General features: G+C 36.6%; 2 protein-coding genes across 5 annotated transcripts in view; both read left to right on the top strand.

Annotated features, from left to right (window-relative positions):
• Positions 1–223: 223 nt before the first annotated feature.
• Positions 224–66,890, top strand: klhl24a (kelch-like family member 24a). Its single transcript, XM_039761729.1, has 7 exons — positions 224–491; positions 11,198–12,188; positions 21,374–21,558; positions 31,579–31,697; positions 46,981–47,169; positions 58,942–59,130; positions 66,652–66,890. Exons 2-7 carry the CDS (start codon positions 11,269–11,271, stop codon positions 66,850–66,852), a joined length of 1,803 nt encoding a protein of 600 aa, XP_039617663.1. The 5' UTR covers positions 224–491; positions 11,198–11,268; the 3' UTR covers positions 66,853–66,890.
• Positions 66,891–80,667: 13,777 nt separating this feature from the next.
• yeats2 (YEATS domain containing 2) overlaps positions 80,668–120,815 on the top strand; it is a 143,747-nt gene continuing 103,599 nt past the window's right edge. For 2 of the 4 annotated variants that reach the window (XM_039761696.1, XM_039761680.1), the window contains exons 1-11: positions 80,669–80,881; positions 85,210–85,329; positions 85,433–85,530; positions 89,884–89,976; positions 90,123–90,356; positions 92,104–92,222; positions 97,712–97,873; positions 104,625–104,736; positions 112,275–112,319; positions 114,073–114,244; positions 115,143–115,379. In XM_039761696.1, the coding sequence (XP_039617630.1) occupies positions 85,230–85,329; positions 85,433–85,530; positions 89,884–89,976; positions 90,123–90,356; positions 92,104–92,222; positions 97,712–97,873; positions 104,625–104,736; positions 112,275–112,319; positions 114,073–114,244; positions 115,143–115,379 (1,372 nt within the window). In that variant the 5' untranslated portion in view covers positions 80,669–80,881; positions 85,210–85,229. Of the gene's footprint in view, positions 80,882–85,209; positions 85,330–85,432; positions 85,531–89,883; positions 89,977–90,122; positions 90,357–90,750; positions 90,810–92,103; positions 92,223–97,711; positions 97,874–104,624; positions 104,737–112,274; positions 112,320–114,072; positions 114,245–115,142; positions 115,380–120,815 lie in introns of all 4 variants that reach the window. The other 2 variants (XM_039761687.1, XM_039761706.1) reach the window with 2 other exon arrangements.

Here is a 120,815-nt window from a genome sequence, read left to right as displayed (position 1 = left end):
TAGTTCCCCCTTCGTACAGTACCACCCCGCAGAAATGTATTGTTTACAAACAGAGCAGCCTCAACGCAACAAGGCATGTGCTTGCAGCCGGCTCGAATGGCACACTGGGAAATGGAGTTCCAATTTCCGTCCTTGAACAGCACCGAGTAAGAGCTTACGCTACCAGAAGAAATACATGTCCCACATTTCTGTGGTATCCAGCCGATTGGCTCGCTTCACTGTTTGCGTGTCCGTGGTCTCTGCTGACATATATTTTTGTGATGTACTTACAGGTTTTTTGTAAAGTTCTTTGTTTCACCGGTCGCTGAATATGACATCGTACAAGACAGTTGAACACCTTTCGAAAGTGTACAACTAATGTTATACGGATTTCTACATGATAATTGTTGTTTTTAAAGGATTCTAAAATTAAGTCACATATATTAATATATATATTTACCGTGTCTGTACATTGTTCATCAACGCAGCATACGTAGTCACAGACTGAAAAGGTAAGAGTTGCTTTTATAAAATGCAATGTAAATAGTACATATATCTTTCATTGTGTACAGAATACGAGTTTAAAGTGAATTTCAGGTCAATCTAAGGAAACACTGTTAATGTCAGGATTTAAAAACAAAGATTACATATTTTTGCAGCTTATTAAAGAGAAATCAGTTAATGTTTGCTTATCTGTTTAAACGTATTTATGATTTTTGGTAATGTCTGCATTGCCGGCCACTACTTTGCAGCCCTTTTCAAAGTCGTTAGTAAGAGAAAGCAAAGGCAAGAAGGGAAGTAAACAGAACAGCTGTGCTGAGCCAGGAGGCTTGCGGCAGTTACAAAATGTTTTGTTCCACCATGTGACATGGAGAGACTTCTTGTATACATCCGTTTTTAGACACATTGATTTTTTAGTAACAGGACGTGGTTGGCTCTATTGTATTTTCGTCTGTACGTCGACTTTAACTAAGTTACCCACTTTATCAAGCCAACTATTTAACCCCATCACTCATTACAAATCCCCCCACCCGAGCATTAGGCGTCTTTTTCGGCAGGCGGTAATCTCTGAGACCGAATTGTACCAAGTTCATCTGTTTTACATCAATTTGGCTCTTATTATTAAACAATCCTTTGTCATATGACCTTGATATGTTTCCTGTAGTGAACTGCCTGAACTTGCACTTGGAATTAAACACAGAGGCACCGTTAGATAAGATCTAAGTGGCGCCGTTTTATTAATTGAAGACGATTGTCTGAGTTTTTATATTTATTAATGTATTAATTTCTTTAAAAAGTGGATGAATATCAAGTCACACCTGCGCAGTCAAACTGATATTTTTATCAGTTATTTGGCTTGGTACTGAAGTGCTCGGACGGGCAGCTCGTCCCATTGATTTTATGCCAGGGTCTTTAATGCTCCCCTTATTAACAGTGCATCGAACGTCTCCATCGTGTTATAATGTAGCATTTTTACTTACTCCAAATGTGGCATTTTTTTTATAGTAAATGCTTAGCTTCAGGTCACGCTGAGATTAGACCATAGTATTGTTATAGACATTTCTATACCCAACAGGTTTTATTAATCTTTACTCATCAGTCACCCGGCATCCCGTCTGGAGCTGGTTACCGCCATGTGCCAGATGTTGCGGGGACTGTCGCTGACACTCTGCCAACTTGTTAGTGGATCGAGCGGTTCGGGAAATGGACTGATTGATGGATTTTTATGTCTTAGAATTTTATTGAACTAGCGTTTAGGAAAGCTTCGCATAATTGTCAAATTTGATTTTTTTCATTAATCGGAAAAAAAGGCATTCATAGAGGTATATAGTAGATTTTAGTTGTTTTTGTATTTATGCACACTGCTTGGCACAAGGAGTGGACTTATATTCTTTTGTCATAGCTCAACTCCTCAAGATTTCTTCTTCTAGATTTTAACAGTGGAATAAGTTTTGCCTGGCTTTGTAATGAGAAACTAGTGAAAAAGTTTGATATGGCAGAAATGGTAAATTACTAGGCTGTTACTGGGTTTGTTCTGTTGAAACTAGAACCAGACTGAAAATGTAAAGTTTGTCAGTTTTGACAAAGAAACTGCATTTCTGAATATTCAAAGCCCCTTTAAGCATATTATTTACACAGTTTCATGCCATAGTGAATTCAGAAACTAATGGAAAACCTTTGGTAGTTTGGCATTTTAGTAAAGGTTGATCACGGCCTTATGTCTAAACCTGACAAATAAGCTGTGGCTTGATTCAGTACTAGAGAAGTGTGCTCAGATACAGTATGTTTACACTTCTTCTAAAATGCTGTTTGGATTATTGTTCCAAGGCAACAAATTGAATACAAAATACATTTTGCCTTCAGAAAAGAAAGACAATTTCTCTCCTCCCAACAATGACCCTTACATTCAGGTACACTCAGAAGCAACTGAACAGTAAAAGCTCCAGGGGCTACAGGGGTGGAAAACAATAGGCAAACACTCTTTTTGCGCTGATAGTTTGGCCTGAATGAATGCTGTGTTTACATCTTCAATACCCTGGAGCAAACTACCTAAATTGCACTCTGAATCATATAATGTTTGTATTTCTTTAGTTTGCAATTACTTCAAAGCTGCTGACAGGTAATAGTCTTCCGGTTTAACCATGCAATACACATGAAATACTTAGGAAAAACACCTGACAAGTTATTTTGCAGCTCCAGTTTTTAGAATGTCATTCAGAGTGTGCCAAACTTGTTTGCGACATTTAAGAATATTTTCCACTTGTACAGTATATCCTGTAATAACACTGAATTAAACTGTTTACTTACAGAACAGAAAGTTTTATTTTTATAATAAGATTTTCAAACATACTTAATCCAGTTGAAGGTGATAGGAGGAGACAGAGCCTATTTTTGCAGCATTGGACACAAGGCAAGAAATAGCCAGTCAATCACAGGGTCATTTTATAATAATACATGCACTGATATTACTGTAGGGAAAGTTGACAGGGGCAAAATAGTTACATTAAATAATTTAAATAAATAGGAGAGCAGCAAATGATTGAGCAAAAGGAGAAGGCATTGTGAAGAACAAAATGAAGACAAAATGCCAGCATTACATACTGTACATAATGAATAAAACCAAAACAGTATGGCCTCTCAGTACTCACACAGAAAAAAAAACCTTCCACATACCCAAGTAATCTGGGCACCTGGTCATTCAAATGCTACACATAGGAAAATGTCCAAGGATGTGTTCATAACAGCAGCAGTGATGGGTTGTGCCCTGGAAAGCAAATTTCAGTTTAGAGCCTATAGTGGCCCACAATGTTTTGTGCTGAGTTGTAATAAGGCTATAACTACAGTTGCTTATCCCTATTAATGGCTATTTACTATATGTATACTTTTTCCAGATCGGTGTAAGTTTTAATACTAAAACTTATTCTACAAAGAAATGTGTTCTTCTCATAAGGATATATTTAAATAACATTTTTTTTTCTTGTAGACCTTTAGTGTTCAGTAAACTGGGGCCAAGTCAAGATTAGGCTAAGAAAGACAATGAAAAAAGCACTGCTCTAAGGTTGACCAGAGGGAATGAGAGAACAATAGTACAGGGAGAGAGAGAGGAGAAAGAGAGAGAGAAAAAAAGTACTAAGTTTATAAAAGTAAAAAGAGATACAAATAAAGAATCTTATCTTTTAACAAAACCAGACATTAAAACACATAGTTTGTTCACATTTCTCCTTTTATGTAATCTCATTTACTTATTGAAGCATATACATATACTAAGTGAAATGTGTTTCAGGCTTGGTGTTTTTGAGAACAGGCTCAGAGGACAGTGTATGTTGTCTAAAATGAAACAGATGTTAGATAATGGACTCCATCCTTTATATTTTGTATTTATGTTTCACTAAAAACAGACTCACAGCTGCATTATCTGCAAATTGTAATACTTCACTATTTCTCTTATACTGTAATTTATTGGCAAAGATCCAGACCTGCTCTCTGTCACGGCCTTTAGCAGCTAACTGTACCAGGCTGGACAGGCTGGACTGGTCTCATAGCACAGTGGAATAATTCTGTGATGGCCAGTGCAATTTTCTGGGTCAGTAAGACTGGTTTCATTCTTGTGACTAAATGCTACCTGGGTAGAATACTACTGCATTCCTGTAGTGGATTAAACAGGTTTTGTAAAGTTATTTTATTCTCTATTAATAGTTGTGAACATAAGCACCATACATATGGGTCCTGAACTACCATTTCATTTTTTCCCCTTCTGGACTGTTTGTTAAATAACATGTATGCATATCATGTATACATTTTGATGATTTTAGTAATTGTTTTGCTGATACTGTTCACAGTGGGTAAATTGATAAAAGTAATGTCAGCTCTTCCAGTAAAATGTGTTTATTAGGTGAGGAAAATAGGCAGCATATAGCCTGTGGCTTTCAAATGACAGTAAATACCTGGTGGCAAATGCATAGCCATCATATTTCAAAAGGCACTATGTGCAGCCATTTTTTCTGTTTACTGTTTTAAATTTTGAAGCAAAAGCCATTAATCAGTGTATCAGTATTTCAGACTCATCTGGAAAATATGATAAATTTTGTTTTATGCCACAATGTTTGTTGACAATGTGAAAAATCATAGAAATGCTTATTGCCAGCAGATACGATGCAAATCTGGGTGGATTTTTAAATGAAGGAAGGGTTATCACATTAGGGCAGTTGGAGGTGCCTCTGCTCCACAGCACCAGGTGTCTGTGTCACTGTGTGAAGTCTGCATATTCTTACAATACATGTATGGGGTTATTTTTAGGTGGTCTAATGTTCCTTCAGTATCCCAAAGATATCCCGCGTATATGTGTGTTAGGTTAAATGAGGGCTATAAATTAGCCAGTATCAGTGAAGTGGGTGTAGATATGTAAATATACCTTGTGATGGGCTGGTGACTTATTCAGTTTTGGTTCTTGACATGCTCCTAAAGCTGCTAAGGTTGGTTCTGGCCCCTGAGGCCCTGAACTAGATTAAGCAGATTTGAAATTAGATGGGTGGATAACAAATGGGTTGATTTTATAACTGTACTAACACTAGCACCTTTGTTTTTTGAAGAATGGTGATGCTTGTGCCTCTTACGAAACATAGCACCCCCAGGTCACTATGTTGACGGTACTGCAATTTTCTTCCCTGCCATCCGATGATGCTGCGGCTGTTTTTCTGACAGACATTCCACATGCTCAACAGACCTGAAGCTCACTAGCATGGTGTTGGAACTCCTCACTTCCACCTCTTTGGTCATGTATGACTTTCAGTCGACCTGTACTATGTTCCACCCTGTCACAGCTATTCCTGTAAACAGTGCATACTGCTGTGCACAATCTGTCCGTCATGGCGTGCATTAATGTTGCTGCTTGGTGTGAGGATCGCGGTCACATTGTGGCCTGCCTTAGGAAGGACCCGAACCCCCCACTGTACAGTTCCAGCCTTTTGTGTGTGTGATTGTGATTTTCCTGTCAGCCACGGTGTCAGCTTGCTGTATTGCTGCTTACTGTGAGGTGTACAGCTGTGTTGCTGCCTGATGTGAGAATGATCTGAAGTCAGATTTCCGTGGCTGAGGTGGCCTGCCTGAGCAGCTCATAGGTGATGTTACATGTATTAAGGCATAAGTTCTCAATTAAGACCAAAATGGAGCTTCAGAACCCCAGGCTGCATAAGTTTTTACGTGGTTCACAGAGAACCTTTATCATTTTATAATTTGTATATATATAGTGGAACAGGACCCGGACACAGACAGGCGGACATCGTTTTCTCACCCAACACACGTTTATTTACAGAATATTTACAACTAATATTCAGTGCACAACCCAGTGCCTCTAGCACCGATCCTCCAAAGTCCAGGCCTCACAGTCTCTGGTGCCTTCCTTGTGGCCGCCTCCACTCCTCTCTCCAGCTCCGTCCTCTTCCACCCAACTCTTGCTCACGAATGCAGGGAGGTTGCCCCTTATATACAAGCCCGGATGGGCTCCAGCTGCTTCCCGGCAATCCTCCGCGGACACACCCCTGTGTGGCGGAAGTGCCGGCTGCGCACCCGGAAGCCCTCCGGGTGTTCCCAGTCCTCTTCCCCCCCAGCACTTCCTGGTGTGGTGTAAGTGCTGAGGTCCAGGGTTCTTCAAGCACCGGGGCGCCGCCTGGCGGTGGCCACGGGCCCCTACAGGGTTGGGCTTCCAAGCCCTCTACCTGTGGCCCCCAACACAACCAGGGCGGTTGCCCGTTTGTGGTCTGGAGGAGGCACAAGCCCTACTCTGGTCCTCCTGGGCGTCCCGGCTGCCGCATGCCACAATATATATATATATATATATACTGTATGTATATATATATATATATATACATACACAAGTATAAGAAGTATACAGAGAGATAGATTTGTGTTTTTGTTGCAAGGATAAAAAGTGAGTTTTAGTTGTATCCTTGTTGTATCCTATTCATGTGAAATTGTGCATAGCATATAATAAACGCACACAATTACAATGAGTGGATATAATAATAGAAACTTCATATGATAACAGAGCTAAAGTTTGAAATTACTAAATTACAGTTACAAATGCAACTGCAAAAATCAGTCATACTAGGTTGATGTCGGATTAACAGTTTGTGTCAGCTATAAAAAAGGCCTGACAATGAGCACTTTGTTATGAGAGTTTCAAAGCAACATTAGACAAATAATAACTTTCCCAAGAGACCAAATTGACTGTTCCCAAATTGCAGGTGCATCTTTCACAAAAGATGCAATACAAAAAAAATGGCAATACCACAAAGCTTTAATTTATAGCTGGAATGCCATACAAAACCACTTGTATTATATACTAGTGCACAAGAACACATAATCTGGTATAAGGAACACAGAACCTGGACCCTTGAGCAATATAAAAAACTAATATGATCTGATGAGTCATCTTTCACATTCTTTCCTACATCTGGATGAAAAATTTGGAGAAAGCCAAAAGAAGCCTGTAACCTACAATGTATGTGGCCATTTTTGAAACATGGTGGAGATCTGTAGTAGTATGGAAAGCCATCTTATGGGAGTTATTAAATCTGATAATTGCATTGCCCAGTTGTAGAACATCCAAGGAGTATGAGACCACTTTACCGGACCAGGTGCATCCTATGACCCAAACAATGTCCCTTCATGATGCTCTAATAAACATTGCTTAACTAATTCAGAAATGGTTGTATAAAACTCTGCCTGAACTTGTGTTCATATTATTTTGGCCATCCCCTGTATAAGCAGAAATACTGTCTTGCTTATTTTATTGAAAATAAGCATTTTTTTGTGTAGACTTACAGTTTCATGGACCTGATACTTACAAACCAAGCAGTTAAGGTGTTTATATTGTGAAATCCTTATGTAACACTAAAAAAATGAGACACATATAACTTAGTGTTCTAGTAGAAGAACTTTGGCATACTTAGTTTTTTTAGATACTAAAGCTAATAACAGCTCTGTGTGTTGTTGACACATTGAGACAGCTATTGCAGATATTTTTCTTGTGCTATTTACTACTCAAATTTTTACTGAACATAGTCATTAAAGAAACTTTTTATATAGTTTTATAAAACCTTATCTAATGAGTCAGTATATATAAGGATAACTGGTAATGCATATCAGTGCAGTATTTTTTAATGTTATTGTTGAAATTTTAATTTTTATATTAAAACTTCAGCATAATATGCATGACTTCATGAAATGTATATCCTGTCTAACCCATAATACTTGCAAAGTGTCAATAATAACAAGGTTATTTTGAGGTCAGTTGGTCATGAAAACATTGAACAATAACACTACACTTCTGTGTAAGTTTTCAGATTTCCTTGTAATTCATGCACAAAGCAAGTCAAGTCACATGCCAGAAATTGCACAACCATTTCTTTTCTTGTAAACAGAAGATCTGTTTAAGTCCTGATCATTTTGAAAAGTATGGTATGTAGCAGAAACAAAGCAGGCAGCTTTTTCTTGGCAAAGAAGTTCTATTATAACCTAAAAGAAGTATGACGTACTTTTTTTTAAACTTGTGTGTAGGTGTATTTCTACATTCTTTATACTGTATTATAGAAATACTGCTAGTTGATTTCTTTCAGGCGGGTAGTACAGCTGATCTCAGTTTCCAGAAGTTAGAATTGCCAGTGGTTATGTCATTCTCATTTGCAAAGGAACACTATTTGGTGACAAACTTTCCACTAATTAACTAGCAGTTGTTTTCTGGACATCTGGGAATAGGGATAATTTTGTGTCAGAATGTTAAAAGCCTCCTGGCTTTTTTTTAACATGCATTCAGAGAAATGGCAAAAAATAAAGTCATTTTAATTCACATCGACTAGTAAAGTTAAATAAATATTGAAAGTCTTAAGTAGCTGTTAGGCAACAACATTAACCACTGTGACTCTTATAGCTCCCTTCACATACAAAAATTGGGGTCCCAAACCAGGAATACCCAATTTATTACTGACAGGTTGTGAGTTGTGCATGGAGGAAAAAAAATGTTGCATTTGGTCTGGCACCAAATACAGCTATAAGTGATAGTCTTTGAGGTAATCTTGTTACGTGACTAAAATAATGGGTGTTAAGAAGGTCCCGTCCTTTTAAGGTTACATATAGTATGAGGCAGAGTAGTAGACAGAGACAGTGTCGGCTTACTGCTTCTCATCCAGCAATGTATGAGTTGTAAAGCAAGCAGGCAAACCTGAAACTGTGTTAACCTTTAAACCCACCCCCTGGTTTTAATGTGGTCTTTGAGGCTCTTTTTAGAGGACCTTAGGTGCCTCTCGTTTTTTTTCAGTTGAGAAGCACATAAAAATTCAAAATATACAGCTCTACATATTTTAAAAGTTATACTTGATTAAAAAATGGAAGCAAATGCAATGAAACCAGCTGATTTGTTATGTGTGTCTAATGTTGGCTGATTAATGAGAGAAAACATCACTTTGTGACCAGAAGTAACTGATTACACCTCAAGTGGCGAGTGGTTATGTTTCTTTCTTTCTTTCTTTCTTTCTTTCTTTCTTTCTTTCTTTCTTTCTTTCTTTCTTATACTTACTAATTATGCTGCAGAAGAGTGGTGACGTGTTGTATGTTGATAAGCATTTGCAAGTAAGAATTTCAATGTACTTCTTACATGTGATTGTAATGACCCTATAAGCCTTTAACAAGGCCAGTGAAATGGTCACAATGTGGACACTGTACAAATATTACAAGGAATGCTTTGTTTAAAAAAAAATTATGTAAACTTGAAACTATTTGAAAAAGAATTTTTCATGTTCATGGTTAATGTCAATTTTATATGTTAAGTTATATTAAGCACATGTTATTCATCATTTCCACAGCAATATTTATGTCATTGAAATCATTGTTGAATCTTATTTTTCACATTGTCTGATTTGGCTACATTTGTATTAGTTCATGTTAATGATTTTATGTAGATGAAGTATTTTAGACTATTTAGTATTTTGTAATCATCTGTTTCTATACATTGGAAATATCTGATTCAAATTTGTGCTATACAATTGTTTTTTTCTCTTCTGTATTTCTTTACACATTGCTCAAACCACTTACTTTGCATCAGTCTTTCTAGAAATATATGTTATTAGTTATTTTCAAGTTCTCGAAATATGTAGCTTTTTTTCTATTTATAAATGGTACTCCTTTGTTTCTTATGTTAAACATAAATAAATCGTAAATAATACTGGCATGAATATATTCAGGCTTGAATACATTATACCATACCATATTTATATACTTTAATATGGATATTAAAATTATATACATAGTACCATAAGAACAATTTTAAAGAATACAATTATACAGTCTAGATAGAATAAGATTTTTTTAAATTGAAACAGCCTAGCCAATCAGAATTCTCTAAAGATAAAGCAGAAGTTCCTACAAAAATAATAAAAAAAGCAGGAAGCACAAAGTGACTGGGGAAAATATTAAGAGTATCTGGAAGGCAGTACAATCAGGGGGAAGAAGGAGCTGGTAACACAATTCTTATTGTAGATCTTTCAAGGTCTTTCTTAGCTCACTTCATCCTTTCTGGTCAGATGTTTTTGATTGCCTATACAGTTAGATCCTCTCTAGCACAATCAAACCCCACAATGGTGGGAAAAAAATGGAAGAGGCACATGCTCAAATTCACTGACATTGTACTGCATGCACAAAAAATGAAGTTAACACTAATAATAGAGAAGTAAACCAATAACAATATAAAGACAACATCAGATTCCATCACAGACTAGAAAAGCTGATACTGTTGAAGTTCCATTTAGAGAAAAAAATGTAAGGCAAAACGAGGCCAACAGCAGCAAAAGAAAAAGGAAATGAATGAAAAATCACCCAAAAACAGTACAGAAATTTGTATAAGGTATTTGTCAGTCCTGACAGCTAACTCTTTTCCTCTCCAGTATTTAAAGAAAATGTAGTTAGTTCAATTTAGATGCCAGCAATATGCAGTAGCTGTTACCATAGAAAGGTGATCTGTAACACATTGGTTCTTCATTCTATCATATACTTTAATAATGTTAGTCAGAAACTCAATGTAATCATGAAGGATGAAGTGAATGATTCATGTGATGCTAATAGCCTGCTAGTGGCTACAGTTGAATTGAAGGCATTTGCAAAAAAAAATGAACAATTTTCATAAGCCACAGTGCTCCTTCAGCAAAAAAGGAGAACCAACATCTTCACTTCCCATGCTGCCTGAGCACAGTAAGGCCCCTCATCTTTACCACGTTCTATAGGATCATCATAGGGAGTATATGGACCAGCTATATTTCTGTCTGGTATGAGAAATGAATGTCTCTGACAGAAAGACCCGGCAGCAGATAATACACACAGCGAAAAAAATCACTGGGACCTCTCACTTCTCCATTTAGGATATTTTCCAGAAACGTTTCCAACATTGAGTTTTCAACATTGTGCAGAACTCTCATCACTCTCACGGACTGCAATTTGGTAGATGGTATATACAGTATATAAACCACTTCTTCCCTGTTTTAACTAAATAACTTGAACTTATTTTGCTTATGACTAGACTTTCTTTTCTGTTTTCCAAGTAGATGGATTAGATGGCTGTGTTTCAGTTGAATAGTATGTATTATTAGCAAAAATCAGAAGTGGACGAAGCACCATGCTTGTTTGAAGTACCATTGGAACTAAAATGTACTACTTTTTTTTCTTTTTGTAGGATAATATAACGAAGATTACCAGTATTTCTTCTTGGGAAGGTTTTAAAACAGAGAGAAGCTGAATGCAGCCATGGTGCTAATCTTAGGAAGACGACTAAACAGAGAGGACTTAGGGGTACGTGATTCACCTGTCACTAAACGCAAGATCTTTGAGGTGGATCCAAAATCACTCATGAATCATGATGCCTATGATTTTTGCTCAGGATCATCCCACGCTGAAGGCATTTTGCAGGTTCTTAATGAATTTCGTGATAGCCGTCTTTTTACTGATGTGATTATTTGTGTTGAGGGGCGGGAGTTTCCATGCCATCGTGCTGTCCTGTCTGCTTGTAGCAGCTATTTCCGGGCCATGTTCTGTAACGACCATCGCGAAAGCCGTGAAATGTTGGTAGAGATAAATGGCATTTTAGCTGAAGCTATGGACAGCTTTCTACAGTATGTCTACACTGGCAAAGCCAAAATTACAACAGAGAATGTGCAGTTCCTTTTTGAGACATCCAGCCTTTTTCAAATAGGGACATTACGTGATGCCTGTGCCAAATTCTTGGAAGACCAGCTGGATCCTTGTAACTGTCTAGGCATTCAGCGTTTTGCCGACACTCACTCACTAAAGAATCTAGCCAGTCGCTGTCGGAGCTATGCCCTTCAGAACTTTGCCGATGTGGCCCAGCATGAAGAGTTCCTGGAGCTGCGAAAAGATGAACTCATTGAGCACATCTCCAGTGATGAGTTGGTTATCAGCAAGGAGGAGATGGTCTTTGAAGCAGTTTTGCGATGGGTCTACCATTTAATTGAATTGAGGAAACCTCTGCTCAAAGAGCTACTTATGCATGTCAGGATGCCACTGCTTCATCCAAATTACTTTGTTCAAACTGTTGAGGGAGACCAGCTTATTCAGACCTCCCCTGAATGCTATCATCTGTTACACGAAGCAAGGCGTTACCATGTACTTGGCAATGAGATGATGTCCCCCAGGACAAGGCCACGCAGGTAAAAACAAAATTCTAAGTGTAAAAATTAAGTGCCTTGAGCATGAGAAAGGCGCTATATAAATAAAATGTATTATTGTTATTATTATTATTAAGCTTAGTTTTGTCAGCAGTTCATTTAGTTGGCCTGTAATGAAAAGAAGGCTATGACAGAACTTTTTGACTGTAGGCCATCATTAACCCTGATATGTTTGTTGCCTGTTTGATTGCATCTGCTCAGTATTTTGCATGAAGCTGATTGAGCTGACATGTCAAATTATGGTTTATGTTTGAACAGCTAACAGCTTCTCCTGCTCATGCAAAAATTCCATAACATCCTCAACCACCTTCTATCATTTGCATGAATTACATACGTAGTATTGTGTATCTGCTTTATAAGCTGCTATGGATATGTACCACAATGCCTGTAATAATTCATTATAAAACTCAGCTTTGAAAAACTGAGATGCCACAGTATCACAGATGTGTGCAAACTGCCTTTTTTCTTCTTTTCCAGCTGCATGTGCTTTTACAGCGAAATAGTATTACAATGTTTAGTAAATTTTATTTAATTTCTGTTAGCAATTTCATCAGGAGTTAATTTACACTAGGACCATTTTCTCCTCACAACATAAATTGATTCTAACTGCTGTCACAACTCTTAAATTTAGTTCTGTATCACAAAAGCTTTGTATCTGGTGTAACAAAGGCGCTATATAGGCGCCTGACCCGACACAGATGGACACGGAGGCACGTATAAAAAACACAAAGAGTTTTATTGTTTCTTCAGGTGTGGGGCACGTCTTCCCCGTGCCACACAGCCCAAACACAGTCCCAAAGCACAATAAACACAACCAACAATCCTTCTTCTTTTCCACCACTCCTCCTCAAGCTTAGTCCTCCTCCTCCCGACCCTGGCTCCTTGAGTGGTGGTGGTTGGGTCCTTTTATAGCCCACCCGGAAGCGATCCAGATGATTAACCACCTGGTCCTAATTGCACTTCTGGGTGGAACTGAAGACTCGTCCAGCCGGGCTGTGGGAAGCAGACAGCCCCCCCTAGCGGCCACCCCGGGCCCCAACCAAGCTGTGGAGGACTCCATCTCCCATGGAGCCCTGCGGGTGGTTGGGGAATCACTGTCGGCCAGGGAGGCTGCCACCAAGCATCCCGAGGGAGTTATTGGACTGCCCATGGCGGCTCCCCCGGAACATAAGCAGCAGGGACGTCCCTGCTGGGCATGGGACCCGGCTGTCCTTCACACTGGTCTCATTTGTATCATGGGTTATCCATGAGAATGTGGAGCATCTCTGCTTTGTAAATTAATATCATAAATAAATAAACCATAGCAGTTAAAAAATTCCCGCTATTGACTGCATACTGTCAAGAAACCAGACCACCCTGGCCTATTAGCGAAAACACGGCCTAAAAACAGAATTGGACTTGAAATGAACTGAAGAAACTTAGATAATAAAATGCTGAATTGGCTTGTGAAAATGTTGAAAAGTTGATGATAAAGCAATGAACTGAAGATGAGAATGAGAATAGCACATTTCTTGTCTAAATCTGTCTGAAAATCTCAAGTTTTGAACTGTGAGGTTTTCTGAAGTTCCTAAGCCATTTTGTAATTTCCTGTAATTAGTGTAAAAAAGTAAACTAAGCAGTTTTTGAGTTTTCTATGTGGTAAACTATTTTATTACTCAAATAGTATTATTCAAAATAATGAACAGATTTTTAATTATACTACTGTAGTTCTGTTTAGATAACACAAACTTAAATTCACTTGTGGGCATTGTGTTTGGTATGTTTTTTTAGTAAATCTCTACCCCTAGAATCAAACAGTGGCAGCTTTTTATAAAACAGTGAGAAAGTGGCACATTTTTTTATCAGATGCTCTTTCTATAGTATGTGGCCTTTCCCCACATGTTATGGTTCTGGTTTTCAACTGAACAAAGTAAAATTGCTGCTTCAATCTGGGCCAATGTAGCTGTCAGTACATGTGTAATCTACAATGCACTGGAATGTTGTCAGCTTATCTTTATTCCAACCTTTTGCCAAGTGTTCTTAGGATAAGGTATATCTCCCCATGACCCTTCACTGAAAAAATGGTTCAGAAACTGACATAACATATGGAGTTGATTGAAAAATGTTCTGTTAGATTAAAAAATATTGCTCCAATCAATTTAACTACTGAATAAAAAGGAGCTACAATCATACCCCTAGAATGAGAAAGTGTGTTTGCCGCTGTTCACAGGCAGAGGAAAAGTATTTTATACTTTCTGACAAAAGTGCTGCTGCCTCATTGATCTAGCATTCAGGACTCAGTGCCCACATATGTGCACTACCTGTGTGAACTTTCTTCTGGTTTCTGCATGGACTTTTCACTGGGTACTCAGTTTTTCTCCCATATCCCAGAGACAAATATATTCAGTTAATGGTTATTGTAAATTTGCATTGGGTAGATTAGTGTGTGTGTTGGATTGATTAAATGGGTCCTACAGTGAACTGGCATCCTGTCCAGGGTTTGTTCCTGCTTTGCTTTTGATACTGAGAGGACACACTTCAGTCACATATGACCCAGAAGTGGTTTAAATGTGTGGACATGTTGAGTTTTGCTGTATTACTTTGTTGCAATGTAAATGGCTAATCACTCTTCAAAATGGAAATTCATACTTATTATTTAGGTGTAGATATGTTGTGTCCTTTTAGAAGAATTCTGATTTCACATATGCTGTTCAACTCAGAGGAGTAGAAGGGGGTAAAGGTGAGACCTGTTGGCTTCGCTAGACTTTTGTGATGGTTTTTGGACCCTGTATGTGCTGAAAACCCTTATTACATTTTCTTATTGATTCCCTATCATAGTGTGCACACAAAACTCACAGAGAAGAATAGATGGATTATCCTTGTAACAGGCCAGATTGCCACTGTAAACCTGAGGCAGGTGATTGCCTGTAGACAGAAACAAAGAAACTGACAGACTTCTAATGACAGGCAGAGTGCTTCTTAAATCCTGCAATTTAATGGAATCACCCAGGTGTATTTAGTTTCAGTTATTTTTTTCTTTCCTTTGATCATAAATTCATCAGAAGAGTACCATAGCTCATAATAACTTATTTGATCAGATTACATGCTGTTGTGTAGGGTTACAACAGTACAAAGAGCAAAGCTGGGTGGTCTGTGGTGTCATAGTAATATTTTAATATTAGGCTGTTTGTTTGTTTTCCTTTGTAAACCTGTTTTGTCTGCAGCTTCTTTTGACATACATTTCATTTACTGAAAAAATAAATAAAAGGAAATAAAAATGAGGGATTATTGCATTATTTTCTCCCTATCTGTAAATGTAAACACACCACACATTTTCTTTTGCAGTGTCTGCTCATGCTATTTGCAAATTTCCATTTTTTGCTCTATCAGTTTGTCATGATACTCTCTGCTACCCATTTAAGAGGGTAATGGACCAGAAATTATTAAGGCCAGATACTCTTTCTGTACCATTCTCCTTTATTCTGCTTTTAGGGCGCGCAAGAGGGGCAGTATCCTTTTTCTAATCCCAGGTTACAGTGGTAATGTAAAAAGTCGGGCAAAGGGGCCTCTGTGACACAAATGACATGGCTGTGGAATTCTGTTAAGGAGAAAGAAGTGAAAATAAGAGAAGATACTATCAAAGGTATTAGAAATCCTAGGCAGAAGGCCTGTCCTGCTGTACAAGTAAACAGAAAAGTAGCCACAGAAGATCGAGAGGCAAAGGTTTGCTAGTGAGTTGCAGGATGAGGAAGGAAAAGAAATGTGTTCAGGATAACAAAGCAGGTAGCAAAAGGAAGACAGGATGTGGTAGGAGTGAATTGGTTGGAAAATGTTGAAGAGAACAGCATGATAGATATAATGAGATTAAGGATACTGTACTTGAAAGATGTGCAAGTTACTGAAAGAGGAGAATACATAGGATAATTATATTGAGAGAAACCAGAAAGAGCTTATTGTTAGTTTCAAAACACAAAGTCATGAATGTGTTGAAGAAACTCGGTGCTGATAAAACAGTGGGCCCAATTTGATTTGTTTCAGAAATGTTGAAGGCAGCAGAAGGTCCTGAAGTTACCTGGTTGCTGTCCATGTGCAGCTCAATTGCATGTTCTTTCTGTAGAAATACATTTTTTATTTTTTTACATTGTACCTTCATTTTGGTGGAATGGACTCAGTTGAAAAAGCAGTTTTGCCAGGAAGCAGTTGTAGCCAAGGGGATAAAATAGGCTGAATCAAGAAAGCTGAGTACTTCAATAGAAAAACACTGAAATATTAAACTGCTCCTTTCGGTTTCACCTGCCTCAGGCTTCTATTTTTGTCTTCTGATGGATCCCATTGTTTCTTCACTCACTTTACTCCTATTATACCACAGGCCAGCTCTATTTCCCCATATTAATTTAACTTTCCTGCACTCCAGCTGCTAACCTCTTGCAAGTCAGCTTTGCTGTAAGTTTTCCTGTGAGCCTATTTAATTTAATTAAAGTGATTTTTGTATTGTTTAGATTTTGTTTCACAGAAAAGTTTAAATTATTTTCAAATAAGTCGCACTTAAATACATTAAAAAATATTATTCAAATAAAAAATGTAGTTATTTTTTGCTCCACACTTCCATTCCCATCTGAACATTAGCATTAGCATTCATTACAAAAGATTTCAGGGAGTACTGAAGGTTCAAAAGTATCTTTAAACTTTTCATAATTATTTAGTTGTTCATTATTCTGACTGCAGACATTAGCACAGGATAAGCACTGACTTAAATGGACTTGGGAAACCATAATTTAATCTTGAGAATTAAGACTCTTTTACTAGTTTCTTCATTGTTAAGCCAAACAATTCAATGAAAAGTAAAGTAACATGCATAGCAGTGAGCTCAGTGGGTTTCTGGGTCTTCTAGGATGTATCTGATGACTACAAGCAAATATTTATTTATAGTCTGTTTATCAAGAGGTTGTTTTTTGAAATATTTAAAGAACTGGCCATGAAACAAGCAAAGCACAAGCTTAATTTATTTCTCTCTTGTATTATGAGTTGTTGTGTGACTGTATGGGTGTAGATGGATGTAATGTACATAAAAGGGTTAAACTATGAATCTGACCAGAAATATTTGCGCTTTATTTTTTAAATGACATGTTGTGTCTGTCCTGAGTGATCACGTAAGGTTTTTCTCAGTACCATTTTAATCTGGGCTTGTATTGTCATAAAATGAGATGAAACAGCAGATACTTTCAAACAGCATTCAGGAATAATGTGCTGTTGTATATAATTTAGAAGCTTGTGTATTATATTCAATAAGTTAGTTAGCCCATAATTCTCTGACAAGTTAATAAATAGGGCAAAGTCATCATTACATGTTTTCTCGTATCTTGTAGAACATGAGGATGTGAATTAGGAAAGCCTTTAAGTAAAGATAGCCTAATACTGTATTTTTGATTTTCTCAACAAAACTGCCGACAGCCTATGATCTTAATAAACATTGATATAGAAAAAAAGACAAACAAGCTTTTGGTCAAGGTGGTTTTGCCAATAATATTTTAAAATATATATGCCTTACTGACTTTTACAAAAGCTACTCTTACTGTATGACATTTTAATGTGTTTCTTAACATTGTCTTGTCCTTGTAAGTCCCTTGTTTTGAACACAAAAAGAAACCATTGCAGGTGTTCTCATATTTGGAAAAAAAAGTCTTTCAAGGATTTTCTATTATTCTACAGCATAAAAAAGTTTGTAGCTGCTCCCTGCCCTTGCACATTTCTGTTTTTAAATTTGTGTTCATAACCAATAAGCTGCAGGTGTCAGGTAGCAGGTTTACCTATTGTGTGGTGTCAGTATCCAGGCAGAAAACTGTCTCGACAGAGGAGCCCTGGGGCTCTGACTTCCTGTCTCTAGATATTTTTTTTTTTACAGAGTCTTGCTCTTCTAGTTTGCCACTTGTCCTTGTTATTACTTCTCTGCCTATTTACTCTGGTAACTAACAATTGCTTCCTTTCATTAAAATATCCAAAATTAATATAAAAAGGACACTGTATTACTTTATTATATGTAAGGCACTTACCACAGAAACAATTCTGTTGGACAGATTTGAGTTGTATCGTCCACAGATTAGGTTCAAACTTTTTGTATTAATAAATATCAAACTGGGTTTATGGGCTTACATATTTTGGAGACTCAGAGTAAAATTCTCCCCTTTTTTCTTAAAAATAAATAGATAGGCATAGACTTACATGGTGAAAAATCAAGTATAAGCATTGATTGTACATTCATTTATTCATAAATTTGTATGTATGTTGACTGAATCTCACTATTATAGAGAGTGTTATATTAAACAGCTAGGATTTCTGAACAGAATGATTACATTATTCTCCATGGTCACTTTTCTGTCCTAGCTTCAAGTCTCACACATTTCAAAAGTAGAACAATATCACTTCATCAACTTGGAGCACACTGCAATAAGATGTAATCTCGGCCCATCTTCTTTCTCGTTCCACTCAGTCATGGTATGACAAACATGAAAAATCAAATAGACATATATATCTTTTCCTCATTCGTTGGTCAATAGCCCTATTTTCAATTCAAAAAGTCTTTTGGTTTACTGTTTGAGTTGCTGTTTAACAATATTTTAGTATAAAAGCAACATTTTGCGTGTTTTTAGAGTACAACTGGATAACTGGCATATGGATTATGTGACATGAGCAAGGTGAGTTTTTTTTTTTTTGCCATGGTTGTTTTTCATAACATTTGCTGTTGTCCAGCGCTGGTCACTATTGGGTCCCATTCTACAAGAAATATTGTTGTATTCTTTCTCCAAGAAAACATGAGGTTAAATTTTTCTTTTGTATTATTTAGTACAGTAAAAAATTAGCAGTGTGAAAAATATGGGACAAATAAAATTTTTTGAAGAATTTGTCACGACACCTAAGTTAGGGCTAACATCTGAGACTGTCCTAGGAAACAGGGAATGTCTGGTCTGTGTTGTCTAATGTCTTTCCCTAAGGTTACATCTTTTACAAGTAACCACAGGTGGGTATCATATAGCATTCATTGGTAATAGGTTTGAGAATAGCTAAAAACACATGATACAGTATTTTCCTGTTATCTGGGTTACAACATAATAATATTGCAATTTTTGCTTGTTTTAAAAAATAAAGTATGGTAAATGTTATTCAGCAACATAATGCAAATTATTATTCCTCTTTCATTTGAATTGAAGGTCATCATATTTCTAAATCCAAAATTGTTAGTATATTATTTCTAATTAAAAATCCCTTTGACTTATTTCATTTCCAAAGTCCAGGAAAAAAAAAGTAATATATCATTCACATTGTTTAACGTTAGTTTTTTTTTAAATACTCATGAAATGAGCTTGTAGTAAATAGATAATACAATCTCTTTTATTCAGAATGTTGTTTAAACATACAGTACATTATACTTAAATGTATATACAAAACAAATGTATAACATACATTCATACATCAAACTTTAATTCACAAGCAAAACATGTCAAACACTATTTATTTTTTAAATTCAGATAAATGCTCCATGCTATGTAAACTAAGCATTGTTGCAGCTCATATACATTTATAATTTGGAAACCAGGATGTCAGGTCACATTGGGGAGCATGCACTGGTACATCGCATTGCCACACCAACCACACAAGGAAACAGCTTGGGATCAGTGTTGGCATCCTATCAGGCAAACATGCATTCCAGTCCAACCTTTCCAGAAATGACCATCTATCTGCTGCAGCCACGTATTACGTAGGTGTCCCCATGGTCTGGTCCAGCTGCTCAGTTCCTCAACAATGAAGATCCTGTGAGCTGGATCACCCTCTGGAAATCGCGCCACATGGCCATAGTGCCGTAACTGATACTCCATCACAATGCAGGTAATGTGCCTCATTCAGGACTCGGTGAGCAACCGCTTGTTTGACACAAAGTCAAACCAGCGGTACTCAAGGCACAGTACCAAAGGAGTCCAGGCTTCATCTCAGATCACTGAATAGTGTCCATGTCTTGCAACCATATGGAAAAACAGGGAAAACCAGGATTCTAAAGACTTGGACCTTTGTCCTTTTGGAAAGATCTCGGAAGAACCACAGACCCTTTTCCATTGATCTCATGCCCCCCCATGCTCTCCCAATTTGTCTACTGACTTCATAGGAAGACTCACCAGAGAAATGAAAGTCGCTGCCGAGTTAAGTAAACCTCTTGTTAAGGTTGACATTCTCTCCACACACAGACACATTGCTGATGGCTATGATCAAGAGGCCATTAAAGAGCTGGATCTTGATTTTTATCCAGGCCATCACAAGCCCAGACTCTCAGACTCCTCACTCAGTCTTGTGAGAGCCTTGATCAGAACGTCCATTGACTTTGCGAAGATCACAGCATCATTGGCAAAGTCAAGATCAGTGAATCTTTCTTCACCAACAGATGCCCCACAGCCTCTGGACCCCATGACCCTGCTTAATGCCCAGTCTACACAAGCATTGAGCAGGGTAGAAGCAAGAACACACCCCTGACAAACCCCAGAATCAGTTGGGAAGAACACAGAGGATATGCCTCCACTCTGCACAGCACTCAAAGTACCATTGTACAGGCTGGCAATGATATCCAGCAACTTTGCGGGGAATCCCTTCAAGTATCAGAATTTCCCACAGGGTAGCTCAACCAACTGACTCAAATGCTTTATGAAAATTCACAGAGGCTGCAAAGAAACTCTGTCAATATTCACATTTGTACTCATTGTGGACATCAGTGCCAGGATGCAGTCAATGGTAAACTTCATAGGCATAAAACCAGATTGCTCTATTCACTGGTAGGTGAGCAAGTAATCATGAATCCTATTGAAGATGACTCTAGCAGAAACTGACAGCAGTGTTATCTGTAGTTAGCACAATCCAGGCAATCACTCTTCCTTTTCCAGATAGAGATGTCTGGTCCTGTTTTCCAGTTATTATTTTTAAGCAAATAAATAGGAAAAAAACCTTTTGAAATTAGTACACCAGTAAGCACTTCTATTAAATAAAAGAATTTTCCTTAACCATTGGACCAAGAGCCTTCCAGTAGATGTGTAAAACTTTATTTTAAACTACCTTTTATGAATGAAATAATTTTACAATTTTAAATAACAGGAAGTGGTCTCCTGCTCTGTTATCTGTTATCATTGTAATTAGTCTGTCTTGTCCCTCAGATCCACAGGCTTTTCCGAGGTGATTGTAGTGGTTGGAGGCTGTGAGAGAGTCGGTGGGTTTAACCTCCCTTACACTGAATGCTACGACCCAGTAACCGGGGAATGGAAGTCCTTGGCTAAACTTCCAGAATTCACCAAATCTGAATATGCTGTGTGCGCTCTTAGAAATGACATACTTGTCTCAGGTAAGGATGCCCTTTAGCATTTTCAGATAAGAAGGCTATTATTCAACAAGAATGACAGCATTAGGATTCTTTTTTTTTTAAGTTTAATTTTGAACAATAAATGTTATTTTAAAATAATTTTGTACAAAATTAATGAAATTATCTAAGTATTTCACAATATTTGCAGTAATTGTATAGTGCATATAAATATCACATTATTAGTTGTATAACTATAAAGTGTCAGTGTTTTACTTAAAACCAAATTATAAGTTCAATGTGGCTGCTTATAATTCTTTTTTGATATTTAGTCAATGTAAAGAGCAGACAAAAGGAGTTTCGAAAGTCACCTGTAGCAAGAATGAAAATACTACTCTCCTTTCCCAAATAAAGGGAATGAACAGCATGTTGCAGTGCTCTCAGTCCACTATAGCCTTGCAAAATTTCCTCTTAGACAAAATAGGGTACATAGTTAAGATATCTCACACAAGCACAGGACTGAAAAACTCCTATCACTACTTAGATATTAATTGAAGAACATATGGTTAATCTCCATTTCCATAGAATCTCTATTTTCTAGCCCCTGGCAAATGCTTTTTCCAAGAAACTGATAGTTTTGTGGTCTCTTGGTAATTTGAACACATCCCCTGCCCTAGCTTAGTGGAAATGGGAATCACCATTTAAATTTGCAGTTGAAAGGTAGCAATCCGGCCTATGATCCATAACTGAAGAGACGACATTATCCAGGACAGCTCAACAAAGCACACTGCTTACAGTGTGATTACTGAGACAATCATTTGTCTTCACCATGGATGTTTAACACATTGGACGCCTTTTTGTACTGTTGTCCTTATTGATATCTTTCAATGATGAAATCCCATTCGTGTTTTAAAAGTTATTTGTGGACCATGGCAGTATGTTGCAACCAAGAGGAAATGCCAAACCATCTGAGCTCAATCAGAGTCACATTAATTAATGTCAGGTGTTTACTAACTACTATTTAAGATGAGACCTATTGTGATTGGTTGATTCTGAAATCAGCCACATCCTTGATTATTAAAAGGTTTGCACACTAATGCAAAAAGTTTCTGATTTGTTTTCACCTTCTTTGTGTAGATTTCAATTTGTATAGACTGCTATTTAGCAATAAAGGTGGAATAAGTTCTGACAGGATTTATCTTTTTTACGACACAAAATCTGCAATTTCGGAAGGGGTGTGTAGACTTTTTATATCCACTGGACAGTACAACAGTATTTAGATCATCACACATTATAATTTTCAGTTATAATTTTTTTTTTGCCTTATTATAAAATTAAGTAACATTAGACGTAGAAGAAAATACTGAATTTTAAGATAATAAACATCCTTATTTTAATATACAGTATACACATAATACTTGATATGGTTACAAGATGAACAGGTAAGATTACTGAGTACATTACAGTATATGCTGATTTGTGAAACTGCAAAACAGCAGATATTTTGCCAGCGTAAATGAGAATATTTTCAAATTTGTTTCAAGAACAACCAAGGTTTTGGAATCAAAAATTTAATACTTATTGTTTCCTGCAAGTTTTAGATTGTGCAAGTCAAAAGATCTTGCATCACAATTTCAATTAATCAGGATTCACACATCTGTGCAATAGATTTCCTGCATAAAATGTTATCAGTGAAGACCCCACTAATTTTAATTGGTTTAACAATGATTTAACCTGAAGACATGCTCCTTGCGGGGCGGCACGGTGGCGCAGTGGTAGCACTGCTGCCTCACAGTTAGGAGACCCGGGTTCGCTTCCGGGGTCCTCCCTGGGTCCTCCCTGCGTGGGTTTCCTCCGGGCGCTCCGGTTTCCTCCCACAATCCAAAGACATGCAGGTTAGGTGGATTGGCGATTCTAAATTGGCCCTAGTGTGTGCTTGGTGTGTGGGTGTGTTTGTGTGTGTCCTGCGGTGGGTTGGCACCCTGCCCAGGATTGGTTCCTGCCTTGTGCCCTGTGTTGGCTGGGATTGGCTCCAGCAGACCCCCGTGACCCTGTATTCGGATTCAGCGGGATAGAAAATGGATGGATGGATGGACATGCTCATTGTATTTCTGGAAGTGTGATTAATAATTAAATACTTTTCAAATGTTTCAAACCATTCTTTAGCTTCAAGTAAAGCAGGTATCACATACTTTTGCTTATTTTAAAACACTGTACATTTTTGACAATGACGCATGTAAAAATAGTATTGTGACTTACAGTACCTATGAATACAATAAGTGGCCAGCTTTTCAGTACAATGGTCAGTACTGGCTGCTCACCAGATAAATAAGAGAATAAACTCTCAAAGTATATTTGCAAGGAAGGTAACTTTTTGTTCAGAAAGTAAATGCTAGTTTTGTACATTACATGTGTCATAGGGAGAAGAAATGTATTCTTGCAGTATCCGGCATAAGGCAGAGTTCAACTATGGGAAGGTTGCCAGCCCATCGCAGGGCACACTGACCTACACCTTCTCAGACTGTGCAAATTTAGAGGCACCAGTTAACCTGGCATGTATGTTTTTTTAGTTATGAGTCACAACAGAAAGAAGTGACCAGGCTGAGATATGAACTATTCTCTGAGGTTGTGAGGTATCAGTGCTAACCAATGCAATATTTTTCCTCACTTGCATTGTAAAAAAATTATGTTTAGATCTTGAATTTTTTATTATGTTTTTTTATTAGGCCAGAAATAAAATACCATAAACAAATAAAAATAATAAAGGTATCTGTGCAATGCTATATTTAATTTAGATTATTTTTTATGTTGTACTAGAAGAGTTTTGAATAAGGCAAATAATCACAAAACAAATTTTTGTATGAGAACAGTTATTTCAGCCCAACACAGCTTGTCATTTCTGTTCATGTAATATTTTCATGATATTTTTAGTTTGTTTTATAAACCAGGCTCTCTAAGATTTTATATTCAACTATACTACTTAGAAATGTAGTAGTACCAGTGTTAGAAGTGGTAATAGTAGTAGTTGTTCTTGCTGTTGTTGTTGTTGTTGTTGTTGTTGTTGTAGCAACTGCACCACTTTTGTCATATATACAAGTGCATCTGATGTTATGTGTGTGAAGAAATGGCTTCTAACATTTGTGGAAAATTTACCTTGTCTTCCAGGAAGCACTTCCAGCCATTGAAAAAGTAGGGACGTCCTCCCCCAACAACGATCTCTAATGATACCTAGGGACCCCAACAGGGCTGCACTTCTGTACTCCCAACTCCCAAGCATCCCTGCAGGTGTCCCGTCTGAGTTCTTATGCGAGGACCACTATCACCTGTTGTATGGGGAAATTGAACTGCTCCCGACTCCTGGCTATAGCTGGTTCTTCTATTAATTTACACCAGCCGAGTACAAAGATTATTTGTTCTGCCAGCCAATCCATATGCTTTCTTGCATTGGCCTCCTTTCCCATTAACTGATTCTTCTCTTTTATGTCCGGGATTCCCATTCTCATTCTACAAAGGACACCATTCCTTTTTATGGTACATTCTTCCACACACCTACATTCCCATAAGACTAAGGACCAACTTGAAATCCACTCTCAGACTAACATGAAAGACTTTGGGATGTGGAAAAAAAAGTCTACACAAAATTTGGGGAAACATTCAAATTCTACATAGACAACTTGCTAATGTGGCATGTAAAACACAGCTGCTGGATCAGTGAAGCGGCTCTGGCAATCACTGTTCTGCCATGCTAACCATTGCTGTAATAAAATATGTAATTAATTATTTAATAAGTTGTAGATGTGAAACATTATTACAATTTACCTACATGCTGCACCAGTTACAGTGTCATTCGTTGCTAGAATTATAGCAACCAAACAAATTGGCATGTAGCTTCCACAATTTAAATTGGATGTAACAGGCATATTATATTGTATGGTACAACTTGGTGTGATAATTACAACATGAGATAATTTTGGGCAGAGTACAGCACAATTGGAAGAAAACTCTGTTCAAAGAGTGATACATGTTTAAGGTCATTGCAGTTTCTAACATTAGCATGTGTGTGGTTTATCAGATTAGAATAAAATATTAATCGTACTACAGCCTACTTCATATTTCTTGTCCATCTTTTTTTATACTAATGTTTTCTGTTTCATTATTATATATACTGGCAGCACTGGATACAAAACAGAAACAACCTTTATTCTTTTATTTACACACACAAACACACTGTGAAAGACCAGCCTCAGCACAGACAGACACGGACTCCAACTGTACAAAACACGCACCGTTTATTGTGCAACACACAAAGCCTACCACAGTGTAGAAAAACACCACATTATACTCAGTCCTTTACTCTCTTTCTTCTGCCACCTCTACTCCACTCCTTGCAGCACCGTCCTGTTCCACACGACTCCGGCTCTCCGAATGGAGTGAGGCCACTCCTTTTATCTCGCCCCGGATGTGCTCCAGGTGCTGTGTAATGGTCTTCCGGCAGCACTCCCTAGTGTGGCGGAAGTGCTGCCCTTGCACCCGGAAGCACTCCAGGCGTACATAGTTCCTGGTGTGGCGGAAGTGCTGTCCTATAGGGCTCCAGGACTGTCCAGGCACCGCCTGGTGGTGGCCATTGATCCCTACAGGGTTGAGCTTCCCAGCTCCATCTCCGTGGCCCTGATGGAATCCAGGGGGGCAGACCTGTTACGCCCAGGGAAAGAGAGTGCCCCTCTCCCGGTCCATCCATCTTCCAGGCGTTCCGGTGGGGCAGGATCCCTGATCGTCTGCCGTACACACATACAAGAATTCAAATCTGGCCATTAATAAAGTGCTATTTTACCAAACATGTAGATCTTTCAGATGTGAGGGCAAACTGGTCTGCACAGAGAAATCTGTATGAATATAGGAAGAACATGTTTACATCACTTATGCAGTGTCCAAGCCTGAAATCAAATCTACATTCTTGGAACTATCATATGTCAGCACTAACCATTGTACCACTGTGCCATCAATATTTATCTATCTACTTTTTTATATTTTTGCAGGAAATAGTTCTGATATTTATATGGCCCTGAATAAAGTATATAAATACCATTCATCATAAAATGTGAAAAAGATAAACTTCAGAACATGTCAAATATGAAAAGTACACCAAGTAGAACATTATTTTTATTCTAATGTACTTAATAATGATTTGGTTTCTCATTTTCTCATTCCATCTCCTATCCCACAAGTATGTATTTAAATTGGATTTGGATCCTTAGAAGAGCACTACAGTAAAGCAATTTTCAGTGACATATTCATGAAACCATTCCAGTGCTATTCTAGCCTTTTGGTATGGGGCAGTGTCCTTCTGAAAAAGCCTAATTGTAGATGGATACACTGCTGACATGAAAGGATTCTCCTGATCTGCTTTGACTTCTCTAATCATATTAAAGAACTGTGAGCGTGCAATAAAGACACTGCTGCAGAGGGCGCTGTTGCCGCCCAAACCTGACACAGACAGACGCAGGACACAAGTTAAGCACACACGCTTTTATTTTTCTTTCTTTTTCCCCATGGGAAACGCCTTCCCCCGTTTCCCACTGGTACAGCACAATCTCAAACACAAAAGCACCAAATCTTTTTTTTCTTTCTCTCTTTCTCTTTCCGCCACTCCTCCAGGCAAGCTTCGCCTACCTCCTCCCGACTCTGGCTCCCTGAAGTAGTGGCTGCTGGCTCCTTTTATAAAGCACCAGGAAGTGCTCCAGGTGCTCGTTGACCCACTTCCGGGTGTGGCAGAAGAGCTGCAAATATGGGCTCAGCAGCAGCTGCAGCGCCCATGGAACCCAACTGTGCTGCATCAAACTCCAGCTCCAATGGAGCCTGGTGAGAGTCCGAGGCACCGCTGCAACTCAGTGGGGCTACCACCTAGCGCTCTGGGAGAGGTAATGCTCTGGATATGCTCCCTCCCTTGGTCCTTCCAGTGTGGAAAACTGTTAAACTGTATCAACCTGTCTGTATTTTTGACAGCCAGCTAAATGGATTCATGGAGTTTTCACAATGTGCTTTTCATACTATCAGAATTAATCAAAAAGAACTGGCATTCACAAGACCAGGTAATGGTTTTCTTGTTCTCCAGTTTCCGGAGTTTGTGTTCCTTAACACACTGTCACTACAAACTGTTTTCACTAATAGGAGTAAAATTTACTTGGATTGTTTGGCTGCTATACACAACCATAACCATGAAAATAAGTAATTAATTTTGCATTCACATGTGCCTGTTTTTGCACCAGTATTGTCACTTCTTTTGGCACCAATGGTGTTCTTAGGTTGATAGTGGATTGGCTGAAGTTTTCTTGCTACTTTTACTCTGTACAAGTTGTGCCAGCCTCTACTAACCACTTTTATCAAAGCCCATTTTTACTGGAAGGTCACTCATAGTCAATACACCTGTGACTCTATTGATTTTAAAATTCAAAGAAAAGTTGCTGTTTCCAATACACTCTTACACCTAATACTATGATGAGTTAAAAACCCCTTATTAATCTTGTCTGTTTTACCCATAATTGCCAACAACGAATAAATCCATTAATACCGGTATTCCTGCTTTAAACAGTCAGTGGCAATGTAATGCTGTCAGTGACTGAGAATTCAGTTACATGAGATGTTTTCTTAAATATATTTCACACATAGTATTGACATTATGAGGGATGACTGAATACTATACAAACCAGAGTCATTCTTGTGCTTTTACCTGTTATTTTGAAAAGTGGTCAAATAATATAAGCTCTGCTCAAATATAACATTTTGAAGGACAATGCCAATAGTAAGGTAAGCTCATATTAAAAAATAAATATTAGGATAATATACACTCTGAAGCCTGCTTAATCAAATTCAGGATCCAGTTCAGGCAGAAACCTGTCCCGGACATAGCCCATAGTCACAGGGCCCATTCATGCACATTCCCACCCTAACTGCCAGTTTAGTATCATTACTTAGCTTAATATGTATATCTTTAAAATATGCTGAGGAAATTCAGAATATCAAAAGAAAAAATAAATAGACATGGGGAGAATTTCCAGACTTCACAAATTTACTGACCGGGTAGAGGATTTGAACCCAGTAGTTTAAAAGGTAATAGTTTGCATGATAAATAGGAATATATACTACAATTAATAACATTTAAGAAAAAAAACTTGTGTTTTTGTCTTTAAATAAAGATATTAACCAAGTCTGCCATATGCTAAAAACTTTAAACTGAAAGATTAAAAGTTCAGTTGCAGCCTCGGGCCTTTCATTGTTGACTCACTGTTGTGAAAGTCAGATATAGCGTGACTGCTTTGTATTCTGTTAATAGAAATGTACCTGCCACTGAATTATTTTGATGATATTTTTCCTTTATCAGTGTCAATAGAAGCCCCAAAGACCCACTGGTTTTGTTATTCAGCATGGAGAACAGTAAAATGCATTGTGTTCTATTAGTCTTTTGTACTCTATATCAAATACACCAAGTATTTAAATAAATCACTGAAAGATAACAAATTCTTCGTAATACCAGGAACAGTATGAAAATGGTGTCAGATGCAAAAGCGTGAAATTTAGACATTTTATTTAATACACTTACAATACAAATAGAAAGAACAAATACAAAACAAGTGCCCAACTGTCTTCAAGGTACAGTGAGGCCATGAAGGGCTGTAATAAAGCTGCTACAACTTACCAGGTACAAATAGCTGTGGCTTTTGGGAACAATTAACATATCAAAAGAAACATTGTAGATGTTGTCTCCCTTTAAAAGCCACACAGTGGTGCAAGGAATTCATTTTAATCTGGTAAACCTGTGACTTTACAGGCAGCTGTTGACCTCGGAGGTGATGCTGGGACTTGCTTAGTAATAGGTTGGGTTTAAAAGCTATCCACTGTCAAAAGATGAACAAGTTAACAGGTAACATTGTTGGCGTCCCAGTAGTGGGAAGAGGAGAGACCTGGTACTGGAGAAAGAAAGACTGAGACAAATGGAAGGTGAAGAGGATAGTGCTTCAGATCCTCTGTTGTGTGTTTAAGATTTCATTGGATGATTAATTTTTTAAATGTTTGAATTTCTAATGTCTCATTTCCAGAGTTTAAACCCTTAAAATAAATGTAGTAGAACTAAATGGTTTGTAATGAATGTCAACAATACACCTTTTTGGCTATGTATAAATAATGATTTTTTGAACAAAATCTATATTTAGAATATCATTTTTTTATAATATCTATTATATCTTGTTCTCCCCATATGTGTATGCTATTTGTGTGTAATTTTCTTATTTTCTCTTCTTTGTGTGGAAGATGTGAGGCATTAGTAAGCACTATCTATCTATGAATGATTTTGATAGCTGTCATCTCAGCTCCAGTCTAACTGGGCCTGTAATTCAGAGGTGTCTTTGAATCCTTTCCATGGCATAACTTCTGTATTCAGGGATGGCCCATATATTTGTAACACAGACATTGATCTAAATCTCCCTGAACCCCTGACCCTTCTATTAGCCTTTAAAGGGCATCATTAATTTTAGCAGTGGGTTAGGCATTCCTGTTAACTGCTAGGGTGTCTGTCCTTTGGTGTGATGATGGCACTTACCCCCCAGGATATGGTTTATCTGATGGTGATCCTGTCACCATCCTTTCTGGTGCAACTCACACAAAATTCACCATAGCCTAGTAGTGTCTATGTTAATAATGAAAATAATAGTTATTATTTACATTTAAAAAGCACTTTTCTCACAACTCAAAGCACTTTAGTGAGTGGGGAGCCATTTGAACCACCACTAATGTATGGCATCCACTTGGATGATGTAACAAGAGTCATTTTTTACGTCAGTACACTCACCACACATTAGTTGTTAGGTGGTAAAGTGGTGAGAGAGATTGCCAATTAGAGACAGGGAGTGATTAGGGAGCCAGAATGACATTGCTATGCTGGGCAATTTAACCTGGACATCGGGGTACACCCAACTCTTTATAAAGAAAGCCCAGGGATTTTTTTATGACCTCAGTTATTTCACTGACAAGGTGATTATTGTTGTACCTGGCATTGTTTGTGCTGTCCAGTCATTGTATGATTCTGTACCACCATAATGTATAATGTCAGCTCTAACTATGCACCTACCTACAGTTGTCAGAAACATTCAGTTAGCAAAAAAGCATGCAAGGAATGTGCCCCCTTGATTATGTTATATGTTTAAACATATCTGAGGTATCAACTGCTGATCCACAAAAATTAAAGGAACTCTGTCTTAATTCTTTTCTGATAGCTTGTCCTGTTCTTTATGTCCACAACAGTGCAAACTGACAGTTTTATCCATAACTCCTACATACTTTTTCAGGAATGTTAAATAGCAGAAATGTAGGTGCACTTATAAAATTGTATCAGGGTCCACTGAAAAAAAAACAATTGGTGTAAAATGCAATATAGTTGCTTGGTTTCATGCAAAGTCAACATATCTGAAGATTTAATTGTGCTTGGGGGAGCTTTTTCATTTTAAGCAGTTTGTAAATTTGCATTTAGGAAAATATTTTTTGTTGTCTTTGAAATGATCATGTGCAGAACAGTTTTAAGTAGGCCAACGTTTTTGTTATCTGGCAGTTAAGCCAGCTGTGCAATACTGCCAGCAGGTAAAACGGCTGTACAAGGAGAACTTAATGGCCTAGTCTGGTAATATGAATTAATCATTTTGTCTTACAGATGCTCTGACGGTAAAACTAATATTTCTTCAGATACATGAAAGCAGTCCATATTTTTTTCTTTTCCACATTTCATAGTCATTCATGATGTTTTACGTTTTATTTGACATAAATAAAAACGTAATTTTATTACTTTTAATGAAATGGTTTATGAAGTGATACCTCTCATATGAGTGAACAACAGTTAACAATTGGAATAGCCATTTAGTCTAACATGCTATGCCTGTCTCTGGGATATAGGCTGAAAGCAGGCTGCCTAGGGAAAAAATCTTACTCAAACATGGAGACATAAAAGGACAAAGTGAAGTATTACTTAAGAGATTATACACTCTTTATTCATAAGGTTCATTGCATGATTTTTCTTTCAAGGTGGGCGTATCAACAGTCGAGATGTTTGGATGTACAATTCGCAGCTCAATATCTGGATTCGGGTGGCTTCCCTGAACAAAGGAAGATGGCGTCATAAAATGGCCGTTCTTCTAGGCAAGGTATGTTATACCACCCTTCCATACTCCTAGTGAATTCTGGTTTAGTAATTATTAGCACAAAGCATACTTAACTAATTCTTATTGTTTTTTGTCCAAAGGTATGTCTTTTTGTCTTTAAAATAAAGTTTTTAAAATTCATTACTATTTAGACCATAAATTTTGTTATCCAAAAGTAAACATATTAAAGATTGACTTGAGGAATTGTAGTATCTTTTCTTTTTGATATATAACAAGCCCACACATTATTCTGATTTAGAGTCTTTGAACACCAAGGGCTTGCCTGATGTTACTCAGAATATGTGAAAATATTTTTTAAGATGTATAAGTAATGTACAAAGTTATTCTTTGTGAATATTGTATCCAGGGAATGGCCAGCGGTACCACACATTGCATGAAAGGTCTGCAGAGTAGAGCTGACATGAGAGGCCTTTCACTTTTTGTAGCTGGGCCAAAACATCATAGATCACCAAATGGCTGTAGAATGTAGTGCTGCTGTTTTTTGTCAAATGTACATTACTAAATATACAAGCTAAGCATTTGTTGAGTTAATGACAAAAATATTGTTGTGGATTAGAAAAAGCACAAGTTTGGCCAAAACAAATTTGATTTGTGCTTGTGTGCCATTTACATCAGAAATAGTTTTAGCGCCTGTGTCACTCATGGCAGTCTTTTTATTTAGATGGTAGTGTTTTCCCAACTATTTCATGCTAAGGCATGTGCCATTATTCTTTATGTGCAACCTAGGCACCTATATTATTGGCTTGTTGAGGACTTGTGTGGACCAAGCACAGCGATATTCACTGGGAAACCATATACTGTACATCACTTATACCACAGGCTACTCAACATAAATCCTTCTGCACAATTCATGTTGCATTATTGATAAAGAAAGAAAGGAAAATAAATGCACTCATCTTAACTTTACATACAGTATATCACATTATTCAAATAAAAATAAAATCTATTTTCGAAATATAAAATAATAGGTAAATATAAAATATAGTTAATGACAAGCAGCATGGTACTTTGACTTTGTTTTGTTTAAACATACTGAGATTACATCTTTATATAAATAACTTAAATTGGTGAGACTGTCGATTTTCTGAGTTTTGTCCTAATTTTTTAAATTAATGTTTTTACAATATGGAAACTAGATATCCCTAAGCTTAATATTTTCAGATTGAAGGTTCCATAATTATTTGCAGATTCCATGGCTTTAGATTAATAAACTTGCTCAAGTGAGTACAGTAATGTATGTAAAAAAGCTTACCTTTCAGCAGTATTTCAGTAGTAAAGCTTAGTGAGATAGTGAGGATATTGTTTTTTCCATTATTTTGATTGCAGGTAACAATACAAAAATCTTTATTATTATCAAATAAAGCCTCACAGGAAAACCAAGTGGGTTTAGTTACCAGTGCAACTCTTGATAAACAGCTTCACTTTGTTGCAGCTTTCTGTCAGCCATCATCCCAGTGCTCATACCTGTTTACTTTTTTTTGTACAATTATATATAATTAAAGATTGGAGAGAATTTTCAGTGACATAAAGAAATTTCTTGTTGCAACATGAAGAGTGAAGAGTCATGTGTTTGTAGATACCTCCGCAATTGTTAAATATTGATGCTGTTTTGATTTTGTTTTGCTTCTCATTTGAAAAATGTTTAACATTCTTCAGATGCCGTTTTATTTTGTCTTCACTTTCAGGAAAGGACACCTCAAAATATCTATCAATTTATAAATTACTCATGTTATTATTTGTTAGAACTTGGAGTAGTAGTGTTTTTGCTGATCTGGATCTTGAAAGAGCTAGTTATGGAAATATGGGCAACCTATGAAGCTTGTGTCAGGAGCAACAAAAACTAAGGTCATGACCCAGAACATGCTATGACAGATTATACCTCGTCATTGGGTTGGGAGTGGCTGCAAATTCCCCAGGAAAATCTAAAAACGATTGCTTGGGGATAGAGAAAAATGGTTAGCTCTATATGCCTTTTACCACTGCTGCCATCAGTGGACTCAAAATGAGATGAGTATAGTTAAGTTAGATGAACGAAAAAAACAAAAAAAACATTCATTCATTTTCTGTATTTGCATATTGTTAGCTCTTCATATCCATGGATTCTGAATCTGTACATTCAATCAACTGCATTTTAAAATTATTAAAGAAAAAAAAAGCCAGAAAGTTACAAAAATCTAAACTTTGCTGCATGCCTATGATGAATCCACGCCAATGAAGTGATATGCAGGCATACACTGCTTTAGCTTTCTGCCATTTCACAGTTCCTCAGTCTCTCTCTAGCACTTGTTTGAGCATTACCTCGCCTCATGTTTTGTTTGTTCACTTCTTGTGTTGTGTGCAGTGTGAAATAGAGAGAGAGAGAGAATGAACTTGTATATTATATTTTTTCAATTTATAATTATATTTTCTATATGTTCTTGTATTTTAAATGTTCTGTTTTATTCTATGTATTTCTCTTTCAGGTCATTAACCAAAAGCAATCTGTAAGTGTTGAAAGAAAGAAAATGTTATGCTATTGCTGACATGTACTGTGTAATTAGATGTCATAACATGGTTTTGTCTGTACTGAACACATACATACTTTTTTCCTTGTTATTATTACCTGAACAATACAGTATCAACTATTTACATTGTTTTGGGTATTACAAGTAATACAGAGATGATTTTTTATTTATTTTGCCTTATACAATTTCTCGTATTAGAAATTTGTCAGAGCGCAGGGTCAGCCATTGTACAGCGCCCCTGGAGCAATTAAAGGTTAAGAGCCTTGCTCAAGGGCCCAGCAGAGTAGGATCTCTTTTGACAGTGACAGGGGTTTGAACCGGCAACCTACGGGACACCAGCGCAGATCATTAGCCTCAGAGCCACCACTCCGCCATAAATTTAAAGTATATGGGAAGATGTGTGTAGGTTATATACAAATACTACCCCATTTCACATAAGGGACTCAAGCATCCACAAATGTTGGCATCTGCAGGGGATCCTAGAACCAATCCGTCGTGGATACAGAGGGACTACTGTATTCCTCATATGTACTTGAATTTGAAATTTACACCAGCAACAACAAGGGCAAAGTAGAATCTGGGAAGGAACACCAGACCATTACTAGGCACTATGAAATTATAAAGAAATATACTTTATATCATGTTATTATTTTTTACTGTAGTGGGGAACATTATTCAACTTGTTGTTCTTGAGAAATGTGATGCTAAAAGATGGCCTCAATTAAAGAATGCGTTTGACTGGAAACAGATAACTTGCGCAAATGACATAACATGTAGAATCTTGCTACAACATATCATTGGCCTTGGGTTGTATATCAAAAACACACACTCTTCTCAACTTTCTGGTAGTTGAATTAGTCCATTTTATTAAATACATTGTTTTTTTAAATAAATCATATCAAAGCAGAAACTTGACTCCTCTTTTACATTGTCTTTCCTAATTCTAAGTGATCCTAAAAACATAACCATTTTGTCAATAAAACTATATGTATTGCACATAGCTCCTTTAACAATGAACATTTTAGGTCCCTAGATTAAGGAAGAAGAATTTGTGAGGATATAAAGTACTTTTATTTGTTGCTTGCTTAAGCAGCCGTGTGCCCCCTGTTTTCCTTTGGCACTGCACTTTTATAAACTGGCAAGGTCTAATAAAATGTATCTCTGTCAAGAATGGCTTCTGTTCCAAGGAAGTTCAAACAGTAAGGCTTATCTAGAACTAGCTGTATTTGACAGATTGCGCTTTGTTCAGAAGTCACCCAAAACTGTAATACTACAATTATTAAACAATATAACCACTTTTATTAGTTCACCTTTTAGCTAAGCAGTATCTGCAGAATGGTAAACATCAGTACAGAGCGAAATGTGCAGCATGTAGCAATATATTTGCATAATGCCTCCAGGAAGTATCCTGATCTACAGGTAGAAAAACAGCTGACTGGTTTTTGTCCTCCTTCCTCATTTCAACAGTTCATTGTTTATTTTCACTATCTAATTTTGTTGTGAATCTAGTTTGGGTTGGTTGGTGGAAATGATCATGATGGATTAATGGTAAAAAAATCTCATAGAAATAGTACAGGTGACAGCAAAATATTATTTAAATATTTTTTATTATTTTAACCTTTTTCATTGTACTGCAATCTTGAATCATAGCAATGCTTGAGATCCTTGATTGCATGTGTGACAAAGGAATAGGAAAACAATTATTTTATTATTATTTAATTAATTAAAGTTTTAAAACTGATTAAACAGTGTATTATTCACATTAATTGGAAACCCATGTTAACAAACTGATCAAAAAAATTATATACTGTATTTAAGTTAAAAATATAACACCCTATAACACTTACTGAAAAGCTGATAAATCTTAAATCTAAGTAGTCACTTACAGAGCCTAAGAATGATTACAGCTGACTAAATTATTTGGTTTGAAAAAGTTCTGAATATTGTCTGAAATTCTTAATATGTGCAATCCATGCAATGTCCCATTGTTTAAATTTTAAGTAGTTAACAAGATAAAAATTGGTGTCATTAGCATCCCTAACTATGAAGGAGCAAACAGTTGCCAAAGCATTAACCTGACTGACAAACTCAGGAAATAGAAAAAAGGACTCTTCTCTGTTTTACAAAAGTAAAAGATATCTCTTAAAGGAGAAACTCACTCAAAATACTTATATTTGATTGTTGTCAGAATGGGTATTTAGCTTACAATGAAATACTGTGACCTGGCTTATTGTGTCTACTGAAGCCAGAGCAAGAGCATATGGTATTTTTTCATTCCAGGCAGGCTGTGATGACTGAATATCTAAATGCAGTTGGCTTCATGCTTATACAGTAAATAACCAGTACCTTTTTTCTAATTTGATCTTTTACACAGTTTAATTATTTTTTCCTTGCAAATCAATACTGCAGAAAATTAGTCTGGAAGATAAATGGATTATTGTCATAATTATTTTGTCTAATTTACTTTGATATTAGATACTTTACGTCTAGCATGTTTCTACACTAATATACTTTATTATCTGAGATTTTTACACTTATTTTCTCATACATATAGCACACATTTTACTCCTTCATTTTTTTAAATTAGCAAACCACATTTCCATCTCATTATTTTGTCTCCAAGCAGCACCATTTTGGGATTATAGCTAGGATTTAGTGTTATTTCCTCCAGCCTTGTAGAGCTGTAATTCACAACTGTGAAGGAACAGGAGACAGAATTAGGAACTTTCAGTTGTCTTCTCTATTAAGAAAATGTGAAATCTAGGTATGTGCAGGTTTGGATTTGCTTTGTTAATTTGTTGTTTGTATATCTGCGCCAGGGAGCCCCAAACCACAGACACAGCAATACACCACACAGTACTACAATAAAATAAAGGATATTTAATTCACTGCAAAACACGTATCCAAAGCACCTTCTAGAAATCAGCCAAAATACACAATACTTATACAATTCTTCCTCCTTTCTCATTCAGTTGACTGTTACCCATGGCCTCCAAAATCTGACTCATTGATGTGAGGCAGTGGGCTCACCTTTTAAGCAGGACCTGAGAATGCTCTTAGTGCTAGGCTGTGTCTCCCTAGAAGCACTTCTGGGCCGTAAAGAAAGTAGGGAGGTCCTCCCCAGCAGCACACTCTTATCGACGGTGGCCAGACAATTCCCACATCAGTCAATTCCCCACATTCCCAACTCCCCACAATTACAATTCCCCACATCACAATTCCCACATTGCAATTCCCCACATTGCAATTCCCCACTTCCACAACTCCCCACATTGGGATAATATGGAGTGCACTGAATTAATAATATAATGAAGGAATTCTAAAATGCAAATAGTAGTAATTAATCTCCAAAAGTTTTATTTCATGACAATTTATTGAAATGCATTACTGATTACAAAATACAAGTAACTGATATACACAAATGAACAAATGAGTTTAATACAAAATATGCTTGGTACAAAATAATGAATTAGATAAGGTCCTATTCCATTTGCTAATAATTCCACTGTACAGGTTTATCTAATAAAAGAAAAATCATTAAACTAAATGTACAGTACAAAAACTATTAATAATTGACAAGAATGACTAAAGTACACAGAAACTACTAAACACAAAGGTTACTTTGGAAACTGCATGTTGGCCAATTTTCTCAAATACTTAATCTTATCCTGTTGATTGGCATACCCTTGGACAGCCTCAATACTTCTTCCTTTTTGGCTGTGGTCTGGTGCGCGCGACGCGGAGCACGTAGATACGTTGTAAGGCGCGAGAAGAATTTTATTTGATTTATTTCGTGTTTTTATTTTTACACCATAAGTAAAGTCTATTATTTTTGAGAACTTTAATTTTGGTAATTTAAAAAAAGATAAAAATCAAAAATGTTACGCTTTTAGCATGTTTTAAGAAAGATTCAAAAAATAATAGAATTCAACTTACCTGTTTCAAATTTTTAAAAGGCAAATTGTATATAAAAATGCATGCTTGGATAATGTATTTTTACATATTTATTAACAAGTAGCGTTTTAAATAAAATAATGCTCGATGTGGGGAAACGGAGGGCACGCTTTTGTATCATTATATGGACTGTCTTATATAGTACATTAGTCTATGGTTATAATAAATATTATCCCAATGTGGGGAGTTGTGGAAGTGGGGAATTGCAATGTGGGGAATTGCAATGTGGGGAATTGTGATGTGGGGAATTGTAATTGTGGGGAGTTGGGAATGTGGGGAATTGACTGATGTGGGGAGTTGTCATGGAACCCTTATCGACACCCAGGGACCCCAACAGGTCTACAATTCTGGACTCAAACTCCCAAGCACCACTGCAGGTGTCCTGACTGGGCTGCCGCATGAGGACCACTGCTACCTGCTGTATTGGAGATGAAACTGCTCCCAAGTTCTGGCTTCTGCTGGTCCATCCATTATTTTATACTAGCTGGGCACAAAGTTATCTTTTTGTCCAGCCAGCCAATCCATCCGTCATTCCTCTCGGGCCACTTGTTCAGGTAATAATCCATTCTCTTCTCTCATTCTCTCCTGGCCGGGATGCCCATTCTTATCCTATATATCACATTTTTATGTCTGGGTCTCTGAAACATGCACATACAGTAAGTTAATCTGTCTGCCTGTTTGAATTTTTGGACAGGCACATTATACAGCTCCTCATCTGAGGTCTAATTTTTCAGTCATCTATATAAAATTTCCTTCAGTATGTTTGTCAAAGCTTTTATCATATCAAAATAGACTTGCCTGAAGCAAGGTTAGTCTTGTCTCTTTTTAAACAGATTTGTCATTGGGCCAGTATTGATCAACTGAAAGATTATTATCATAAGCTTTTTTTACCTTTGAAGTCAATGGGATAATGTCTGCATAATTTGTTTATAGAATTCAGTTCAGTTCATGCTTAGCAAGTTTTAATTTAAAGGCTGTTTCTTGTCAACATGGTGACACTCCCATTGAAAAACTAATCTTTTGGTAGACTGTTGATCAAAAAAAAAACAAGCTTTTGTTATTGTACATTAGTTGCTGTTTCACCCAGCCTGCTGAGGTGATATGAAATAGTATAAATTACTACGAAGATATTCAAAACAGCTTGAATTTTTAAATTGTTTCAATGTTTTTATGTGGAATGAAGCAGTTAAAAAATCTGGATACAGTATATCAATGGATCTCAAATCGTCTTTTGGTGTTATAAGCCATACAGTTGCATTTATGTAGAAACCATTTGCAGCCTTTAGATTTCTTTGGTTAATTCAAATGTCTAGGTTTCAGTTCCAGCCCAGTCACTGGTTGTGTGGAGTCTTCTGTTCTCAGGGTGTTTATGTCACTTGAGTTTTCCTTTTCTATCCCAAAGAGCTGTGTGTTAGTAGTAGCAGTAATAACAACAACAATAAAAATAATAATAATAATGTAGTCATTTTTGTATTGTATCTCTTTTCCATTTTAGGTTAAGTAGTAAATCTAAACTGGCACATTATTCAGTTAGTGTTTGTATTAGTGTTTCCTTACAATGGACTTCCACTCAATGTTATACACCGTTAATGTGCTTAGTTTGCTTTTTATTTTTACACAAAATACAGTATATATCTTTCATTGCTTTTTGGACAAATTAAGAAGGAAATCAACAGCATCCTTGCATTTCCCACAAAACACTTACTATACTGGATATGGACATGTGCACAGTGAAGTAGGATGGTGAGACATCACAAGTGGGAAAAATTCTAATACCATTTGCATACATTTTTATTTTCTCTGAATTGTGTTCTTTGTGTGTTTGTGTTTTACAGTAGCCTGTGTTAGTTCCAGACTTGTGTCCAGTGCTTCTTGAATAGTCTCTGGTGCCTGTGGTCCATGAATCTAATTTAGCAGTAGTCAGTTGTGATTTAGTGTAAATTAACAATGGCAAAAAATGATTACCGTAAGGTTAATATGACTATACTCATTGCTCATATATTCAAGCAGTTAGAAGATTACTTAGAAAGTGTGTGCCAAAATGAATTACTGAGAGACCTGTGTCATCTTGTGTCCGATGAAATTTGCTTCCCTTATCTTTTATTAGAGTATTTTTGTACATTTTGAAATTCCTTTGGCTAGTGCATTTCAGCCTAAAAATTTTTATTTATTTTTTGGATCTCAGATCTCAATGGTAGTACATGTAAAGTATATAGCCAAATAAGAGAAAGCTTAATTCAAGTGTCTGAGAAAGCCCGTTCTTTAGAAAGTCGGAGTAACTTGCTAACAAGACAGTCCTTCATTATAAATTGCTTTAAAATTACTACTTAGACTTAATCATGTTTTTAAACAATTAATCTACAAAACAAGAACTGCATTCAAGACTCAACATTATGGCAATAATAACTGAGCAAGCAACAGCTATATGCAAAATAAATCATCACCATACCCCACATTTCTCTAAATAAAAATTAATCAAAACCAAGCGAGTCTGTGCCTTTTGTCAACCATGCAGTTGGCATCAGATACAGGGCTTTAATTTCCCCTGTCTGGCAGTGAGTGCACAGAAATTGCTGTTTAAATAGAGCTAGTTCCTTATCTTTTGTTTTTGAAAGAAAAAATATGCATAATAAAGATAATTAATGCTCACCATTGGAAGTTAAATGTGCTCTTTCCAGATATCTGCATTTCATCAGTTATCAAAACAGGCACATAACAGGAGTGGCTGGGCATGTCTTTACAAGAAAATAGTTAATCTTAATGCAAAAGACATTTATTTTGAAGAATGGTTTCTTTCAAAAATATGCCTGTAAATTCAAGTGCCTCTTGTGAAGTGTGGGTACAGAGGTGTCTGATTATGAAGTTAGTATGCAGGTATTAACAGGATAAACTATTGGAAAAAAACAAATCAACTACCTATTCTATTACAAACAACTCTGGTGTTCTCTTCATGAGCTTGTTTGTCTGACCCAGTTAAAATGGGAGTAGGATAGTTAATCCAGATGTCTGCTTTACTATGTTATCATGTGTTTGCTGTGTAAATAAACCCAATTGGCATTATTGTACCTTTCTTTAGAAAATCATTAAAAGAAAGTTAAGATTTTCCAACAACTCTAACTCTGCTGATGACTGTCAGTGATGTCTGTTAAGCTTTTGGCAGGTTAAGCCAATGGCATTTTCTTTTGTTCTCAGAAATGAAGCAAACAAAAAATACTGCAATCCTTTGAAACCAAACAAAGTTTAATAAAAAGCACCATAGAGAAATGCACTATTATACTTAATAATAGGTGGAGGACCACAGAGTGCAGCTGCTGTTTCAACATTTTTTTTTAAATGCATGTGATTATATCATTACTTTCTTTTGATGTCATAGATCACTGTAAAGTATTTGTTTTGTTATAAGCCAAATAGAGGTATCTGCGTCTATTTTCAAGCTTACCTCTTGTTTCTGTGAAGTGCAATTTGAAATAGTAGTTGGTCTACATGAAACTAGTCTAGGAAACACATTTTAAATAAGATCTTGAAATCATTGCACAAAATTTTTACACTGCCCACAGCATGCAATGCTAAGTTGATAAAATAAAAATTGTTGTAGGCAAAGTAGATAGTTTTTCTGTGCCTGCAGGTTAAGTGGGGTGGAATGTTCATATTGGATGCAGCAAGTTATGTGCCGGTCAACAGTATTGCTAGGTAATGCTATGTTTAACCAGTGGCGTAGCTAGAGTTCGTGCTACTCTGGGTGGGGCGGTGCTTCAATTTGCCACCCTCTAACATATCTGAATATGTTAACTTATTTAAGTATAAAATTAAAATGACATATAGAGAAAAATTAAGATAAATTTTGCGTGGATTTATTCATATATAGAGAAACAGCAATAATTTTTCACATATAATTATTTATAAGCATCAACTAGACAAGAGTATAGTATAGACGCACTGATAAGCCATGTTCTAATTATTAGTTTAATATAATTACGCTGTGAAAACCAGAACCAGTGTAGTGTACAAGTGATAGGTGGGGATGTTTTCTGCGCAGAGCAAGAATGCATTCAGATTGATACCGAAATTAAATTATAAATTGTAAATTAGTTGTTTATCTTCCTAAAAAGTATTACCGGTGTAATGTTTATGTTTATTTTTGTTATTGCCTCATAAATTTCAACAGCTGTGTCTGATGCCGTCACAGAAGGACAGTCTGAAAGTTATTTTTGAAGCATTTGTGGATAAAAATCAGAGAATTGAGTGATATTTTTCCAAACCCTGCTGCTTACACACGAATTGTACTGAGCCTTTTAGCCAATAATGCCGTCCCCAAAAATGTGCCACCCAGGGTGGGCCACCCCTAGCTACGCCACTGCGTTTAGCACCAATAATTTTTGTGGTATATTTTTTTATAGTGTAACTCACCTGAAAATTAGTCAGACTAAAGACAATTTTGTTTTAATAAACAGAAGTAAAGTTAATAACCTTCAGTTTTTTTCATTTATGACTTACACAAACTATCTACTCATGTTTGCAATATGAAACCTTGCATATGGCATATGGGGTGTGCAAATTTCGACCTTGGCACAGTTTGCTTCTATTTGGTTATATTGTTGCTTTCCTTTTGAGCTCTTACTAAATGATTTAATCTCTCATTATGCCATCTTTACACTAATGCTTGTAATATGCTATTAAACAATGTATAAAATATTAGCCATGTGCGCCCAACTACGTTGCGCATGTTAAAGTTGTCTGTGAAGGGCTCCCTGTGTAAATGCGGCTGCCAGTCGTACACTGGGCCCTTCGTCGCACAGCATTATGATTTTTTATAAGGGAAACAAAATTACAAAAGAAAACCCTTGGACATTGATTTGATAGGAATGGCCTACTCAGAAACACTGTCCGAATAGTAATTATGTGGTGGTGTGAGAGCATTTCTGCTTCTGTCCGTTCACAGTCCATCTCGTTTTCACGATGCCTATCGTTTCCTCTCACGATGTCTTCTCAACCTTTCTCCAATCTCGCAGGTTGCTTTTTGGCAATCCAAAGAGTAAGGCAATATACACGGAGCAATGGTTATAAAAGGGGGACACATAGGTATCCCAACAAAGATCAAGATCTAAATGAAGATCTCTTTAGTTAATTTAAAGCACAACAATTTGTTTAGTTTGAATGTCTGTGTTTTGAGGTGTGACTGGAGTACTACAGTCTTCAGTAGTATAAGCCTGTGGGAGATTCTTAATGCAATGCCTATGTTTTAGCTGTCTCTCTACTGCCATCTAGTGCTTCTTCTTCTAATTCATTCGCGGACAAACAAAGATCAAGATCCAAATGAAGATTATATATAGAGATATATATATATATCTCTATCAGTTGGTGATGAAACAAGCTGGTTTACATATGAGCATTAAAAGCAGATATGCCTCTCAAATGCACTGTGCAGGGGATGCCCAATGTCAATTCCCCTCTTAAGCTTGAGTGCAGTTTCTATATGTCTCTAAATTAAGTTGTACAAAAAGATATCAAAAGAACATTTGGGTTATCTATGATTTAATTACATCATTTTTGTTTTCTGAAATCAATTCTGAAATTCTTGGATTTTTTTTTAAGCATGGGATACAGAGTGTGTAGTGCTTTTACTTCACAAGACAACGATTCAGGTTTCAAAGTTCAGCATGACTATTATCTCCGTGGATATGCACACTCTTACCATGTTTTGGGATTTGTTAAACATTACAAATATATACAGGCTAGGATTGGTTGTGTCCCTAAATTGGTAGGTATGAGTGAGTTTGAGCATGTGAGGGAGTGTATCTTGCGTTGGCTGTCATTCTGTGCTAGGTTGGCTCATGTCTTTGGCTGTCATTCTGATTTTCTTAACCCTGTATAGATATAAGCAGATTTTGAAAATGAATGAATAAATTAACATTTTAGGCAGGCTGCATGGTCAATAGGATTAAAGCTCAATGTTGCTCTGTGCATTTAGTTTGAACATTTTTTATAGTACAAATGAATTGAAGAAATAGAGTACAATATAATTTGAGCAAATAAATGGTCATAAGAAAGTACTTAACAAGTTTCAGCAACAGCAAAAGCCAAATATGTATTGACTAGAGTGATTCTGGTGTAAAACATATTAAAGAAAGTGGCCTCTATTATCAGATTATGTAGTTAGTGTCTTCTAATTAAACCTATCAACTTTCATATTAAAATACTGTTCCTTGTTGGAATAACATGTAAAATGAGTTTTTAAATTTCTTGGTTTCAGGTATCATTTAGTTAAACACTGTAAATAATTTTTATAATAATACCACATGTTAAAATACCAATTTTAGTTTAGAAACTGATTGATCAGTTCTCTTTGGACCCTAACTTGGTGGGGTGGATTATGGACTTTTTAACAAACAGAACACAAAGAGTGTCAATGGTTGTTTCTCTGATAGCCTAAGTACAACTGTGGGGCACTCCCCAAGGTTGCTGTTTATCTCCTCTTTTATTTATCCTATATACTAATGGCTGCAGATGTTTACACAAGGATAGACATATCCTGAAATGTGCAGAAAACTCTATCATTGTTATTCTTCATCAAGATAAGGAAGACAGCTATGGACCTATTGTCAATGATTTTGTACAATGTGAGATTGCTCCAATTTACAACTAAATATTTCTAAGACAAAAGATATGGTTGTAGTTTTCAGGTGCTTTCCACCATCCACTGTGTCAACTTTAATTAAAGGGCAGACAGTGGAGACTTTAGAGCACTACAAATATCTGGGAACAATAATTGACAATAAACTAAACTTTGATCTTAACACAGTGCAAATCTGTAAAAAAAGGGCAGTCATAACTTTTATTTTTTTAGGAAACTCAGCTGTTTTAAAGTGAACAAAACCATAATAACACTTTTTTTATAAGCACTTTATTGAGTCCATTGTTACACTTGCTTTCATGTTGATTTGGCAATCTCAGCAACAAGAATATAAATCATCTTAATAACATTATTAAAATTTGCTGTAAAATTATTGGTTTACAGCAGACCTCTATCACTGAAATGTATTGTAAACAGGTTAGAAAGAAAGCCATCTCAATTCTGTCAGACAGTAGCCATCCTCTTTTCTCTGAATTCCAGCTGTTGCCATCAGGTTGTAGGTTCAGGTTTCCAAAGGTAAAGAGCAATATGTTTAAGAACTCTTTTATTCCTATAGCTATAAACATTGCAAATTATGTTACTTATAGGGATGCTGCTAAATCAGGGATCCTCAATCCCAGTCCTGGAGAGCCGCAGTGGCTGCAGGTTTTTGTTCTGACCTGGTTGCTTAATTAGAAAGCAATTCTTGCCAATAAAGCACTAACAAGCTATGAAATTAAATTAACTCTGCTATGTCAGGTCATTCTCATATCCTAGATTTTCTTTCCCTTTCTATCATGCAAATGATTTGAAGGCTAAAATGGACGAGTAATTCTCAGTCCTTCACTTTTTTCTCTTCATTTTTCTTCCAAGTATTTAATTAAACCCAATAGTGCAGATAAATACACACAGGTGTAAATGTAAATAAGCTAAATGGAGAAATACTGCTCTCTCTTGTCATTTGCATGTTATTGATAATAAGGAGCAATTAAAATAGCTGTTTAAGACAAAATTAAGCAATAAGGGCTCAAAATCACTAAAGTGAAGCAGAAGTGTTACTTTAGCAATAAGTGCTTTTTATTAAGCAACTGGGTTGGAGCAAAAACCTGCAGCCACTGCGGCTCTCCAGGACCGTGATTGAGGACCCCTGTGCTAAATGGATAATAGTCTACCTAATCCTAATCCTAAACAATACTCTTATATCATTCTTTTATTATATAACCATACAATATTTTAATTATAAGAAGTACATTATATTGTTAAATGAAATTATAATGCTGGTCATTTTTAATTTTTTCTTTAATTCTAGATTAATGTCTTGGATTTGATGTTGGTGCTTATTACCTAATGAAGACACACAAACACATACGGTTTAATGGATCAAAGACTTGTATCCATCCTTCTATATAAAAGCGGTCGGGATTGTCCTTCCGTCCCGTGAGTGCTACGCAGGCGTGGAGTTTCACACACGCCCCGTCCATTTTGCAATGCACGATGGGATTTGTAGTTTCGTTTTTCCAGGTAAAAGATGATTTTCTACTCCAGACTGTGGGATATCTTCTTCTTCTTTCTTACTATATAAAAGCGGTCGGGATTGTCCTTCCGTCCCGTGAGTGGAAAGCGTAGCGGTATTCCGCTTATCACACTTACTACTTGCAGCTTGCAGTATGAAGCGACATAATGTGAGCAGAGTTCTGGTGCTCCCATCATTCCCATGCTTTTGTGCGCGATGCGCTGGAAAAATAGACAAAATTATGTCTCTGGAAATAATTAATATTGATGGAGTACAAATGCCTCACCGCGTAGTAAATATAAGGGGGATCAAAAGGGCGACTTCAATATAGAAAAAAAGTTTAAATTTCATCACAAAAATAACAGAAATTACGAGTATTAAAGTAATACCGCTCAAATGCAATATAACCAAATTAATGAGTTTGTATAAAATATCAAATTGATCTACATATTGAATTGCCTTAAGAAGTGGTCAACTTAAAAGTCGGTCGCCTTAAAAGGCGGGTCCGCCTAATTGTTGTATAAAAGTCTATCAATAAAAAAAATATACAACAATTTTATGATCAATCCTGATCCTTCACCTTACGCATTTTCAGAAAAATTCAAACTTAAATAGAACTATAATTTTGCAGTGCGTGTCCAGTTAAATAACTATTCTTAAAGTTTATTCTCTATTTGCTTTTAGGTTTATGTGGTTGGAGGTTATGATGGTCAGAACCGTTTGAGCAGCGTTGAATGCTACGATTCGTTCTCAAATCGCTGGACAGAGGTGGCTCCTCTGAAGGAAGCTGTGAGTTCTCCTGCTGTGGCCAGCTGTGTCAACAAACTTTTTGTAATTGGAGGAGGGCCGGATGACAACACTTGCTCTGACAAGGTGAGTGCAGACTGCAGAATCACTTACAGCATTAAAACAATATATTTAGCATTAGCGTTACAATTAAGCATTTACTTGATCAGTGTCTTATTGAGTGAGCTTGAAGCCCATAGCTCATGTACCATTTTGTATACAGTCACCCTGTTTTAAAATAATATTACAATGTCTCTAATTGTTTTCAGAGTAAGAAACTAAGCCATTTTTTGTAACTGGTATGCTTCTTTAAGCTTATTAAAATTAAATATTTTAATCAAGATGTAAATATTAAAACACACTTGTAAAACTGTTTTTGTTATATGATAGTATTACTCTGTGTTTCTTCCTGTGGTAGACCCTATCATACTAAGAAGCCACATCATGATATCTAAGCTTTATTTATCCTTCTCTCTGCATATATACATGCCACCTTAGTGCACTATTTTTTATATGCAGTTATTGAAGCTTACTGTCCAATGTAACAGTCATTTAACTAGACACTCACACATAACATAACATAACAATACATAACATAATAAATCATTTTATTTCCTTAACCTGGATGCACAGATTATGACTGATTCTGGGAGTTGTATCAAGACTTATTAAACAGAATATTATACTTTCCAAATTGTCGATGCTACATGCAGGAATTAATATTAGTGTGAAAGTATATGAGAGAAAATATATGTGATTTTAGAAACAAATACAATTTAGGTTCCTGTGACAATGAAAGATTATCCAGAGACTAAAGACTGGATTGACATTTTTAAAGTTAAAGGATTTTTTTGATCTTCTTAGCATACATTAATTTTCCCCAGAACACTGCATTGTTAGTTGAAGCATTATTTATAAATAAAAAGCCTCCCCAAGTGGCTTAAAGTGTGGGTTAATGAGGTATCAGAAAGGTGAAGCTAAAGCATTAGAACTTTTGTATCAAAGATGGGAATGTTTCTGAATATTGATTCATGTCTCAAGATAGCATATCATAATATTGCATATCCATAATGTTTTAGAAAAATATTATTTTTTTGATGAAACACCGCCATTATAAAGTAGTAATAATAGTACTAGTAATTGTAGTGATAGTAGTAGGAGCAGTAGTAGTAGTACTTCATTTCCAGTGAAAAGCACATTGGTGTTAAAATGACCAGTACCAAACCCAGCCAGCCAGCAACACAAGTACACTAAAATTCACAACGTGCCTGCCAGACATATATTTTATGCTATCCCACATGCACAGACATAAGCACAATAACCAGTAATAAAAATTAGCAATACATACATGAACTCCAGCTATCCACATTACTTCCCATAAAAATAAGATATAACCTTTACCCTCATGGTTGTGGTTAATTGATTTGAACAAGCAGGTTATACTTTTTTCCTAGAAATGTTAATTTTTCAGATTATTTATGAACAAGCTGTTATTTTATCCCATTGATATTTTTGACTATGAAGACGGAGATTTGTTACTAAATCTTACTTGATTAGATGCTTCTGAAGATACAAACATATGAGATCTACAGCCTGCATACATATGAAACTCAGAACAGCTTGTGATTTGTGGTGCACATGTGGAAATTGTAAAATAATGCTTATCATAGTGCAATGCTTTTGCTACCAAGAGTGGGACTTGATGCTAAAACTACTGCAAAGCTAAGACGACATAATTGTTTTGTCACGTGATGGTACTTTTTATGTTATTGTTATTGTTTTCACCCTGAAAGAAGAGCCTCCAATAAAAAACTGAGTGTGACTTTTTAGGTTCTTTAAGTCCATTGGTGCATGTTCATTTCATAATACATTTCACAGAGAACATAGCCACAAAGCATTTTACAAAGTAAGAGGAATATAATAATGATAAACTAGAGATAGAAATATTGATTATAGGACAACTGAAATGCAAAATAAATCTAAGAGAAGTGTTGCAAATATCTTGCTGTGTAATTATTAACAAAGAATGACTCAACACATAATCTTAATATATAATTTCAATATTATTTAGAAAACTGTTCATTGTAAATTAAACACAGGAGTAACAAATGAAAGCAAGTAACCAAATAGAATACTTGTCCTTTCTAACGTCATTTGAACATCTTGACCAATGGTACCACAGGCAAACCCAGGTGGAAAGTTCCACAAAATAGTACTGTCTACTTTAACCCCAGGACTGGTAATAAAGGACGATGGTATAAAATCAGAGATTCAGCTTCAAGAGGTGAGCTGGAAATTCTGTAAGATGTTCTTATGCTCTGATAGCATTTACTTGAAGTAATTGAAGAAGGCAGTGAGCATGTACATGGTCAGTGTTTAAGAGTGCTTTATATGTAGAACATGGGGTCATTAGCTATGACTGAAACCTGGGGCCATATCAGTGGATGAAGCATCTCATTACCAACTTGCAGATACTGAGACAAAGAGGACTAAGCAGATTTCTAGTACTTTCTTTTTAAATATTTACATCTAGTTAGACATAATTTATAAAAAAGACATCCGCAAGCCTTAAAAATTATAGACAGTATGGCATGTCCCTCATTGTGCTGCAAATCTGGGTGTGTGTAGGATATACCAGTAAGTTTGCGCTTAATACTCACATTGGACTATTCAGATTTAACCTAGGATTAAATACTGGAGTGTATGCTGTTTAAAATATTTGAATCCAAAGACAGTCTATATTGGTTCTAGAACCCATAGGGTCATCCTGTGCTGCAAGGTTATTATAGTTAACGAAAACTAAAATCAAAACTGAAACTATTGTTAAACATTTTCACAAACTAAAATAAAATAATTAACAAAACTGAAATGAAAAACTAAACAAAACTATTAAAGTAGCTGGAAAGACAAACTGAAATAAAATCATTTACTAAACATAATTTTAGTTTTCGTTTTTGAATTCATTTTCTTGCTGTTAGTTTCTAACCCTTATAATATTTAACTCTAAAACTGAAAGCCATCCACCTTGAGCTGCCCACGCGTATTCATCCAGTGAACAGTGGCTGGTGATGGAGGGCGGATTTTCACACAACATTTGCAATGACAGAGCAAGCTAAATACGGGTGCGTAAAGCTTGTGAAATAGAAATCAATTCATGTGCCGCCTTTCTGTGCACTTGTTGTAAATCAAGATGTAATTCAAACGCCTGAAATCGGAATGTGCTGCTTAACAAAAACTTTACCGTATAGACAGAAAAATCACGAGTGAGTAACGTTTCAGTTTATTTCTCAGGTGCCTGCTTTTTGTTGATAGTAATTCACCTGCCACTTCGCACTCGAAGTATACCAAGTATAGAGAAAGCATACTAATCATTAAAAACATTTTACTCGACATTTTGATGAATCTTGACATTTTAGAACTCACTGAGTCTGAAAATACAATTTTTTGGAATTATGTCTGTGTGTGTATAAACACAATATCTCAAAAACACAACTAGAGAGATGGATGAAATTTGGCATGTGGTTGTTACACCAAAACTGTAGATCTGTATTAACTTTTGGGCCAAATCCATTAACCGGAAGTGGTATTTTACCTGAACACATACTTGATTTTTTTTTATTCATGCAGCTGCAAAGTCCAATTTATTCAACTTTACTTTATAATAATTGTTCAGTATATCATTCGTTTGATTTGATGGTTCTTTAATGCACATAATATAATAATTGTCTTGAGGTTTAGTCCTCAAATATCCATCCCCATATCTGAGTACACGAGAAAGTCTAGGAGAGACCACTCCCGATTTTTGAAAATAAAACAGCACTGATCGAGGCACTGACTAGGTCATCATACAAGATCAGCATATTGTTGCTGACCAATTACTTTTGCTTTAGAAACGTCATTTAACAAAGAAGCAATACAAACCTTGTAAAATTCCCGAGTTGGCAATGTCTCTACTGAACTACAGGTAGGTGGGGGAAGAGAGTCTGCCAAGTGATGAAAAGCTAAACATACTAATTTGTTTTTGTATGTATTCTATATTTATTAATTTTACTTTTTTAGTTCATATTCACAGCTCAAAATACCTGATATTGTGAAAATAATTCAATAGCAGAATTATGCTTTAAAATATATGTCCCCATTTTTTCAATGTTTCTCTCTCTCTCTCAAATCAGATAGTTGAAATATCATATTGTTTTTGTTCTTAACATCAGCCATATCATACATATTGCATACCAGGGATTTTTCCTGCCTTGCATCCAAACCTGCTTGGGTAGGCTCCAGGTTCCTGTGATCCTGCTCTGGATAAACAGGTTTAGATAATGTATAAATTGTTCTTAATCTCAGATGCTGTCTCTGTCATTCTGTGCCTGTCCATACTCTTATAACCTGCTCTTGCTCTGCTCATTATGGGTTTACTGTACTTATGCATGGTCTATTCAAGTCTCACTGTCCCTAACCTTCACCCTACATGCTTGTTTTTCTTTGTTTCCCTCAGTAAAGCTAGGTGGGGTAAGCACACTGATTCAAGCCTAAGAGTCCTGTTCTTCCTTAACCCCATGATTTTCATGGTCACACCTGTCAGAACACAGTAGAATCTCTTTTATGATGTTTTATATCTTTCCAGGCCTGCAGGTGCAAACTTCTGCCTATAAATTGTTTGTGACTGAGATGGAATCAGAGATCAATATGGCTAGTAGAAAATAACAAAGCCCAGTGTTTTGAGATTTTTGAATGAAATATTGAAGGCATTCATTATAAGCAAATTGTCGTTGGAGCAGGATATGTTGTGTGCTGTAGACATTTAGAGTAAAAAAAGTCGCACCTTAAAATTCACCTAAAGTTCATTACAAATTGGCCCATTCTGGGCAATGAAAGGAAAAGGAAAAAAAGCACAGATTTGTTCAGCACAAATGAAATAGAAAATATTTAAAAAATTATAAAATTATGTAAAATTGTTCATATTCAGTACCTGGTTTTGATTATGCTTGTTTTTATCAGATAAAAACAAAACCAAATAGTAAATTGTGTTGTGTAATGTTCCACTAACATTAAATTCATATTATATCCAAACCCGTTAAGTGTATAGTTCTGTTTCATTGTGACACAAAAACTAAACTCCATAGTAGCTCTTTAACCATACTATAATTACTAAAACTAAAACTGAAACTAATATATATAAAAATAAAATAGAAATGTCTTTGTAAAATAAAAACTAAACTAAAACTAAAAATACATAATGAAGGAAAACTAAAACTGAATTTCCGAATTAGGACAAAAACATTATGGAAATAAAAATTAATATAAAAAGGCAAAACTATAATAACCTTGCTGTGCTGTGCCGATGATGGGAGGGTGTCCCAGCATTTCTTGGGAATATATCAGAACTAATCTGGAATCTAAATTTCTAGAGTCTGTCTCTTTGAGCTGCCCTTAAAACTGTCCATTAAATTGCAAATGAAAATGTGTGACACTTAGGGACAGTATGATGTATCCTAGTGGTTAGACAATGGAATAGTCATCTCCTAATACTTGCTTTTGACCTTTCTCTTGAATGGGCAACCTGGCCTTAACTTCCCCTGCTTGTACTAGGACTTGTCAAACAGAAAGACTTGAGGTCTTCTGTTATCTCTCCATGGTTTATCTCACACTTTCTAGGATAAGGGCCAGGTATTATTAGCATATCTTGGACCATTTCCCCCCTAATGTTCTTTCAGGGCACCATGTATGACAGGGTTATTGGCTCCCAGCAGCTGCTGCTTCTTTACACTAGTAAGTCAAGTTTTCTCCCTTCCAGCAAGGATCTCTCTTTCACTTCTGGATGTTTCATGGGGAACTTACCTGTATATGTTGTCAGATAGCAGACATCCTTGTTCCTGTCAACCTTTTGTTAGCTGAGCACTCTTTGAAACTATGTTAATCACTATTTTTGTGTTATTTTTTTATCTTGACAGGCAACAGAAATCACTTTAGTTAATACTTTAATGAATATTAAAAAAAAATGTTTGAACTGGGGTAAAAAAGCAGACCAGATCTTAATATATCCAAATTGCATTTCTCTGAATGATTTGTTGTTCCAGTTCATAACATAACTGTTGTTGTACATGAAAGAATATACACATAATTTAATCTTGTGGAGTGTCACTCTTTGGTATTCTAATTCACCTTCTTCCTTAAAAGTTTGTCTTTTTATTTGAAATTGGTGTGTATCTCATGGATTTTGCAAAGGAAGGATACTAGAAGTGAATTCATACTACATGTCAGTTAAGGTGTAGGGTTTCCTGTAGCATGAGTAAGAGGGGAAGGGAGGGAGTTTTGTAAGCATGTGTACTTATGCAGCTACAGCGATCATGCTCTAGAGGCGTCTGATTAGGAAGCCAGTGCGTGCTTCTGGGTTGGATTCCCAGAAAAGCTTTCCATTACTGGTGTTCTTGAAATCTTTGTTTTATACTTAAATCAAATTAAATGCTAAATAGATGTTGGAAAGAGGATGCTTCTAGGTAGAAAGTTTATCTATCTAAGGTTGCTTCTACCAAGTGTTTAAACAGAGTCAGGTTGTGGTCTGTAGTTTAAAGTATACTGAAAAGTTTGAGTCAAAAAGTACCGTGTGAATGATCTGTGAATGAAAAAGTATCCTCTGGCAAGTTTGATTTGATTTACTTGAATGGTGTCAACAATCGTAAAGAATGGATAAACCTACTAACAAAGAAACATTCAAAAACAAACATGCATGTTTACTTTAGAAAGCTAATGAAGCACTTTGAGGACAGTTTTGAAGCTGCTAATGTTGTTTTTACACAAAGACATGCTGTTTTCCTTTAAGATGCCTCCTCTGAGTATAATAATTGAGCCAAGGCCTTGGAGTGTTGACTTCATTTTCCTGTAGAATTCAGGAAGTTCATAAGTTCAGATTTTCAAGAATACATTGACCTAGATACAGTAAGCCACAAGCTGATTCGATGCTTGAAGTTTTTCTTGTCAACATCTGCTGATTAGAGGAAGCTAATTATTCTTGTGTACACTGAACAAAAACATAAAAATATTTTGTAATATAGGTTTAAACTTTTTAATTTAATGCAACAGCAAACTTGCAGTTTGTGACATGTAAAAATGAAAAAAAAAGTTAAAAAAAAAGTATTTTTGCCTTTTACTTGTGACTTTAAAAAGGGAAGCACTTATTTAGAGCAAAATACAAGTTTACAGTAGTTTTGCCTCCTTAAAGAAAAAAATAAAGAAACAACTACCACTGGCTAGCCAGCTTTATATAGTCACATGACTATTTTCAAAAGGGTATTTATTTTTGATCTTATACTGACATTTCAGCTGTTAACTAAGATAATGTGAGACGAACTGGTGCTTTGAGCCATATGGTTTAGAAGGGCCTTTTGGAAATACATAGTAATGTGGAGGAAAGAATTCTCATAATGTTCCATTAGGCTTCTGTGGTCTAATAGAGTTTTCTTTGTTTTGTCTTTCCATGGCTTAGCATTCTATATTGTTTAGCATTCTATATACAATTTACTGAATAATTTGCTTATTTAAGATTTTGTAAAGTGATACTCATCTTAGTAAAGTAGCATGGTGGCACAATGACTAGCTTTGCTGCTTCACAGATTTAGGAGCTTGGGTTCTATTCCCATTCATTGCCAATCTCTCTGTGGCCTTTATAGCTTCTTCTTTTTTTTTTTTGAAGCTTTATTTACAATCATTCCATACAAATCAATCAATCAATTTTTACAAAAAGTAAAATTGAGTTAACAACAAGTCGACCCCCACCCCTAAATTCTGCTTCTTTTTGATGGCTATTTTATTAATGAATAACACTATTTTCACTGTATTTAGGGACCTGCTACAAAATCATGTTTATTTTTGTCAGAGAGGGGTCTTTTATAAAGCATTTTACTGTACAACAACAAAAGGCAATACATCTACTGATACAGAGTGGTGGCTCTGTGGCTAAGGATCGGTGCTGGTATCTGGAAGATTGCCATTTCAAATCCTGTTACTGCCAGAAGGGATTCTATTCTGCTGGGTCCTTGAGCAAGGCCCTTAAACTGAAAATTGTTTCAAGGGTACTGTACAATTGCTGACCCTGTGCTCTGACCCTCAAAGGGCATGCAAATATATTACATTAACAGTACATCAATAAGCCATAAAACATTTCCATCCAGGAAAATTCAAACTATATTAACAACACAGTTAAAAAGAAACTTGCTTTTAACATAAACAAATCATGATGATATAAGTCTATTAAGATATGGTCTGTTAACAATATAGGAGACAAAAATAAAACCACCATCCTATAGAATTTGACAATAAAATAAACCAGGGAGGGAGTCAGATATAACAGACCATATGAAGAGAGTATAGACCAGGGGTCGGCAACCTATGGCACGCGTGCCACACTTGGCACGCCAAGCAATTTCAAATGGCACGCAGACTCTTCACGTTTCCTGTATAAAGTTGATTATAAATCGATTAGAGGGGTTTCCTCGCTCATTTCGGCACTTGGGCGTAGCAGGGTTCCAGCCACAGACTTATCCAGACTTGTTGTAACAGCAGTCTAAGTAGGTCAGGGAACAGTCTATATGCGAAATCTCAGAAACTAACGACAGTAACGTCAACTAGCGAGATCAAAATTCTATTACATAAAAAATTGTGGCGCATTTGCTTTAAAACCTGTTGTGTGTATATTTGGATTTCGTTGTATACAAGCACAGATATAATTTTTCAGGTGATATTTTAACGATACCCACTATAGAACAACGTTGGTTTTTGCATTTTATAAATGTTTTCTAATATGAACATTGGTTACGACTTTCCGGTCACGTGCTGCAAATTTGCAGATCTAGATCTACAAAGGCCGAATGCCGGTAGTTGAATAATATATATGGTTCATATTGATTAATCTAAATATATCCATTGTATAAAAAAACTTAGATGGTCATATTTTTATTAGTTCCTAGATCTACTTAGAAAAAACGTCAATATAATTAAGGCCCACGCTTCTAAACAAGCTGTGTACAGCGATCGGCATTGTAGTGTCATTATGACTAGTTATAGCTGACAGTTTACTGACGGTTTTCCTCTCATATGCACGTATGTAGATATATAATTCTGCATTTACACGGACAAATTTATGTGTGTATTTATGTATTTAATATCTGAAAATCTGAAGGACTCGGTAATTCAGATAACTATGCATGTGAACCGGATGTGTTTGCTGAGTGTGCTCTTAAACAATTCATTAAAAAATGTTATATCTTTGTAAAGTTTTTTGCTGCTTATAAGTAGTGTTTTATATGTAAATGTTGGCATTGATATTTGCTGATTTATCTATATTTCCAGAAGATAATTTTAGTTAAATATGGCTGCAAAGAAAAGGAAACTTGATCATCGACCATTTCAAGAAAATTGGACAAAAGAATATGGATTTGTTGGACAAAAAGATCGTGCTGTGTGTACTTTCTGTTGTGAAAGTGTTGTGTGTCGCACATCTAGTGTACAAAGACACTTTCAAACAAAACACCAGTCTAAGTTTAAAACCTCAGAAGAGAAAAGTGAAGCTATCAAAAAAATTATTTCTGGTTTCGAAAAACAAACTAGTATTTTGAGCAAAGCAGTTGGAATGAAGATTAAAGCTACTGAATGTAGTTATAAAATAGCTGAATGTATTGCTTTGAAAGGGAAACCGTTTACAGACGGAGAATACATCAAAGAAACTTTTTTAAGCAGTGCTGAAATTTTATTCAGTGATTTACCAAATAAGGAGATTATATTCACTCGTATTAGAGAAATACTAATTTCTGCAAGATCAGTTGAGAGGCGCATAACTGATTTAGCTGAAAATGTAACAACTAAACAAATATCTGGATTAAAACAATCTCAAGTATTTAGTGTTGTGCTTGACGAAAGCACTGATTTAAACGAAATGTCTCGCTTAGCCTTGGTTGCAAGATATCCTGAAAATAATCACATTTATGAAGAGTTGTGTTGCTTATTACCACTTCATGACACAACCAAAGCAGAAGACATTTTGACTGCATTTATTAGTTATTTTGCTAAGCATGACATAGACTTAAACAAGTTATTCTGTGTGACAACCGATGGTGCTGCTGCAATGGTTGGCAAGAAGAAAGGATTTGTAATACTTCTTGAAAATCATGTTGGCCGCAAACTTTTGAATTTTCATTGTATTATACACCAGGAGAGCCTATGTGCAAAGACCTCATCTCTGAATTTGGTCTCTGTGATGACAACTGTTGTTGAAATAGTCAACTTTATAATTTCTCATTCTTCACTGGTTCACAGGCAGTTCAAGTTTCTTTTACAAGAAATTGAGTGTGTATATAGAGATCTTCTGCTATACAGCAATGTTCGCTGGCTTAGTCGAGGCAAAGTTTTAAATAGATTTGTCAGTTGTCTTGGAGCTATTAAGGTGTTTCTTAATGAAAAAAAGAAACATTTTCCTGAACTGAATGATGAAAACTGGGTGTTAAAGTTGATGTTTCTCACTGACATTAGCACGCATTTAAATGAACTTAATCTGAAATTACAAGGACAGGGACAAACAGTACTTGATCTTTTCAGCTATTGGAAAGCATTTACAATGAAACTAGACATTTTTACCTGTGATATCAACATCAAAGCATTCAAGTACTTCCCTAATGTGAAGAATCTCTCAAATCAATTTGAAGTAAATGCAGATGAGCTTCAAGAGTACATTGAAGCACTCAAAGCAGAATTTGATAAACTAAGTAAAGACTTCCACATTCATGGATCCTTATTTTCGTATCTCATTAAGCCTGATATAATTGATTTGGAAACTACCCAGTTGGAACTATTTAGTTGGATGGATATTGATGACTTTAAAATGCAACAGATTGACTTCAGATTTCAGAATTATGAACATCAAAATTTGTTGAACTACGGAAGTCTCTGGAAAATGAAAATCTAGAAAAGTCTGCAGCTATTCTCAGCTGTTGGACATCCCTTCCGAATTATTACATCTGTTTGAAGAAAATTGTTTTTGCTCTTCTTTCAGCTTTTGGATCAACCTATTCCTGTGAGCAAATTTTCTCTCACATGAAAGCAGTGCTAAATCCACAGCATAGTCGCCTAACGCCTGAACATTCAGAAAATTGTGTCAAACTCAAAGTGACAAAGTATGTTGTCGATATTGAGCAACTGGCCAAGACCATGCAAGGGCAAGGCTCCCATTAATAATAAAAAAGTTTTTTTTAAATCTTTCAAGAATTTTAATGTGTTTACAACTTTACATATTATTGAATATCACTATATATTAATTAATTAAAATATAAAAATAAAATATATGGTAAAATAAGAATATTGACCTCGACTTGTATAAAATGATATGTGATGTTGGCACTCTGAATAATTTGAAACCTTAAGTTGGCACACAGTTGGCAAAAGGTTGCCGACCCCTGGTATAGACTGCAGCAGAATGAAATTCCCCTACCTTATTGATCTTTCTACCATGGGGTGAACATTATGCTTTGACTAGATTTGTGTGGAAGATGTTGTGCAACAGTTTCTACACTATAAAAAAAAGAAAATGCATGGGTGTTCTCCATTGTTATTCTCAATAGTGGAGGCAGAAATACTAGTATGATATCTAGCAATTCCTATTGATAGCAGAGACAGCAGTAACACGATGATCGCTTGGTGTCTGGTTGAGTTTAATGACTCTAAACAGAATTAAGCAAGCTCAGTAACTGATAGATGTTTTTTTGTCCTAACATTTTTGTACCTTATTTTTCTAATACAAACCATATATCTTTAATTATTTTTAGAAAAATGTCTCTGACAAGCAGATATTTGATTTTTTTTTTTCTTTGGCAGGTTCAATGTTATGATCCAGAAACTAACTCATGGCTGCTTCGTGCTAACATACCAATTGCAAAACGATGCATCACAGCGGTCTCTTTGAATAATCTCATCTACGTATCTGGAGGACTCACCAAGTCTATCTATTGCTATGACCCAATAGAAGACTATTGGATGCAAGTTGTGAACACCTTCACCAAACAGGTAGGTGGCACTATGCTGGTAAAGTAGCACAATTGAAATAAGCTCCTTAAACCTGTCATCCAGGTTTTGTTTGGTATTTTTTATACTGTAGTGTAGTTCTGCATGATGAGTCTTGTAAGTAATGCATAAAGAAATATTTATCTAAAATTGTCATAAGTCCCAAATGTTCAGCTCTTAAATACACATTTGGAAAACTGGATCCTTGTATTTAGAGTTCTCTTTGTGAAAAGGTATTTCCTAACATTTATGTGAACTTTATTATGCAAAATCTTCTATTTAGACCTCATTGTCTAGATTGAAGAGGTGGCACGGTGGCACAGTGGTAGAGTTGCTGCCTCGTAGTAAGGAGACCTGGATTTGCTTCCCAAGTCCTCTCTGTGTGGAGTTTGCATGTTCTCTCTGTGTCTGCGTGGGTTTCCTCCAGGTGCTCTGGTTTCCTCCCACAGTCCAAAGACATGCAGGTTAGATGCATTGGCAATCCTAAAGTGTCCCTAGTGTGTGCTTGGTGTGTGGGTGTGTGTGTGTGTGCCCTGCAGTGGGATGGCGCCCTGCCCAGGATTTGTTCCTGAATTGCACCCTGTGATGGCTGGGATTGGCTCCAGCAGACGCCTGTGACCCTGTGTTAGGATAAAGCAAGATGGAAAATGACTGACTGACTGACTTTAATAGTCCTTTACCAATTCAGAACACTTTTTTCAGGAGCTTTTCAATTTATTGTAGGCGTTTATTCAGCACTCAGTTTTTCACCTAGCCAGTCACCTGCAACAGTCTGCTTGCTATACTTCTCATAATGCTGAAACAAATCTTCATAACTTAAATTGTTAATTTATAGTATGTGTTTAAACATTCTCATTACTCATTAATATTAGTTTATATAATAATAATAATAATAATAATTAATTACATTTATACACTGTAGCACTTTCCTTGTTACTCAAAGGGCTTAGAGACAGAGGAACCACTTCAACCACCAACAATATGTAGCACCCACCAGGATGAATGTGACAGCACTACAGTACATCAGTTTCAGTTATTCAGTTATTGCACCAATATACTTATCACACATTAGCTATTAGGTGGTAAAGGGGTGAGAGAGATAGTCAGTTAGAGACAGGGATGACTAGGGGGCCAGAATCGAAGGGCAATTTATCCAGGACTTCAGGGAAAAACCCTCCTGTTTTCGAAAGATGCTCAGAGATCTTTAATGAGAACAGAGAGTCCAGACCTTGGTTTTACATCTTATCTGAAGGATGGCTCCAACAGGGCATTGAGATCCTCACACAGACCACAGTACAAGTGGCCCCTTCTGGCCTCACCAACACCTGTGCCAGCAGCATTCCAAGCTTTTCCTAGATTGTCTCCCATCCAAGTACTGGCAGGGCTCAAACATGCTTAGCTTAAGGTTCTGAAGTACATGTGATACAGCTGCTGACAGATAACTTGTGTATACATCTAACCTTAAATGTGGTAAAAGCCAATGATCCTAAAATAACATATTATCATGATACTTTGGTCAGGATGCAATAACATTGCATTTTTTTGTGTTTTTCAGTATATTAAGTACTGCAACTTAATTTTTGAATATATTGCAGATTTATCATTCTGTTTTTAATTGGACTGAAGCTATGGTTAAAATTATACTGTTAAAGAGATAATGTTTTCATTTTTTTAATTGTGCAGAATAGTTTTAACTAAAGAAAATTAATTATTGCTTAGAAAGAATAGCACACACATCGCTGCATCAACTAACCATAGTGCTTATAAAATTGCGTTTGTAGTAGTGTTTTCAATCAGTAAGTAACACTAGAATGTCTCATATTTAAAATATATTTTCTGAACATGCATTATACAAATATTCTTAAAATTCTGAGAGTGACATACAGAACTTTAATAGTAATGTGCTGTTTTTGTAATACATTTTTATGAAGCTTTCATATGTAAGTGAAAAAAGCAGAACACTGTTCCTCAATTACTAAGTGTTCCTTGCTTTTTCTTTAAAATATTTTTTTTCTTAAGTCTAATCTTAAATGTGGATAGACATTTTGAATCATAATCTGCAACAGTGCCCCAATATATGAGAAATTAAGCAATACATTTTTATGCAAGTACCAATAAAATGCATGTTTCTAAATACAAATCTTGTCCTCACTGTATTAATAATTTACTATGATAAAACATATCATTAATATATATCTATGCCCATATTTTACTATATCAATATTTTCCTCTCACCCCAACTAACCAAAGTGTCTGTGCTACTGCATTTCAGATATATTGCATTTGCACAGTCTACTCTGATATGTTTCAAAAAGAGTCACGGTACTCTATAAAGCTAAGGCCTTCTTCATTAACAGTATCTAAGAAATTCATTTAATCACCTAATCTTCTTAATGTTTCCGTAACTACAGCATTGTGCACAAGTAGTATCTAAAATCATTCAGTTCTATTTCAAAACTTAGACTACATCCACACTACTATGTTTTCATTTAAAAACAATGTTTTTGTTCATACTAAAATGACCTAAAATGCATATGATGTAATTGTCCATCCACACTGGGTTTGAACGCAGCGTAGATGTCTTTAATCAGGCATACACTGTGTAATTTTGGCAGGATTTTAATCCCAGTTTGCAGTGGTTGTCTGATTTTCTGAGTTGGCCCAAATTTCAGCTTCATAGGCCATCATTTCCCATGCAGTATGACAGTGGTTAAGATGCCGTTTGCATCTTGCAATTAGTCTATTGCATGATTAGAAGAATTTCAGTCATGTCAGAAATTTTAGTCACCTGACTTGTAGCATAAGCTTTCTCACTAGCTGATTTTCTGATGTTGCCATCAAATTTCCTAAAATTCATTTTACAGCGACTGCAGTGGGGTGGGTATTGTATATGTATAATCTGAGCACTCATGTCGTGTCATGTCAGTGGGACCAAATATATTATGTAGTTTTAATATTTGTGTGCACATTAAAAGGTTATTTTGTACAATGTACAATTCTTATGACAGTATTCTTATTCTTAGCCAGTCTACTGCAGTCATTGCAGTGGTAAATGTGGTTAATATCCACTAATGCATGGGGCAAAAAATACATTTGAATACCGTGAAACCAGTATAATTTTGAAAAATACCGTTTTGGTCATACCGCCCAGCACTATTTGGGCCTGAATATTATTTGTTACATACAGCGACATAGCCCTCCTTTCCTTCCTTGTCTGTTTCTCCTGAAGCATGTGTAGCCATTAATATTATATTCCTCTCCATCACTTTCATTTAGCCATGACTCTGTAATTCTTACAATATCATAGTCCCAAGTCAATACTGTTGCCTCTGTTTCATGCATTTTATTTCTAATGCTTCTCGCATTAAAGAGTAAACATTTTAAATGAGGAAGGTTACTTTTTATATTTTTGGTAGAGTTTTCTTTAGGTCTGTTGACTGTTTTTTTGCATTCACCTCAGTCCCTCCCGTCCCCGATATAATCTAGTTTAAATGTGTGTACACTCCCCTGAAGATTCCCGCTCCTAGAATGTTTGTCCTTTTCTCTTGTAGATATGGTCCAGCTCATCAGTACTGTATAAGAAAATGTTTATGGCAAAAGGCATTCCAGTGACTAAGAAAAGCCAGACAATTTTGTTCACACCAAGCTGTCATCCATGCATTATGGATGAATATTAAATTCTGCTTGTGTAGTCTTTATCCTGGTGCTGCAAGGATTTCGGAGAAAATTACTGATTTTGATTTCATCGTTAGCTTATCTTCAAATTCCCTAAATTTGTTCTACAGGGAATATGCACTTGTCTTTCCAATATCATGTGTTCCAATATGAACTATAACCAAGGGATCTTGGTTGTTACTGGTCCACTCTTTGGGTTATGTGGGAAACTCTAGCTCCTGATATGTGGCATATCGTGGTTCACTCCTGATCTCTACTGCATATAGAGCTGCCAGTATTTCTGATGACTGAATCTCCAATGAGTATTTTGCCTCTTCTACCCCTCATTTTCTTTAACTTGGTTTTAAAGCAGAATTTTCTCAGACTTTTAAAGCAAGGTATACCTGTTGGTTGGTTCTTTTTCTGATGAGATGTTGTGGTACCTTATTCCTCTTTTGACACCCTGGGTCCACATTTGGTCTGTTGTAGTTGTAATTGCTGGCTGCTCTCTTTAATTTGGACAGAGCTACCCAAAACTTTTGACTTGTACTGATGTAGATTTGTGAGTCAATGAAGCTGTTTTTTGAGAGCAGAAACCTTTGTGGCAAGGTGTGCTGTTTTCACAGTTATCACATATGTAGTCCAATGTGGGGGATCTTGAATAACAGTCCAAATATTACATGTATTGAAGGTGATGGGCTTGAGAAGTATTTTTCTGTTTTTCTTCTTTACAGATTCTTCTCTAATCTTTTATGTTGGTAATGGATTTTTTTTGGCATTGTTATTATTTGAATGCAGAATGCAGTATGATTACTCCGCTCTTTCTACATAAATTCTGTATAATATTGTATGATTCATTCTACCAATGAGTCAGTGTATTTATATTTTAGGACATTAGAAAGATTTAGAACAGGCTATTCAGCCAACAAAGCCTGGGACTTTTTCTAGATCAGTTTACAGTGCTACTCTTCATTGATGGTTTTTGTGCTTTTATATAAGGGTTAAGTATGTTAATATATTCATATTAAATAGATTTTCAGATTAAAAATATTATTACTTGTTATTATATTACTCATGTGGTGGTTAGTTGCACATATACATCCATTCACTGTCTAAACACATCTCTCTATTATAAAATGAAATCCTGGAATGCAAAAGCAAGGTGACGATACGTTATCTTCTCGGAAGTTTTTATAAGCCATTTAAAAGACCCACGAGACAAAAGAGACTTGCCACAGAGTGTCTCGCGGTGACCGTAAACATGAGACTTGGTTCCATGAGACTGTCCCAGGGCCGTCTCGCGGGGCCATGGAGCATGAGATTCTTGCAAGACATGCCCTACATACAGAGGATATCATATAAGAACACATCCATCAAAAAACAGTCAGTCGTGTAAAAGCATGTAGTGCACACAGATGCTGTGCTGTCAACACATATAAAGTGCATAAGGACAATATGGAGAATAGACACCCAAAGGCGTTGGAGAGAAAAAAAGGCAGATAAGAGATTATGAAACCAGTAAAAATCAAAAGTATTGCAGCGTCCCAACCAGGTTGCGGTCTTATTGGTTTTAAGTGACTGTTCGGTCCAATTAAGGGAGGGCGGAGTACAGTGCAGAAGACTGATAGCGGGGTATTGATTGATGCGGTAAACGGGGGCAGGATGAGGGATTGGAGAAGGTGCTAGAAAGTTGTGTTTGGGATTACAAAGTCAGCGATTGTTCAAGTAAAACTTTTGTGACACTTTATCATGTCAGTCGCTACAGTATCAAAGAAAAGATAGAAAAGATCAGATTACCGCAAACAAAAGGTGATTAATCATCAGAACCAGGTGTAATTGAAAAAAGAGCATGAGAAATTGAGGTCAGAAATAAAAGGCAAGGAGTAGACAACAAAGTCCTTTTGCATTTGCATCATTCAATGCACAAAACGTGGATTTACACAATAATAGACGATACGTTATGAGAATCTGTGGACCCGCAACAGTTAAAGCAACGACAAATTGAATTTCAAAGAATACACAATTCGGTCAGGTGTATATTTATGATCACAGAGAAGCAATGCAAATTTTAACAGGCAAAAAGAAAGGGAATGTATATATTCCACGAATAACATTACACACCAAAGGAGATCGTGATATGCCATTCGTATTAAAATGTTTACAGTTTACTGTGAGAATAGCTTTTGCTATGACAATAAGTCAGATTATTTATTAGAGAAACAGAAACAATATTCACTAACGGGCAGTTATACATTGCGTTGTCACAATGTGCCTCCAGAAAGTATTGTTTTTAATGAAGCTTTAAAGTAAAAGTGCAAATAATGAATTTGAAACAATTCCAAAGAAAAAAAAAATTAAAATTGTATATCTGATTAACCAAACACAGGGATTGGCGAGCGAAGGCCCCTAGTTTAATTATAAGGTTGTGGGAAGCCAGAGCCAATTTCAGCTGCACTGCAGAAAAGGCATGACTTGGCCATGGACAGGGCGAAAAATATCTCTGTTAGTCGTAAGGTTGTGTAACTTCAGATATGACCATGCAGATCTGCCATGTCTTAAATAACAACTTTGAAAAGCAATATTTTTATCCCTTTGTCTCACTTTTAACCATGTTAGGATATCTTCCTGAATACCAGTTTTGTTTTTACTCATCACTACAGTGCCTATGCTCCTCCAGAATATAGTAACAAAGTTGGTATCTTTAGTAGTTTCCAAATTATTGCTGCCAGTATTGCATACATTGTCCTTTATTTAGTTGATAATACTGAAAGCATGGGCATAGCAGGTTGTCGTAAACAGTAGCATTTTTATATTTACAATATATTAACATTAATTATGATGTTGCACACTTATAAAAAGGTTAAAAAGCCCCAAGTGAGCCCACCTAAACCTGTTTCATGTTGTCTGTCCTGTTTTTCATTATGCTTCTATATTTCTATTAAACACTCATATTATTAATACTTTACTCTCTCTCTCCCTCTTACTTTACCTTCTATTAAATTATTATTATAGATGCCTTCAGGCATCTCATTCTCAGTGCCAATAAGCTGGTGTATATTTCATCACGGCGGCACGATGTCGGAGTTCGGAGACCTGGGTTCACTTCCTGGGTCCTCCCTGCGTGGAGTTTGCATGTTCTCCCCGTGTCTGCGTGTGTTTCCTCCGGGCGCTCCGGTTTCCTCCCACAGTCCAAAGACATGCAGGTTAGGTGCATTGGCAATACTAAATTGTCCCTAGAGTGTGCTTGGTGTGTGTGTGTGCCCTGCGATGGGCTGGCACCCTGTCCGGGGTTTGTTTCCTGCCTTGCGCCCAGTGTTGGCTGGGATTGGCTCCAGCCCTGTGACCCTGTAGTTAGGATATAGCGGGTTGGGTGATGGATGGATGGATATTTCTTCACATATCCAAGCTAATACGCTCCTAATAGAGGACAGTAATTTATGTTGCATTATGTGATCAGCTCATGGCTAGATATACAGTACATCTAAAATCAGGAGTATCCTTGCTATTAGGTCCACACTTGTACCTGATGGCTCTTCTAAGCATTAAACCCATTACCTCCTTCTGTTGTTACAGTTGTAGGATGCTGGATATGCAGGAAGGGTTACATTTTTTCATACATTTTTCCAAAGATTTTGCTGCTGTAAAACTTTTGTAAATGCATTTAGTCAAATAGGTTATTCATGAAGATGTGCACAACTGTTTTTCCAACAAACATTGTCATATTTAGTTTATTGATGATGAATATTTCTGTTAATTGTTTAATATTTTAATAACAAATTCTAGTTGCATTATCACCTTATATAAATGCTTATAAATGACTTTATTATTAAAACAATTATCTTTTTCTTTACTTTTTTGTATGTCTTACAGGAAAGCTGTGGCATGTCTATTTGCAATGGAAAAATTTACATTTTAGGAGGAAGGGGTGAGACTGGAGAAGCAACGGACACCATTCTGTGTTACGACCCAGCTTCAGGAATTATAACTGGCATGGCGGCAATGCCCCGGCCCATCTCTTATCATGGTTGTGTAACCATCCACCGTTACAATGAAAAATACTTCAGATCCTGAACACGATAAAAAGTACTTGTAAATTTTTCATTAACAAATGAACTTCAAAATGCACAAGATGACCAGAATGCCTTAAAGGAAATCACATTTAAAGATAATGGGTATAAGCTGAGCCGCCTTTTTGCAACATTGTTTTGTGGGAGTGGTGTATTTTCTTTTGCTCTTTTTTAGTGGTTTGGATTGTTTGACTTCTAAAATTTTACACTGTAATACATTTAATTATTTCTTGTTATTGATATGTAAAGTTTGTGACTGTGATATGAATCTTATATTGCTAACCATTTTTAGTAAATACATTTTTTACTTTTGCTAACTTTAATACAGCCTCTTTAAAAGTTTTTTTTTTTTTTAAACACGTAAAAGACATTTTAGGGTAAGATTATGCAAACATGATGTTACTATAGGCATAAACTTCACTCATTCGCAGTAAGCTAGGACTGAAAAAGACTGATGAAAGAACAAAGTGAGAGTGTGGAGTGAGATTGTGATATTTTTTAATTGTTTGTTTCTTAGATTTCATGGACTATGTTGGATTGTTTGTGATGGACTGAGCCCTGTGCCTCTTGTTGCTGGAATGGGCTCCAAGACCTTTCATCCCCTGACCATGAAAATGCAAGCTTAGTAAATGGATTGATGGAGGTTTAAAATTTGCTTTGTGTGTGCTACACACTGCACAACTTGTAGTCAAGGCAAATTAAACTGAATGGATATTGTTACTTATTTTGTGATAAAGAACTATTAATCCCTAAAAGACCCAGATTAACAGACCCAGGACTACTAAACACCCTATCTTTTATCACACCATTCTCATTACTTCCATACCCTCATTTTAAACTGTCCTACTCCTGTCAGCTCATTTCTGCTGTTCAGTCTGAAGATTACATTATTGAGCATTTACCATTAACTACTATGAAGGAAAATGGAAAGCACTCAATACATATTCAGGTGTAGTTCACAACTCCAATATGCTGTTTTCTTCACAAACAAATGGGATAAAATTGAACTATAATGTCAGTCTCATACAAGTAAAAGTGTTTCCATTTTTGTTGTTGACAAATGGCACTTTTGATGTTCAGTTAAGGGTATTTGTAGACTGCAGTATTTTGCACAAAAACATATACAGATCTTTATAAAAACTGCAAAACCTGCTAACATTTGTGTGTTTTTGTTTCTTTGGTTTCTGAAAGCAAGGCATTTGGCTTTGGAAATAATCTGAGCTTTCCATAGTACAAATTTCTTCCTCCCTGATCCAGGTGAGTCCTAATCCACAAAATGTTGCAGGCCACTTTAAATGATCCATTTTGCAGTAATACTATTTTAAAGGAATGCACACTATTTTGGGATATAATTTTTAATCTAAAAAACACAATTAAATTTTAAAATATGTTTATTAATTTTGAAACTATATGATGCTATAAGTGGAGGAGTTTAGTCAGTCAGTCATTTTCCGACCTGCTATATCCTAACACAGGGGTCTGCTGGAGACAATCTTAGCCAACACAAGGTGCAAGGAAGGAACAAACCCCAGACAGGGTGCCAGCCCACCACACACACACACCAAGGACAATTTAGGATTGCAATGCACCAAACCTACATGTCTTTGGACTGTGGGAGGAAACCCACGCAGACGGGGAGAACATGCAAACTCCACGCAGGGAGGACCTGGGAAGCGAACCCAGGTCTCCTTACTGTGAGGCAGCAACGCTACCACTGAGCTACCGTGTCGCCTTGGAGGAGTTTAGTTGTCTATAATCAATTTGGGCAAGCTAATACAGTAAATTAATGAAAAAGTCATAGTAATACAGTAAAGTGCACACTAAGCAATTTTTCTAAGCAATAATTAACACTTTTTTTACTCAGTTGCAGCTTTCCAGAAGCAGAATTGGCAAAGCTCAATATTCAGCTTTCTTTTCTTGTGCTATCACCACAGTGTTTTATTTTACCTAAATCAATGTACACATTTCATGGATCCCAGAAGTGCCTCTGATGTGCAGAGTTAACACCTTAACACTTTTTAAGCTTACTGCTTATTACTGCAGTCTCAAAGATAAATCTAATAGTAAAATGATACCACAAGCTTTCAGATGCCTGTTTCTTTTGCTCATTTTCTTTTAAGCTGCTATGATTTAAATTGTTGAGATATCTACACACCTATTGTAGATTGTAATGCCAAAGTCCTATTGTTGCCACACACTTATTTTAATATGCCCTTATAAAGCTCTTGTCTCCTTAGCGCAAGGCATGCGTATACCAGCTGAGTTCAAGAGAGCTACAGAAATACACAGAAATACAAGAATGGTGACATTCCATTCCACAGGTTTTAAGACCAATATCATTTTTTCTATTTAACTTCTAAGATAACATCTAGCAATCCAGCTGATTTAACAGAAATATATTTGCATTTATGGGTACAGGGAAAAAAATGTTGTTAAAGTCACTTACCCTTTTTTTTCCCCTCTTGACCTTAATGTCAGTAGTTATTACGTATGTTTGGCATATCATTTCTCCCATTTTTGTTTTATTACAAGCCTGTATCATAATATATGCTTTATTACCTTTTTTGTTTGTATGTATTTCTTGATGGGGGAAGACCCTTCACAGCACTTTGTTCCATACCATTTATTAGATGTAGGATTTATTTTTTGGTAAATATTGTTAAAATGTAAATATAGTTCTTAAATTTTACTGTATCAGTAAATTTGTTTCGCTTGAGTTCATGTAATGATGTGTGAGGAGGATCATCATAAAAGCATTCATAGTTTTGCTGAGCGATGTGGCCACTGTGATAAAGAGCAAAGAGAGACAGAAAGAGTCAGCACTTGAACCGAGAAAGAAACTAGTTTAATGTGGATCCCATAAAATAACCTGTAAAAATCACAAATAAAATGGAGGGTAAATTCAAAATCAGAAGTTACGCAGTTTATTTTACATATTATTTGTCAGACTGATTCACCAGCAGCAGTGGTTTTTAGAATCTGATAAATGTCAGATTTCAAGTTTTTGTGAGTCATTATCAGTCAGCCTTCTCAAATTCTTGATTTCCATGAAACCTCAAAATGTAAATCCTTTCCTTCACACCTTGAAGTGTTTGCTTTGGCGCACACCAACACACACAATATATATATATATTTTCCTTAAAACTATTTTGGGGAACATTTTAACCTAGAAAATTGCTTTGAAGCATATTGAATAGTGCGTTATGTACACGTTGAACTGCAAGTGCAAATTAAGTGATTCTGAGGAGCAAACCAATGACCAGAAGCACTGGCATTTTATCTGGGGTTTAGGGTGGTATCATATCATTACAGGCATCTCAAGGTGGTATGCTAGCAGTAAATAAAAGACGGTTTTAAGAATTTCATATGGACCAAAAGCAGCAGTTGAGCAATACTCACTTTTCATTTATTATTTTCTTCAAATTTAACGAATAAGTGCACACAATTGCACAACTCTGCAGTTTTTAATGTTTAAATTATCCATTCTAGGGTCATATCAATAATGATTAATAATGAAAGGATAAATCACCTTGTATGGTTTTCAAGAAAATATTTGCATTTAAATTTTAAATAACTGCTTATTTGCACAACCTCTTGTATTCTATTTTTCCCTATGGACCTCCTAAAAGGGACTGCTGGGAACATACAGGTTTGTATCTGACTGTAGTGTGTGATATGAAGATAATTTACATGACAAATAAATACAGTTTCAGAGTTCAAGTACATTTTTTTGCTTCTAATATTTGTGTAATGTTATTGGGTTATGTCTCTTATGCCAGGTCTGTTTGGTACATTGTATAATATTTGTTAAAATTAACATTGAATGATGCTGGAAGAAAATTGGCTGGACAGATAATTACCATTCTAAGCAGCCATATACACAGCAGTTAACTGAGTTATTGCAGGCTGCATATACTTAAGGCTTGTTAAGAAAATTTTGGTAATTAACCTTGAACTTAACAGAGCCAGGCCTTGCAAATAATACGATGGTGATTCTTTTTTATTTTAGGTGTGCATGTTGTAGCACTTATGTATCTCGGTAATTTTTTTCAGTAATTGTTACTTTATGGAATGATGTGAGCTTATATTTTCCAAATTGCTTTGAACAAGTGTAAAACCTCTTTTTAAATATGTTAGATGTAATTTGTGTGCCTTAATAAAAATCATAAAGTATCATCTATGTGTCATTTATTAACATTCAGTTTACATCAAGCATTCATAACAGGCGTAAGGTTACAGGTGTACATTGGGGGTCAGCTCCATATTAATGCCAATGGTTTTGGAGTAGAATGTCCAACAAACTAATATAGATGTGGTGGTCAGGTGTCCACAATCTTTAGGCCATATACAGTCATATAAAAAAGTTTGGGAACCCCTCTTAATTCTTTGGATTTTTGTTTATCATTGGCTGAGCTTTCAAAGTAGCAACTTCCTTTTAATATATGACATGCCTTATGCAGACAGTAGTATTTCAGCAGTGACGTTAAGTTCATTGCATTAACAGAAAATATGCAATATGCATCATAACAAAATTAGACAGGTGCATAAATTTGGGCATCCCAACAGAGATATTAAATCAATACTTAGTTGAGCCTCCTTTTGCAAATATAACAGCTTCTAGACACCTCCTATAGCCTTTGATGAGTGTCTGGATTGTGGATGGAGGTATTTTTGACCATTCTTCTATACAAAATCTCTCCAGTTCAGTGAAACTTGATGGCTGCTGAGCATGAACAGCCTGCTTCAAATCATCCCATAGATTTTCGATGATAATTAAGTTAGGGGACTGTGATGGCCATTCCAGAACATTGTACTTCTCCCTCTGCATGAATGCCTTTTTAGATTTCGAACTGTGTTTTGGGTCATTGTCTTGTTGGAATATCCAACCCCTGTGTAACTTCAACTTTGTGACTGTAGCTTGAACATTATCCTGAAGAATCTTTTGATATTAGGTTGAATTCATCAGACTCTCGACTTTAATAAGGGCCCCAGTCCTTGAACTAGCCACACAGCCCCACAGCATGATGGAACCTCCACCAACTTTGACAGTAGGTAGCAGGTGTTTTTCTTGGAATGCAGTGTTCTTCTTCCAGCATGCAAAGTCCTTTTTGTTATGACCAAATTGCTCAATTTTTGTTTCATCACTCCAAAGCACTTTGTTCCAAAATAAATCTGTCTTGTCTAAATGAGCATTTGCATACAAGTGGCTCTGTTTGTGATGTGAGTGCAGAAAGAGCTTCTTTCTCATCACCCTGCCATACAGATGTTCTTTGTGCAAATTGAGCTGAATTGTAGAACGATGTACAGATAAACCATCTGCAGCAAGATGTTCTTGCAGGTCTTTGACAGTTACTTTGAGGACCCCATGCTGTCACTCTTCAGAGTAGAGTCAAAGGGAAGCATAACTTGCAATTGACCACCTTAAATACCTTTTCTCATGATTGGACACACCTGTCTATGAAGTTCAAGGCTTAACAAGCTAATCCAACCAATTTGGTGTTGCAAGTAATCAGTATTGAGCAGTTACATGCATTCAAATCAGCAAGGTTACAAGGGTACCCAAATGTTTGCACAGCCAGTTTTTCACATTTGATTTAATTTCATACAACTAAATACTGCTTCACTAAAATTCTTTGTTTGGAAAACACTCCAGTACTCAGATGTTCCTAGTAAATGAAAGACATACCACTGTTATCTTTTTTGTTGAAAGTAAATTATTATGCAGGCTGAGAGGGATTTCCAACCCTTTTCATATGACTGTAGTGTATATACAGTGAATTCAGAAAGTATTTAGTCTCCTTCACAGTCTGCACATTTTATTGTTTTGTAAATTTAATTTTAAATGAATACATTTGACAACAGTCTACACTAGATAACCCATAATGCATCATATTTATTTTAATTCTGTTTGAGATGTTTCTGGAACCTGATTGGAGGCCACCTGTGACAAATTGAATTGACTGAACATCATTAATAAACACACATACATGTGTATGTAAGGGCCCACAATTCAAATTGTATGTCAGGAGCAAAAAACAGGAAATCCAAGAAACTCTCCATAGACATGCATGATAAAACTGTGATGAGGCATAGAGCTGGGGTATAAAACCATTTCTAAAGCTCAAGTGTGTACCCAAGTGCACAATGGCTTCAAATATTGTGAAATGGAAGAGGTTTGGAAGCATCTGGGCACTTCTTAGACTTGGCCATCTGGCCAAAAAGGAGTAGCTGGTCAAGAATGGCCTTGCTCATTGAGGTAACCAAGAATCCAATGGTCACTTTAACAGAGCTTCAAGAAGTCCTCTGCTCTGGTGGGAGAACCTTTTGGAAGGATGACCATCTTGGGAGCACTCCGTCAATCAGGCATTTATGGTAAATTGGCTAACACCTGCTTGGAGTTTGCCAAACAGCACTGTGAGAGCATGAGGAAAAAGATTCTTTGGTCTGATAACACAAAAGTTGAGCTTTTTGGGCAGAACTCCAAGCACTGTGTGGCAAAGACCGGGTACTGCTTATCACCTGCCTAAAACCATCCCTATGGTGAAGTGTGGTTCCAGTATCATACAATGTGGGTGTTTCTCAGTGTCAGTGTCAGACTAGGCTGACAGTTCACCTTTCAGTACAACAATGACCTAAAGCATACAGCCAAGATTAAGCTGGATTGGTTTCAGGACAAGTCTCTGACTGTCCTTGAGTGGCCCAGCCAAAGCCCAGACTTCAACTCAATACAACATCTGGAGAGAAAGCTGAAGATGGTAGTTTACAGATACTTCCCATGCAATCTTATAAAGCTTTTGAGGATCTCCAAGAAAAATGGTTACATTATGCAAGCTATCGAGGAAACTCAGGCCCCTTCTTCAGGCAAGATATAAATGATTTTACAAAGTACTGAATTAAAGGTTTTTAAAAGTTTTATACTTTTTATAAAATTTGCCAACCATCCAGATTCCATGTTTTCATTCACTGTGGGTTATTGAGTATAGATTGATGGGCAAAAATGGCACATTTGTCCATTTCAAATTAAATCTGCAAAGCAATAAAGTATGCAAAAAATAAATGGGTCTGGATACTTTGAATCCACTGTGTGTGTGTGTACTGTATATTATATACTAGCAAAATACCCGCGCTTCGCAGCAGCGAAGTACTGCCTTAAAATTTTTATTAAGAATAAAATTAAACCTTTTTAAACTGAGGGAAAATATACCAATAATTATTAGTTAAGGATCTCTTTGTATACCACATTGTCAGTTCGGCCCTCCGGTTGTAATATGACCAAGCTGTGCACTGAGCTTACTCTTGAGCATGCAACGTACAGTTGGCCATGTGAACAGTAATCTTGTTTCAAATCTCACAGCTTGGATTGCTGCTGTCATAATCGGTTTGAGTTTCATGGTTTGTTTCAATTACGTTAGTATTTGCAGGACTTGTGTTGAAGTGACATTCGGCATCTGTCAAGCGTTGTAAGCACACAACCGGTTTCATCAATAACTTTGCATCCAGCTTTTGAGAGTTTAAACATTCATAAACATCAAAGTGTCCACTACTGAAATCGTCACCTGTGAATCTAAGACATTTAAGAGGCATTGGCGGTTCTCCAAAGGTGTAAAATATTTGGCCATTTCAGTACACTTGAAGGCGACAACCGAACAATTCAGCGGCAGCCATCAACTCACATGCAGAACCATAGGTGAAGGGCTTAAGCATTGCTCCTGTGTAGTATAATTATCTCCTGGATTCAGTTAGCGTTGGGAATCCGCATACCAAATTTCTTGAAAATGGGCCCATAACTAACAAAGACCGTTGGAAAGTTCAATATGGCGACTGACAATGGCGTTATACCACTGAAATAAGTACGTACGTCAGTTTTGGTTACTGCAGGGAAGCCGCCTACCAAATTTCGTGAAGATGGGGCCATAAATAAGAAAGTTCAACATGGCAGACGTTGTTGACCATTTTGACCGTTACACATAGAATTTCGAAATGAAACCTGCTTAACTTTTGTAAGTAAGCTGTAAGGAATGAGCCTGCTAAATTTCAGCCTTCTACCTACACGGGAAGGTGGAGAATTAGTGACGTTGGAAAGTTCAATATGGCGGCTGACAGTGGCGTCCTACCACCAAAATAAGTACGTACATCGGTTTTGGTTAGTGCTGGGAAGCCGCCTACCAAATTTCGTGAAGATGGAGCCATAAATAAGAAAGTTCAACATGGCGGACATTGTCAACCATTATGACCGTTACGTGTAGAATTTCAAAATGAAACCTGCTTAACTTTTGTAAGTAAGTTGTAAGGAATGAGCCTGCCAAATTTCAGCCTTCTACCTACACGGGAAGTTGGAGAATTAGTGACGTTGGAAAGTTCAATATGGCGGCCGACAGTAGCGTCATACCATCGAAATAAGTACGTACATCAGTTTCGGTTAGCGCAGGGAAGCCGCCTACCAAATTTCGTGAAGATGGGGCTATAAATAAGAAAGTGCTGAAAACATGCATAAACATTGTCTGAGGCTGCCGTGAAAATATGCATGGCTTTATGCCAAGTTAAGTTTTTATACATCTCAATGTGAATGTGGAAACGGTCATACACAACATTTTTGTACCTATACAGTGTTTACACATGATGGCCCTGCAGAACCTGTAGCAGATTCAGGTTGCACAGGAAGTTCCGCTCCTCTAGGATGGCACAACACGTCGCATGAAGGTTTGCTGCGTCTCCCAGCATGGCCTCAAGACCATAGAGGAGATGCCAGGAGACAAGTGATTACATGAGGAGAACTGGACAGGGCTGCAGAAGGGCACCAACCCAGCAGCAGTACTGGTATCTGATCCTTTACGCAAGGAGGAACAGGAAGAGTACTGCCAGAGCCCTATAAAATGACCTTCAGCTTGCTACTGGTGTGCATGTTTCTGTCCAAACTATCAGAAACAGGCTCCATGTGGATTGAATGAGGGCCCAACATCTTCTAATGGGGCCTGTGTTCACAGCCCATCATTGTGCAATTCAATTGGCATTCACCAGAGAATTCAACAATTGGAAGCTCCATCATGGGCACCCCATTCTCTTCACAGATGAGAACAAGTTCACAATGAGCATATATGACAGACATGAAAGAGTTTGGAAATGCCGTGGTTAACGTTATGCAGCCTGCAACATCATCCAGCATGACCGGTTTGGCAGTGGGTCAGTGATGGTCTGGGGAGGCATATCCTTGGAGGGTTACACAGAACTTTAACTGGTAGGCAATGGTACCGAGTGCTCTTAGGTACCAGGATGAAATCCTCATAGCCATCAGACCTTACGCTGGTGCAGTGTGCCCTGCGTTCTTCTTCCTTGTGCATGACAATGCCTGGTCTCTTGTGGCCAGAGAGTATAGGGAATTCCAGGATGACAAAGGCATTGATGGCATTGACTGGCCCGCACGTTCCCCAGATCTGAATCCAACTGAGAACCTCTGTGACATTATGTATTGGTGCATCTGATGCCGCCAAGTAGAGCCCTGATCCAGGTCTGAGTTGCTGTGATGAAATTCATGTAAGTTGGATCAGTCTGTGATTTCAATTTTTGACTTTTTGATTTTTGGTGTAATGTTGACACCTGCCCTCAATGGGTTGGTGATTTTAGTTTCCATTGACTGTTGTTACATCATTTTGTTCTCAATGAAATGCACAGTGTTACTCAGTAAAGATTTTCCAACTGAATGTTTCATTCAGTGAGATCTGATGTGTGAATTAAGTGTTCCTTTAATTTTTTGAGCAGTTTATTTACATATAATCATTTTGTGCAAGGACTAGGGGAAGGAAAACGGAGCACTGTAAACATCAAACAGTATCACAACTATTTTTTACTACCAGCCTTTGTTTAATAATTCATCAAAAGAGCAGCACTGTATTTTTGAGATGGTTAAAAAAACGCTCAGTATAATAAGAGAAGGTTTAATACAGTAAGATACTTTACCATTTTCAGACACATTTAATCCAATTCAGGGTTTGCACTTGGGGAGAGCATGTCCTGCCAATACTGGATGCAAAGAATATAAAAGCAACTGACAATGCCTTAGTCCATCACAGGACTCACTTAAGCACCCTCTGGTCAATTTGGAATTGCAAGTTAACCTAACGTACATCTTTCCACACAAAAACAAAAAGGTATGGGGTTTGAACCCAGGTCATTGGATCCATGATGCTGCAACTAGCTACTGCACTAACATGTCACACACTACCAAGATACCCTCATATGTACTCTGAAGTATTCTGCTGGTTATTCATCAATCCACTTGAATCACACCGAGGACACCTGCTGGTCAGAGATTGTCAGCTCAGCAGGAGTGGCTATAGAAACACAGACTGTAGTTAACTCTAGTCATCATTTTACATTAAATTAATGATTTGTTGCATATTTTGCAGGAAACGGAGGCAGTTATGCTCTAAATTCAAATATTTTTCTAACTTACTTGATAAATCTGAGTGATATTTGCCTCACAAATCTAGCAACCTATGTTTCAATGTTGTGCCTAGTTGCTGTCTGGATAGAATTTGCACATTCTCCCCATGTCAGCTATGGCTTTCCTCTCTGATCATCAAAGATTCATATAGTGGTTGGATTACTGAGTTTAGAATGGCCCCAATGTGGGTGCCTTGATCAGAGTGCCAGTCCCTTACAGGGCCCAACTATGTGCACAGTCAGACAGAGCCAGTTTGGCGTTGCCACTTAACCTACCATGAATGTCAATGTGGATGTGGAATAGAAAACCCACTCAGACCCTGAGAGAATATGAAACCTCCACATAGATAGTGACCAGGTGCTAAATTTGAACCTATTGTGGTAGATTTATGAAGCTGCAGCACTAACTACTGCTCAACCATTCTACTCTTCTTCCTCATAACACCCTTAAATGATTATTATAAATGTCATAGACCATCTGTGTGAGAGGTGATGGCATGGTAACAGAGTGGCTGAAGCATAAGGTAGGAAACAACTGGGGGTGTCATTCTGTCACATTGTACACTTTCTTATACTGGATCAATTTAGACTCACCATTTAAGCTAACCTGCATGTATTTAGTATGTTTAAGGAAAATCTGTTCAGATGCTGCAAGAACATGCAAAATGACCACAGGCAGTAGGTGGGATGAGATGAGAAGCCAGGACTTTGGAACAGAAAGACAGCTTCACAGACTATCAGTTTTGTCTTTTGAAAATGAAGCAAAAAAACATAAAAAAAAAAAAAACCAAAAAAACATGATGTTAGACCTAAAATGTTAGCATAGAGTTTCTAAGTACAAAGAGGGCTACCCCAACCCTGGAAGTAATTATGGGGCACTGTTCTGCATGATGTTTAAAATCTGCTAGGAACCGTAAGTTATTTGAGATCACCACACCTGTAGGTCAGGCTGATTTTTGCCTAAAATGACCACAAAAGTAAGACTGAAAGAGATGGTGACATTTGTAAAAAAGGTGTTTGAACAACATATAAACTTTAACTTTTATAGTTATACCATACATCTATAAACATGACTTCAAAGTGCAACTTTAAAGAAGTGAATATTTTCAAAAGATAAACACATTACTTATCATTGTATTTACTAGCATAGGTGGAAGAAATAAAGATATGTAAGTTTTAATGTGTTCTGAATCAATAGCTGATTACAATTCACACCAGAAATAACAGAAAATTCTGCATTTATTTTAGACTTTACAAAATTAAGGTATTAAGGGTAGGTTTTCATGGTTTCTAGCACATGTGGTAACAGATGGAAATTAACCTCCAGAGGTAAAAAGCAAATGCTGAAATTTCTTTGAGTGTTTCTGAAATTAAAAGTATTCTAAAAAGAGAAACTGGGAAACTATGGCAGGTGAGAAAAGAATTGGATAACATAGATATTCACCTGTTATGAAGTATCTGTTCTTGAAAACAATTTTAATGTAAAAAACAGAAAGAAAGATAATATAAGTAGATTTAGACAAGGGCACAGGGGGTTGGGTTTATCTCTAAAATTGATAAAAGGCACATTAGATGAGAAATGTAAGGTTGTGGAAGAGCTATAAATCAGCTTGCAATTCTGCACTGTAATGATTATAACTCAGAATGGAAATGTTTAACATCACAACTGAAGAAAAACTGATTTTCTGAATTATATTAAGCATTTAGTAAAGAATACATATAAATGATAAATACAACTTATGGTACTTACAGCTATATACTTTAATTTAATGGACTGTTTCCAGAAACATCGTACTGAAGATTGCAGTTAAACTGCAGGATAGGCCTCAAGCAATAAGGATCAAAGAAAAAGGAGAAGCAGGCACATAACTCTAGGATCAGCTAAATATTTGTAAAAAGGTTAACTGACAGAGGTAATAGGTTTTAGTCAGGAGAAAGAAGTGAAGATGGATTGCACTGATGGTACTGTATTGTCCATTTTGGTTAGTTATGTGGACTTAAACATTATATTGTGCAATCTACAAGTTTTTCCTGCTTAAAAGGCAAAGGGCTTTATATTTTATCCAGCATTTGTGAAACATTCAGAAAGGTCAATGATGTTAATAACCCTACAGTGAGTAATGTTTCTTGGTAAGACAAGTCTGCAGTGACAGTTTTGTGATATTATATAAAGATGTCAGGTCTGAAAAATGTTAGAATGTTAAGGAACTCAACATATCTTTGAGGGTATTAATAGGGAGTTGCTCCCCCTTTAGTCATCTAAGAAGGATTTCCTCTGTTTGCTGGAATATTGCTGTAGGAATTTGAATCCATTCAGCCACAAGAAAATGTGTGTGGTCAGGTACTTATATTAGACAATTTGGTTTGGCTCTTGAAATTAATTTAAATGTGTATGACTAGCTAAGGCAGTGTAAGCCAGTCAAGTTCTTTCATTCCATATCTCTACTGACCTGGTTTTATACATAGGGACATTTAGAATTCCCATTCCCGTTTCAACGTGACAAACAGTTCCCGCAAAGTAGGGAGGATGGAATTCTCCAAGATGTCACTGCATGCCTTAACACGAAATATGACACAACCGTAACTATGAAACCTTGTATAAACCATGAAAATGGTCCCACACCATTACTCCTCAACCCACCACCACTCTTTACTGACCTAAGAGAAGGTTTATGGATGTGGTGAGAGAAAACATGCGGGTGATGGGTGTAACAGATCAAGATGTGGAGGACAGGAAGGTATGGAAAAAGATGATCCGCTGTGGCGACCCCTAACGGGAGCAGCCGAAAGAAGACAAAGTTATTATTACATTTCATAATACATTTGCGCATTTATTACAATTTTGTCCAAAACATTGATAATTTCAAGTTGAGTATGGTAGCCTACCACTTAAGTAATTAAGAATTAAATCGATTAATAAGCAAATAAATATCAAAATATAAATATTGTGTAATATATTTATGTTGACATATTATTTTATTATTGTTTATTCATGGTCACGCTGCACAATATATAGATTTATTTGTATGTATTATATATATATACACACACACACACACACACACAGTATTATAGTAAAACTGCTGGCTGTTACAAAAAAATCAATATAAATAGAACTGTTGCAACCTACATCTGAATTATCGACTGTATTTAAAACGATCTTAAAAAAGCAAAAATTCACAACGTGCACATTTTCATTCATCTCTAATCCTAAATCTTTGCGTTTAGTGTTAAAACATAGACATACCACGTACCCAGCCGAATACAATGCCAAGTAAACGTGCGCACGGCAAGGTAGCTTAAACGCTCTAGCGGAGGCGCCTTCTACTCTCCACTGTGTCGGCGCCTTGGTGCCACCTGTCGGCCAAGCCGCAGTACTGTAAGGCCTAGTGTGTGCCGGGCCAGCAGGCAACCCTAGTCGAAGCAGTGAGCCGCTCGGAGTCCCGTGTGGCTCTGTTACAGCTGGAGCGGTTCGTCTCGCTGTGTCGCCCGCCCAAATACACAACAGAATACAAGCGTGATTCTGTCGCCCTTCCCGTAAGCGCACACCGATTCTTCACCGCTCGGGTATTTGGAAATTCTCGGTGTGGCAGGTAAGAGTGAGCGACTGTTACGCTAACCATTCTGTCATTAGGGCAGCGCCTTCCCTAGGACTTTGAGGTAACATTTTAATCGGTAATCGTGGCGCACGCTCCGTCAATCTCAGCGTGTGGATAAGGCCACAGGCTTTTCCCGAGTTCGAGTGAGACACTGTCCGCCTCACAGAAGCGGGGTTCGTGGTGTGAAAATAACCTGGACTGGGCCACATTTTCCCGTACCTTGCAGAGTAGTCTTGCATTTGAACGCCTTAGAATTTCCTTGAATGGTTTGCACAGCGGAGTCAAACTAATGTAGTAGACCAGAAGCTAACCCCGCATGCACATATCCTGTTAAGATACACCCCGATTTGGCTCAAATTAAAGCTGAGTTATGTTACTGTTTATATTTGGCACGTGGATAATGCCAAAGTTTCACGTAAAAACTGTTAATGGTACATAGTGCATTACTTGCAGACAGTGTATACTTAAAAGTAAACAGTTCTTTTACTACTGCGAGGATTTCCTGAAACTTTAAACTTTTCTGCGGTATTAATTGTATTTCATTAGTGCCGTTTATACACTTTGCCTTTATGCCAATAGAACTATGGATAGAGAGAGTGTGCAGAAATTAAAGCAAAGTCCGATCTTTCTAGCAGGTGACTCGGAGCATGTAGTAAAATTAACCAGCAAACTGAGTCCTCCCAGTTGCTAGTTCACATCCCACCCATGTCTGGCACGGAGACTGAATAAAATACTTAACCTGCATGTGTTCCATTTGTAACTGTATCCTTCTGCCCTTGAATGTTGTTGCATGTAAAGTGTGTATTACACATGTCAGTGAATCTTTTATATAGTGCTTCCCAGACAGTGCTAGGAACGTTCCTTTGAAAAGTAGCTTACTTACATTACTCATTACTTGGAAAAAAACTACCTAAATATGTTATATAGTTACTTAGCATCAGTGCTTTAAGTGGAACCACATTACAGGCGGGTACTTATTTTTTTTTTTTTTGTGTGTGACATTTGATCAAAGAGTGAAAATTGTGGGGGTCTCCATAAAGATTCTAGAAAAGGTGCCAGTGCAGTGAAACTTCAAGTGGCATTTAACATTGAGACTCAATCATAGAGCTCTGAGTGCTGGGATACATCAACATTTATTAGAAAAGTTAGGGATGATCCCAAGTGAATATTCATGAAAAGGTGCTGGTACTTTAAAAGTGGAAAAGTTGTCAGTACTGTAAGTACCAGCTCTTTTCAAACACTGCTTATCATAAAATGTAAATCTTTACGAACAATATATTACTTTTGCATTACTGTTTTCTTCTTTTAAATAAAAAAACCTGCAAATTTCACTAACCAGCATTTGTTATTAAATTCTATGCCCATATACCTTCCTGAAGCTGACCAGAAACACAGCCAACTTGTGTTTTATAAATGTTCAAAAGTTGGTATAAGCACTGGCCGCTATGCTACCAGATCTCACACTCTCAACTTATCTATAGCACATATCTTGATGAAAACTATACTAACACTTTATCAATAGTGGATTGCATGCAGCACACTCTTTTCCTGCTTGTCAGTGCAGTTGAGCCATGCAAAGCACTGGCATACAATCCACCATGTTTGCTTCTTGTCTTACACCCAGTGCTGCCATGATGATGGAGAGCTGTCTGTGATTCCAAACTGGGCGATTAAATTTACCCCTCAGTATAGGATTAAATGTATAGTACCATATTTTTTTTCCAATTCTCTTCACTTGTTTGCACAATTCAACTGTGTGTAATCTATGCCTCAAAAGCTGTTGCCCCACCACCAGAGCACCCATGTACATGATGTTACTGAATTCACAATATTTCTATGAAATAATGCAGTAATTTTTTTGAAGTGCTTGGAGTGCAAGTAAGACATCTGTTTTTTTTAAGTAACACAGGCATTTTTAAATTAGTTAAGTAGGTGTTGTATTATAATACTTGCCACTTTAAATATGAATCCATATAATGCACATTTTAAGACATTACTCCTAAAGCTGCTCCTAGAATGCTCACCATCCTATAGAGATAATATAGATCCAAGCAACAAGTTAACAATGTGCAATGCAAGATCATTACTGTAATATTAATATAAAGGTTTGTAACTTTTATGTCTTGGTTTGAGTATTGTTTCCCATCATGTTGCTTTGTGTTTTAAGCAATTTGTGAATATTCTACAGAGAAAATGCATTAACACCTTTATTGTACAAATACAAACATCTTGCCTTAACTGACAGTATGGTGTAGGTTTCCACAAGATTGAGAACATAGTCCAATTCTTTTCAGTTCATACCCATCCTTACTCATACTGTACATTTCTGTTTTAACATTTAACTAGTCTGGCTGGTGTAGCTCTGTGATTTCATGCTGGCCACACAAACCGTTATGAAATGCTGGGGAACAAAAAAAAAGGTTTGGCTAAGCTGGCCACACTGGGATTTTTTAGGGAAAAAATTTGGCAAACCCAGCAAATATGCAGTGAAAAGCGCCTTGCTGATTTTAGCCAATCAATAGTAAAGGGCCTCCACAATCTTATTTTCATACCAATTAAGAAAATCAAAGTACTTGTCCTTGATATAGCAATATACTGTGCGTGTGTTATGCATTTATTTTAAGTATATATTCAAGTAGTTTCCCTATCAAGTTGTTAAATTTAGCAAACAGTTCAACTACTTGCAGAGATGTAGTGTGCAACTTTTTCTGTGCTGTACTCCATTCTAAGTTGTCTGTGAAATATAGGTGTTAGATTTTTGTACCATTTGCTATACACAAAAACATGAACATACTGTATATAATGTAAGGGCACATGTTAAATTATAGTTACAATAGGGTCTGTTTTATAGGAGCATACCTAATAAATTCTTTTAAAAAAAGTACATATTCTTGAAGTTAACAGCTGCAGCCTGGCCCACAATGAATACCTGAAGGAATAATGTTCGGTGGTGCAGAGTTGGGTATGCAGTTTGCCAGTAAAAAGGTGAAAGTACAGAATACTTGAGAAGTGGTTTCCAAAATTATGGATTAAGCATCATATAGGCACAAATCAAAAACAAATAACCACGCAAACATTAAATCTTGCACGTTATATCAAAACTAATTTTATATGCAGTGATTAAATGTTTTAGTTGAATGACAGCCCAATAATGTCAAGACATGTTTTTGTTTGTTTTCATTTTCAATTATATTGTAAACACATTTAAAGAAATGTCAGCTCATCCAAAACATATGCAAGATAAGCTGGTTGGGGCCTCCTCATTGATACAGTGTTTGAGTATAAATGTTCTTGACATGGACTGGCATTCTGTTCAGTCTACAGTAGAGTATTGCCATTAAATAAGACTAGAAAATTAAATAAATAAATGCATCTAAGCATCCTACCTTGTATATCAAATCATCAGAAGTCACAGATCCAAACCAAATCTAGTTTCACAGCAGTTTACTATCCCAAAGAAATTCTTAATCCTATAATAGTAGCTGCACATATTAAAGATGGGAGATAAAATGAACAAGTATTACTGTATTATATTTGTGTGATATATTATTGACATGTTGAGGACTAGGGTTGGAATTTGTTTTCTTGTATTGTAAAGTTGTTTTTTCTTATGAATGGTTCTGGCGCTTATACTAGAGATGGAGTACTGCAGTCTTTCTTCTGTCCTGAGAAAACAAAGTAAGCATGTCTGAATAAGCGAAGCAGTGACAAAATATAGTGTTAACAGGGTTTTAAACATTCAAGTAAAAAGTCTTTAGGCTGTCTCATTCATATTCACATTTTGAGTGTATTTGGTTGTGTGTCACAGTTGCAAATTGTAATATTATAAAACTAAATTTCAAATATCTCCCATCCACATATTGGAATCTTTTCAGAATTATATTAACAAGAAAACAGTATGTGAGGTCACCATTGACCAACAGAAATTCACCTTGAAGGACATAAGCATGTCGTCACTGCTTTTCTGCCCCTATGTGCTGCCTAAAATTAGGGGTCAACAGTTTTGTTTTGAAAGCATGTTTACATTTGATGAAGCATTCGGTTTATTGTTCAGCCGTAAAAATATTGGCCTGCTTTACTGCTATGACACAAATGGGAATCCTAATGTTAATTTCCAGATATATGCACATTCTACAGCCATCAGAATAGCAGATAAGGTAGTTTATTGAGTTATATTCTAGGAAAAACTAAGGTGACAGCAATCAGTCTTTGCTGCTGTGCTGCCTAGTGGCAAAACCTCAAGTTTTTAAAACATTTACAGTTTATCAATTTTGTCTTCAAATAGGAAATATAACGTATATTGATTGTTTTCTCTGTTATAGAAGTCCTAATACAAATAAAGATGTCTGGAGTCAAAAGGCAAATTGAAGACAAAGATCCTGATTATGAGGAAATCTCTGTGTTGCATCAGAGTAAAAGACTCAAAGTTGATGAGCAAAATGGTACATATTCTTCATAATTCTTATTTCTTTAAAATTGTACTTATGAAATTACTTTTTTCTTTTCCCTAATTGGCCTTATTTTACTCTTATTCTACTATTTTAGCCAGGGATGCTATTGTTCAGAAGATTGAAGCCATCATTAAGAATCAGTTTTCACTGGAGATGAAAAATAAACAGCATGAAATTGAAATCATTGCACAGGTAAATATTTCCATGCAGTAAATTATGAAATGGTCATTCTTGAATCTTTATAAATTAAACAACCTCAGATTATGACTGTGTGGAGTTAGAGATATAATTTGGCATTTTTAATTGTAATATAGTTATGTGTATTTTTCTTAAACGTAAGCACATTGATATTAGATTTCTTATTCACAGCCAGTCTTTTAAGATAATATTAATTTAAATTGATGGGTTTCATTCTTGCTTTAACATCTTATGAAAATGTCTTTTACCAGTGTTAAAAACCATGATGTTGGAAGTCCTGCATGATTGTTTGTCATATTTGGAGGTGGATTGTTTTATACTCTTACTGTAGCTGGTATTCTCACTCTATATAGCAACAGAAAATACTTTGAATATTTGGCCAAAGAAACAAATTGCAACATCAATAGCAGGTGGCAAATAAAACACAGTACAGGATATGTTCGGGGATGGACTTATGAGGAAGTCATGAGAATTTATTGTTTAAAAATATTGTCAAAAGTATAAAGGTATTAATTAAAATCATAATTCCATTACAACAAATTATTTATTTCCCCAGAACATTAGAACAGTTTTATTAAGAGATGTTTATTCAGCCAAAGCTGTTTCATAATGTAGTGAATAATACTTTGAAAATAATCATTTCTTCAATAAAGTATTCCACTATACATAATGTGTTGATGGCTGAAGGGCCATACAATCTGCACCATAAAAGGACAAGCATTTAATTTTTAATCCACCTTTTCTGTATGCAAATGATCTTGGTTACTTTAAAAGTCAAAAGAAAGAAAAACAAAATCCAGGAAATAGTGTTTTCTATTTTTAATATACAGTAAACAGTCTTCTTTATTGCTTTTTCTTCATTAAACATTATATACTCTCACTATAAACACTACAAATTTCAATGCTTTTCCTTTATTTCTGTTTATAAACTCGCTGTACAGATACTTCAATTTGAAAAGATTTTATTGATTTTTGGCTAATTTGTAATGATTCACCTTTTATCAGTAGTATATTTCTGTTTCATTCTTCATTTAATTGCTTCTAATAGTTCTGCAGCTATATCGCTAATTTTTAGTATGTTTTTAATAACGGGGGTTTCATATCCAGAGTGCTCCCTGCATTGAGATTGCATGTTTTCCCTTTGTCCAAGCAAGTGGGTTTCCTCCAGCAGTCCAAAAACATTCACTTGAAACAAGTACAGTGTAACAGTACTCACAGGTACGCTAAGAAAAAAATGAAAGTGCACTGCTCAGTAAACTAACATAGGAAGAACATTTAGCAGACAGTGTCCACATATGGCAATTGAACAGATGATGCTTGAACTGTAAAACTGTATGCCATGACACTTAAAAGGTATACTTAATGGAGTACTTACAAATCAAGTGTAGCATCAAGTCCTTCATTAAATATATTATTATATATATTTAATATATATTATTAAATATATCTCCATAGAGTCTAAACTAAGATCAGAATCTGGCTCAACCTTTGTGTGTAACATTGTATAAAGATGAGCTATCAGACAAGTCATTTATTTCTTGTCTTTTATGCAGAACTGTAATATGAATGGGCAATCATAGACAAGTATACATCTACAGAATAGGCTGAAACTCGGCTGTCCAATAATAAGTCTTTCACTTTATGTGGCTTGAAGTAGGTGCAATCTTTGCTAAAAGCAGATTCACTCAGTTGTGATATGCATCTCACCTTGGGGTATACCTTTGCAAATAGAACAGACAACTTATAAACTTATGATTTGTTTGAAAGGAGGCACCCTTGTGTATGTAAACATAGCATTATTGTTTTTGATTGACTTGTGAGTTTACTGCAGCATACATCAACAACTTTGAAATATGGCTGTGTCTGGCCAGCGGGGCACCACTTAAGTTATTTAAAACCTGCTGGCTTCTTAAGGTCTTGTAATACTGTTTGTAATGAGTGCTTACTCTGCATCTCTGTTTGTTGTTTCTAAACTTTAGATTTCTCCTGCTTGCTTTCCTAGTGGACTGTTTTCTAAATGCTGTTTTCCTAACGTTTTTAGTAATTATGTAAGCTCATAGATTCTGGAATTTGAAGAATGCCTTCATTATACACCATTAAGAATACTCTAATCTTCTTGGGTATTATATAATTCCAGCATTGTTGGAATTCATTAAAGTGTGAATCCTTGTATCTTGGCAAACTTGGTCTTTGTTTAATTTTTGTCATATATACACAGTACAATTAAATTCTGTATTGGGTTCATATCCTCACATTGGCTAGACCACTATGAAACTTTGCTTTGTGTCTTCTGAACCATTCAGTTTTAAATTTGCTTTTGTGTTTTGGGTACTGATACATAATTCAGTTCTGCTTCAGCTTTAAGTCAAAAGATATCATGGGACATTCTTCTTAAGAATATTCTGGTTAAGTACAAAATTCATGACTCTTTCATTAAAGGCATGTTTTCCAGGTCCCGAGACAGCAATGTACTGTATCTTACACCATCACACTATCAACTCTGTATTTTTATTGTAGGTACTGTGTGATGTTCTCACTGTTGAATGTTGTGTTGGCTTTCTAACAGGCATAATGGGACCTGTGTTGTGTTTTACTCTTACTTGTCTATCTATAGAATGTTATTCCAAAAGACTCTGGGTCATGTAGGTCTTTCTCTGCAAACATGAAAATGAGCATTGATGTTACTCTTTGGTAGTACAGGTTTCTGCCTTGCTACTCTGCCATGAATCCTATTTTTATTTAGTCTCTTTCTTACTCTAGAGTCATGAACACTGACTTAGTTGATGCTAGAGAGGCCTACAGTTCTTTGAGACCCTCTGCTAGTTCTGGTTTCAGAAGGCTTGCCTTACTTGGAAGATTCAGTAGTATTCCAAATGTTTACCATTTGAGGATAAAGGCTTTTATTGCAGAATCCTGTGTAACTCTTTTGCTGATCGGTACGTTTCAGCAAATGTTTTGCTTGTGTCTTTCAGAATTTTATTTGGTTGATGCATACTGTAGTGTTCTCCTAAAAACCTTGTGCTGACTACTTTACTACTTTGTCATGATAAGAAGCAATATATGATAAGATTTAGATTTAAAAGGTCTGGCTGTGTTCAGTCGGCTGAGCTTAGTTATCAGTTAACTTTGATCAGCTGTTTGAGTGAGCAACTAAGGGTACAGTTATGTTTTTACATGTGCGATACAGATATTGAATATGTTTATTACTTTAATGTGGTATGTTACTTAGAAATTTAGAAATGGAGTTATGTTTATTCTGGTTCTCGTTATCTAATATAACATTTTGTTTAAAGATTTGGAGCTATTCATTGTGACAAATATGTAAAAATGGAGAATATCAGGAATGGGCAAATAGATTTGTTTTCGTTTATATAGTATGATGTTTTCCTGTTTATTTTGCAGAATTATGTTTTATGATTAATTTGGATTTTTTCTTTATTATTATATTTGTAATTATTAATGAATGGCTGGATAGATGAATGCACAATGCACTGAACTTAAAATTAGAAGTGTGCCTAATAAGATTCAATTGAATTGAATAAAATGATAGCATTCAATTAAGACTCTCCATGTTTTGGTGCGGTTTTATTAAATTTGGCACATTGATATTAAGACTAATGTTAATACTTTTAAGTTTCCCCCTTCAATCACACATTTGTGGCCGGTTGCAAACAGAGATGTAGGACTATTTGCAGCATAGCTCCTTAGTACCAGCTTGTCTGCAGGAAAAAAAAATAGTCACACAACTTGTACACATTGTACCTTTATAAGCCTTGGCTGATTTGGAGATTGAAATGAGTTGACATTAAATTGTGCATAGTTGAATAGTAAAACCAATGTTATCTTAAAAAAAAGTCCATAAACCAAAACATTTATCCAAAGAACAGACAGAAGGTCATGCATTAGGAGACAAATTATATTAGGCTGAAGGTTTCAAAAAAGTTTATAAAATGAATATCACAGACAGTAACAAAAATTGATAATCCAAGAGGTTGAACAATCAAAACACTAAATGGAAGAAGAATATGAGTGGCACCTTTTACAAGGGCCCTTAATACACAGTGCTACAATGCCACCATCAGAGTGCCCTTCTTTTTTCCTGCCCTTCTACTTAATGGAACTTGTATGCAATCAGTGTTACAGAACAGTGGACATAGTGGAGAGGAAAGGGTCAAATAGTAAGCAAAAGGAAGGGCCAAGGAGTGAGGTATCAGCTAATTTCTAACAAAACAAAGAGTTGAATTTGAACAGTTGTGTTAAAAAGTCACTGATATCATTTAATATATTTATTTTGAGGTTGTTTTTATTGTGATTAATCATTTAAAAAAATGTGTTTTACTTTTTTAGCGCCTCAGTGAAGCACAGAGAATGATGGACAAGTTGAGAGCATGCATTGTTGCTAATTATTATGCAAGTGCTGGGCAACCTAAAATTTCTGAGGTAAGGAATGTTCAGTTTTCTGAATTTTTATTTTCATAAAGGAAACTGAAAACAAAACCACAGGTTTTCTAAATACCAAGATAAAATGTGGTGTTTTTCCTTGTTGACATGGTAAATAACTGTTCAATATTTTCATTTTTTTGCAGGGTGGAAGAGCTGATTCTTCAGTTTTCAACCATCCAGCAATTAGAAGATTCTTAAATTCACCATCTCGGTCATCATCACCTCTCAATCAAGGCTCTGAGACACCCTCTCTAGCTCAGTCAGAAACAGAGTCAATCTCCCACCTCAGTGAATGCATATTAGACAAAGAGAGAGAACATTTTTACAAAGATGAACTACACAAGCAAGATCAAAGGCCAGGCAGAAATATAGGAAAGGTAATTATGTTTTAAATGCAATCTTTGCTGTTTCTTAATTTGATTGTAAAAGCAGTGCAATAGTATCTGATGTTAAACGTAGATACAGCTGTACATCGGATTGAATAATGTCTATTCAAGCAACATTCAACCACATATATGTCTCTGGTACCGTAAGGTTTTAATAGAGTTAAGAAATTATAATCCGAGATCAGAATGTGGCGAATGCAACAGCTTCCCGCACACAACTGGTGTATCTCATGTCTCTTCTGTATAAAGCAATTTCACTGCCAGTACTCTACTCTACTAGAGCTGAATCAGTAGTCTATGAAATTGTCTAGCGATGATTGACTGGACACATCATCGATGTAAATAAACATAGTCGATTGGCTCCAGACATTTTCAGAAATTTAACATTTTTACAAAGATGAACTACACAAGCAAGATCAAAGGCCAGGCAGAAATATAGGAAAGGTAATTATGTTTTAAATGCAATCTTTGCTGTTTCTTAATTTGATTGTAAAAGCAGTGCAATAGTATCTGATGTTAAACGTAGATACAGCTGTACATCGGATTGAATAATGTCTATTCAAGCAACATTCAACCACATATATGTCTCTGGTACCGTAAGGTTTTAATAGAGTTAAGAAATTATAATCCGAGATCAGAATGTGGCGAATGCAACAGCTTCCCGCACACAACTGGTGTATCTCATGTCTCTTCTGTATAAAGCAATTTCACTGCCAGTACTCTACTCTACTAGAGCTGAATCAGTAGTCTATGAAATTGTCTAGCGATGATTGACTGGACACATCATCGATGTAAATAAACATAGTCGATTGGCTCCAGACATTTTCAGAAATTTGTGCATGGAACATGGTGCTGACTAAACAGAGTATTGGCAGTAGTTTGGATTCTACTCAAAGCACTGCTTGTTGGCAACAAATAATGTAATTGTTCTGTGTACAAAAGATAATAATTTGAAATAAACTGATCACACTATATATCAAAGCAGTGCCTTACATTTTTTTTAAAAAGCCAGTGCCCTTGTCCTCCTACATGCACATCATATATTGCAAACTTGCTATGTCAATCAACACGCAGATTTCCGTACTTTTTTGGCATGTAGTTTGCATGCACAATATGCGATATAGCCAAGCCATGATCAAACACAATAAAGTCCTTTTTTTCTATAACGCATGCTAACTTGCTTTTTGATTGAGAAGATGGTAAAAACAGAATAACTGAGGACTGTTGTTTGCGTGAGTAAAACTATTTAGTTCTATTTTCCTTAAAAATAAAAAGACAAAACTTCTAGTTTCCTTTTGGTAACATTTTCCATCAATTTGTGATAACAGTCTAACTAAAACCAGTATTTATCCTCAAAATATTTTCTCATCTGCTGTACATAAGAAATAAAATAAATATTTTTTTAGGGTGGATTCATGGTATAGCAATACATTACTACTTCAAATACTGTATGAAGCAACAAGCTACTGTGCTAAAAAGCATGAAAAGCCAGTTTCTAATAGAAGTTAAGCCATGTTGTCATACTAAATAGACAAATATGACAGCATTTTGTTCTGTGTGTTATCATGCTGTAGAAGACTTAACATACTGCATGAATAATCTGGTGTAATTTAGTTTGTTTGAAAAAGTATGCATGTAAAATGTATAAAAAATAAAGGCATAAGAATAGAGTAAAAATTGTCAGACCAGAGGTTTTGTTATGCTTGATAGAACTTTAATTTACCTCCGTTTTGTACAGGATACTTTTGGTGTTTCTCCACTACATGATTCTGATCAGCAGTGTGCATATCATACTGGCAATGAAGACTCTCTTCGTCTGTATGTGAAGAAAACTATTGTGGTTGGCAACGTTTCCAAGTAGGTCTTGAGTGTTTCCACTATATGGTCAAATCAAAAAAAATTCTGTGGTAATGGTGTTTATAATAATTGTTTTGTAAAAATGTGTATGTCATATTTCTATACATATAAACATCCTTCCTGTTACTGGTATGTAACTGGAAAAAATTAACATATAGAATAAAGAAGCTATAGTTAATGTTTAGTTTCATATAGCCATGTTATTGGGAAGGAAAGATGTGACGAAAGGCAAAAACAGAATGTGTAAAATCACTTTTTCTGTTTTTTTTTCCTTTAAACTGACATAGGCCTTGAAACCAGTTGATTTTTTCTTATGTTCCTGCTAGGTATGAAAAAGTAACTTAAAGGCTTCCTGTTGATATGAGTTTGATCTGATTGAGATCAAGTATAGGAATTCAGAATATCATTCTTCATGTAGCAGTGTGTTCTGCAAATTTATTTTTATTGCACATTTTCATATAAGGCATGTAGCTCAAAGTGCTTTACAAGAGGTTAACGAAAAAATGCAGGAAAAAAATTGAACAACAAATCAGAAATAAATAAGTTTATGAATAAATAAAATACTTAAAGTAGTAAATAAAAATACATCTATGCAAATTACAAATATTCAAATCTATACTAATAAAATGCAGAGCCCTCACTGACTCATCACTAATTCTCCAACTTCCCGTGTAGGTAGAAAGCTGAAATTTGGCAGGCTCATTCCTTACAGCTTACTTACAAAAGTTTGGCAGGTTTCATTTTGAAATTCTACGCGTAACGGTCATAACTGGAACCTACTTAAGTACATATATATACGGCCATAGCCTGCAGCTCGGTCGCCGTGTGAGGCGGAGTTGCGTCCTCCATCAGCACGCCTCCCACGTAATTGACTGCCTGCCCATATAAGGCTGTCCGTCAGTGGCAACCATCAACACATCTGACGTACTGACAAGAGACAACTTCCTGCTATGTGCATAACAGTACAAGCAGGCTTGCTATTGAGAATGACTGGGGGTGGCAAGGGGGGGGGTTCATCACTCGCTCACCACACAGTCACCTCCACTACAATATGCTGCCTGCAGTGTCCACCCACCGAGAGTGAACACGGTGCAGCCAAAAGCAGGCAGTGAATTGCCCAACCTCAATTCAACAGGCAGCCATCCGAGGCTCACTACAATACTACCCCTGCCGCCCCGTTCACCCTCACTGGCCTCCATTCAGCCACAACCGGGTCACTACTTGCAGCATTACCAGCCGTGTGCGCTGAGCGGGCAGTGAAACGCCCCCCGCCGCTCCATCCAGCCTGCGTCCAGTCAGGAGCAGTAGCTGTGGTGGCGTAGTGGGTGGGCAGCGAATCATCGTCCTGCACATGATCGATAGCTGTGGCCCTGGTGACTATGGGCCACAGGTCACACCTTGCCACCAGGAGCCGCCCGAGGGACACTACACTGCGTAAGCAACGAAACTGCCTCCCTCCAGCAACTCCTTGCAGCATCTCCAGGCCGAAGATGATGGAGCGGCAGTTACTGAGGCATATGCGTCGCAGCTGCGTCCTTGTTCATAGGTCATAGGTCAGATGTCCGTAACCTGGGGACTACCTGTATATTGAACATTTCAAGAACTTTGGGCCCCACAGACTGGCAATTACCAACATTTTATGAGCAACCTTTTTTACAATCCATACACAGCTACTGACCAATGTACATTTATAAAATACTTCCTTTTTTGTTAGATGTCTTAAGTCTTGACATATATTCTTTTTTCTTCTATTTCTGCAAAAAAGTAACTTAATTTGAAATTATTGTAAAAATGTTTGACTTTTTTTTGAATGGACAGGAAATATATGCTGCATGATTCTTTGCTAGTTTTTTAATGTAAATATTTAATTATACATCATTTATTATATACAATTTATTTTTTAGAAACCATTGATACTGTTTTGTAAGGTTGGTGTGGTATAGTACGTCCATGGCTTAGTAATAGGTGACTAATTTTAAATAAATAGTCATTATGTGGGGCACAAAGTGGGGAGGGTGTGTGCCTGGCACGTTTTGCTCTATGGCTGATTGGGGTACTTGGCCGATCTTGCTAAATGCACGTGAGCCATAGAGGTTGTGGCTTGTCGCACTCACAACCAGTTAGAAAAACAGTATGAAGAAAAGCCTGCTCAGGACAGAGAGAAAAAAAGTAAATGAGCTCAGCAGGAAGAAAAAAGGAAAGGAGGAAAAGAATCAAATCAAAAATAAAAACAATTCTGAAGGTTGGAGTCCTCCTGTAAATAAGAAAAGAGGTAGGCGGTCAGGTAGGACCCACGGAGGAATGATTGCTCAATGTTCTTGGGTTGGATCAGTCCCCTGCTGAACAGTTATGGGATAGTGGGAGACGACCAAAGGCACGTTTTTGTGTGAGGAAGATGGTTTGGGGAGTCGCGACAGATGCACCAAAGGAGGTAATTGTTGCTAAGCCATATTTGAAGGGGACTGTGGTTGCTGACGTCGCACCCAGCTGAGAGACCTGGAAGGGTGAGTTTGCGAGACAAGAAAGAGAGATGTGCTGGGCTGAAGGAGCAGAGAGAGAAAGGATGGAAAAGAAAGACAGAGAAGGAGCAGAGGTTAAAGTGAAATAAGAAATATGAAAGGGAGACAAGAATGTAAGAGCCTGTGCTGAAAAGAGAGAGAGACAGGTGGTTGGGAGCAAGCCTCTGGGCTGTGGAAGGGGCACTCCTACTGAACGCTGTCCTGTGTGCAGGAGCGGCCCGAAATGCAATGTCTCCAGACCCCAAGAGACTGGCAGGTAGGGGACATGTGGAGGCTTGGATTGGAGGCCTTGCTGGGAGCCATGGCCCAGCAGGGACCTGGGCCTATGAAGTGCTGGTTGACTACACCTGTCGTTGGGCGTCTCCCTCAGTTGCAAGACCCCATATTGGTCGAAGCTGAGTAGATGTCTTCTTTTAAAAGGCAGCACTGGTCTCATGACCGATTAAGGAACTGTCTCTGATTATTCTTAACCTCTGGTTTTAAGAAAATATTTATTGAACTGTTTTTAACCTCCACCTGGACACTGTTCATTTTTATGGATTATTTATTATCACACTGCTCTTCAATTTGGACACTGTTCTGTTTTTGTGATTCTTTTAAATTAAAGCACTGTTTACCTATTTTGTCACCTACCCTGTACTGTGTATGTCCTCATTTGCCCAGCTCATCCCTTGGTTATGTTATTGACAGGTGGCAGATTTTAGAGGCTCCTGGAAGGGACCTGTAGTGTGGTGCTAACCCGTATCATCACAGTTTGGCACTGGTACCTGCATAAAGTCATACCTGTTTTATATAGTACTCAATCAAAGTAATAGTATTTGAGCTTAAAATTACACTGCTTTTATAGTGGGCAGGAAAAGAAAGGTTAAATCAGCAAGTTTAAAATTTATTTCAGACCCTATATATAGAAATGCGGCTCACAAATAAACTTACCATATCTATTCTTGATCTGAAAGTGGCTTCCTCTTTACCCAATCTGGCAGAAGTGGAGAAATATCTGTCTACCTGCAAAAGAAAGCAACATCTGGTTGTCACATCTACTAGCTGTGTTTTTTTTAAGACAGTGAGCCTCAGTTTATTGGATACTAAATACTAATGAGTACATTTCTTTGCAATATTTGTTGTGCTTTTTACCAAAGGGAAATATTGCCCTTACTCTTGATGTAAGGAACATACAATTGCCCAAGCGTGAAACAATCCTGCCATAGATCTTTTTGTGCCTTTCCTAGTGTCTGACCATGGCTTTTGTTGGTGGTCATTGGAAAACACAATCTTACAGGAAAGTATTTTTTTAAACTTCATTATGAATATTTATCTTGAATACCACATCAATACAATAAAGTTCTAATAAGGAATAATGGTTTACTTTAAATTGACATTTACAGGCAACAATTTATGTGGTCCATGCAATGAACTGAACTTTTTAAGCATTGTAAAAAAAAAAGCTCAGGAGAAAAAAATAACACTGTGGTCTGTATACAGTTTCTTGTGTGTTCTGGCTGTAGGTGACCACTTTACTGAGCTGTGCAAGTGTTTAAACTGACCAAGACATGCCGTCTCTCCTAGCTTATATTGTGCCTGGGTTTTGAAGTGGGCCGGTACACTATACCAGCAACTCCCCTTGTCTGCTCTGCGAACCACAGTGTACTGGCACATCATTGTCTGACCACCCCAGTTCCTAGCAATATTGCATTTATTTTGCCTCCAAGGTGCTCCCTCTCCCACATTCTGGAAAGTATATGTAAAAAAAATCACACTGAATAGTCAAAGGGGAACAAACCCCCAAACAGGTTGAATTAAACGTTTTAAACTGCATTGTGGGGCATAAAAAGAAGCCAACAGAATAGGGTGTACTGCATGTATCCAAGGACATCACTTCCTCCTATATTCCCCTGTTTCACTAACATTTTTTCTTCTGGTGAATCAACACTTGCCTGCACAGCTGCGCTGCCTGGTATGCTGTCATACTCTATAGTGCACTTGTGTTCTTCTACTTCTGCTGGCAGACTTCTTTGCATAAAGCTGCAAGCCCCATTTCTTTGTGTGATTCCTCCTCAGCGTTCACCTGAAAAAAGAATATGGTGAATTTGTATAGCCTGCTTGCTATGGTATTATTATTGAGAAATAAAAACTTGGATTGGCTAATTTTCCTTCTTTCATAACATCACCAAAATTTTATCAAATCATTTTTTAGATTTGGGATATTTTGAGATAGGGGATTGTGTTTAAACAACTGTAATATCTTAGGGAATGTAATTGTTTCAGTGTAACATTTGATAAAAGTAAATCATTATATTCACTTGTGGATTTTTTTTAGTTATTTAACTAAAATTTTAACTGATTTCAAGTTTTTTACAAGGGCAATGTGAAGTTCTTCAGTGTGTGTTTGAGTTTTTAACTTATGCTTTAGTGATATGAAATAAAGATTTGAGTTTTGTAGTTTTTTTTTTTGTTTTTTTTTTGGAAGAAGTAATGCTGGTGGCACGGGTCCTCCCTGTGTGGAGTTTGCATGTTCTCCCCGTGTCTGCATGGGTTTCCTCCGGGCGCTCCGGTTTCCTCCCACAGTCCAAAGACATGCAGGTTAGGTGGATTGGTGATTCTAAATTGGCCCTAGTGTGTGCTTGGTGTGTGTGTCCTGTGGTGGGTTGGCACCCTGCCCAGGATTGGTTCTTGCCTTGTGCCCTGTGTTGGCTGGGATTGGCTCCAGCAGATCCCCGTAACCCTGTGTTCGGATTCAGCGGGTTGGAAAATGGATGGATGGATGGATTGAAGAAGTAATGCTTTTCTGGATAGTACAGCGGAGAGATATCAAACCTAATACTTAAACAGAAGTATATTATCACATGATTGGGGTGAAAGAACTTAATTCCTAGACTGGAGTGCTAGTGAAAAATTGTTTTGATTAATTCAGTAATGCTTTCTTTGAACATTTATGTAAATGTAACTTTTTTTTTTTCTCTCCAATGCAAGGTATATACCTCCTGATAAAAGAGAAGAAAATGACCAGTCTACACATAAATGGATGGTATATGTTCGAGGCTCAAGAAAGGAACCCAGCATTGACCATTTTGTTAAGAAAGTTTGGTTTTTTCTTCACCCTAGCTACAAACCAAATGATTTAGTTGAAGTTAGGTGAGTTTGTAATGTGAATTTGTTTCTTAACTTACTGCCTAGTGTAATCTGTGGAAGCATATTAGGGCTACAGAGAAAAAAAATAAGGACACACTGAAGAAAAAATGGCCTATTTCATGATTAAAATCGAAATTTTGACATTAATTACAAACTAAAGTATGAAATTTAAGTAGAAATTTTGAGATTAAAGTAAAACATTGTAAACTTCATCTTAAAATTGATGTTTAATTTACTAGAGTTTTTCAAACCCCATAGTAACTAAAGTAGCATATTAACTCTTTGAGGGCTGAATTATTTTTCCAAAAAAACTCAAGTTTTCTGTAAAGCACACAAAGCATAGTTTTCACACATAATTCAACACAAAATGTCTGTTGCTCTGTGCTGTGGCTGTTGTTGGCGCATGTTTGGCATCACAGCAGGAGGGCAGCGGTACTGGTCTCAGTGTGACACAATATGGTTTGTACCTCTTGTCATCATAAGTGGTGGTTCTCCAATCAGATGATGCCAGCACCTCACTTTCATTTTCGATATCCATCTCCAGATCACTTGCATCAAACTCGGAGTCCGACAGGTAAGAATCGTATTCGACGAAATTACGTAAAACGTCTGTGGAGTATTTTGCTTTGGACTCTCGCCAGATGTCGATGCCATTTTCGAGGTAGTTTGCTCTTCACTACTCACGCACGCATAGGGCATCGAGGTTAAATAAGCAAAGCTATGTAACCCTCCTTCTAGCAAAGCAAAACTAAAATTTAAGTGCGAGTTTTATCACAGTTTATAGCTGATTACCGTCCTCTAACCCCGAGTTTTGACAAAAGTCGACCTCAGCCCTGAAAGAGTTAAATGCTGTAATATCATGAACTTAATGTGTTCTGTGTGACAATCACTTCCTGTGGCTCCTTGCAGTGGAAGAGGAAGTCCGTTTAAGAAGCACATACAGTAGAGCAGGGGTGCCTACACTTTTTTGTCTTGCAAGCTACTTTTAAAATGACCAGGTCGAAATGATCTACCTACATTAAAAATTTATATATATATATATTATATATATATATCTATCTATACTAATAAAAGGCAAAGCCCTCACTCACTCACTCACTCACTCACTCACTGACTCATCACTAATTCTCCAACTTCCCGTGTGGGTGGAAGGCTGAAATTTGGCAGGTTCATTCCTTACAGCTTCCTTACAAAAGTTGGGCAGGTTTTATATCGAAATTCTACGCGTAATGGTCATAACTGGAAGCAGTTTTTCTCCATTTACTGTAATGGAGATGAGCTTCAACGCCGTGGGGGAGTTTCGTGTGACATCATCACGCCTCCCACGTAATCACGCAGTACATAGAAAACCAGGAAGACCTCAAAAAGCGCTCAAGAAAACATGCATTATATAATTGAGAAGGCAGCGAAACAATAAGAAGCGGCGAGTGACATATACAACCATATTCATGAGTTCTGCTACTTCGGAAACAAAGCACGATGTAAACCTACACTTTAAATTAAGTTCATAGACAGGCTGCTGCTGGCGTTTGTCATGCCCACGGGTAATGCGGAATACAAGTTTAATGAGAGCTGCCGCTGGCGTTTGTAATTTAGTGCCTGCCCATAAAAGGCCGTCCGTCAGCGGCAATCCAATAGCAAACTGCCACGGGTAAATATTCACGGGTGAAGGACTGTGCTTATGGAGAGGAAGATGAGATGGTCAGGGTGGTGTTTGACACAAACTCAGCGAAACTGCGAGAGAAAGTTTTAAGTGCCAGGACTAAGGTAACATTAAATAAAGCTATGGACATAGCACGAGATGGCACCAGCACAGCTGGGAACCTTCGATGCAAGTACACCGAGTGGCTCACGTGAACTGACGCAGTGCACAGATAAAAGCAGCAGTTCCAAAGAGCGCTGAACAAAAACCGAATTACACAATTGAAAAGGCAGCAAAAATATGAAGCGTCTGATAAGCATATTCATAAATCCAGCTACTGCGGAAACAAAGCACACGGTGGAAAAAGTCAATGTCCCGCTAAAGGAAGACAGTGTAAAAAAAACCCGTGCATGCAGTGTGTCAGGTCTCAGATAAAGAAGAAGATGAGCTGTTTATTGATGCAGTAAGAAACGAATCGATGAATGAAACCTGTCATCTTTACAACGATTGACAAACACGGAATGTAACTTGAACACAACACATCCTACAAATACGAACTTGATTGAAAGAAATAATGATAATCAAATCCTTGATGACAGCAACACTCAGTAACACTCACAAAACAAATACTGTATATTGACAGTCATGTTACGTTATTTTTAAAATGTTCCCTTTTCTTTTTCTAGCTTTTTTAACACACTACTTCTCCGCTGCGATACGCGGGTATATATATATGTATATATATATAACCCGATCTACATACTCGAATAATGGATACTTTATTCGCCATCAATGATTGTTTTGGTAAAGCCATACTCAGTGTATTCATTAGATGAACGGTAAAAAAGTAAGAGCGAGGGAGGATGACTCATTGAGGCATGCAGGCTGTAGTCTTGCGTCAACTCTATCTGAATTGCGCGATCACATTTGAAAAATATATCTTTTCAAGTTCTATTTAGTCCATATGTGTCAAACTCAAGGCCCGCGGGCCACATCCGGCCCGGCGTGTAATTATATCCGGCCCACGAGATCATTTTATATACTGTATTATTGTTATTAATGGCCCGGGTATATGAAGTGCTGGTAACACAATAAACTACAGATCCCATAATGCAGCGCTTCAGCTGCCTTGCCGAACACTTACGCGTTAATCAAGTCTACCTTATGATGCTGCAAGTTATTGCGAAGCTAGAGTTATTGCACTGAGTTTGCACGGCGCTTTGGTGACTTTGAAGAACAAAAAGTCCGTCTACATGCGGCTCGAACCTTGTGCATGTTTGGTAGCACATATCTGTGTGAGAAGCTCTTCTCAGTGATAAAGACTAACAAAACAGCACACAGGAGTCACCTCACTGATGAGCACCTGCAATCCATCCTGAGAATCTCCACAACACAGAACCTCACACCAAACAGAAATGAACTTGTGGCCAAAAAAGATGCCAGGCGTCCAGCTCTAAAATGACATATGAGCAAAGACAACTGAATGATTTGATTTGTTATTGCACGTAAGAGCGGGAGTCAACCGTTTTAACAAACAGCGTTTTGCACTGATCTGAAATAGCTGTGTGTGTATATATGTAGATATGTATGTATATGTATATATATGTTTATATATGTGTGTGTGTATGTATATATATATATATATATATATATATATATATATATATGTATTTGTGTGTACTGTATATATGTGTATGTATGTATGTATGTGTGTGTATATATGTGTGTATATATATGTATGTATATATGTGTATATGTATAGATATGTATATATATATATATATGTTTATGTGTGTGTGTGTAAATATATATATATATATATGACAACAACACTCATCACTCACAACAGTGACAAAACAATTACATTGACAATCAGGTTACGTTATTTTCAAAATGTTTTCTTTTCATTGCTTCTTTAACACACTACTTCTCCGCTGCGAAGCGCGGGTATTTTGCTAGTATATATATATATATATATATATATATATATATATATATATATATATATATATAAAAGCGAAATACCACTGACTCACTCATCATGAAATCTCCCGAACCATGAGGACCTGGGAGTTGAAATTCTGAATGTAGTTTACCCTTGACCCATAAGTGCTCACTAAGAAACGGTTTTAAAAATTTTGTGGTCCAAGCGCGTTCTGTCTGTATGTCTGTCCACTTTTCACTAGAGAATTACTTAACGGGTTTAGATCTGGTTGTAATTTGCTCGAACTTTCCGGTTGATTTTGCGACTTCTGTCATCGCGCTAAGTACCATAGTTTGCTTGCGGTACTGATGTATTTATCTAAATCCAAAAGATTAGTTGTGGGCCAAGAGTGGGGGTGGGGGGCCTTCCTCCTTCACTCACCAGCCTGTGTTCGAGTTGGTCTATGTCTAGCCATGTGTAAGAGTGCACCTTCCATCCACTTAGCTAGCGATACCAGTTTGTTCAACATACATTATCATCTACAGATTGTTAAGGAGTAACTTTTGACGATTTTGAGAGAAAGATCAGAGCTCCATGTGTTTTAGAGGGTAGCTGCTGATTGCCAGAGATTTCTCGGCCATGTACTTTTCTCTCCTATCGGGTAACACTCTCCTGTCAGAGCTGAACATGATCAGATATAGTGCCAACTTCTATTGATCTTTAAAGTTTGTCCTGTTTCATTACTATGTGAGTGTAGCCATGGGGTACAGCTAGTATAATATATTCACATATATACCGTATATACTCGTGTATAAGTTGGGTCTTGAAACCCATTGGGTCTTGATACGCCCATTTAAAAATAAGACACCTAATTTTTATTTTTTAAATTTTTTACGTCTTCTTGCTTCCTCCAATCTCGCACCAGTTTCTCAGACACATCGAATTTTGTTTCAGCAGTGCAGCTACCAATTTCTTTCGCTACTTTAAAGACTTTTAATTTAAAACCAGCTTCATATTTTCTTCTGATCGAATGTTCCGTCGTAGATAAGGGATGCTCTTACGATAAAGGTGTATTAGGATGTGAGATACAGAAAACACAAAAAAGTGCAAACGTCGCTTTGGAATAGGTCGGGTATTACTGTGTGGTCACATAGGCACAATGCATAGAAAAAAAAGGCAGTGTGCTCCATGGTTTCTCACTCAGGTGGGCGTTTGCATATCATAATCTCTTGGAAGAATAGCGTGAGTTTTCCGTATTCGACTTGTATGAGCGACGTTATAAAATACTGGAAATTATACCATAAAATTAAGCCCCAACTTATCCGCGGGAGAACTTAAATGCGAGTATATATGGTATATCTAACACCCCAGAGATCTTATTATCTTATAGATACAAAAAAAAAAAATTCAAAAATTTCATATGGCTGAATGGGACTACCTATTCACCACATTGCACACATTTGGTTTCGGCCCAAACATGTGCATGGATAAAACTACTCTATAATAGTCCAGAAGCCTTGGTTCGTATTAACATTATTTCAGACAACTTCAAACTAAAACGTGGTACTCGAGAAGGATGCCCTTTATCACCTTTGATCTTTGTAATCACCATCGAACTGTTGGCTGCATACTTTCAAAATGTATCAGAGGCAAAGGGGATTCTCAGGGAAGGAATTGAACAGAAAATATCACTATATGGTAAGGTATATATCTGACCCACAAGATTCTGTGCCAGCAGTCCTAAGAGAATCAGCAGATTTTCAAAAAATATCTGGACTTAAAATCAATTTAAATAAAAGCGTGCTTTTTCCAGTGAATTCTCTAGCACGTAATATCAGATTGGACACCCTCTCATTTATCATAGCGGATCAGTTTAAATATCTAGGGGTAAATGTTACAAGTAAATATAAAGCTCTTTTTCAACAATATTTTGCTGTCTGCATGGAAAAAATTAAACAAGACGTGAATAGATGGTCAACCCTCCACCTTACGTTAGCAGGGAGAATCAACATTGTTAAGATTACCATCCTTCCCAAGCTGCTCTTCCTATTTTAAAGCATCCCAATATACATTAACAAATAATTTTTTAAGAAGTTTAATTGAATCATAACTTCATTTATTTGGAATTCAAAACATCCACACATCCAAAGGCTGACTCTACAATGACCTAAAGCAGAAGGGTGGCATGGCACTACCTAACCTTCAGTTTTATTACTGGATGGCAAATATACAAGCTATAAAGACCTGGACATCAGCACAAATCAATGAATATCCACAAGCCTGGTCTGCAATAGAAGTAAAATCTTGCAGTACTTCTTCATATTCCCTGCTCTGGGCACCAGTTAATACAAACTACTGTCATTACACTAATGTAAGCCCCTTCCTTTCAAAGACCCCAGGGGAAAGGATCTGTCACTTAATATTTCAGAAAAATAGTGGAAAGCAGCCATGTACAGAATACACTCACGCTCCTTATATGCAAAGCATTCAATCATTCAACTTAAAATCATTTATCGAGTGCATTTATCTTGTTTAAAATTGTCCAAAATGTTTCAAGGACAAGATTCAACATGTGAATATTGCAGTCTAGCCAGTTTCTGGGTGTGCACCAAATTAACATTGTTTTGGACAAAAATCTTTGCATGCCTATCAGACAGCCTTGGTGTAACCATCACTCCTAATCCGTTAACAGCTGTGTTTGGTGTTCTCGCAGATGGATTTAAAGTGGAGAAGGACAAGCAAACTTTAATTCCCTTTACTACACTACTAGCATGTAGATTTATCTTGCTTAACTGGAAGAATCCCACCCCACCACACTTAAGTCGGTGGGTAACTGATATTTTATACTACTTGAAATTGGAAAAAATCTAATTCTCACTTAGAGAATCTGTTTAAAACTTTTTAAAAATGTGGCAGGATCTAATAGCATTTTAAAATAAACTTCCATTTCAGGAAAAAGGATACCCTTCCTTTCTTGTTCCTTTTATAGAGTAGCTTTGTTTTCTGTGTTTCCTCTCTTTCTCTTGGGTAGGGGTTGTATTTTGCTTTGCTTTTGTTAAGTTTGACTTGTCTGAATGGAATGTTATCAGTTTCTAATTAAAAATGATAAAAATCTAATGAAAATGCCGATTTGTCACAAGTAAGAGTCATCCTTTATTAGCTACGTCTTTTCTTGTGATGTCTTTCAGTGAGCCCCCATTTCATCTGACAAGAAGAGGGTGGGGAGAATTTCCTGTCAGAGTTCAGATTCATTTCAAGGACCCAAGAAACAAAAGGATTGATATAATTCACCATTTAAAGGTATATTTTCAAAATATACAGACTTCAAACTAAACAACTAACTATTATATCATATGAATAACAATCACTACTGTATTTTACTTGATTGCATTTATGTGGAGGACATCTGTGAACATCATGCATTGATAAATAAATGAGTTTCTTTTTCTGGAATGTTTAGATGCTCCTTGTAAGTCAACCAATCATGTTTTAGAAAAGCTTATATATTTTCTAAAGTTGCCTGTTTGAAGGAAATTGTCTGGAAATTTGATAGATTCAGAAATAACAGAGCTACTCAACTATCCAAATTAAAGAGAACAACTAAGCCTGCTTACTGCCACTTTCCATTCCGACAATGAGTGGGGTACATAGTGCTCATATAGTGGAAACACCATTGTTGAAGTTTTTGGAACTATACAAGTGCAGTAGCTTACTACTTCTGATTATTGCCAGGGGCATTGACTTTGCTGTTGTATCTAGTAATATTATTTATGTATCAAATGTTTCTTTATGAGTTGAGTATTTTGCAAAAAAGAAAAATGAAATACTGTAAATAGAACCATCAGAGATCTTGACTATTGCTGTTGTCAAGTTTCTTTTAGGAAAAACAAATCCAAATGTAGCATCCACTTATCTGAGATTAGACTTGCAGTTTTGATTGATGTTGACATAGACAAGTTTGGAGTCACTATGGTATGTGTGAATTAGCAAACCTCAATAAACTCTTGGAATGGGTAACTTGACCATTTCCAAAGTTATATGTAAATAAGACTATTGCAGTTTAAGTTATGTCAGGATTATTAAGTACTTTATTTCTGTTTCTTCTCACATGCTTGAAGCTGGAAAAAAAATCAATCAGACACACTTCTTTAGCCTCGAGAATTCTTAGCAGTTCCCAAAGTTACTATTTGAGAGATGTCAGCAGAGTACTAAAATTTTGAAAGTTATGAAAAGTTTCCAGTTTATTTATGGAACTATATCAGCTGTCTTGTCAAAAGACCACTGTTTTTTGTTAGTCAGGTATATCATGAACAGATTTTTTTTTCTTTGTACCTGTAGTCTGCTGAAGCAAGATTTGTTCAATTGACAATTTCTATTTGGCTGCATAGTGGCATATAGCTAGTAAGCCTAGGAGTAAGGCTGGCCTTCTGTTGTTTAAAAATATTTTTTTTCCTTCATTCGTTTAAAAAAATTGGACGCGAGTGTCAGTAGGTTTTGCGTACTAGGAACCAAGTTACCCGAACTTTTTTTATATCATTTCAGTAATTATTTACTGCTCTGATGCTAATCATTCTGATCATCAAATAGGTCATTACGATATTGACAAGAAGAATTCATAATTAATTGCAGAATTATGGTATTGGAGGGTGGCTCTAGAGTGCCTCTTTATCTTGCATGATTTGGCTCAAACAACTAATAAGCACATTGTCATCTCATAACAGGCTTAAGTTTTCAGTTTGGCATTTTTATGTCCAGCTATTTTAGCTCTAGACAGTCCTCAAGAAACTGTAACACACAGACAGACACACACACATAATCATGATATTGATGTTTTCAGTGTCAGGGGACCCTAAAACGTTCATATCCATCGAAAAGCCAGAGATCAAAATTTTGGACGATTCTACAGCTTTCTCTCCACCCCATACATGATAAATTATGGTGGGGGAGGGCACAAAGCAAAAATGTACATGACAAATTTAAAAACAGTATTATCAAAAACAAGATGTAACTTTTTGATAAATGGGGGATAAGTATAGTTTTAACTTTTTTTTTTGCTATGTATTATCAATTTAAAGTAATGCCAAACTTTCCTTGTTTTTGCACCAAATTAAAAAAATTTACTGTTTTTGTTTAAATGTGAAAACTGAATATTCTGCTGCTAAATTTGTTAATAAATGGTAACATCTCAGAGACTTATTATGGATAAAAGTATGGATATTTCTCCTTTGATATTTATGAGACATCATTGCCAAGAATGGAAAAAACTGAGATATAGACAGAAAATGGTAATTTAGTTTTTTGTTGTTGCTGCCTTCAAAATTAATTACATACTTAAATGTACAAATTATACGTCTTCAAAATACTGCAGTACATCTGTCTTATTTCTTAAAATATGAAGGAGTTATATTCTGTTTCTTGAGATTTAGTTTGCCATCTAGTAGATTTTTTCTGATATTGTTTCTTAATACAGTACAGTCACTCTTAACCGGCCACCTCGGGACTGGACCCATGGCCGGTTGCCTTTTGGCCGGTGAATCTGACACCTACCTATTTTCATGTAGAAAAATGTTTCTAAGGTATGTGCTGCACCTCTTCGATGTTCCTGAAGAAACCATATTCAAAAGGCTTCATCCACGATTTTGCACACGGATTTTTTCTTTGTACAACGATTGGACATTGTGGTGTAGCGGACGACTGGACAGTGTGGTGTAGCAGGTCCGCAGCTCAAGTCATAAAAGGCCACTTTTTAAATGAATAATCACCGCACTCATGTCTTAGCGAGGGTGCGTGGTATGTGTAGCCGATCGGTTCTTGGGGAATTCGTGATGCGGGCAATCCTAGCTTAAGTGCACAGGTGAGGAGTCGTCCGCATCCGTAATTGTTCCAGGGAACTGCTAATTGCCACATCTGATCCATGTCCCCGTGATAAATAGAAGCACGAGGCGGCTAGGGGGAGAACAGGAAAGAATGGGAGGTTAATGGAGAAGGAAGCAGGTAGAGGAAAGCTAGTGCAGGAGAGAGAGCAGATTCGATGAAGCAAAGGCAGACAGCTGCAAGGTGAACCCCTGCAGAGGAGTGTTTGGCCGACACTCGGTGGGACTGAAGAAGGCGATTGCTCCAGCTGAGCGATCATGGAGCTGGAGTGACTGGTACTGAAGACGACTGGCGATCAAAAGGCAGCGGCAGTCGTGGAGGCTTTGGGCTGGATTAGCCCCTGCTTGGCGAAAGAACCCAAGTCTCAGTCCGGATGGAGCCCGACGTAGCCAGGGATCGGAGGGCTAACGGAACAGTGTGGAAGGCAGCTTCACCTGCATGTTGGGCGACTCCCCTGTTGCGAAGCCCGATGGGAGAAGCAGGGGAGCCGCCAGGTAGAAAGAAGAAGGTACTGTGCTTTGGATTTTAAGAGACTGCTTCCAGCCATTGTTTTAACCTTGTTTGCGTTGTTTTTTAAGGGCTTGTTTTTTTACTAATGGATTTTAACCTCTGCTAATTCAGTCATTTTAATGGATTATTTATTTAAAGAAGACTTTTAATACACTGCACTTTATTTAATTTGAAAACTGTTTTGTTGTTTGCTGGTTTTAAAATACCTCTCACTTTCCAGGAAAGAAGGAAGTGCATACATATAATATAAAGAAGAACTCAGTATTTAAATAAAAAATAAAAAAAAAAACTATTTTAACAGGCCGGTTAATCCGTTGGCCGGTTAATGCGAGGCCAGTTAAGAGGGTTTGTACTGTATGTTTTATTATGCTGTGTTATTTCTGTTACACCTTTTGGGGAAAATTGCACTTACAGGTGCTGGTCATAAAATTAGAATATCATGACAAAGTTGATTTATTTCAGTAATTTCATTCATAAAGTGAAACATATATTAGATTCATTCATTGCACACAGACTGATGTATTTCAAATGTTTATTTCTTTTAATTTTGATGATTATAACTGACAACTAATGAAAGTCCCAAATTCAGTATCTCGGAAAATTAGAATATAAATTAAGACCAATGCAAAAAAAGGATTTTTAGAAATGTTGGCCAACTGAAAGGAATGAACATGAAAAGTATGAGCATGTACAGCACTCAATATTTAGTTGGGGCTCCTTTGGCCTGGATTACTGCAGCAATGCGGCGTGGCATGGAGTCGATCAGTCTGTGGCACTGCTCAGGTGTTATGAGAGCCCATGTTGCTCTGATAGTGGCCTTCAGCTCTTCTGAATTGTTGGGTCTGGTGTATTGCATCTTCCTCTTTACAATACCCCATACATTTTCTATGTGGTTAAGGTCAGGCAAGTTTGCTGGCCAATCAAGAACGGGGGTACCATGGTCCTTAAACCAGGTACTGGTAGTTTTGGCACTTTGTGCAGGTGCCAGGTCCTGTTGGAAAATGAAATCTGCATCTCCATAAAGTTCGTCAGCAGCAGGAAGCATGAAGTGCTCTAAAACTTCCTGGTAGACAGCTGTGTTGACCTTGGACCTCAGAAAACACAATAGACCAACACCAGCAGATGACATGGCACCCCAAACCATCACTGACTGTGGAAAATTTTACACTGGACCTCAAGCAACGTGGATTCTGTGCCTCTCCTCTCTTCCTCCAGACTATGGGACCTTGATTTCCAAAGGAAATGCTAAATTTACTTTCATCAGAGAACATAACTTTGGACCACACAGCAGCAGTCCAGTCGAGACGCTTCTGACGCTGTCTCTTGTTTAAGAGTGGCTTGACACAAGGAATGCGACAGCTGAAACTCATTTCTTGCATACGTCTGTGCATGGTGGTTCTTGAAGCACTGACTCCAGCTGCAGTCCACTCTTTGTGAATCTCCCCCACAGTTTTGAATGGGTTTTGTTTCACAATCCTCTCCAGGGTGCGGTTATCCCTATTGCTTGTACACTTTTTTCTACCACATCTTGTCCTTCCCTTCGCCTCTCTATTAATGTGCTTGGACACAGAGCTCTGTGAACATCCAGCCTCTTTAGCAATGACCTTTTGTGTCTTGCCCTCCTTGTGCAAGGTGTCAATGGTCGTCTTTTGGACAACTGTCAAGTCACCAGTCATGATTGTGTAACCTACAGAACTAAACTGAGAGACCATTTAAAGGCTTTTGCAGGTGTTTTGAGTTAATTAGCTAATTAGAGTGTGGCACCAGGTGTCTTCAATATTGAACCTTTTCACAATACAGTGATCCCTCGCTATATCATGCTTTGACTTTCGCGGCTTCACTCCATCGCGGATTTTAAATGTAAGCATGTCTAAATATATATCACAGATTATTTGCTGATTCACGAATTTCTGCGGACAATGGGTCTTTTAATTTATGGTACACTCTTCCTCAGTTGGTTTGCCCAGTTGATTTCATACAAGGGATGCTATTGGTGGATGCCTGAGAAGCTACCCAATCGGAGCACGAATTACATATTAAATAAAACTCCTCAATGATATACGATATGCTTCCTGCGGGGTGCTTTGCACATTTCAAAACTCTAACAGCCCGTATTGATTTTTGATTGTTTGCTTTTCTCTGCCTCTTTCTCTGACATTCTCTGCTCCTGACAAGGGGGTGTGAGCAGAGGGGCTGTTTGGACAGAGGCTGTTTGCTTAGAAGATACTGATGCTCCTCTAAAAAATGCTCGAAAGACTACCTTCACATTGATCCCTTCATTCCCGTGGCTTTATCTCGGTGCTTCGTTTACTTAAAAGCCCAACAGCCCTATTGATTTTTGTTTACTTTTCTCTCTCTCTGACATTCTCTGCTCCTGACGGCACTCCTTTGAAGAGGAAGATATGTTTGCATTCCTTTAATTGTGAGAAAGAACTATCATCTCTGTCTTGTCATGGAGCACAGTTTAAACTTTTGACTAAAGGGTGCTACTTCATGTCTAGAGGGCTCTAATAATGTTAAAAACCATATTTAGAAAGTCTAAAACAGGTTTTCTATGCTCTAACTGCGAAAATATTTATAAATACAAGATTTATAAATAAAGAATCCTACTTCGTGGAAATTCATTTATCTGTCTGGCGCGGATTAACCGCAATAAACAAGGGTTTACTGTATAACTGTGCAGAGAATATTTATAAACAGTGTGGGAGAGTTTCTAAGGGCTTAAAATATATAAAAATAACCATACAAACATATGGCTTCTACTTCGTGGATTTTCACCTATCACGGTGGGTTCTGGAACGCAACCCCCGCGATCGAGGAGGGATTACTGTACAGTATTCTAATTTTCCGAGAAACTGAATTTGGGACTTTCATTAGTTGTCAGTTATAATCATCAAAATTAAAAGAAATAAACATTTGAAATACATCAGTCTGTGTGTAATGAATGCAGCTAATATACAAGTTTCACTTTTTAAATGGAATTACTGAAGTAAATCAACTTTGTCATGATATTCTAATTTTATGACCGGCACCTGTATAGTATAATACTGAAATGTACTTTAATGTCACTTACAGTGAACTCAGAATTGTGCATGATTTTTTTAATTGCATATTTTCAGAAATGTGGATACCCATGAATTTTTTTGATTCTGCCTAATTTTTTATTATTATGCAGAAAATGAGTAACATATTTCACAGAGTACCTTTTGGAATATTTCAACTGATTATTTTTCATTATAACTTGCATGATAGATCTGTTTGTATCAATTTCAGTATTTTAACAACTTTGGAGTAGTCATTTCTAAGTGTAATTATCAGTTTTTTTTTTTTTGTTTTTTTTACACATTTACAGAAATCTTTTATCAAATTTTACCTTAGTTTTCTTAGTCAAACCTTTGCTAATTGGTTTATCAAAGAAGCCATGGCCAATCTAAAGAAATTTTGTTCGAAATAGTGCCCTTATCTGTTTATGCAAAACAATTAATGTAATTTTGAAAATTATCTCAAAAGGTCAACAGAGGGTATTCAGTGAGGACAAGTGATCAAGTATTTATAAAACACTAGCCTGTGCTGTAAAAAGCCCGGGCTCCTAGAAACCATGGATTCTGGCACTTCAATAAAACAATCACATCAGTTTTGCAATAGCGGCTAAGCAAGGTTATTTTTCTCTGTGGTTTAATTTTGTCGACTTGCTCGCCTTCGTTGTCTATCAGCTGTCAAGCGAATTTCTCTCTCCTCGGAGGTCTTATTTTACCGATGTGTTTACCTCGCTTGTGTATTAGCGGCTAAGCAAGTTTCTTTTCTCTGCGCATTTACTTTGGCGACAGATTTGCTTTCTTTGAGCTTCATGCGTTAACTTGGGACTGCCTTGCCGGTTCTTTGATCTTAATGCTGTAGCCTTGCACTTCCGGGCTGGACAGACAGGCACACACACACACTTCCATGTGTAGACGTTTATATATAAGATAATGAAAATTTTTTGGTGTACAATATTATTGTACAGTTTTCTAGCTATCATCATTAAAGTAATATATAAATACTATTGAATGTTTATGTATTTTTTTGGAATTTAACATTTATGAATCTCCAAATAATGAGGTTGGCCACCACATCCAAAAAATAATTTTATTTGGTGCTCTTTGAATGCTAATATAGAAAATGATAAGCACTAATCTATCAACAAGTAGAGCAAAATGGTAACATCATTCTTGCCAAAGTCTTGATGATTACAGAAAACATACATCTGGATTGTGCCACTATCTAGTAAAGTAGAAGGTAGTGACATTTATTGTAGTAACACAAAAACAGCTGTAACAGAATTTATCAGTGCTCAAATATGTTATTTACCAGTGACTAAAATTCACAGAGAGATGGGGCATGCTTCAAATTTGCTGTCAGATTTTATCTTAAATTTATTATTGTATGACTAACTGATTTTTTTAACCTTTTAATAGCTGGACAGAACATACACTGGCCTGCAGACCCTTGGAGCAGAAACGGTAAATTGGAATTCAGCAAAGTTTTGCTAGATTTGCAGTATTTAATCAAGCTAATATTATTTGATTAATTAGGTTTTCACATAAGAACAGAGCAGAAGTAAAATGTAGTCCTGCTGTAGTTATAATTACTCAAGCTTCCACGTCTGTCCTACTTCCTTTCAATTAAGGGGTTGCTGCTGATAAGAAATCTGCCAGTCAGAGTTTGATAACTAGGTTTGACCAGTATTTTCTTTCATTATTAGCTGGCAAAGTAATAGTGACTGGTTTATTTGCAGCTTGGAAACTCAACCATTCCTTCCATCCCATTTTCATTTCTGTGCATTTTGTGATAAAGAGACAAGTTTCATAGAGTTAACAAGTAGTGTTGTAAGAATTCTTTTCCATTGCTTCTGATCTGAATTCAGAATTAAGCAGATAGCAGGCTAAGGTTAATATAAACTTTGCATCTGGATGCTATCTGTTATGATAACTTAGAGAAGGTTATGCTTTATGTGTACAGGCTACATGTAGGCATGTGTGATGCCTTCTTTAATGCCCAGTGTACTAATCCCCATGTTTCGCTAAAAATTTTACAGTGTAAAGGAAGGGCAAAAGAAGATCTAATAGATACAATCATTGTATGACTGAAATGTGTAGTTTAGATTGAAAACTTGAATGACTTGAATCTTATTTAAAAGCTTTTTTCAGTCAATTTAAGCAAAGCCTTAAAGGGTACACAAATGCCGGAAAACCCATTGAATATGGGCAATATACACAGAGAATATCACATTACAATGTGGTTGAAGTTACCACACTAGAAACCTTTACATTTTTTATGTAATTAAGACACTAGGTAGACAGTAGTACTTGATTACCTCAATGAGACTAATGGCTTTTTCTTATCATCTTATTATCTTAGGTTCTTGTTAAAATATAATTAATTCTTGTCTTATCAAATAACTAAATGTGAGTCGAAAATCTTCACCAAAAGTGCATTCATCTATTTTTTTGGTAGCACTTTAGCTTAGGTATGTAACAAGACCTTTATAAAGGCTTTTTTGGTGTTAATGACACAGAGGGCATCACTAAAGTGTTTATTGATCTCGCCAGTATAATTGTCAGTACAATTACTAATAAATATGAAGAATTCACAGGCCATGTATTGGAAGTGTGCAGTATCAAAAGCAGCCGAAAGAAGAAGAATATCAAGAGAATATACAGTGGTATAGTGTACAGTGATTTCTTGATTGAAACAGGTGTGGCAGTAATCAGGCCTGGGGGTGGCTACGGAAATTGAACTCAGGTGTGATACACCACAGTTAGGTTATTTTTAACAAGGGGCAATTACTTTTTCACACAGGGCCATGTAGGTTTGGATTTTTTCTCCTAAATAATAAAACCATCATTTAAAAACTGCATTTTGTGTTTACTTGTGTTATATTTGACTAATGGTTAAATGTGTTTGATGATCAGAAACATTTTGTGTGACAAACATGCAAAAGAATAAGAAATCAGGAAGGGGGCAAATAGTTTTTCACACCACTGTATGTCTCACTTAAGACTTTTCTGGTCATTTCAATTGAAGTTATTTTTGTAGGCCACAGTGCATAGTGATGCTTTGCATGTGTCATTAATTCCAGAAGAACCTTTGTTAAGGTCTTGTTACATAACAGTAAGTGAGTAATATGTGCATTTTTACAGTACATAAAGTGTTACCATTTTTTTTAACTGGCTATTTTTTTTGACTTGCCATGCTTTTGTCTTTGTCTAATAGGTAGTTGATATTGAACTTCACCGCCATTCCTTGGGGCCAGAGTATCTTTGTAATACTTCACAGCAGCCTTCAACATCCTATCCCTTGCATTTCACCTCAGGGTCCAATTCTTCAAATCGCACATCTTCTCCAGTGAAACTTACGCATGAGTCATTAGTTGCAGCTGAGAAAGGTACTAGTGCTGTTATTATGATATGTAGTTGGTATATTTTGTTACTATTAAAGAAGGTTAAGAACACTTGTAACTAAACTGTGCTTCAGTCTTGATTGACTGACTATAAATTTACAGGTTCAGACAAGGTAGTAACTCTATATGACTGTCAATGGCCACAGGATAACTAAGAAATAAAAGTTGTATGTAACCATCAAAAACCTTATTCCATACATAACTGTTCTGCTGCTTTGATAGTCAAGTGCTGAATTGTAGATAGTAAAGAACTCCAGGTCAAGATCCCAGTCTTGTGAGAGATTCATGGCTTTGAGAAATAGTGGAAAGTTGGGGCACATTTGGCAGGAGGTTCATTGGTGGGGAGGAGGAATAAAGAATAAATGGAAAGATACTGTATCAGCTTGAGACAGTTGTTCACAAAAGTGCAAATGTCTTCACTGTGCTGTCCATATATTGGTTTAAAAGGTAGGGAAAATGGCACTAGTAACTCAAAATCGTTTTGCTGCAGATGTGGAGTCTGGAAAGATTCTGATAGTAGCAATTAAGCCTCTTTCCTTAGACATAAATGAAGGTTTTTATTTAAAAAGTGCATAATAGAGAGAAATGATAATGTGAACATTTTAATGTTTGTGCATCCATGAAAGGTGATTATGTAAATTAGGCAGTTGAATTTGTTTTCAAACCTTTTGAGTAATGCTGCATTTTCCACATTATTTCATTAAAAATGAATTCTGAAGACTATATATACTCCATTTAGAATTACACATAATCCGTAAACAGTAAAATGGAACATTGTTAATTTTCTCTGCATTGATTGACTGTTTTGTTCTATTAATTTAATTTTCAATTTTCATTGTATTGTAATTATGTTCTATTGATTCCTTTTTTAAATATTTTGAAGGTTATCCTATCAAGAGTGAAACAGGAAGGTCTGCTACTTACTTGATTCACACTACTGAACGAACTCCTTCTAGACCTAGAATGACAGAAAAAATTGCTTTGGGGTCTCATGGCAACTCTGCATTTCAGCCTATCACTGCAAGCTGCAAAATTGTGCCTCAAAGTCAGACACCTAGTTTAATGGATTCACCTGCCAAGTCATTTCAACCAATCACTATGAGCTGCAAGATTGTATCAGGTATTATAATCAAAGGAATATTATATTTTTTATTACTCTTTTCTTGGGATTATTTTAAGTCCTCATATTACCTAAAGATACCAACTGGTAGCCCACTGGAAAAGTGATATGTTTGTTAAACAGCTCACCTCACCTTATCTGCTGTACAGCTTGGTCTTCGCTAGAGGTGAGAAGACCAATGAATCATGTGCAGATACCCATTTTCAGTGCATTAGGTAATGTGATACTTGCTAGTACCACTAGAGGTGGTAAGACTACTGAATCATTTGAAGATGCCCATGTTCAGTACTTTAGGTAATGTAGTACTCACTAGTACTCTGTAAGGTTACTTCTCAGTTTTTGCAGTTTGAATTCTGTTAGGTCATATTCAATAGATTTGTGTAACTATCTTTGTTTGAAGAAGAACCTGCTTTACAACCATAATTTATCTTTACTCAGTTTTTCAATAAGTATTTTAATACTGCAGTCAGATGTTATGTCGTGAAAATCTCATTATCTTAATAAACTAGAAAAGGACCATATTTGTAGGTAGTAATTGCATAAAAAAATATTTCAAAGCCTTTACTTTGTTCAAAGCCCAAAATTGAGATATTTTTATGTAGTTTAAAATAAATAAGGCCTAAAAAACAGAAATCTTGAGCAATGCATTTTCAGAGCAGAAAGTTTAAAAGAAATAATTTGCAATGAGAATGAACAGTGATTTTTGTAGCATTTTAAACTATAAATTGTACATCATTGCACATCATTTTTGTTAATCTTTCTGAGTGTAGCATGCTGCCTATTTGTATGGTGAAAATACTTACTGTTGAAGAAATCAAGAGTCAAATGAAAACATTACATATAATAAAATAACAGCCCTGTACATGATATCCAACCCAGACCACCCTGCACACATCAGAATTCCAAAAACAACAAAAGATGAGTCTGATTTGACTGACAGGTTAGGAGCAACCCTGCAACGCCGCCATTAACAAAAAGGTTAGAGAACATGTCAGTGGTAAGAGTCACAGGACACAACCTCCTGCACTGACTTTAAGTGACTGTGAAAACTTTATTTCTGTATAAAATTACCCAAAAATACATTTCTTCTTATTTCAACTGTCTCTACAAGGGGGGAGTGAGGGTCCCCATATGAAACTATGGACGGGTGCTTTGTGAGTACTGTAACTTGAAACTGAAAGGGCATTGCTCAAAAAAACAACATAGGGACAATGTGAGGCAGACAACTTCCAGGAATGGTAATTAAACACATGACACTTGAACTGTAAAACTCTACACTGTGACACCTCAAAGTTACACTGTGAGCAATGCTTCAGCAAATGCATCATTCTCAATAGTCAAAACTATGATTAGAATCTGACTCTTCATGTTCATGTTGTCTTCATGTTCCTTAGCAGTAGCGTTCTGTAGCTTTTCTAGAACTTCCTGAACTCTGTGTTCTGTTTTTTTATAGGAGAAGGCATTTCCCTAGTACAAACATCAAGTCTTATTGGTGAACCAAACATTCCCCATGCATTCTGAGCAGTCATGCATGCAATATTTTTCTTGCCTTTTACACCCATATTACACATTTAATATAAAAGACTAATCCTAGACAACTATACATCATTGGATTGCTGTGAACCTCCGCTCTTATGTGCTGCTCAACATGTGCAAATTGCATATTTTACTAATGAAAGAGAGCAGACAACTTGGAGACTTATTTATTTGAAAGAAAACATTCTTAGGTATGTTAAAAATACTCTTTTTTTGATTGACATGTTGGCTTATTGCGATGTGTACAAACAACACTGAAATTTGAGGCTATAGGAATTAGTTGATGCCTTGTGTTATTTCAGCTCTTCACATCCCTAACCAAGAAAGTAGATGGCACCTAATAGACAAGTCAGTTTTAAGGTGTTTGTATCACTTTCCTAAGAAATATTTTTGACATAGCTATGCTTTATAGGCTGTATATGCTCATTTACTAAGGGTTGTCATGAATATTAAACAGTTGATTTTACATTAGGATGAATTAATTTTTTGGAAGCCATACAAAAGGGATTTTCAATCTCTGATATACGGTAAATCCAAACATGAGGAAATACACAGCTCTAATTTTAAAACAATACTGCAGTGTGTCAAAGTTTTAAATGACTAATGTTTATAGGAACATATTATTTTATAAAATATTATAATCTTGTCATATCTCTCTTACTGTTAACATGTTTTATGTTTGCATAAACTATATCTAACGTCAGTCTATTTAAGTCTCTTACTAAAGGATTACACAAAAAATGTGCCTTAACTGTTCTGCCAATACCTTAGGCGTGCAGTACACTACACAACTCACAATTGGAAAGTATGTCAAACTTGTAACCAGCAGTTGCTATATCTTGTCCCTTTAAGGATGTCAGATTACATGCCTAGGAATTGGAGTGGATGATGGATTACACAACTGCCTCACAGATTTTCAGCACAGTTTCATTTATTCAAATTACAATTAATTAATCCTATTAATGTGCTGCCTAATGGTATTGATTCCTGTATGGATGCTTTTCAGGTATGGTAAATTCTGCAGAAATCTGCCATTGTATGATAAAACACAAGGCATTAGATAGACAAGTAAACCTCTTTTTTGTCTGTGCGGTCCAAAGCTCCTGTTTATCTTCTTTGCTAGTGGCTGCATTGTGTCCTTCTAGGTAATTGCTCGTGTGTTGTCAGTTCTCACTTTCACATGAGCCTGCTTATATAACTTAACAACAACAATATTTTTTTGTATAGTATATTTTCATACACATTTTGTAGCTCAAAGTGCTTTACAGGATGAAGAAAGAGGAAAAAAAAAGACAAGATATAAAAAAAGTAGGCAGTAAGGTCCGATGGCCAGGGAGGACAGAAAAAAAAAAAAAAACTCCAGACAGCTGGAGAAAAAAACAAAATCTGCAGGGGGTCCAGGCCATGAGACTGCCAAGCCCCCTCTAGAGATTTACCTAACATAAATGATCTCAATCAGTCCTCATGGTTTTCAGGCTTCACAAGGAAGAACTTGATGATGGTCATATGGACCTCTGGGCTTTAATCCATCAATGTAGGGACAGCACGGTGCTTTGATCGGGTGGTGGTGGTGGTGGTGGCGGCACCGCTCGCTATCACAGAATACTGTAAAAAGAACAGCAGAGAAAGTAGGGGTTAGTTTTCAGAGCCACCATGAATAATAATGATAATTAAATGCATATACAGAATATCGGGACTAAACTGAAGAATATCAGGAACTAAAAATGAAGCTCTGAGAAAGCCATGTTAAAATAATTTGTTTTTAGCAGTTTTTTTTAATGTTCCACTGTATTAGCCTGGCAAATTTCTATTAGTAAGCTATTCCAGATTTTAGGTGCATACCAGCAGAAGGCTCCCTCACCACTTCTTTTTAAGTTTAGCTCTTGGAATCATAAGCAGACACTCATTTGAAGATCTAAGGTTATGACTTGGAGTGTAAGGTGAAAGACACGCTGAAATATATGATGGAGCAAAATTATTTAAGGCTTTGTAAACCATAAGCAGTATTTTAAAGTCAATAGTAAATAACACAGGTAACCAATGTATTAACATCAGTGTAATGTGCTTGGATTTTCTTTTCCTAGTTAAGATTTAGCAGTTGCATTCTGCACTAGTTTCAATCAATTGATGTCTGTTTTGGGTAGTCCTGAGAAGAGTGCGTTACAGTAATGGTTATAAGGGGTCTAAATTTTGCTAAATTTCTTAATTGAAAAAATGCTGTCCTAGTAATCTGATTAATAAGTGATTTAAAATTCAGGTCACAGTCAATAATTACCACTAAATTCTTTACCTCCGTCTTGACTTTTATTCCTAATGGATCAAGTTTATTTCTAATATCCTCATTATATCCATTTTTGCCAATCACTAAAATGTCTGTTTTCTCCTTACTTAGTTTGAGGAAATTACTACTCATCCATTCAGAAACACAAATAAGACATTGTGTCAGTGAATCAAGAGAGTCGGGGTCATCAGGCGCTATTGATAAAGCAGTTGTGTGTCATCAGCATAGCTGTTGTAGCTTACATTATGCCCCAAGTTAACCTGACCTAATGGAATCATGTAAATCGAAAAGAGCAGTGGACCCAGAATAGATCCTTTTGGAACACCATATAAAATATTATGTATCTTTGAAAGTTAATTACCACAATTTACAAAGAATTTTCTACCTGCTAGGTATGACTCAAACCAATTTAAGACACTGCCAAAGAGGCCCATCCATTGACTAAGGCAATTTCTAAGAATATTGTGGTCAATGGTATCAAATGCGGTATTCAGATCTAAGAGGATAAGAACAGATAAATGGCCTCTGTCTGCATTTACCCGCAAGTCGTTTAGTACTTTGAGGGCAGTTTCTGTACTGTGATTTGTTCTGAAAGCTGACTGAAACTTATCAGGAATAGCATGTTTATTGAGGTGGTAATTTAGCTGCATAATGACTGCCTTTTCTAGGATTTTACTTAAGAAAGGCAGGTTAGAAATAGGTCTAAAATTTTCAAAAGCAGAGGAGTCTAGATTATTTTTCTTGAGCAGGAGTTTAACTACAGCAGCCTTAAGACAGTCTAGGGAGACTCCCATATCTAATGATAAATTTACTATGTCAAGAATACTATCATTTAGCACGGCCGATACTTCTTTGAAAAAACTTGTTGATATTGGGCCATGGCCTCAGGTGGAGGGTCTCAGTTGAAAAATTATTTTATATAAATCAGGTAAATCTATCCTGGTGAAAGAATTTTATTTGTCTAAAATTGAGTACCGGGGTTTAAGAGGATAAGTATTGAGGAGATGTACTGTATTATTTCTAATATCATTAATTTTGTGGTTAAGACAAAATCACACCTACGTTTGCCAGGGCAAGTTGCAGACTAGTATGACTGAGTTTCAAACTGCACAACTGGCAAGCACATGAGTGCATCTTTACTATCCCCAACTTGTTAACTTTGTGTAAATGATATTTATGACTGAAGATTGCTGCAAAGGTCATGTAGTGTGTTGGGGTCTTTAATGGATCCTCCTATAAAATGAGATGTGAGATTTGTTTACTACTACCCACTGCACTTTGACCTTTTATCTCCTTTACTCACATTGAATCTCGGCAAATTATCAAATTGTGTATCTCCATTGCAAGTGAATTTGATTACTTTTCTATTTTAACATTAACTGTGAGCATTCAGAGTAATACCACTGAAAACCAATAAGAAACATACATTTCTTAGACACTGTACATGCCAGAGAGGAAGGACAGACATCCTGGCCAGGAAAAGAAAGATGGATTCATGACCGGCTAGGAAGGCATAATGGAAGGATCAGGCAAATGGGCAGTGTTGCTCAAGGCAGGAACAGTTTATGACAGCCACAGGGTGGCATGGGAGTTGGAGTTGGGAAATGCAGCCCTATCTG

The sequence above is a fragment of the Polypterus senegalus genome, chromosome 1 (genome assembly GCF_016835505.1).
Source record: "Polypterus senegalus isolate Bchr_013 chromosome 1, ASM1683550v1, whole genome shotgun sequence".
Lineage (NCBI taxonomy): Eukaryota > Metazoa > Chordata > Cladistia > Polypteriformes > Polypteridae > Polypterus > Polypterus senegalus.
Note: the sequence above shows the minus strand (reverse complement) of the source record. Positions and strands in the feature narration are given on the sequence as shown.

Excerpts from the sequence above, each read along its gene's own strand:
- klhl24a (XM_039761729.1), top strand. The coding sequence starts at position 11,269 with ATGGTGCTAATCTTAGGAAGACGACTAAACAGAGAGGACTTAGGGGTA. Across the intron at positions 31,698-46,980 it reads TGGCCGTTCTTCTAGGCAAG|GTTTATGTGGTTGGAGGTTA; the intron begins GTATGTTATACC and ends ATTTGCTTTTAG. Across the intron at positions 47,170-58,941 it reads ACAACACTTGCTCTGACAAG|GTTCAATGTTATGATCCAGA; the intron begins GTGAGTGCAGAC and ends TTTCTTTGGCAG.